This window comes from Somniosus microcephalus, chromosome 28 (genome assembly GCF_052327205.1).
Source record: "Somniosus microcephalus isolate GS21.2 chromosome 28, FLI_Smic_1.0, whole genome shotgun sequence".
NCBI lineage: Eukaryota > Metazoa > Chordata > Chondrichthyes > Squaliformes > Somniosidae > Somniosus > Somniosus microcephalus.
In genome coordinates, this window is record NC_141014.1 from 11,837,244 (window position 1) to 11,981,422 (window position 144,179).

The following is a 144,179-nucleotide window of genomic DNA, read 5'->3' on the forward strand; positions in this document are numbered from 1 at the left end:
CCAACTCTCTACCTCCCTCTGCTCCTTTAATATGCTCTGTAAAACCTACCTGCTTAACCAAGCTTTTGGTCATCTGTCCTAATAGCTCCTTATCTGGCTTGGTGACAAATTTTGTTTGACAATCGCTCCTGTGTTACTACGCTAAAGGCACTATACCAATGCAAGTTGTTGTTGTAGCTGGCCTGGTATGGCGCGAGCAGTGACAGATATGATGGGTGAAAATAGCTTCCATCTGTGCTTAATTTTGTGAGACACTTAAAATGTGAGCCAGATGTCATATTTCAGAGCGGTCAATTGTCCTCAGGTGGGTCACCTTGTCCATTAAGCTCCAGTGGCCTATTGGATAAGGCACTGGTCCTCTTAAACCACGGATTGTGGGTTCAAGTTCCATCTGAGATGATGATGTTTAAAGATTGACAATATGGCGGTGGTTTTATAGGGCAAGTGGTGAAAGGTACAGCCAGGTGGGGAGGCTGCCATCACCTGTGAGACAAGTTTGAATCCACAATCCTTGGATTAGGAGACCAGTGCCTTATCGCTCACCGAACCTCCCACCCAGATCGCCAGCTGGGAGATAATCTTATCCTTCCCATCCCACTCACCCCTGACCCTGTGGACTCCGCCAGCAGATCAGCTATCACCGCCCCTCTCCACAACTAATCCGGAATATCCAATCACTTGTGAACAAGGTTCTTACCACCCATTGGGCTCATTGTCTGTGATTGCATTGACATCACGGCCTTGATGGAATCTTGGCTCATGGGTAATGACACCTTCCTGTTAATGAAGCCTTGCCGTCCAGCTATACCTTCCACCACTGGCCCTGATTAAACCTTCGATCGTGTCAATCTTAAAAAACACAGCACCCCAGATGGGACTTGAACCCACAATCCCTGGCTTAGGAGGCCAGTGCTTTATCCATTAGGCCACTGGGGCTGAATACAAAAAGCAGCCCACCTGAGGGCAATTGACCGCTCCGAATTGTGACATCAGCCTCACAGTTTCAGAGTCTTAGAAAGATAAGCACAGATGGGAGCTATTTTCACCCATCATATCTGTCACTGCTCGCGCCATACCAAAGCCATCTACAACAACAACTTGCATTGGTATAGCGCATTTATCGTAGTATCACAGAAGCGATTGTCAAACAAAATTTGACACCAAGCCACATAAGGAGCTATTAGGACAGATGACCAAAAGCTTGGTTAAAGAGGGAGGTTTTATAGAGCATCTTAAAGGAGGAGAGAGAGGTAGCGAGGGGGAGATATTTCGGGAGGGAATTCCAGAGCTTAGCGCCCGGGCAGCTGAAGACACGGCCGTTGATGAAACGAAGGAAAAAGGAAAAAAGACTTGTATTTATATAGCGCCTTCCATGACCTGGACATCCCAAAGCGCTTTCCAGCCAATGAAGCACTTTTTGAAGTGTAGTCACTGTTGTAATGTAGGAAATGCAGCATCCAATTTGCGCACAGCAAGCTCCCACAAGCAGCAACGTGATAATGACCAGATAATCTGTTTCAGTGATGCTGGCTGAGGGATAAATATTGATCACAGGACACCGGGGAGAACACCCTTACTCTTCTTTGAAATAGAGCCATGGGATTGTTTGCCATGGCATCAGGCCAAACATGGGCACGGAAACCTCATGCTGATTACCACCTACCGCCCTCCAGTCAATGTCCATCACCAAAGGTGGCTCGGTACCACCACTACTGACCGAGCTGGTCAAGTTGCCAGACTGGGCCTGTGGCAGGTGGTGAGAGAACCAACATGAGGGAAAACCTAATTGCCCAAAGCACCAACTTGCCAAGGTTTCTTCGGCAGCACCTCCCAAATCCGTGACCGCGAAGGACAAGGGTAGCAGGCACATGGGAACACGACCAGCTCCATCTTCCCCATCAAGTCACACACCGTCCTGACTTGGAACTATATCGGCCATTCCTTCATCATCGCTGGGTCGACATCCTGGAACTCCCTCCCCAACAGCACTATGGGAGTACCTTCACGACACGGACTGCAGCGGTTCAAGAAGGCAGCTCACCACCACCTTCTCAAGGGCTATTAGGGATGGGCAATAAATGTTGGCTTTGCTAGCGACGCCCAGATCCCGTGAATGACTAAAAAATTTGGAGGAAATTTCTGCTCTTACAATACTGGATGTCAGATAAATCAGAGACAGTGACGGGGTCGCGAGAGGTGGTGGTGAGGTACAGCTGGGTATCGTCACTGTACATGTGGAATGTGACATTGTATTTTCAGCTGATGTTGCCAAGGGTAGATGAGAAAAAGGAGGGGCTCAAAGATAGATCCTTGGGGGACTCCAGAGGTAACAGCGCGGGTGTGGGAAAAGAAACCATTGCAGGTGATTCTCTGGCTACGATTGGCTGGATAAGTGTGGAACCAGGCGAGTGCAGGCCCACCCAGCTGGACGATGGCGGAGAGGCGTTGTAGCATGATGGTGTGGTCAACCATACTGAAGACAAGTTGAGAAGGTTGAAGAGGGATAGTTTACCATGGACACAGACACAAAGGATGTTATTTGTGACTTTGATAAGAGCCTTTTCAGTACTGTGGCGGGGCGGAAATCTAATTGGAGGGATTCAAACATGGAGTTGAGGGAAAGATGGGCACAGATTACGGAGGTGACAGCAAGTTCAAGGACCTTGGATGAAAAGGGAGGTTGGAGATGGGCGGTAGTTTGCAAAGACAGAGGCGTCAAGAGTGTATTTTTGAGGAGATGGCGGCTGATTTGAAGGGGAGGGCGAGAGTACCTGAGGAGAAGGAACCATTTAAATATCAGCTAACATGGGGTCAGGTAGGAAAGTTGGGTGGTGAAACGCCACGGGACGTTTTACGATGTTAAAGGTGCTATATAAATGTAAGTTGTTGTTGTAGATGGCTCTGGTATGGTGCTAGCGGCAGATACGATGGGTGGAAATAGATTCCATCTGTGCTTATCTTTCTCAAACTGAAAATGTCACATTTCGGAGCGGTCAGTTGCCCTCATGTGGGCTCCTTTCAGTGTTCAGCCTCAGTGGCCTAATGGATAAGGCACTGGCTTTTTAAGCCAGGGATTGTGAGTTTAAGTCCCATTTGGGGTGATGTGTTTTTAAGGATTGACGCAATGGTTGATTAGGCGGGGCAAGTGGTGGAAGGTACACTTTACAAAGTGGAAAAATGGGCAGTGGGCCCAGGATGCTTTAAACTTGTCGTTTGGGCTAAAATGCAGCCACTTTGAGAGGCTGAGGAAATTAAACAATGGAAAAGAGGAGGTTGGGGAGAAATGGTGAAGGATGGCATTGGATGGCCAAGGATAGAGTCGCAGAGCGAGGGAGCTCCCGAGGGAGCTGCCAGCTCAGGAGACAACTTGAATTTCCTTCAACGAAAGTGCTTTATTTCATTGAGTTAACGCTTTTACTTTCATTCACTCATTTTATTCTTTCAGTTTACTGATTTGTTTTGAATTAATTCTGAGTTAATGCTTTCTCTTGTGTTGCGATGTTTTCATTCTTCAGTTGTACTCACTGATTCTACTTATACTACAATTGTGCTCCTTTCTGTTACTCATCACTTTGGTGCTTTTCGTGTCAAGTCATTTATTTCAGTGAATTAAAGCTTTTTCTTCCATTTAGTAATTTTATTTCTTCCGTTGAACAGGGAAACACCATGAAAATGGGACTCATCAATTGAGCTCATCCAGAATTCTGCTGCCCGTATCCTAACTCGCACCAAGTCTGGTTCACCCGTCACCCTGTGCTCACTGACCCACAATGACTCCCAGTCCAGCAACGCTTCGATTTTAAAATTCTCATCCTTGTCTTCAAATCCCTCCATGGCCTCGCCCCTCGCTGTCTCTGTAACCTTCTCCAGCTCGACAATAAACCAAGATCTCTGCGCTTCTCCAATTCTGGCCTCTATCATAGATACATAGATACATAGAAGATAGGAGCAGGAGTAGGCCATTCGGCCCTTCGTGCCTGCTCCGCCATTCAATGAGATCATGGCTGATCCTTTAATTCAGTATCCCGTCCCCGCCTTCTCTCCGTAACCCTTAACCCCTTTTGCCCGTAGAAATATATCTAATTCCCTCTTAAATATATTTAATGAGCTGGCGTACACTGCCCTCTGTGGCAATGAGTTCCACAGGTTCACCACTCTCTGAGTGAAGAAATTCCCCCTCATCTCTGTCCTAAATGGTTTAGCCCTTATCCTTAAATTATGTCCTCTAGTTCTGTTCTCACCCGCCAAGGGAAACATTCCTTCTGCATCCAGTCTGTCTAGACCTGTCAGAATTTTATACACTTCTATGAGGTCCCCTCTCAATCTTCTAAACTCCAGTGTGTACATCCCTAAACTACATAGTCTCTCCTCATAGGTCATTCCCGCCATTCCTGGTATCAGCCTGGTGAATCGCCGCTGCACCCCCTCCATGGCAAGAACATCCTTCCTCAGATGAGGCGACCAAAACTGTACACAGTACTCGAGGTGTGGTCTCACCAGTGCCCTGTACAGCTGCAGCAAGGTATCCCTGTTCCTGTATTCTAACCCTTTTGCTATGAAGGCCAGCATACCGTTTGCCTTCTTGACCGCCTGTTGCACCTGCATGCTCGCCTTCAGTGACTGGTGTACAAGAACACCCAGGTCTCTCTGTACTTCCCCCTCTCCCAATCTATTGCCATTTAAATAATAATTTGCCCTCCCGTTCCTGCACCCAAGGTGGATAACTTCGCACTTGTCCACATTATAGTGCATCTGCCATTTATCCGCCCAATCGCCCAGTCTGTCCAAATCGCTCTGGAGCTTCCTGGTCTCTTCCTCTGAGCCCACCCCCCCTCCTAGTTTAGTGTCGTCTGCAAATTTGGAAATGCTGCATCCGACTCCCTGATCCAGGTCATTAATGTAAATTGTGAACAGCTGGGGGCCCAGGACAGATCCCTGTGGTACCCCACTTGTTACTGCCTGCCATTCAGAAAATGAGCCGTTTATTCCAACTCTCTGTTTTCTATCTGACAGCCAGTTCCCTATCCACGCCAATACTTTCCCCTTTATCCCATCATATCCCCTATTGTAATTGCTCCACCATTGGCAGCCTTTGTCCAGTTTACAGCCCATCGTTGCTGTTACCTGCTGAGTCTGTGACTGTCCCACTGGTTTATTTTGCTGATCACGGAATCACCACAGTGCAGATAGAGGCCATTTCAGCCCATCGAGCCTGCACCGACACATATCCCACCCGATCCCCGTAACCCCTGCACCAACACATATCCCACCCGATCCCCGTAACCCCACGTATTTAATCCCCCGAACACTAAGGGTCAATTTATCATAGCCAATCAACCTAACCCGCACATCTTTGGACTGTGGGAGGAAACCAGAGCACGCGGAGGAAACCCACACAAACACGGGGAGAATGTGCAAACTCCACACAGACAGTCGCCCGAGGCCGGATTCGAACCCGGGTCCCTGGCGCTGTGAGGCAACAGTGCTAACCACTATGCCACCGTGCTGCCCTTTATCTGGGTCCTGACCAAAAATTCCCTCTCCTGGGCCAACGTCCATTTCTCCATCGTTTCCAGATCTTATGGTGGCCTTCAACTTCACCACCGCTTTCTGCCCCACGGCAATTCTACACATTTCCACGGAAATATCTCACAGTAACTCTGCCCTCCCAAATCCCTACAGAATGCCCATCCACTTGTGAACCTCACCATCCATGAGTTTACTGTGAATGATCACATTTACATCACAGCCTTGACATAAACTTGGCTTACAGGTGATGACACCACCCTCCGTCATGCAGCCTGCCTGCCCGGCTGCACCTTCCACGACTTGCCCTGCCTAAACCACCATACAGTCAATCTTTAAAGCAGCGTCACCCCAGACGGGACTTGAACCCATAATACCTGACTTAAAAGGCTAGCCGCCTTATCCATTAGGGCACAAGGGCTGAACACGCAATATAACCCACCTGAGGACAACTGACCACCCCGAGATGGAAGCTATTTCCACCCACCATATTGGCCACTGCTCGCGCCATACCAAGCCATCTACAGCAACAACTTGCATTGGTATAGCGCCTTTAGCGTAGTAACACAGGAGCGACTGTTAAACAAAGTTTGTCACCAAGCCACATAAGGAGCTATTAGGACAGATGACCAAAAGCTTGGTTAAAGAGTTAGGTTTTTCAGAGCATCTTAAAGGAGGAGAGGGCGGTAGAGAGGCGGAGATATTTAGGGAGTGAATTCCAGAGCTTGGGGCCCAGGCAGTTGAAAGCACGGCCGCCAATGGTGGAGCGAAGGAAATAGGGGATGTGATAGAGGCCAGAATTGGAGAAGCGCAGAGATCTTGGATTATTGTCGGGCTGGAGAAGGTTACAGAGACAGCGAGGTGCGAGGCCATGGAGGGATTTGAACACAAGGATGAGAATTTTAAAATTGAAGCATTGCTGGACTGGGAGTCAGTGTGGGTTAGTGAGCACAGGGTGACGGGTGAACCGGACTTGGTGCGAGTTAGGATACGGACAGCAGAATTTTGAATGAGCTCAATTTATGAATCATAATTTTCATGGTAGCTCAATGAAATAAAATAAATCTTTCCTTGAAGATGGTTCCTGGGCTGGCACCGCCCGCGCTCGAAACTAGATCTTTGGGCATCTGATGCCATCCCTCCCCCAAATCTCCTCTCTTCTGTTGTTTAATTTCTCCAGCCTCTAATAGTGGCTGCATTTTAGCCCAAACTACAAGTTTAAAGTATTTTGGTCAATTTTCCACTTTTTTAAGTGCTCCTTCCACCGCTTGCCCCGCCTAAACCGCCATTGTGTCAATCTTTAAAAACACATCACCCCAGATGGGACTCGAACCCACAATCCCTGGCTTAGGAGGCCAGTGCCTTATCCATTAGGCCACTGGGGCTGAATACACAAATGACCCAACCTGAGGGCAATTGACCGCTCCGAATTGTGACATCAGCCTCACAGTTTCAGAGTCTTCGAAAGATAAGCACAGATGGGAGCTATTTTCACCCATCATATCTGCCACTGCTCGCGCCATACCAGAGCCATCTACAACAACAACTTGCATTGGTATAGCGCATTTATCGCAGTAACACAGGAGCGATTGTCAAACAAACTTTGACACCAAGCCACATAAGGAGCTATTAGGACAGATGACCAAAAGCTTGGTTAAAGAGGTAGGTTTTATGGAGCATCTTAAAAGAGGAGAGAGAGGTAGCGAGGCGGAGATATTTCGGGAGGGAATTCCAGAGCTTAGGGCCCGGGCAGCTGAAGACACGGCCGTTGATGAAACGAAGGAAAAAGGAAAAAAGACTTGTATTTATATAGCGCCTTCCGTGACCACTGGACATCCCAAAGCGCTTTACAGCCAATGAAGCACTTTTTGAAGTGTAGTCACTGTTGTAATGTAGGAAACGTGCAGCCAATTTGCGCACAGCAAGCTCCCACAACCAGCAATGTGATAATGACCAGATAATCTGTTTCAGTGATGCTGATTGAGGGATAAATATTGGTCACAGAACACTGGGGAGAACACCCTTACTCTTCTTTGAGATAGAGCCATGGGATTGTTTGCCATGGCATCAGGCCAAACATGGGCAAGGAAACCTCATGCTGATTACCACCTACTGCCCTCCATTCAATGTCCATCACCAAAGGTGGCTCGGTACCACCACTACTGACCGAGCTGGCCAAGTTGCCAGACTGGGCCTGTGGCAGGTGGTGAGAGAACCAGCATGAGGGAAAACCTAATTGGCCAAAGCACCAACTTGCCAAGGTTTCTTTGGCACCACCTCCCAAATCCATGACCGCGAAGGACAAGGGTAGCAGGCACATGGGAACACCACCTGCTCCATGTTCCCCACCAAGTCACACACCATCCTGACTTGGAAGTATATCGGCCATTCCTTCATCATCGCTGGGTCGAAATCCTGGAACTCCCTCCGCAACAGCACTATGGGAGTACCTTCACCACACGGACTGCAGCGGTTCAAGAAGGCTGCTCACTACCACCTTCTCAAGGGCTATTAGGGATGGGCAATAAATGTTGGCTTTGCTAGCGACGCCCAGATCCCGTGAATGAATAAAAAATTTGGAGGAAATTTCTGCTCATATAATACCGGATGTCAGATAAATCAGAGACAGTGACGGGGTCGCGAGAGATGGTGGTGAGGTACAGTTGGGTATCGTCACTGTACATGTGGAATCTGACATTGTATTTTCAGCTGATGTTGTCAAGGGGCAGCATGTAGATGAGAAATAGGAGGGGGCCAAGGATAGATCCTTGGGGGTCTCCAGAGGTAACAGCGCGGGAGCGGGAATAGAAACCATTGCAGGTGATTGTCTGGCTACGATTGGCTAGATGAGAGTGAAACCAGGCAAGTGCAGTCCCACCCAGCTGGACGACGGAGGAGAGGCGTTGTAGCATGATGGTGTGGTCAACCATACTGAAGACAAGTTGAGAAGATTGAAGAGCGATAGTTTACCATGGACACAGACACATAGGATGTTATTTGTGACTTTGATAAGAGCCTTTTTCAGTACTGTGGCGGGGCGGAAATCTAATTGGTGGGATTCAAACATGGAGTTGAGGGAAAGATGGGCACAGATTTGGGAGGTGACAGCAAGTTCGAGGACCTTGGATGAAAAGGGAGGTTGGAGATGCGGCGGTAGTTTGCAAAGACAGAGGCGTCAAGAGTGTATTTTTGAGGAGATGGCGGCTGATTTGAAGGGGAGGGAGAGAGTACCTGAGGAGAAGGAACCATTTAAATATCAGCTAACATGGGGTCAGGAAGGAAAGTTGGGTGGTGAAACGCCACGGGACGTTTTACTATGTTAAAGGTGCTATATAAATGCAAGTTGTTGTTGTAGATGGCTCTGGTATGGTGCTAGCGACAGATGCGATGGGTGGAAATAGATTCCATCTGTGCTTATCTTTCTCAAACTGAAAATGTCACATTTCGGAGCGGTCAGTTGCCCTCATGTGGGCCGCTTTATGCGTTCAGCCCCAGTGGCCTAATGGATAAGGCACTGGATTTTCTAAGTTAATATAGATCATGGGTTCGAGTCTCAATCTGCGGTGAAGTGTTTTTAAGGATTGACGCAATGGTGGTTTAGGCAGGGCCAGTGGTGGAAGGTGCACTTTAGAAAGTGGAAAAAGGGGCAGTGGGCCTTGGGTGCTTTAAACTTGTAATTTGGGCTAAAATGCAGCCACTATTAGAGGCTGGGGAAATTAAACAATGGAAGAGAGGAGATTGGGGAGAAATGGTGAAGGAGGGCATCGGATGGTCAAGGATAGAGTCGCAGAGCGAGGGAGCTCCCGAGGGAGCTGCCGGCCCAGGAGACATCTTGAATTTCCTTCAAGGAAAGTGTTTTATTTCATTGAGTTAACGCTTTTACTTTCATTCACTCATTTTATTCTTTTAGTTTACTGATTTGTTTTGAATTAATTCTGAGTTAATGCTTTCTCTTGTGTTGCGATGTTTTCATTCTTCAGTTGTACTCACTGATTCTACTTACACTACAATTGTGCTCCTTTCTGTTACTCATCACTTTGGTGTTTTTCGTGTCAAGTCATTTATTTCAGTGAATTATCATTTTTCTTCCATTTAATAATTTTATTTCTTCCATTGAACGGGGAAACACCATGAAAATGGGACTCATCAATTGAGCTCATCCAGAATTCTGCTGCCTGTATCCTAACTCGCACCAAGTCCGGTTCACCCGTCACCCTGTGCTCACTAACCCACACTGACTCCCAGTCCAGCAACGCTTCCATTTTAAAATTCTCATCCTTGTCTTCAAATCCCTCCATGGCCTCGCCCCTCGCTGTCTCTGTAACCTTCTCCAGCCCGACAATAAACCAAGATCTCTGCGCTTCTCCAATTCTGGCCTCTATCACATCCCCTATTGTAATTGCTCCACCATTGGCAGCCTTTGTCCAGCTTACAGCCCATCGTTGCTGTTACCTGCTGAGTCTGTGACTGTCCCACTGGTTTATTTTGCTGATGTCTGGGTCCTGACCAAAAATTCCCTCTCCTGGGCCAACGTCCATTTCTCCACCGTTTCCAGATCTTATGGTGGCCTCCAAATTCACCACCGCTTTGTGCCCCACGGCAATTCTCCACATTTCCACAGAAATATCTCACAGTAACCCTGCCCTCCCAAATCCCTACAGAATGCCCATCCACTTGTGAACCTCACCATCCATGAGTTTACTGTGAATGATCACATTTACATCACAGCCTTGACATAAACTTGGCTTACAGGTGATGACACCACCCTCCGTCATGCAGCCTGCCTGCCCGGCTGCGCCTTCCACGACTTGCCCTGCCTAAACCACCGTACAGTCAATCTTTAAAGCAGCGTCACCCCAGACGGGACTTGAACCCACAATACCTGACTTAAAAGGCTAGTCGCCTTATCCATTAGGGCACAAGGGCTGAACACGCAATATAACCCACCTGAGGACAACTGACCACCCCGAGATGGGAGCTATTTTCACCCATCATATTGGCCACTGCTCGCGCCATACCAAGCCATCTACAACAACAACTTGCATTGGTATAGCGCCTTTAGCGTAGTAACACACGAGCGATTGTCAAATAAAGTTTGTCACCAAGCCACATAAGGAGCTATTAGGACAGATGACCAAAAGCTTGGTTAAAGAGTTACGTTTTTCAGAGCACCTTAAAGGAGGAGAGGGCGGTAGAGAGGCGGAGATATTTAGGGAGTGAATTCCAGAGCTTGGGGCCCAGGCAGTTGAAAGCACGGCCGCCAATGGTGGAGTGATGGAAATAGGGGATGTGAGAGAGGCCAGAATTGGAGAAGCGCAGAGATCTTGGATTATTGTCGGGCTGGAGGAGGTTACAGAGACAGCGAGGGGCGAGGCCATGGAGGGATTGGAACACAAGGATGAGAATTTTAAAATCGAAGCATTGCTGGACTGGGAGTCAGTGTGGGTTAGTGAGCACAGCGTGACGGGTGAACCGGACTTGGTGCGAGTTAGGATACGGGCAGCAGTATTTTGAATGAGCTCAATTTATGAATCATAATTTTCATGGTAGCTCAATGAAATAAAATAAATCTTTCCTTGAAGGAAATTGAAGATGGTTCCTGGGCTGGCACCGCCCGCGCTCGAAACTAGATCTTTGCGCATCTGATGCCATCCCTCCCCCAAATCTCCTCTCTTCCATTGCTTAATTTCTCCAGCCTCTAATAGTGGCTGCATTTTAGCCCAAACCACAAGTTTAAAGTATTTTGGTCAATTTTCCACTTTTTTAAGTGCTCCTTCCACCGCTTGCCCCGCCTAAATCGCCATTGTGTCAATCTTTAAAAACACATCACCCCAGATGGGACTCGAACCCACAATCCCTAGCTTAGGAGGCCAGTGCCTTATCCATTAGGCCACTGGGGCTGAATACAAAAAGGACTCAACCTGAGGGCAATTGACCGCTCCGAATTGTGACATCAGCCTCACAGTTTCAGAGTCTTAGAAAGATAAGCACAGATGGAAGCTATTTTCACCCATCATATCTGCCACTGCTCGCGCCATACCAGAGCCATCTACAACAACAACTTGCATTGGTATAGCACATTTATCGCAGTATCACAGAAGCGATTGTCAAACAAATTTTGACACCAAGCCACATAAGGAGCTATTAGGACAGATGACCAAAAGCTTGGTTAAAGAGGTAGGTTTTATAGAACATCTTAAAGGAGGAGAGAGAGGTAGCGAGGTGGAGATATTTCGGGAGGGAATTCCAGAGCTTAGGGCCCGGGCAGCTGAAGACACGGCCGTTGATGAAACGAAGGAAAAAGGAAAAAAGACTTGTATTTATATAGCGCCTTCCGTGACCACTGGACATCCCAAAGCGTTTTACAGCCAATGAAGCACTTTTTGAAGTGTAGTCACTGTTGTAATGTAGGAAATGCGGCATCCAATTTACGCACAGCAAGCTCCCACAAGCAGCAACGTGATAATGACCAGATAATCTGTTTCAGTGATGCTGGCTGAGGGATAAATATTGGTCACAGGACACTGGGGAGAACACCCTTACTGTTCTTTGAAATAGAGCCATGGGATTGTTTGCCATGGCATCAGGCCAAACATGGGCAAGGAAACCTCATGCTGATTACCACCTACTGCCCTCCAGTCAATGTCCATCACCAAAGGTGGCTCGGTACCACCACTACTGACCGAGCTGGCCAAGTTGCCAGACTGGGCCTGTGGCAGGTGGTGAGAGAACCAACATGAGGGAAAACCTAATTGACCAAAGCACCAACTTGCCAAGGTTTCTTCGGCAGCACCTCCCAAATCTGTGACCACGAAGGACAAGGGTAGCAGGCACATGGGAACACCACCAGCTCCATCTTCCCCATCAAGTCACACACCACCCTGACTTGGAAGTATATCAGCCGTTCCTTCATCATCGCTGGGTCGAAATCCTGGAACTCCCTCCGCAACAGCACTATGGGAGTACCTTCACCACACGGACTGCAGCGGTTCAAGAAGGCTGCTCACTACCACCTTCTCAAGGGCTATTAGGGATGGGCAATAAATGTTGGCTTTGCTAGCGACGCCCAGATCCCGTGAATGAATAAAAAATTTGGAGGAAATTTCTGCTCATACAATACTGGATGTCAGATAAATCAGAGACAGTGACGGGGTCGCGAGAGATGGTGGTGAGGTAGAGTTGGGTATCGTCACTGTACATGTGGAATCTGACATTGTATTTTCAGCTGATGTTGTCAAGGGGCAGCATGTAGATGAGAAATAGGAGGGGGCCAAGGATAGATCCTTGGGGGTCTCCAGAGGTAACAGCGCGGGAGCGGGAATAGAAACCATTGCAGGTGATTGTCTGGCTACGATTGGCTAGATAAGAGTGAAACCAGGCAAGTGCAGTCCCACCCAGCTGGACGACGGAGGAGAGGCGTTGTAGCATGATGGTGTGGTCAACCATACTGAAGACAAGTTGAGAAGATTGAAGAGCGATAGTTTACCATGGACACAGACACATAGGATGTTATTTGTGACTTTGATAAGAGCCTTTTCAGTACTGTGGCGGGGCGGAAATCTAATTGGTGGGATTCAAACATGGAGTTGAGGGAAAGATGGGCACAGATTTGGGAGGTGACAGCAAGTTCGAGGACCTTGGATGAAAAGGGAGGTTGGAGATGCGGCGGTAGTTTGCAAAGACAGAGGCGTCAAGAGTGTATTTTTGAGGAGATGGCGGCTGATTTGAAGGGGAGGGAGAGAGTACCTGAGGAGAAGGAACCATTTAAATATCAGCTAACATGGGGTCAGGAAGGAAAGTTGGGTGGTTAAACGCCACGGGACGTTTTACTATGTTAAAGGTGCTATATAAATGCAAGTTGTTGTTGTAGATGGCTCTGGTATGGCGCTAGCGACAGATACGATGGGTGGAAATAGATTCCATCTGTGCTTATCTTTCTCAAACTGAAAATGTCACATTTCGGAGCGGTCAGTTGCCCTCATGTGGGCCACTTTATGTGTTCAGCCTCAGTGGCCTAATGGATAAGGCACTGGATTTTCTAAGTTAGTTAGATTGTGAGTTTGAGTCCCATCTGGGGTAAAGTGTTTTTAAGGATTGACACAATGGTGGTTTAGGCAGGGCAAGTGTGGTTTAGGCAGGGCAAGTGGTGGAAGGTGCACTTTAGAAAGTGGAAAAAGGGGCAGTGGGACTAGGGTGCTTTAAACTTGTCATTTGGGCTAAAATGCAGCCACTATTAGAGGCTGGGGAAATTAAACAATGGAAGAGAGGAGATTGGGGAGAAATGGTGAAGGAGGGCATCGGATGGTCAAGGATAGAGTCGCAGAGCGAGGGAGCTCCCGAAGGAGAAGACAGCCCAGGAGACAACTTGAATTTCCTTCAAGGAAAGTGTTTTATTTCATTGAGTTAACGCTTTTACTTTCATTCACTCATTTTATTCTTTTAGTTCACTGATTTGTTTTGAATTAATTCTGAGTTAATGCTTTCTCTTGTGTTGCGATGTTTTCATTCTTCAGTTGTACTCACTGATTCTACTTATACTACAATTGTGCTCCTTTCTGTTACTCATCACTTTGGTGCTTTTCGTGTCAAGTCATTTATTTCAGTGAATTATCATTTTTCTTCCATTTAATAATTTTATTTCTTCCGTTGAACGGGGAAACACCATGAAAATGGGACTCATCAATTGAGCTCATCCAGAATTCTGCTGCCCGTATCCTAACTCGCACCAAGTCCGGTTCACCCGTCACCCTGTGCTCACTAACCCACACTGACTCCCAGTCCAGCAACGCTTCCATTTTAAAATTCTCATCCTTGTCTTCAAATCCCTCCATGGCCTCGCCCCTCGCTGTCTCTGTAACCTTCTCCAGCCCGACAATAAACCAAGATCTCTGCGCTTCTCCAATTCTGGCCTCTCTCACATCCCCTATTGTAATTGCTCCACCATTGGCAGCCTTTGTCCAGCTTACAGCCCATCGTTGCTGTTGCCTGCTGAGTCTGTGACTGTCCCACTGGTTTATTTTGCTGATGTCTGGGTCCTGACCAAAAATTCCCTCTCCTGGGCCAACGTCCATTTCTCCACCATTTCCAGATCTTATGGTGGCCTCCAAATTCACCACCGCTTTGTGCCCCACGGCAATTCTCCACATTTCCACAGAAATATCTCACAGTAACCCTGCCCTCCCAAATCCCTACAGAATGCCCATCCACTTGTGAACCTCACCATCCATGAGTTTACTGTGAATGATCACATTTACATCACAGCCTTGACATAAACTTGGCTTACAGGTGATGACACCATCCTCCGTCATGCAGCCTGCCTGCCCGGCTGCACCTTCCATGACTTGCCCTGCCTAAACCACCGTACAGTCAATCTTTAAAGCAGCGTCACCCCAGACGGGACTTGAACCCACAATACCTGACTTAAAAGGCTAGTCGCCTTATCCATTAGGGCACAAGGGCTGAACACGCAATATAACCCACCTGAGGACAACTGACCACCCCGAGATGGAAGCTATTTCCACCCATCATATTGGCCACTGCTCGCGCCATACCAAGCCATCTACAACAACAACTTGCATTGGTATAGCGCCTTTAGCGTAGTAACACAGGAGCGACTGTCAAACAAAGTTTGTCACCAAGCCACATAAGGAGCTATTAGGACAGATGACCAAAAGCTTGGTTAAAGAGTTAGGCTTTACAGAGCATCTTAAAGGAGGAGAGGGCGGTAGAGAGGCGGAGATATTAAGGGAGTGAATTCCAGAGCTTGGGGCCCAGGCAGTTGAAAGCACGGCCGCCAATGGTGGAGCGATGGAAATAGGGGATGTGAGAGAGGCCAGAATTGGAGAAGCGCAGAGATCTTGGATTATTGTCGGGCTGGAGGAGGTTACAGAGACAGCGAGGGGCGAGGCCATGGAGGGATTGGAACACAAGGATGAGAATTTTAAAATCGAAGCGTTGCTGGACTGGGAGTCAGTGTGGGTTAGTGAGCACAGGGTGACGGGTGAACCAGACTTGGTGCGAGTTAGGATACGGGCAGCAGAATTTTGAATGAGCTCAATTTATGAATCATAATTTTCATGGTAGCTCAATGAAATAAAATAAATCTTTCCTTGAAGGAAATTGAAGATGGTTCCTGGGCTGGCACCGCCCGCACTCTAAACTCGATCTTTGGGCATCTGATGCCATCCCTCCCCCCAAATCTCCTCTCTTCCATTGTTTAATTTCTCGAGCCTCTAATAGTGGCTGCATTTTAGCCCAAACTGCAAGTTTAAAGTATTTTGGTCAATTTTCCACTTTTTTAAGTGCTCCTTCCACCGCTTGCCCTGCCTAAACCACCATTGTGTCAATCTTTAAAAACACATCACCCCAGATGGGACTCGAACCCACAATCCCTGGCTTAGAAGGCCAGTGCCTTATCCATTAGGCCACTGGGGCTGAATACACAAATTGACCCCCATGACAGCAGCTGACCACTCCGAAATGTGACATCGGCCTCACATTTTCAGTCTTAGAATGTGAAGCACGGGTGGAATCTATTTTCACCCATCGTACCTATGTGTAGAGCCAGAAGATGTAGGTGAGGTTTTAAATGAATATTTAGCATCTGTGTTCACTATGGAGAAGGACGATGTTAGCATAGAAATCAGGCAGGGGGATTGTGATATACTTGAACAAATTAGCATTGAGAGGGAGGAGGTACTAGTGGTTTCAGCGGGCTTAAAAGTGGATAAGTCCCCAGGCCCAGACGGGATGTATCCCAGGCTGCTGTGTGAGGCAAGGGAGGAGATTGCAGGGGCTCTGACACAAATTTTCAGAACCTCTTTGGCCACACGGGAGGTGCTAGAGGACTGGAGGACAGCTAATGTAGTACCATCATTCAAGAAGGGTAGTAGGGATAAACCAGGGAATTACAGGCCAGTGAGCCTAACATCAGTGGTAGGGAAATTATTGTAAAAAATTCTGAAGGTCAGAATTAGTCTCCACTTGGAGAGGCAAGGATTAATCAAGGATAGTCAGCATGGCTTTGTCAGGGGGTCATCATTCCGCCACCTTCGTCTCCGTGCCCACTTCTCTGGCCAGGAGTCTTCCCCCCGCATGACTGACCCTTTCTCCCGCTTTCTGAATTCCCGTTCTAACTGGACCCCTCCCCCTGGCCTCTTACCCTCTCTAGATCTTTTCATCGCTAACTGCCGCCGTGACATCGGCCGTCTCCATTTCTCTGCTCCTGTCACTCACTCCAACCTACCTTCCTCGGAACTTGCAGCACTCCATTCTCTTAGATCCAACCCTGACATTGTCATTAAACCTGCTGACAAGGGTGGTGCTGTTGTTGTTTGGCGAACTGACCTCTACCTAGCGGAAGCTGAACGCCAACTGTCCGACACCTCCTCCTACCTCCACCTGGACCATGACCCCACTACCGAACATCAAACCACCGTTTCCAAGGCTGTCTCTGACCTCATCTCCTCTGGAGATCTTCCCCCCGCGGCCACCAACCTCATAGTCCCCCAACCCCGCACAGCCCGCTTCTACCTCCTTCCCAAGATCCACAAACAGGACTGCCCTGGTAGACCCATCGTTTCAGCCCGTTCTTGCCCCACGGAACTTATCTCTTCCTATCTCGACTCTATCTTTTCTCCCCTTGTCCAGTCTCTTCCCACCTAGATCCGCGACTCTTCGGACGCCCTCCGCCACTTTAACAGTTTCCAGTTTCCTGGCCCCAACCACCTCCTTTTCACCATGGACGTACAGTCCCTCTACACCTCCATCCCCCACCCGGATGGCCTGAGGGCGCTCCGCTTCTTCCTTGAACAGAGGCCCGACCAGTCCCCATCCACCACTACCCTCCTCCGCCTGGCTGAACTTGTTCTCACATTGAACAACTTCTCCTTTAACTCCACTCATTTCCTCCAAATCAAAGGTGTTGCTATGGGTACCCGCATGGGTCCTAGCTATGCCTGCCTTTTCGTGGGATATGTGGAACACTCTTTGTTCCAGTCCTACTCGGGTCCCTCCCTCACCTCTTTTTCCGATACATTGATGACTTTATTGGTGCCGTTTCCTGCTCTCGCCCTGAACTAGACAATTTCATTCATTTTGCCTCCAGTTTCCACCCTTCCCTGGGTCCATCTCTGACTCTTTCCTTCCCTTCCTCGACTTCTCCGTCTCCATCTCTGGGGATAGGTTGTTGACCAATATTCACTACAAGCCCACTGACTCCCACAGCTGCCTGGACTACACTTCCTCCCACCCCGCCTCCTGTAAGGACTCTATTCCATTCTCCCAGTATCTCCATCTCTGCCGCATCTGCTCCGACGATGCCACCTTCCACACCAGTGCTTCTGACATGCCTTCCTTTTTCCTCAACCGAGGATTCCCCTCTACCGTGGTTGACATGGCCCTCGACCGTGTCCATTCTATCTCCCGCACTTCTGCCCTCACCCCTGCCCCTCCCTCCCGGAACCACGATAGGGTCCCCTTGTCCTCACCTTTCACCCCACCAGCCTCCACATTCAACGGATCATCCTCTGCCATTTCCGCCACCTCCAAAGTGATCCCACCACCAAACGCATCTTCCCCTCCCCTCCCTTTCCAGCATTCCGTAGGACCGCTCCCTCCGAGACACCCGAGTCCACTCCTCTAGCACCCCTAGCACCCCTTCCCCTTCGCCTGGCACCTTCCCGTGCAAGCACAGGAGATGTAACACCTGCCCTTATACCTCCCCCCTTCCCACTGTCCAGGGCCCCAAACACCCCTTCCAGGTGAAACAGCGATTTACTTGTACTTCTTGCAATCTAGTATACTGTATTCGCTGCTCATGATACGGTCTCCTCTACATTGGGGAGACCAAACGCAGATTGGATGACCGCTTTGCGGAACACCTCCGTTCAGTCCGTAAGGGTGACCCCGAGCTTCCGGTCGCCTGTCATTTTAATTCACCGCCCCATTCCCACTCGGACCTCACCGTCCTTGGCCTCTTGTATTGTTCCACAGAAGCTCAATGTAAACTCGAGGAACAGCACCTCATCTTCCGATTAGGCACTTTACAGCCTTCTAGACTCAATATCGAGTTCAACAATTTCAGATCATAACCTCGGCCCCTATTACATTTTTACTTATATTTTTTATCCACACCTTTGTTTTGGTTCTCCCCCCACTTTCCTTGTTTTCTCTCTCCCACATGGCAGCTGTCTCCCATTCTGCCAGTGCATTTCACACCTAAGCTAGAGCTGTCTTTTGTCTCCACTAGTCCTATTACCTTCTCGTCTCATTTTGAATACGTCTTAATGTCTCTTCTTCTCTTTTGTTCTCGCCCAGCCCGGCCTCTTAATCTATTTCATTCCCTGTGCCTCTTTAGTCTTGATAAAGGGTTTTGACCCGAAAAGTTGACTCTAATTTCTCTCCACGGATGTTGCCTGGCCTGCTGAGATTTTCCAGCATTTTCTGTTGTTATTTCGGATTTCCAGCATCTGCAGTATTTTGCTATCGTACATCATGTCTAACCAATTTGATTGAATTTTTCGAGGGGGTGACTAGGTGTGTGGATGAGGGTAGTGCAGTTGATGTAGTCTACATGGACTTCAGTAAGACTTTTGACAAAGTCCTGCATGGGAGACTGGTCAAGAAGGTAAGAGCCCATGGGATCCAGGGCAATTTGGCACATTGGATCCAAAATTGGCTTAGTGGCAGGAGGCAGAGGGTGATGGTCAAAGGTTGTTTTTGTGACTGGAAGCCTGTGTCCAGTGGTGTACTACAGGGATCGGTGCTGGGTCCTTGCTGTTTGTAGTGTACATTAATGATTTAGATATGAATGTAGGAGGTATGATCAGTAAGTTCACAGATGACACGAAAATTGGGAGAGTGGTAAATAGTGTAAGGTTTCGCAAGAATTTCCAAAATTTCTACAGCCCCGAAGATTATATTTTTGATTAAAGAAAACCTAGGTAGAATATACCTTAAAAATCCAGGGCATCAAAAATGGCTGTCAGGCCTCGTGGCAGAAGAAAAAAGGCAGCCTGTGTGTATGTGAAAAGGAAAATGAAAGATGGCTGTCCGGCCTCGTGGCAAAAGACACAACACAGCCTGTGTGTATGTGGAAGGAAAATCAAAGATGGCTGATAAAGGATTTGAAAAAATACCCAGCCTCTGAAGTAATGAGGTATTTAAACTGTCAATCAAATACGGTTTGGGAAGCTGCAACATGAACAAAGAACTTTGTTTACACGAACTCTCTACAATGTTGACTCAAGAGATTAAGTACTTGAGACTGTCAATCAATTGCGGTTGGGCGGTGACCGCAGGACAATGGATTTCTTTACACTAACATCCAAGGGCTGTTTACTCAGCACTTAAGGAAACAGACATTTTTTTTCAAACTAAGACAGCTTTATTCAAACCAGTCAATGAATGGGGTAATACATTAAAACCCATCACAGTCAATGGGGACAGATCGATTCCCTTTTGTATAGTGCAGATACATCGGGATTTGGGCGCAAAGATTATGGCTCCCAATGGGTATAAAATAGCCTCTCAGGAAGCCATCTCTCTCTCTCTGCCGCCTCGCCTCCATGCTCTGCCTACAGATGAACAGCTCAGCAAGCCCGCCCAAAGAAATGGAATACCAGCAGTTACTTTTAAATACTGGGGTATCTCTACTTCGGGGCGGTGAAGAATACAGACCGCAGGGGCATGGAGCAGGCATTTCACTGGTGAGCATAGATTTTCTGGCCCATTACAAGGCAACTTAGATAGGTATTAGTGGTGGGAATTAAGGGGAATTTTTGTTAAATTGTAATTTTAGTCAATTTTCCCTCGATGTGTCCGTTTCCTCTCCCCTATTAAGTAAAAGTGCAGTACTAAGAAATGTCTGCTGTATTAAGTAAAAGTGTGCTGCACTAGGTAAAAGTGTTGTATTAAGTAAAAGATTGTTCTACTAAGCAAAAGAGTGCTGTATTAAGCATAGGTGTGCTGTATTGATTATTTTCAATTTATCTCCTTTTATTTCAATAAATACTGGTCTTCTTTGCACCCAACCACGAGTCTCGTTTTGTCTGCATCGCTACTGAATAAGTCTGGTGGTCAGAACCAGAAAAGGGGAACGATTCGAAACTGCACGGGGCTCTGGAGCAGCTCAGATACTTCTGACTGGCCAGAGACAATAACCCCAGTATATATATATATACCCACCTTTTCTACAATAGTGAGGAGGGAAGCCTCAGGCTACAGGATGATATAGACGGGTTGGTCAGATGGGCAGAACAGTGGCAAATGGAATTTAACCCTGAAAAGTGTGAGGTGATGCATTTTGGGAGGACTAAAAAGGCAAGGGAATAGGACCCTAGGAATGACAGAGGATCAGAGGGACCTTGGTGTGCATGTACATAGACCCCTGAAGGCAGCAGGACAGGTAGACAAGGTGGTTAAGAAGGCATATTGGATACCTGCCTGCATTAGCCGAGGCATAGAATATAAGAGCAGGGAGGATATGATGGAGCTGTACAAAACGCTAGTTAGGCCATAGCTGGAATATTGTGTGCAGTTCTGGTCACCACACTATAGGATGGATGTGATTGCATTAGAGAGGGTGCAGAGGAGATTCACCAGGATGTTACCTGGGCTGGAGCGTTTCAGCTATAAAGAGAGACTGGACAGGCTGGGGTTGTTTTCCTTAGAGCAGAGAAGGCTGAGGGGGGATCTGATTGAGGTGTACAAAATTATGAGGGGCATAGATAGGGTAGATAGAAAGGAACTTTTCCCTGTAGTAGAGGGGTCATTAACCAGGGGGCATAGTTTCAAGGTAAGGGGCAGGAGGTTTAGAGGGGATTTGAGGAAAAGCTTTTTCACCCAGAGGGTGGTTGGAATCTGGAACTCACTGCCTGAAAGGGTGCTAGAGGCAGGAACGCTCACAACATTCAAGAAGCATTTAGATGAGCACTTGAAATGCCATAGCATACAAGGCTACGGACCAAGTGCTGGAAAATGGGATTAGAATAGACAGGGCTTGATGGCCAGCATGGACTTGATGAGCCGAAGGGCCTCTTTCTGTGCTGTATAACTCTATGAATCTATGTATCTTCCGCTAGCGCCATACCAGAGCCATCTACAACAACAACTTGCATTTATATAGCACCCTTTAACATAGTAAAACGTCCCATGGTGTTTCACCACCCAACTTTCCTTCCTCACCCCATGTTAGCTGATACTTAAATAGTTCCTTCTCCTCAGGTACTCTCTCCCTCCCCTTCAAATCAGCCATTATCCGCTCAAAAATCCACTTTTGACACCTCTGTCTTTGCAAAGTACCGCCCCATCTCCAACCTCCCTTTTCATCCAAGGTTCTTGAACTTGCTGTCACCTCCCAAATCTGTGCCCATCTTTCCCTCAACTCCTTGTTTGAATCCCTCCAATTAGATTTCCGCCCCGCCACAGTACTGAAAAGGCTCTTATCAAAGTCACAAATAACATCCTATGTGCCTGTGTCCATGGCAAACTATCCCTCTTCAACCTTCTCAACTTGTCTTCGGTATGGTTGACCACACCATCATGCTACAATGCCTCTCCTCCGTTGTCCAGCTGGGTGGGACTGCACTCGCCTGGTTCCATGCTAATCTAGTCAATCATAGCCAGAGAATCACCTGCAATGGTTTCTTTTCCCACTCCCACACTGTTACCTCTGGAGTCCCCCAAGGATCTATCCTTGGCCCCCTCCTATTTCTCATCTACATGCTGCCCCTTGGCAACATCAGCTGAAAATACAATGTCAGACTCCACATGTACACTGACGATACCCAGCTGTACCTCACCAGCACCTCTCGTGACCCCGTCACTGTCTCTGATTTATCTGACATCCAGTATTGTAAGAGCGGAAATTTCCTCCAAATTATTTTCTTCATTCACAGGATGTGGGCATCGCTAGCAAAGTCAGCATTTATTGCCCATCCCTCATAGCCCTTGAGAAGGTGGTGGTGATCTGCCTTCTTGAACCGCTGCAGTCCGTGTGGTGAAGGTGCTCCCACAGTGCTGTTGGGGAGGGAGTTCCAGGATTTCGACCCAGCGATGATGACGGAATGGCGATATATTTCCAAGTCAGGATGGTGTGTGACTTGGTGGGGAAGATGGAGCTGGTGGGGTTCCCATGTGCCTGCTACTCTTGTCCTTCGAGGTGTTGTAGAAGAAACATGGGCGAGTTGGTGCTTTGGTCAATTAGCTTTTTCCCTCATGTTGGTTCTCTCACCACCTGCCACAGGCCCAGTCTGGCAACTTGGCCAGCTCGGTCAGTAGTGGTGGTACCGAGCCACCTTTGGTGATGGACATTGAATGGAGGGCGGTAGGTGGTAATCAGCATGAGGTTTCCTTGCCCATGTTTGGCCTGATGCCATGGCAAACAATCCCATGGCTCTATTTCAAAGAAGAGTAAGGGTGTTCTCCCCAGTGTCCTGTGACCAATATTTATCCCTCAGCCAGCATCACTGAAACAGATTATCTGGTCATTATCACATTGCTGCTTGTGGGAGCTTGCTGTGCGTAAATTGGGTGCCGCATTTCCTAAATTACAACAGTGACTACACTTCAAAAAGTACTTAATTGGCTGTAAAGCGCTTTGGGATGTCCAGGTCACGGAAGGCGCTATATAAATACAAGTCTTTTTTCTTTTTTCCTTCGTTTCATCAACGGCCGTTCTTTCAGCTGCCACGGCCCTAAGCTCTGGAATTCCCTCCCTAAATATCTCTGCCTCGCTACCTCTCTCTCCTCCTTTAAGATGCTCTATAAAACCTCCCTCTTTAACCAAGCTTTTGGTCATCTGTCCTAATAGCTCCTTATGTGGATTGATGTCAAAGTTTGTTTGACAATCGCTCCTGTGTTACTACGATAAATGCGCTATACCAATGCAAGTTGTTGTTGTAGATGGCTTGGTATGGCGCGAGCAGTGACAGATATGATGGGTGAAAATAGCTTCCATCTCGGGTTAACTTTGTGAGATTCTGAAACTGTGAGGCAGATGTCACAATTCGGAGCGGTCAATTGCCCTCAGGTGGGCTGTTTTGTGTATTCAGCCCCAGTGGCCTAATGGATAAGGCACTGGCCTCCTCAGCCAGGGATTGTGGGTTCGAGTCCCATCTGGGGTGATGTGTTTTTTAAAGATTGACACGATGGAAGGTTTAGTCAGTGCCAGGGGTGGAAGGGATAGCCGGGCGGGGAGGCTTCATTAACAAGAAGGTGTCATTACCCATGAGCCAAGTTTCCATCAAGGCCGTGATGTCAATGCAATCACCCACAATAAGCTCATGGATGATAAGAACCTTGTTCACAAGTGATTGGGTATTCTGGATTAGATGTGGCGAGGGGCGGTGATAGCTGATCTGCTGGCGGAGTCCACAGGGTCAGCGCTGACAGGGGCATTAACTCAGAATTAATTCAAAACAAATCAGTAAACATTTCGGAGCGGTCAGTTGCCCTCAGGTCGGATCCGTTGTCTATTAAGCCCCAGTGGCTTAATGGATAAGGCACTGGCCTTCTAAGGTCCATCTGGGGTGATGTATTTTTAAAGATTGACACAATGGCGGTTTAGGCGGGGCAAGTGGTGGAAGGTGCAGCCGGGCGGGGAGGCTGCATTAAGGAGGATGGTGTCATCACCTGTGCGACAAGTTTCCGTCAAGGCCGTGATGTAAATGTAATCATCCACAGTAAACTCATGGATGGTGAGGACCATGATCACAAGTGGATGGACATTCTGTAGTGATTTGGGAGGGCAGAGTTCGTGGAAATATGGAGAATTGTCGTGGGGCAGAAAGCGATGGTGAAGCTGGAGGCCACCATAAGATGCGGAAACGGTGGAGAAATGGACGTCGGCCCAGGAGAGGGAACTTCTGGTCAGGACCCAGGCAGCAGAAAAATAAACCAGTGGGACAGTCACAGACTCAGCAGGTAACAGCAGCGATGGGGGATGGGCTGTAAACTGGACAAAATTACCTTCAAACTGCAGCAACTGAATAGAAGATCAGAGTCACAGCAGCTGAGTCTTACAGTGTATTCCAGTGGAGTCCAGTGGAGTAGTGTAGTATTGATGGCAGAGAAGGCCAGGAATTGGGAATCAAATTTGAGCAAAGTTCCCGGGCTCACTGAAAACAAAAAGCGGGCAGGGTCGGGGAATGGACAGTGGGCACGGTATCTCCCTAAACATCTCCGCCTCGCTGCCTCTCTCTCCTCCTTTAAAATGGTCCTTAAAACCTACCTCTTGGACCAAGGTTTAGGACTCCTGTCCTAATATCTCCTTATGTGGCTCGGTGTCAAATTTTGTTTGATAATCGCTCCTGTGAAGCGCCTTGAAACAGTTTACTGGTGCGTTGATGACTATGAAAGTCGATCCGTGATGTCTACTGCAAGCTTTGCATAACCACAGTGGCAGATACGATGGCTGGAAATAGCTTCCATCTGAGCTTAACTTCGAAGACTCTGAAAATGTGAGGATGATGTCACATTCCGGAGCGGTCCGTTGTCCTCCAGTGGGCTACTTTGTATATTCAGTCCCAGTGGCTTAATGGCTAAGGCACTTGCCTCTTAGACCAGTGATCGTGGGTTCAAGTCCCATCTGGGGTGCTGTGTTTTTAATGATTCACACGATGGAAGGTTCAGTCAGGGCCAGTGGTGGAAGGTACAGCCGGGCGAGGAGGCTTCATTAACAGGAAGCAGTCATCACCCATGAGTCAAGTTTCCATCAAGGCCGTGATATCAATGCAATCACCCACTGAAGTGTATGTACCTTTAAGGGGAGAAATACTTTTTACAGCTCCTGTATACTGTAGTACCGGCAGTGACCACACCTGTATATAACCCTGAGTAGGGATCTGTACTGTTTAGTTTTAGAGCAACCCTCATCCAGTAAACACCTGTTGATGGTTATCTGCAGCCTCTGTCGATTATTTGAAGGACACACTACCTAAAGATATCCAGATTTAACATTGGCGACGAGTCGTTTCTGTTGAATCCGTGAATCTTAAAGTATGGTGTTCTTCAATAACTAGACGGAGGCTGTAGATTAACAATCAACAGGTGTTTACTGGAGGAGGTAGTCTAAAGACTAACAGTACAGATGCCTGCTCAAGGCTTATGTACAGGTGTGGTCACTGCCGGTACTACAGTATACAGGAGCTGTAAAAGTAGTTCTCTCTTAAAGGTACATACAATACAATTCCTCCCCTTTTAGATTAACAGTACCATAACATTCAAATAACAGTTAACACTTTAACATGCACATTTAACTGAAATAGTCCATTTATAGATTCAGTCTTTGGGGCGGCTTCCTGATCCTTTCTGGATAGCGCCTTTCCTGAGTGTCTTGTTCTTGGTGCGGAGGCGATTCTGGCCCCCTTTCGTCGGTTAGTTCATCAGTTTCTACTGCTACTGTTTCTGGGGTAGATGCTACCGGTATGTCGGGTTCATCCCCAGGTACGCGAGGCATGGAGTTGACTCGTTCCTGTGACGCTAGGATCTGGTCGACGTGGCATCTCACAATGTTCTCCCCGACATCCACTGTGTACATTAGTGGCCCCTGCCGTGTGCATATTGTTCCGGGTTGCCATTTCTCTGTTCGGTAGTCGCGGGCCAAGACTGGTTGTCCTACATTGAAGCTCCTTGTCGGCTTCTCATTGATGTGCTGGAATTGCTTATCCTCAACATTTCTTCTCACGTTTGGTCTGAGCAAATCCAGACGAGATCTCAACCTCTGGTTAAAGAACATCATGGCCAGGGTCTGATTGGTAACTGCATGTGTCGCATTTCTGTAGGCTAACAGGAAATTGGCCACCTTATGCTGTAGTGGAATGTCATCATCGCACATGGCCCTTATTACCTTTTTAAAGGTTTGAACGAACCTCTCAGCCAATCCATTTGTGGCTGGATGATACGGGGCGGATGTGTAATGCCTTACCCCATTCCTTCTCATAAATTTCCGAAACTCTTCGGACACAAACTGTGTTCCGTTATCAGAGCAAATCTGCTCTGGCAAGCCGTTCCTGGTAAATATGGTCCATAGGACTGCAATTGTTTTCTCCGTAGTGGTGGAGGACATTTTGATCACCTCAGCCATTTCGAGTGTGCATCCACTGCTATTAAGAACATTGAGTCCATGAATGGACCAGCAAAATCAATATGCACCCGTTGCCATGGAGAGGAGGGCCACTCCCATGGGTGTAGAGGGGCATGTGGTGGTGCATTTTGGACCTTCTCGCATCCTGAGCAGCTCTTTGTTAGGTCCTCGATTTGTTGATCGATCCCCAGCCACCACACATAAGCCCCAGCAAGGCTTTTCATTTTCACCGCTCCCAGATGGCCTTCGTGAAGCTCATTGAGCACTCTCTCCCTTAACTTGGGTGGAATTACCACTCGGGATCCACACATCACTGCCCCCTGGCATACTGACAGCTGTTCTCTTCTGGATGAGAATGCTGGCAACAGTGAGTCGCCATGTGTTGGCCATCCCTTCACCGTCAAATCATATACCCGAGACAATGTCGGCTCATTTCGGGTCTCCTTCTCTATATCTGCGTTAGTTACTGGCAAGCGTTCAATTATCAACGAATAAAATATTTCGATAGGGTCCACTGCTGGTTCTTCCTCCACAGTAGGCAGTGGCAGGCGTGATAGCCCATCAGCGTTTCCATGCTGTTTCGTGCCCTTATACTCTATTTCATATTGGTTCGCCCCTAGAAAAAGGGACCATCTTTGTAGCGGTTGTGCAGTCATCACCGGAACGCCCTTCTTTGGATTAAAGATGGAGACAAGTGGTTGGTGGTCAGTCAGCAAGGTGAACTTCTGCCCATGCAGATAGTGGTTGAATTTTTTTACTCCCCATACTAGGCTGAGGGCCTCCCTGTCAATCTGGGCATAGTTGCACTCGGCTGAGGTTAGTGACCGAGACGCAAAGGCTACTGGCCTCTCCAACCCGGCTGGGAATTTGTGCGATAGCACTGCTCCAATACCATAGGGTGATGCATCACACGCCAACCGAATTGGTAGTGCTGGGTTGAAATGGGCCAACACCTCTTTTGATGTGATCAATTCTTTGCACTTCTGGAAAGCTCGTTTACATTCGTCATTCCACTTCCATGGTACCCCCGTTTGCAGTAGGGTGTTCAGTGGGTGTAATACTGTAGTCAAATTTGGTAAGAACTTATGGTAGTAGTTCACCAGCCCGAGGAACGACCTCAGTTGTGACACATTTTCCGGTGCTGGAGCCTTGACTACTGCCTCAATCTTTTCAGGGGACTTATGTAACCCCTCTTCATCAATAACATGGCCACAATATGAGATCTGCTTCTGGAAAAACTCACACTTGTGGCGATTAGCTCGTAGCCCATATTCCTTTAATCTAGTGAGCACCTTCTCCAGGTTGGCGAGGTGATCACTGTCATTTTCGCCCGTGACCAGGATGTCGTCCAAATAACACTGGGTCCCTGATATCCCTTGCAGGACTTGATCCATTGCCCTTTGCCAAACAGCCGGAGCCGATGCTACCCAGAACACCAGCCGGTTGTATTGGTAGAGACCTTTATGAGTGTTGATCGTGACGTATTGTTTCGAGGCTTCTTCTACCTCCATTTGCAGGTACGCCTGGGCCAGATCAATCTTAGTGAAGCGTTTACCTCCAGATAGCGAGGCGAAAATATCTTCAAACCGTGGAAGCGGATATTGTACCGTGTGAAGGACTGGGTTCACTGTCACCTTAAAATCCCCACAGATGCGGACCTTCTTTGGTTCCCCAGGCGTATTACTCAACGACCTCTTCATTACAGAAACGATGGGTGTAGCCAACTCACTCCAGTCCACTTTGGACAGTACTCCTGAATGTTCCAAACCTTCCAGCTCTGCTTCAACGGCTGGTCGGATCGCATAAGGCACCGGTCTGGCCTTAAAAAACTTTGGGCTTGCATTTTCCTCTATTTTAATTGTCGCTGTTATGCCTTTTAGTGTTCCGAGTCCCTCCTGGAACACTTCTTGTGCGTCAGTTAGCATTTTTTGACAGTCGTCCAGGTGTGACGTCGTCATCCTTTTTGGCCTCAACCTTCAGTGCCTGTATGGAATGCCAATCTAATTGTATCTTCCGGATCCATTCACGTCCTAGTAGTGGTGGTCCTCCATCTGGCAATACATATAGGTCCATTTTTGGTATTTCCTGGCCTTTGTATATCACGTTCACCCTTATTTTTCCTTTGGGGTAGACTTTTTGCCCCGTGTACGTCTTCAAGACAATCTCTGTAGCTTTCAAGGGTATATGTGAGAATAGCCGCTTGTAGTCCCTTTGGTTTATGACTGTTAGGGCTGATCCTGTGTCCAATTCCATTTTCACTTGGACTCAATCTATCTTGAGCGTGACCCAGATAGTCTGGTGATCCTCCATTTTGATTACCTTATGTAGTTTCAGACAACCCAGCTCCTTGCTTCCGGAGTCTGTATCACTTTTCTGTTCGTCTGAACTACTGTCCATCACCTTATGTACCTTTTTGTACTTCTCCTGTGGAGATTTCTTGCTGCTGGTTTTCTTCCCTGACCTGCAGACTCTTGCTATGTGTCCTGCTTTTCCACACTGTCTGCACACTTGGTCCTTGAACCAACAATCCTTCTGGTCGTGTGTTGTTCTGCTGCAGCGATAACACTTCCCTGCTCCATATGACATTTCATTGGTGCCATATTCTTGCGGTCTCCGTTGTATCTCTGCAGCGCCCCGTGCGGCTGCTTCATGTGATACTGCCATGCTGAAAGCCTTGTCCAGCGTAAGATCCTTTTCTGATAGAAGCCGTTTCTGGGTTCCTTCACTTTGAAGCCCACACACAAACATGTCCCTTAATGTAGCTGCTAGTCCCATTCCAAACTGGCAGTGTTTCGATAGCTTGCGCAGTTCCGTTAAATACTCAGCATTACTTTCGTCTTTATGCTGGTTCCTTTTGTGGAACTTAAATCTTTCTGCTATCAGCAGCGGTGTGGGGTTTAAGTGGTCCTGTAGGATTTCCACTATGCTTTCGAATTCCTTATCCACTGGCTTCTCTGGGGTTATTAGGTTTCGCAGTAAGCCATATGTTTTTGCACCCATGGAATTCAACAAAACCAGTGCTTTCCTGGCATCTGGCACTTCATTCGCCTTGCAGTACACCTCAATGCGTTCCACATATGTCGCCTAATCTTCGACTTCATTGTCGAACGCAGTGACACTGCCACTCTTCGGCATCCCTGGGTGTGGTTAGACTTTCTAAAATGGCGTCTCCCGCGCTCTCCCTTCTTCTCCGCTGGCTCAAAATGGCGTCTCCCGCGCTTTCCTTTCTTCCCGCGCTCGTCCTTCTTCTCCGCTGCGGCTTCAAAAATGGCGTCTCCCGCACTCTCCCTTCTTCTCCGCGGCTCAAATGGCGTCTCCCGCGCTCCCTTTCTTTCCCCGCGGACGCTGCTCAGCCCTTGAGCCCTGGCTGCGCTCTGCGCGTTCTCCTGTGCGCCTCTCTCGTTGCCGCCGCTCGGTCCTGAGCCCTGGCTGTGCTTTACCCTCTCTCTCTTTTTGTTTTCCGTCGACGCCACTCGTTCTTCAACCCCTGGCTGCGCCCTGTGCGCTTTACCCTCTCTCTTACCCCGTCGACGCTGCTCGGCCTTTTCTGTGCCGTCGGTCGGCTCCAGCCGCCGCTCTCCGGGAAGGGTCTACGCTGTACCTGTTGCCAGTCTGTTGCTGGATCGTCGTGGCTGGAGAACCAAGCCCAGCTCTCAATAGCCTCCCCCTGCGATGTTCACTCTCTGCCGGATGACTGGGCAGTTGCTCGTGGTCGACGCCCGTGCTTCTGGCCTCGACTTTCTTCCACCGTCCTCCCGGAGCGAATCCTTGGAAGGAAAAGCAGAGTTGCAGGTAGATTCGAATCGACCTCGTCGCCACTGTTGAATCCGTGAATCTTAAAGTATGGTGTTCTTCAATAACTAGACGGAGGCTGTAGATTAACAATCAACAGGTGTTTACTGGAGGAGGGTAGTCTAAAGACTAACAGTACAGCTGCCAGCTCAAGGCTTATATACAGGTGTGGTCACTGCCGGTACTACAGTATACAGGAGCTGTAAAAGTAGTTCTCTCTTAAAGGTATATACACTACAGGTTCGAGTCCCGTCTGGGGTGATGTGTTTTTAATGATTGACACAATGGCAGTTTAGGCAGGGCAAGTGGTGGAAGGTGCTGCCAGGCGGGGAGGCTGCATTTGTGAAGGAATAAGCAATAAACCATATTCAGAAAAATACACCATTCTACGAAAGGATTCTGATTAAAACATGACGTGCTAGGTTTGAAAATCTAAAAACCTAAGAATGGAAAAGCTGCAAACAGCATACAGGTTATTGAGATAAGATAAGTTGTTGACACTGAATCAATAGCCTTACTGAGGCAGGAGGTTAGAGGTTCCATTACGTCTGAAGCTTTCGAAAGAACACAATACCATACATTGTTAAAGTGTCTTAAAGCAACACTTCAGAAAGAAACACAGAAAGATAAAGCAACATATGCCTCGCAAAAGTAACATCAAATGAAACACGGAGACAGGAACCAATGTTACAAACAGTTGAGATAACTAAGAAGACAATGCTGCATCCGGTTGAGGTGTTTTTAATTTACTCGTTCTAAAAAGATACAAAAAGATGGTAAGAATAGAAACATCTGCTCCACACCATTTTTTATGATAAGCTTTGAACACCTAAAGGTAGAGACACGAGTCTGCTTGCTACCAGCTGAACTGACTGTAAAGATTGCAGGGGTCAACATAAAAATGACTAGAGATAATTAGCTTACATCAGCAGAAAGCTTCAAAGGACATACCACTGAAAAAGGATATAAAAATTGAACTTTCAAATAGGAAGACAGATTCGCTTGAAGGGGCAAAGCGATTCTCAGGCTTCAGAGGCAAGCTCTGTAAGTTTACAACTCTTTGTGTCTCGGGGATCAAGGTACTTGTATTTGATTTTGTTGGATATCCTGGAATAAGACTAAGAAATGTAAAAATGTAACCAAGTTAAGATTTGAGAATAAGGATCTCTGATAATAACATAGAAACATAGAAACATAGAAGATAGGAACAGGAGTAGGCCATTCGACCCCTTGAGCCTGCTCCGCTATTCAATGCGATCATGGCTGATCATCCAAACTCAGCACCCTGTCCCTGCTTTCTCCCCATATCCCTTGATCCCCTTAGCCTTAAGAAATATATCTAACTCCTTCTTGAATATATTTAATGAATTGGCCTCAACTATCTTCTGTGGTAGAGAATTCCACAGGTTCACCACTCTGTGGGTGAAGAAATTCCTCCTCATCTCTGTCCTAAATGGCTTACCCCTTATCCTTAGACTGTGACCCCTGGTTCTGGACTCCCTCACCATCGGGAACATCCGTCCTGCATCTAGTCTGTCTATTCCTGTTAGAATTTTATAAGTTTTAATGAGATCCCCTCTCATTCTTCTAAACTCTAGCGAATATAAGCCTAACCGACCCAATCTCTCTTCATACGTCATTCCTGCCATCCCAGGTATTAGTCTGGTGAATCTTTGCTGCACTCCCTCCATGGCAAGAACATCCTTCCTCAGATAAGGTGACCAAAACTGCACAAGTGGATGGACATTCCGGAGGGTGTGGGAGTAGGGATTTGGAAGGGCAGAGTAACCCAGAGGTGTGCTGGAGGTATTTCCGTGGAAATGTGCCGAATTGCTGTGAGGCAGAAAGCGATGGTGAAGTTGCAGGCCACCATAAGATCTGGAAACGGTGGAGAAATGGACGTTGGCCCAGGAGAGGGAATTTCTGGTCCAGGACCCAGACAGCAGAAAAATAAACCAGTGGGACAGTCACAGACTCAGCAGGAAACAGCAGCGATGGGGGATGGGCTGTAAACTGGACAAAGTTACCTTCAAACTGCAGCAACTGAATAGAAGATCAGAGTCACAGCAGTTGAGTCTTACAGTGTATTCCAGTGGAGTCCAGTGGAGTAGCGTAGTATTGATGGCAGAGAAGGCCAGGAACTGGTACACAAAATTGAGCAAAGTTCCTGGAATCACTGATGAAAACAAAGAGCGGGCAGGGTCGGGGAATGGACAGTGGGCACGGTATCTCCCTAAACATCTCTGCCTCGCTGCCTCTCTCTCCTCCTTTAAACGTTTCTTAAAACGTACCTCTTTGACCAAGGTATAGGGCACCTGTCCTAATATCTCCTTATGTGGTTCGGTGTCAAATTTCCTCCTGTGAAGCGCCTTGGGACATTTTACTATGTTAAAGGCACTATATAAATGCAAGTTGTTGTTGTAGGTGGCTCTGGTATGGCGCGAGCAGTGACAGATATGATGGGTGAAAATAGCTCCCATCTCGGCTTAACTTTTGAAGACGCTGAAACTGTGAGGCAGATGTCACATTTTGTAGTGGTCAATTGTCTTCTGGTGGTTGCTGTTCTGTATTGAGCCCCAGTGGCCTAATGGATACAGCACTGGCCTCCTCAACCAGAGATTGTGGGTTCGAGTCTCGTCTGGAGTGATGTGTTTTTAATGATTGACACAGCGGCAGTTTAGGCGGGGCAAGTGGTGGAAGGTGCTGCCAGGCGGGGAGGCTGCATTTGTGAAGGAATAAGCAATAAACCATATTCAGAAAAATACACCATTCTCCGAATGGATTCTGATTAAAACATGACTTTCTCGGTTTGAAAATCTAAAAGCCTAAGAATGGAAAAGCTGTAAACAGCATACAGGTTATTGAGATAAAATAAGTTGTTGACACTGAATCAAAAACCTTATTGAGGCAGAAGGTTAGAGGCTCCATTATGTCTGAAGCTTTCGAAAGAAGACAATACCATATATTGTTGAAGTGTCTTCAACCAACACTTCAGAACGAAACACAGAATGATAAAGCAACATATATGCCATCGCAAAAGTAACATCAAATGAAACACGGAGACAGGAACCAGTGTTACAAACAGTTGAGATAACTAAGAAGACAATGGTGCATCTGGTTGAGGTGTTTTTAATTTACACGTTGTAAAAAGATACAAAAAGATGGTAAGAATAGAAACATCTGCTCCACACCATTTTTTATGATAAGCTTTGAACACCTAAAGGTAGAGACACGAGTCTGCTTGCTACCAGCTGAACTGACTGTAAAGATTGCAGGGGTCAACATAAAAATGACTAGAGATAATTAGCTTATATCAGCAGAAAGCTTCAAAGGACATACCGCTGAAAAAGGGTATAAAAATTGAACTTTCAAATAGGAAAACAGATTCGCTTGAAGGGGCAAAGTGATTCTCAGGCTTCAGAGGTCTGGTGTATGTAACCGTTCCACCTTTAAGAGAACTATTTTAAGAGATGCACTACTTTATCTTGGCTGCTGTATACTGCAATACCGGTGGTGACCACACCGGTATATAAGTGTTGTGTAATGATTTATTGGGCAGTTCAGCCTGACCTTCGACTAGTAAAGACCTGTTGAATTTATTCTTGTGGTCTGTGTGCAGTGATTCTTATTAACAATAACTAGAACACACAGACTTAACAGTGGCGACGATGACGATCTTACCCTGCGGCAGAGATATATCCAAGGCAGTTTAACGGGCGTCGAGAAGAGGCATCCGCCTTCATCATCCTGCTGAGAAAATACTCGGGTCTGAAGAGCAAGGAAGAATCCTGACACGAAGCCTTCCATCAGCAACAGGCAGTGATCATCCCTTCTACCACGGTGGTGGGTAAGCCGATCAGCGATGAGCAGCAAGTCGGCCACATTGGCTGTGAAGTAGGGGAGGGAAAAACGGAGGATATAAGGGCGGAGAACTCGACCACGGCCGGGGAAAAGAGTCGGACAGAAGTCGGGGCCAGAGGCGCTGAGACTGGGGCAGCGTAAGGCACGGGAGCCGCGGTGAATGCAAACGCAGCCGGTGTAAAAGACCGGGCTGCAAGCGGGCTGGGAGACGCAACAGCGTCGAGAGAGAGCTCGACCGCGACCGGTGAAAAAGGCCGGGCAGCTACCGAGGCCGCGAGGCGCGGGAGAAAATAATTTTTTTTTTTTTTAAAACGCGGAGAACTCAGCCGCAGCCGGGGGAAAGGACCGGACTGCAAGAGGGGCTGGGAGGCACGATTTGAGAACCGCTGGGGAGGGCGAACGCAGCAATATGGCAATCGCCATTACAGCCAGTGGGGGAGAAAGACAAACGCGGGAAGCCGCCATTTTCGTAGGCGGGGGAAGAAGTCAAGCGCGGGAAACCGCCATTTTGAAAAAAAAATAAAAGAAACATTTCTTTTTGTTTCTCAAGAAGATTGCGAGGATGCCTAAGCGTGGTAACATCAACGATTTCGATGCCGATGTTGAAGATTGGGCCACGTATGTAGAACGCATAGAGATTTATTGTAAGGCAAATAAAATATCAGATGAAGATAAAGCACTAACCTTACTAAACTCAATGGGTGCGAAGACATACGGGCTATTGAAGCATCTTCTATCACCAGCTAAACCGGCGGATCAGGCTTTCGCTAATATTGTTGCTGTCCTGAGAAATCATTTGAACCCCACACCGCTGATGTTAGCGGAACGATTTAAATTTTATGCGAGAACGCAACTGAAAGAGGAAAGCAACGCGGAGTATTTAATTGAACTGCGTAAGCTAGCGAAATACTGTCAGTTTGGGGAAAGACTGACAGAGGCACTGAGAGACAAATTCGTGTGTGGATTGTCGAAAGAAGGAACACAAAAGCGGCTGCTTGAAGAGAATGATCTTACACTTGATAAGGCTGTCACTATTGCAGCATCGCACGAAGCCGCAGCGAGAGGCACTGCGGAAATGCAGCTGAAGGCAGCGGTACTCAGCGTAGATCAAATGGCTTTGGGTACAGCGAAATGTTATCGTTGTGGAAAGACAACACACGATCAGAACCAATGCTGGTTTAAAAATCAGGAATGTAGAAAATGTGGCAAGCTTGGTCACATAGCTAAAGTATGCCGGTCAGGAAAGAAGACCAGCAACAAAAAGTCACTGCAGGAAAAGTGCAGAAAGGTACATAAGGTGGCTGAGAAGAGTTCGGATGAACAGAATTCGGATTCAGACTCCAACAGCAAGGAACTGGGTAGTCTGAGAATTCACAATGTGAGTAAGGAAGCTGACCTACAAACTATCTGGGTCACACTTCAGATATCAGGAGTCCAAGTGAAGATGGAATTGGACACCGGATCGGCGTTGACGGTCATGAATAAGCAAGATTACAAAAGGTTATTCACACATATTCCCCTACGGGATACGGAGATAGTATTGCAGACATACACGGGGCAAAGAGTATACCCCATAGGAAAGATAAAAGTCAAGGTGGTACACAAGGGCAAAGAACACCAAGGAATGGACTTATATGTACTACCTGAGGGAGGTCCACCACTTCTGGGACGGGAGTGGATCAGGAAAATAAATATGGACTGACACTCCCTAAAAGCAATAACGGTAGATTCCGGAAAAAAAAGATGTCAAACCTGAACGATTGTCCAGGATATTGGATGAGGCTAAAGAGGTGTTCCAACAGGGACTGGGAACACTGAGAGGAATTACGGCAAAAATCAAGATTGTAGAACACGCAAACCCAAAATTTTTCAAAGCCAGACCGGCACCTTATGCGATACGACCTGCTGTGGAAGCTGAGCTGGAAGGGCTAGAACATTCAGGAGTACTGTCTAAGGTGGACTGGAGTGAGTGGGCCACGCCCATTGTTCCCGTCATGAAGCGTTCATCGAGTAACAAGCCAGGGGAACCGGGGAAGGTCCACATCTGTGGAGACTTCAAGATCAAGGTTAATCCGATGCTTCACACAGTGCAATATCCGCTTCCGCGGATTGAGGATATCTTTGCTTCATTGTCTGGCGGGAAACACTTCACCAAGATAGACCTGGCGCAAGCGTACTTACAGATGGAAGTTGAGGAAGAGTCGCGCCAGTATCTCACAATCAACACGCACAGAGGCTTGTATCGATATAATAGACTGGTTTTTGGAGTGGCTTCGGCTCCAGCAATTTGGCAGAGGGCCATGGAGCAGGTATTACAGGGAATTCCAAGCACTCAATGTTACTTGGACGATATCTTGATTACAGGAGATGGCGATGAGGAACACCTTGCAAATTTGAAACTGGTGCTCACCAGATTGAAGGAATATGGACTTCGAGTTAATCGCCAGAAATGTGAGTTCTTTCAGAAACGGATCTCGTACTGTGGTCATGTCATTGACCAGGAGGGGCTGCACAAGTCACCTGACAAGATCGAAGCTGTTGTGAAGGCTCCCGCTCCGGAAAATGTATCCCAGTTGAGGTCGTTCCTAGGGTTGATTAACTATTACCATAAGTTTCTGCCAAATCTATCCACGGTGCTGCACCCGCTGAACGCTCTTTTGCAGAAAGAAGTACCATGGAAGTGGAGTGAGGACTGTAAGAAGGCCTTTCGCAAAAGCAAGGCATTGATCACCTCAGAGGAAGTGTTGGCTCACTTCAACCCAACGCTACCTATTCCTTTAGCTTGTGATGCTTCTCCTTATGGTATTGGAGCAGTACTCTCACACAAGTTGCCAAATGGCTTGGAAAGGCCAGTCGCATTTGCATCCAGATCATTGACCTCCGCTGAGCGCAACTATGCTCAGATAGATAGGGAGGCTCTCAGCCTTGTGTGGGGAGTAAAGAAGTTTAATCATTACCTGCAGGGCCAGAAGTTTACACTGCTGACAGACCACCAGCCGTTGGTATCCATTTTTAACCCTAAGAAGGGTGTTTCGGTGATGACAGCACAGAGGCTCCAGAGATGGTCCCTTTTCCTAGGGGCACATCAATATCAGATAGAATTCAAAGGTACAAAGCAGCATGGTAATGCTGATGGGCTGTCGCGCCTGCCACTACCTACTGAGGAGGAGGCACCGACGGTTGACCCGGTGGAGTTATTTCACTCGACCATCATCGAATGTATACCTGTCACCAATGCAAATATTGAAAGGGAGACTAGGAATGACCCGACACTGTCCCGGGTCTACGAATTGACAGTAAAGGGATGGCCAGCCCATGGTGATCCACTGTTACCGGCATTCTCAGCAAGACGAGAACAGCTGTCCATCTGTCAGGGAACATTGATGTATGGAACAAGGGTGATTATCCCTCCTAAGTTAAGAGAGAGAGTTCTAAAAGAACTACATGAAGGTCATCTGGGGGGAGTCAAGATGAAAAGCCTTGCTAGGGCTTATGTGTGGTGGCTGGGTATCGACCAACAGATAGAGGATCTGACGAAAAGCTGCTCAGGGTGCCAAAAAGTCCAAAATGCACCTCCAATTGCACCGCTGCATCCATGGGAATGGCCTTCAACCCCATGGCAACGTGTACATATTGACTTTGCTGGTCCATTCATGGACTCCATGTTTTTAATTGCGGTGGACGCACATTCTAAATGGCCAGAAGTGATTAAAATGACTACCACTACCTCGGAGAAGACGATCGCGGTGCTAAGAACGATATTTGCAAGAAATGGATTGCCAGAGCAAATATGTTCAGACAACGGACCACAGTTCGTGTCAGAGGAATTCCAGAAATTCCTGAAGAAGAATGGGGTGAAACATTATACCTCTGCCCCATATCATCCAGCTACGAATGGGCTGGCCGAGAGGTTTGTACAGACGTTCAAAAAGGCAATAAAGGCCATGAGCGAAGATCAGATTCCACTGCAACACAAGGTGGACAATTTCCTACTGGCATATCGAAACGCCACCCATGCAACAACAAACCAAAGTCCTGCCATGATGTTCTATAACAGGAGGTTGCGGTCCAGGTTGGACTTGTTAAAACCAAATGTGCGGAGGGAAGTCGAAAACAAACAGTTCCAGCATATCAATAACAAGCCCACTCGGAGTTTTGAAATAGGACAACCGGTGTTAGCCAGGGACTATAAAAACGAGAAATGGCAATCTGGAACAATTCGGGCCAGACAAGGACCCCAGATGTACACGGTAGATGCTGGTGAAAACGTAATGCGACGTCATGCTGACCAACTGGTGGGATCGAGAACAAGGCTCGAGCCCATGGTTACGACAGAGACAACCGTGGAGGAAGTTAGTGAACCTGAAGCATCTACCTCAGAAGTGAATATACCTGATGATGATGTCCTATCCATAGGGGATCAACTAGATGAGTCACCCCAGCAACGAGAACCAGAGACCCCTGAAAGGCGTTATCCGTCTTGGATCAGGAGGCCTCCTCAGAGACTGAATCTGTGATCTGTTTTTACATGAAGTTGTATATATATGTTATTATGTTATGTTAAATGGGGAATATATACTGTTAAGCTAAAAAGGGAGGATTGTGGTGTATGTAACCGTTCCACCTTTAAGAGAACTATTTTAAGAGATGCACTACTTTATCTTGGCTGCTGTATACTGTAATACCGGTGGTGACCACACCGGTATATAAGTGCTGTGTAATGATTTATTGGGCAGTTCAGCCTGACCTTCGACTAGTAAAGACCTGTTGAATTTATTCTTGTGGTCTGTGTGCAGTGATTCTTATTAACAATAACTAGAACACACAGACTTAACAAGAGGCAAGCTCTGTAAGTCTACAACTCTTTGTGTCTCGGGGATCAAGGTACTAGTATTTGATTTTGTTGGATATCCTGGAATAAGACTAAGAAATGTAAAAATGTAACCAAGTTAAGATTTGAGAATAAGGATCTCTGATAATAACATAGAAACATAGAAATATAGAAGATAGGAACAGGAGTAGGCCATTCGGCCCCTCGAGCCTGCTCCGCCATTCAATGCGATCATGGCTGATCATCCAAACTCAGTACCCTGTCCCTGCTTTCTCCCCATATCCCTTGATCCCCTTAGCCTTAAGAAATATATCTAACTCCTTCTTGAATATATTTAATGAACTGGCCTCAACTATCTTCTGTGGTAGAGAATTCCACAGGTTCACCACTCTCTGGGTGAAGAAATTCCTCCTCATCTCTGTCCTAAATGGCTTGTCCCTTATCCTTAGACTGTGACCCCTGGTTCTGGACTCCCCCACAATCGGGAACATCCTTCCTGCATCTAGTCTGTCTAGTCCTGTTAGAATTTTATATGTTTCAATGAGATCCCCTCTCATTCTTCTAAACTCTAGCGAATATAAGCCTAACCGACCCAATCTCTCTTCATACGTCATTCCTGCCATCCCAGGTATCAGTCTGGTGAATCTCTGCTGCACTCCCTCCATGGCAAGAACATCCTTCCTCAGGTAAGGCGACCAAAACTACACAAGTGCATGGACATTCTGGAGGGAGTGGGAGTAGGGATTTGCGAGGGCAGAGTAACCCAGAGGTGTGCTGGAGGTATTTCGGTGGAAATGTGCCGAATTGCTGTGAGGTAGAAAGCGATGGTGTAGTTGGAGGCCACCATAAGATCTGGAAACGGTGGAGAAATGGATGTCGGCCCAGGAGAGGGAATTTCTGGTCCAGGACCCAGACAGCAGAAAAATAAACCAGTGGGACAGTCACAGACTCAGCAGGTAACAGCAGCGATGGGGGATGGGTTGTAAACTGGACAAAGTTACCTTCAAACTGCAGCAACTGAATAGAAGATCAGAGTCACAGCAGTTGAGTCTTACAGTGTATTCCAGTGGAGTCCAGTGGAGTAGCGTAGTATTGATGGCAGAGAAGGCCAGGAACTGGTACACAAAATTGAGCAAAGTTCCTGGAATCACTGATGAAAACAAAGAGCGGGCAGGGTCGGGGAATGGACAGTGGGCACGGTATCTCCCTAAACATCTCTGCCTCGCTGCCTCTCTCTCCTCCTTTAAACGTTTCTTAAAACCTACCTCTTTGACCAAGGTATAGGGCACCTGTCCTAATATCTCCTTATGTGGTTCGGTGTCAAATTTCCTCCTGTGAAGCGCCTTGGGACATTTTACTATGTTAAAGGCACTATATAAATGCAAGTTGTTGTTGTAGGTGGCTCTGGTATGGCGCGAGCAGTGACAGATATGATGGGTGAAAATAGCTCCCATCTCGGCTTAACATTTGAAGACCCTGAAACTGTGTGGCAGATGTCACATTTTGTAGTGGTCAATTGTCTTCTGGTGGGAGTTGTTCTGTATCGAGCCCCAGTGGCCTAATGGATAAGGCACTGGCTTCCTAAAGCAGAAATTGTGGGTTCGAGTCCCGTCTGGGGTGATGTGTTTTTAATGATTGACACAATGGCAGTTTAGGCGGGGCAAGTGGTGGAAGGTGCTGCCAGGCGGGGAGGCTGCATTTGTGAAGGAATAAGCAATAAACCATATTCAGAAAAATACACCATTCTACGAAAGGATTCTGATTAAAACATGACTTTCTAGGTTTGAAAATCTAAAAACCTAAGAATGGAAAAGCTGTAAACAGCATACAGGTTATTGAGATAAGATAAGTTGTTGACACTGAATCAATAGCCGTTTTGAGGCAGAAGGTTAGAGGCTCCATTACGTCTGACGCTTTCGAAAGAACACAATACCATACATTGTTGAAGTGTCTTAACCCAACACTTCAGAAAGAAACACAGAATGATAAAGCAACATATGCCATCGCAAAAGTAACATCAAATGAAACACGGAGACAGGAACCAGTGTTACAAACAGTTGAGATAACTAAGAAGACAATGGTGCATCTGGTTGAGGTGTTTTTAATTTACACGTTGTAAAAAGATATAAAAAGATGGTAAGAATAGAAACATCTGCTCCACACCATTTTTTATGATAAGCTTTGAACACCTAAAGGTAGAGACACGAGTCTGCTTGCTACCAGCTGAACTGACTGTAAAGATTGCAGGGGTTAACATAAAAATGACTAGAGATAATTAGCTTACATCAGCAGAAAGCTTCAAAGGACATACCACTGAAAAAGGGTATAAAAATTGAACTTTCAAATAGGAAAACAGATTCGCTTGAAGGGGCAAAGCGGTTCTCAGGCTTCAGAGGCAAGCTCTGTAAGTCTACAACTCTTTGTGTCTCGGGGATCAAGGTACTTGTATTTGATTTTTTTGGATATCCTGGAATAAGACTAAGAAATGTAAAATGTAACCAAGTTAAGATTTGAGAATAAGGATCTCTGATAATAACATAGAAACATAGAAGATAGGAACAGGGGTAGGCCATTCGGCCCCTCGAGCCTGCTCCGCCATTCAATGCGATCATGGCTGATCATCCAAACTCAGTACCCTGTCCCTGCTTTCTCCCCATATCCCTTGATCCCCTTAGACTTAAGAAATATATCTAACTCCTTCTTGAATATATTTAATGAATTGGCCTCAACTATCTTCTGTGGTAGAGAATTCCACAGGTTCACCACTCTCTGGGTGAAGAAATTCCTCCTCATCTCTGTCCTAAATGGCTTACCCCTTATCCTTAGACTGTGACCCCTGGTTCTGGACTCCCCCACCATCGGGAACATCCTTCCTGCATCTAGTCTGTCTAGTCCTGTTAGAATTTTATATGTTTCAATGAGATCCCCTCTCATTCTTCTAAACTTTAGCGAACATAAGCCTAACCGACCCAATCTCTCTTCATACGTCATTCCTGCCATCCCAGGTATCAGTCTGGTGAATCTCTGCTGCACTCCCTCCATGGCAAGAACATCCTTCCTCAGATAAGGCGACCAAAACTACACAAGTGGGTGGACATTCTGGAGGGAGTGGGAGTAGGGATTTGGGAGGGCAGAGTAACCCAGAGGTGTGCTGGAGGTATTTCTGTGGAAATGTGCCGAATTGCTGTGAGGCAGAAAGCGATGGTGAAGTTGCAGGCCACCATAAGACCTGGAAACGGTGGAGAAATGGACGTCAGCCCAGGAGAGGGAATTTCTGGTCCAGGACCCAGACAGCAGAAAAATAAACCAGTGGGACAGTCACAGACTCAGCAGGTAACAGCAGCGATGGGAGATGGGCTGTAAACTGGACAAAGTTACCTTCAAACTGCAGCAACTGAATAGAAGATCAGAGCCACAGCAGCTGAGACTTACAGTGTATTCCAGTGGAGTCCAGTGGAGTAGCGTAGTATTGATGGCAAAGAAGGCCAGGAACTGATACACAAAATTGAGCAAAGTTCCTGGAATCACTGATGAAAACAAAGAGCGGGCAGGGTCGGGGAATGGGCAGTGGGCACGGTATCTCCCTAAACATCTCTGCCTCGCTGCCTCTCTCTCCTCCTTTAAATGTTTCTTAAAACGTACCTCTTTGACCAAGGTTTAGGACTCCTGTCCTAATATCTCCTTATGTGGCTCGGTGTCAAATTTCCTCCTGTGAAGCGCCTTGGGACATTTTACTATGTTAAAGGCACTATATAAATGCAAGTTGTTGTTGTAGGTGGCTCTGGTATGGCGCGAGCAGTGATAGATATGATGGGTGAAAATAGCTCCCATCTCGGCTTAACTTTTGAAGACCCTGAAACTGTGAGGCAGATGTCACATTTTGTAGTGGTCAATTGTCTTCTGGTGGGAGCTGTTCTGTATTGCGCCCCAGTGGCCTAATGGATAAGGCACTGGCCTCCTAAGCCAGGGATTATGGGTTCGAGTCCCGTCTGGGGTGATGCACTTTTAATGATTGACACAACGGCAGTTTAAGCAGGGCAAGTGGTGAAAGGTGCTGCCAGGCCGGGAGGCTGCATTTGTGAAGGAATAAGCAATAAACCATATTCAGAAAAATACACCATTCTATGAAAGGATTCTGATTAAAACATGACATACTAGCTTTGAAAATCTAAAAACATAAGAATGGAAAAGCTGTAAACAGCATACAGGTTATTGAGATAAAATAAGTTGTTGACACTGAATCAATAACCTTATTGAGGCAGAAGGTTAGAGGCTCCATCAAGTCTGAAGCTTTCGAAAGAACACAATACCATACATTGTTAAAGTGTCTTAAACCTACACTTCAGAATGAAACACAGAATGATAAAGCAACATATGCCGTCGCAAAAGTAACATCAAATGAAACACGGAGACAGGAACCAGTGTTACAAACAGTTGCGATAAATAAGAAGACAATGGTGCATCCGGTTGAGGTGATTTTAATTTACACATTGTAAAAAGATATAAAAAGATGGTAAGAATAGAAACATCTGCTCCACACCATTTTTTATGATAAGCTTTGAACACCTAAAGGTAGAGACACGAGTCTGCTTGCTACCAGCTGAACTGACTGTAAAGATTGCAGGGGTTAACATAAAAATGACTAGAGATAATTAGCTTACATCAGCAGAAAGCTTCAAAGGACATACCACTGAAAAAGGGTATAAAAATTGAACTTTCAAATAGGAAGACAGATTCGCTTGAAGGGGCAAAGCGATTCTCAGGCTTCAGAGGCAAGCTCTGTAAGTCTACAACTCTTTATGTCTCGGGGATCAAGGTACTTGTATTTGATTTTGTTGGATATCCTGGAATAAGACTAAGAAATGTAAAAATGTAACAAGTTAAGATTTGAGAATAAGGATCTCTGATAATAACATAGAAACATAGAAACATAGAAGATAGGAGCAGGAGTAGGCCATTCGGGCTCTCGAGCCTGCTCTGCCATGCAATGCGATCATGGCTGATCATCCAAACTCAGTACCCTATCCCTGCTTTCTCCCCATATCCCGTGTTGATGAGCTGGAGTCCGAGCTTCAAACACTGCGACACATCAGGGAGGGGGAGAGTTACCTGGACTCTGTGTTCCAGCAAGTAGTCACACCAATTAGATTAACTCATTCAGATGTATTCCGTGGTCGGGGACAGGAGGGTGTGACTATGAGTGCGGCAGGTACGGGGATCCAGGAGGTAGTGTTGGAGGAGCCGCAGCCCTTGCTATTGTCCAACAGGTTCGAGGCTCTTACTCTCTGTGAGGACAGGAACAGGGACTGCAGGGAGGATGAACAACCTGGCCACAACACCATGGAACGAGGGGCCATTCAAGTGGGGGGAGTACAAAGAAATGTTGTAGTGGTAGGGGATAGTATCATTAGGGGGATAGATAGGGTTCTTTGCAGCTGAGAGTGAGAGTCCCGAAGGCTGTGTTGCCTGCCCGGTGCCAGGGTTAAGGACATCTCCTCTGGGCTGGAGAGAAACTTGGAGTGGGAGTGGGAGGATCCAGTTGTCGTGGTCCCTGTTGATACCAACGACATAGATAGGACAAGGAAAGAGGTTCTGCTGAGGGAGTATGAGCAGCTAGGGGCCAAATTAAAAAGCAGAACCATAAGGGTAATCATCTCTGGATTACTACCTGAGCCACGAGCAAATTTGGCTAGGGCAAATAAAATCAGAGAGTTAAATGCGTGGCCCAAAGACTGGTGTGGGAGAAATGGGTGTTGCTTCTTGGGACACTGGCACCAGTACTAGGACAGGAGAGAGCTGTTCCGTTGGGACGGACTTCACTTGGCCAGTGCTGGGACTAGAATCCTGGCGAATCGAATAACTAGGGCTGTAGAGAGTGCTTTATACTAATTAGTGGGGGGGAGGTTTCAAGAGAGCGAAAAATAAAAATGTCAGCGGAGAGGGCAATAGAGCAAGGTAGCAGTGGGGGAATTAAAAACCAGAGCGTGTCAGGAAGGGACAGAATGTATAAAGATAAAGGTAGAGTAGTAAAGGGGGTAAAAGCAGGAATAAATTGTCACAAAACATGTTAAAAAGTTCTTTATCTGAATGCACGCAGCATTTGTAACAAAATAGACGAGTTGACGGTACAAATAACTACACATGAGTATGATCTGGTGGCCATTACAGAAACATGGCTGCAAGGTGACCATGACTGGGAACTAAACATCCAGGGTATTTGCCAATTAGGAAGGACAGACAGGCAGGAAAGGGAGGTGGGGTGGCTATGTTAATAAAGGACGGAATCACTGCAATAGTGAGAAATGATATTGGGCCAAAGGATCAGGATAGTGAAACAGTTTTGGTGGAGATAAGGAATAATAAGGGGAAAAAGTCACTAGTGGGCGTCGTCTATAGGCCTCCTAACAGTTGCAACTCTGTTGGTCGGAGTATAAATCAGGAAATAGTTGGGGCTTGTAATAAGGGAACAGCTATAATCATGGGGGATTTTAACTTTCATATTGACTGGACAAATCAAATTAGGCAGGGCAGCCTTGAGGAAGAGTTCATAGAGTACATTAGGGATGGGTTCCTTGAGTAGTATGTAACTGAACCAACCAGGGGGCAGGCAATCTTAGATCTGGTCCTGTGTAATGAGACAGGATTAATAAAAAATGTCCTGGCAAAGGATCCCCTTGGAATGAGTGACCATAACATGGTTGAATTCCAAATACAGTTGGAGGGTGAGAGAGTTGGATTTCAAACCAGCGTACTAAGCTTAAATAAAGGAGACTATGAAGGTATGAGAGCAGAGTTGACTAAAGTGGACTGGGAAAATAGATTAAAGTGTAAGATGGTACATGAGCAGATGGTACAATGAGACGCTACAGATGCATTCGCACCCGTACGACCAGATTTAGGAACAGCTTCTTTCCCAGGGCTGTCATCCTACTGAACTCCACAAATAAACTCTAAAGCCTGCACATCTGCCAATGCACTTTATTATGGTCATATTTATGTTAATATACTACAAGCCAAATGTATGTTGAATGTTTAAATGTCTTAATCCAAATGTACACTCTCGGGAGCCGCAAGCCTACATTTCGTTGTACTGCACTTGTGCACTAACAATGACAATAAAAGTGATTTTGATTTGATTTGATTTTGATTTGTACATTCAAGGAGATATTTCACAACTTTCAAGAAAAATGTATTCCAGTGAGGAAAAAGGGGAATAAAAGAAAAGACAGCCATCCGTGGCTAAGTAAAGTAATAAAGGATAGTATCCGACTGAAAACAAGGGCATATAAAGTAGCCAAATCTAGTGGGAGGATAGAAGATTGGGAAGCATTTAAAAGCCAGCAAAGAATAACTAAAAGATTAATTAAGAAAGGGAAGATAGATTATGAAAGTGAACTAGCAAAAAATATAAAAACAGATAGCAAGAGTTTCTACAGTTATATAAAAAGAAAAAGGGTGGCTAAGGTGAATGTTGGTCCCTTGGTGGACGAGACCGGGAAATTAGTGGTGGGTAACATGGAGATGGCAGAAACGCTGAACAAATATTTTGTATCAGTCTTTACAGTAGAGGACACTAAAAATATCCCAACACTGGACAAACAGGGGCTATGGGGGGGAGGAGCTAAACACGATTAAAATCACTAAGGAGGTGGTACTCGGTAAGATAATGGGACTAAAGGCAGATAAATCCCCTGGACCTGATGGCTTACATCCTAGGGTCTTGAGAGAAGTAGCGGTAGGGATTGTGGATGCATTGGTGGTAATTTTCCAAAACTCCCTGGATTCAGGAAAGGTCCCAGCAGATTGGAAAACTGCTAATGTAATGCCCTTATTTAAAAAGGGAGGCAGACAAAAGGTTGGAAACTATAGACCAGTTAGCCTAACACCTGTGGTTGGTAAAATGTTGGAGTCCATTATTAAGGAAGCAGTAACAGGACATTTGGATAAGCATAATTTAATCGGACAGGGTCAGCATGGTTTTACGAAGGGGAAGTCATGCTTGACAAATTTGCTCGAATTCTTTGAGGACGTAACAAACAGGGTGGATAAAGGGGAACCAGTGGATGTGGTGTATTTGGACTTCCAAAAGGCATTTGACAAGGTGTCACACAAAAGATTACTGCACAAGATAAAAAATCACGGGATTGGGGGAAATATAGTGGCATGGGTGGAAGATTGGCTATCTAACAGAAAACACAGAGTTGGGATAAATGGTTCATTCTCGGGTTGGCAATCAGTAACTAGTGGTGTTCCGCAGGGGTCAGTGCTGGGACCCCAACTCTTTACAATCTATATTAACGATTTGGAGGAAGGGACCAAGTGCAATGTATCCAAGTTTGCCGATGATACAAAGATGGGAGGGAAAGCAGTGAGTGAGGAGGACATAAAAAACCTGCAAAAGGACATAGACAGGCTAAGTGAATGGGCAAAAATTTGGCAGATGGAATATAATGTTGGAAAGTGTGAGGTTATGCACTTTGGCAGAAAAAATCAAAGAGCAAGTTATTATCTAAATGGAGAGAAACTGCAAAGAATTACAGTACAAAGGGATCTGGGGGTCCTGGTGCATGAAACACAGAAGGTTAGTATGCAGGTACAGCAGGTGATCAGGAAGGCCAATGGAATCTTGGCTCTTATTGCAAGGGGGATGGAGTATAAAAGCAGGGAAGTCTTGCTGCAGTTATACAGGATACTGGTGAGGCCACACCTGGAATACTGCGTGCAGTTTTGGTTTCCATATTTAAGAAAAGATATATTTGCTCTCGAGGCAGTTCAGAGAAGGTTCACTCGGTTGATTCCGGAGATGAGGGGGTTGACGTATGAGGGAAGGTTGAGTAGGTTGGGCCTCTACTCATTGGAATTCAGAAGAATGAGAGACGATCTTATCGAAACATATAAGATTGTGAGGGGGCTTGATCGGGTGGATGCAGTGAGGATGTTTCCACTGATGGGTGAGACTAGAACTAGGGGGCATGATCTTAGAATAAGGGGCTGCCCTTTCAAAACTGAGATGAGGAGAAACTTCTTCACTCAGAGGGTAGTAAATCTATGGAATTTGCTACCTCAGAGAGTTGTGGAAGCTGCGACATTAAATACATTTAAAACGGAGATAGACAGTTTACTAGCTGATAGGGGAATAAGGAGTTACGGGGAGAGGGCAGGGAAGTGGACGTGAGTCTAAGTTCGGGTCAGCCATGATCCTATTGAATGGTGGAGCAGGCCCGAGGGGCCGTATGGCCTACTCCTGCTCCTACTTCTTATGTTCTTATGTTCTTATGATCCCCTTAGACTTAAGAAATATATCTAACTCCTTCTTGAATATATTTAATGAATTGGCCTCAACTGTCTACTGTGGTAGAGAATTCCACAGGTTCACCACTCTCTGGGTGAAGAAATTCCTCCTCATCGCTGTCCTAAATGGCTTACCCCTTATCCTTACACTGTGACCCCTGGTTCTGGACTCCCCCACCATCGGGAACATCCTTCCTGCATCTAGTCTGTCTAGTCCTGTTAGAATTTTATAAGTTTCAATGAGATCCCCTCTCATTCTTCTAAACTCTAGCAAATATAAGCCTAACCGACCCAACCTCTCTTCATACGTCATTCCTGCCATCCCAGGTGTCAGTCTGGTGAATCTTTGCTGCACTCCCTCCATGGCAAGAACATCCTTCCTCAGATAAGGTGACCAAAACTGCACAAGTGGATGGACATTCTGGAGGGAGTGGGAGTAGGGATTTGGGAGGGCAGAGTAACCCAGAGGTGTGCTGGAGGTATTTCGGTGGAAATGTGCCGAATTGCTGTGAGGCAGAAAGCGATGGTGAAGTTGGAGGCCACCATAAGATCTGGAAACGGTGGAGAAATGGACATCGGCCCAGGAGAGGGAATTTCTGGTCCAGGACCCAGACAGCAGAAAAATAAACCAGTGGGACAGTCACAGACTCAGCAGGTAACAGCAGCGATGGGTGATGGGCTGTAAACTGGACAAAGTTACCTTCAAACTGCAGCAACTGAATAGAAGATCAGAGTCACAGCAGCTGAGTCTTACAGTGTATTCCAGTGGAGTCCAGTGGAGTAGCGTAGTATTGATGGCAGAGAAGGCCAGGAATTGGGAAACAAATCTGAACAAAGTTCCAGGAATCACTGATGAAAAGAAAGAGCGGGCAGGGTCGGGGAATGGGCAGTGGGCACGGTATCTCCCTAAACATCTCTGCCTCGCTGCCTCTCTCTCCTCCTTTAAACGTTTCTTAAAACATACCCCTTTGACCAAGGTTTAGGGCACCTGTCCTAATATCTCCTTATGTGATTCGGTGTCAGATTTCCTCCTGTGAAGCGCCTTGGGACATTTTACTTTGTTAAAGGCGCTATATAAATGCAAGTTTTTGTTTTAGGTGGCTCTGGTATGGCGCGGGCAGTGACAGATATGATGGGTGAAAATCGCTCCCATCTCGGCTTAACTTTTGAAGATTCTGAAACTGTAAGGCAGATGTCACATTTTGGAGTGGTCAATTGTCTTCTGGTGAGACTCTTTGTGTATTCAGTCCCAGTGGCCTAATGGATACGGCACTGACCTCCTAAGCCAGGGATTGTGGGTTTAAATCCCATCTTGGGTAATGTGCTTTTAATGATTGACACAACGGCAGTTTAGGTGGGGCAAGTGGTGGAAGGTGCTGCCAGGCAGGGAGACTGCACTTGTGAAGGAATAAGCAATAAACCATATTCAGAAAAATACACCATCCTATGAAAGGATTCTGATTAAAACATGACATACTAGCTTTGAAAATCTAAAAACATAAGAATGGAAAAGCTGTAGACAGCATACAGGTTATTGAGATAAGATAAGTTGTTGACACTGAATCAATAGCCTTATTGAGGCAGAGGGTTAGAGGTTCCATCAAGTCTGAAGCTTTCAAAAGAACACAATGGGGCAGAAATTAGGATCGGGGACTTGCCGCGCGTGCAAGCCCCCGATGTGCACTTACCCGACGCGCCGGCCGTTGAGCTTCAGGGACGCCTGGAATTCCTGTTTTAAAATGATGACTCCCGGGCAGCGTCTGATGTCACGCCGTCCAGGAGTGCAGCCAGCGCAAAGCCTGGAGCGTGCAGTACAAGTGAGACACGCCCCTTGAGGTCTCAGTTTAATAGGACACGCCCCCAATGTTTCTCACAAGCTGCAAAGCATTTTTATATGCAGAGCAGCATTTTAAATAGGTTTTTGGTATTTTTATGAAGCTTCTGGTAACTTTTATAAACTTTTACATTATTTTGAAGAATCTGAAGTAGTTTTAAACAGAATTAAAGCAATTTAAAGTCTTTTAAAAGCCCTGAAAGCATATTTTTCATTCCATTTATTTAATTAGCAACATCATCGTCGTCCGTGTCTTCACACTGTTCCCTTTGGGGAACTGTATGAAGTGGTGGAAGGATTTATGGCCATGATTAACGCTCCTTCCGTGACCCTAACCATCTTTGTACCAGCCATTAGGGTGGTTAGTCCTATGGCGGGAGGGTTTTACAGGCTCCCACAACCTATACGAGGGGGGGCGACCCACACCCATGGACGCAAATATCCCACTGGATGTCAACCCAGAATTTAGAGCCGGAGCTCCGACTCCACTTGCCGGGACTGTCTGGAGCGGGGTTCAAAACCCTACCCTGTCTGGCCCAGTGGCGGGGATGCTACCGCTACGCCAAAGGCCCAATCCGATTAGCAACGTGAAATGGCTGGAATGAGCACAATTCACGGCATTAAAAGAACTCACAATTGAACTGATGATGACCTCAGCAATCTCCTCAATGAGGTGGAGGCGCAGCGCCTGCTCATCGTTGGTAATGAGAAGTCCAAGGCGCCGCAAAAAGGACAGATGATAGCTTGGTCTTTCAAGTGGCAGCATAGGGCTCCAGTCACGGGGAGGGAAAAGGCGCAGGAAACGTATGGGTGTCACCTTTTGCGCGGAGTGGGCCTTTTGCGTAGCGGTAAGCATCCCCACCGCTGGGCCAGAAGGAGTAGGGTTTCGAACCCCGCTCCAGACAGTCCCGGCAAGTGGAGTCGGAGCTCCAACTATAAATTCTGGGTGGACATCCAGCGGGATACTTGCGTCCGCGGGTGTGGGTGGCCCCCCCCCTCAGATGGGTTGTGGGAGCCCGTAAAACCCTCGCACCATAGGACTAACCACCCTAATGGCTGGTATGAAGATGGCTATGGTCACGGAAGGAGCGTTAACGTGGCCAGAAATCCTTCCACCACTTCATACAGTTCCCGAAAGGGAACAGTGTGAGGATACGTACGACGATGACCTCTTGCGCAATGCACCTCCTTGGACCCTCAGTCGCAGATGCGAGGGGGCAAATCGTGCAATTGTTAAATTTTTCATTTTATTGACATGTAAAATGTTGTGTTTGCTGTTTTCATTGAAATGTTTATTTGTGACTGAAAGGATATGTAACCTTTTCCTTTAAACAGTGCAGCCTGTAGTCAGTTTGAAAAAAATTAGCAACTTTTATTGGAGCCAAAGTATTTTTACAACTATTTGAAAATTAGAACATAGCTAGTTTCCACCTTGAATGTCTTTATTGCACTAAGAAAACAGAAAAAGTCACTTTAAAATGTTAACACATTTTTTTCTGAACTATTCATGTTTACAAATGTTTGAAAAGCAGGAAATAGCTAGTTAACATTTTAAAGTTATAAACTATCTACATCAAAACTGACCCTGAAAACTGTTTTATGATGCAATAAAAGTTCACTGCTTCACTTTAAATTGTGTCGGCTCCTTTCTTTGCCTTGCGGGGGGAGGGGGAGGTACAAGGCGCCACTAGCTCGTGAAGGTGTTGGCTACTAGCAGTTCCCGGGCATTTTTCTCGCTCACAGGCCTCCTGCTTACACAGACGTCCTTGCAAGGAAGAAATGGAAAGAGTTGTTAAAGTAATTTTAATGAAGTGACTGGCTAGAAAATCACCCCGGCCTGTGGCAGGAGAAACGCGTTATCGTCTTGGTAATACATCATACCCGCCTGATCAATTTCACAGCCCGAGATGATTTTCCAATAAGTTACTTTCTCTCAAAGTCATAATTAAATATATACATTCATACACATAAGTAAAGGAATATATACATACATACATATACGTAAAGGAATATATACGGACATACATACATAATTACTTACTGATGAAAAGTTTCTTTCTTAAAAATGTTGGAAATGTTACATTATTCATTTTAGAACAGACATTTTCACATTTAATAAACACAGCAAATTCAATTCACACAGCCACAATTGCTCCTTCTACCTGCAGTACTGAAAACCCGTTTAAAAAAAAAAATTAAACTTTAAAACTTACCTCATCATTTCTTAAAATAACTTTCCTCCCTTTCCCAAACAAAAATATAGCCTTTCAGAAGCTCCACGATAAAATATATCTTCCTCCGCAGCCTCTGGAGCAACTTTACTCCTGCTTTTTTCATGTGTAAGTTGTAAGGACTTAACCTCACTGAAAGCATGAATGAAACCGGCGAATTTTACTGCGCACGCGCTGCCTGTGCAGTCGCACGCGTTCTGCCTCTGAACCCCTTCATTCAGAGGACAGGAAATGCCGGTTTTCCCCGCATGCGCTGTGCATGCTGAAAACCGGCATTTCCTCCGGCCAGACGCGTGAGTACCCCGACCGTACTCATGCGTTTGGAACGGAATTACTGGGCCAAAACCATACATTGTTAAAGTATCTTAAACCAACACTTTGGAAAGAAACACAGAATGATAAAGAAACATATGCCTTCGTAAAAGTAACATCAAATGAAACACGGAGACAGGAACCAGTGTTACAAACAGTTGGGATAACTAAGAAGACAATGGTGCATCCGGTTGAGGTGTTTTTAATTTACACGTTGTAAAAACATACAAAAAGATGGGAAGAATAGAAACATCTGCTCCACACCATTTTTTATGATAAGCTTTGAACACCTAGAGGTAGAGACACGAGTCTGCTTGCTACCAGCTGAACTGACTGTAAAGATTGCAGGGGTCAACAGAAAAATGACTAGAGATAATTAGCTTACATCAGCAGAAAGCTTCAAAGGACATACCACTGAAAAAGGGTATAAAAATTGAACTTTCAAATAGGAAGACAGATTCCATTGAAGGGGCAAAGCCATTCTCAGGCTTCAGAGGCAAGCTCTGTAAGTCTACAACTCTTTGTGTCTCGGGGATCAAGGTACTTGTATTTGATTTTGTTGGATATCCTGGAATAAGACTAAGAAATGTAAAAATGTAACCAAGGTAAGATTTGAGAATAAAGATCTCTGATAATAACATAGAAACATAGAAGATAGGAGCAGGAGTAGGCCATTCGGCCCCTCGAGCCTGCTCCACCATTTAATGAGATCATGGCTGATCATCCAAACTCAGTACCCTGTCCCTGCTTTCTCCCCATATCCCTTGATCCCCTTAGCCTTAAGAAATATATCTAACTCCTTCTTGAATATATTTAATGAATTGGCCTCAACTATCTTCTGTGGCAGAGAATTCCACAGGTTCACCACTCTCTGGGTGAAAAAATTCCTCCTCATCTCTATCCTAAATGGCCTACCCCTTATCCTTAGACTGTGACCCCTGGTTCTGGACTCCCCCACCATCGGGAACATCCTTCCTGCATCTAGTCTGTCTAGTCCTGTTAGAATTTTATATGTTTCAATGAGATCCCCTCTCATTCTTCTAAACTCTAGCGAATATAAGCCTAACCGACCCAATCTCTCTTCATACGTCATTCCTGCCATCCCAGGTATCAGTCTGGTGAATCTTCGCTGCACTCCCTCCATGGCAAGAACATCCTTCCTCAGATAAGGCGACCAAAACTACACAAGTGGATGGACATTCTGGAGGGAGTGGGAGTAGGGATTTGGGAGGGCAGAGTAACCCAGAGGTGTGCTGGAGGTATTTCCGTGGAAATGTGCCGAATTGCTGTGGGGCAGAAAGCGATGGTGAAGTTGGAGGCCACCATAAGATCTGGAAATGGTGGAGAAATGGACGTCGGCCCAGGAGAGGGAATTTCTGGTCAGGACCCAGATAGCAGCAAACTAACCAGTGGGACAGTCACAGACTCAGCAGGTAACAGCAGTGATGGGCGATGGGCTGTAAACTGGACAAAATTACCTTCAAACTGCAGCGACTGAATAGAAGATCAGAGTCACAGCAGCTGAGTCTTAAAGTGTATTCCAGTGGAGTCCAGTGTAGATTTGATGACAAAGATGGCTAGGAATTGGGAATCAAATTTGAGCAAAGTTCTCGGGCTCACTGGTGAAAATAAAGAGCAGGCAGGGTCGGGGTATGGGCAGTGGGCACGGTATCTCCCTAAACATGGTCGGGGGATGGGCAATGGGCATTGTTGGGGGATGGGCATGGGCAGGGTCAGGGGATGGACAGTGGGCATTGTTGGGGGATGGGCAGTGGGCATGGTCGGGGGATGGACAGTGGGCATTGTTGGGGGATGGGCAGTGGGCATGGTCGGGGGATAGGCAGTGGGCAGGGTCGGGGGATGGGCCATGGGCCGGGTTGGGGGATCGGCAGTGGGCATTGTCGGGGATGGGCAGTGGGCATGGTCGGGGGATGGGCAGTAGGCAGGGCCGGGGGATGGGCAGTGGGCAGGGTCGGGGGATGGGCAGTGGGCAGGGTCGGGGGGTGGGCAGTGGGCAGAGTCCGGGGATGGGCAGAGGGCAGGGTCGGGGGATGGGCAGAGGGCAGGGTTGGGGGATGGGCAGTGGGCAGGGTCGGGGGATGGGCAGTGGTCAGGTCGGGGGATGGGCAGAGGGCAGGGTCGGGGGATGGGCAGTGGGCAGGGTCGGGAGATGGGCAGTGGGCAGGGTCGGGGGATGGGCGGTGGGCAGGGTCGGGGGGTGGGCAGTGGGCAGAGTCCGGGGATGGGCAGAGGGCAGGGTCGGGGGATGGGCAGAGGGCAGGGTCGGGGGATGGGCAGTGGGCAGGGTCGGGGGATGGGCAGTGGTCAGGGTCAGGGGATGGGCAATGGGCAGAGTCAGGGGATGGGCAGTGGGTGTTGTCGGGGGATGGGCAGTGGGCAGGGTCGGGGGATGGGCAGTGGGCAGGGTCGGGGGATGGGCAGTGGGCAGGGTCGGGGGATGGGCAGTGGACAGGGTCGGGGGATGGGCAGTAGGTAGGGTCGGGGGATGGGCAGTGGGCAGGGTTGGGGGAAGGGCAGTGGGCAGGGTCGGGGGATGGGCAGTGGGCAGGGTCGGGGGATGGGCAGTGGGCAGGGTCGGGGGATGGGCAGTGGGCAGAGTCCGGGGATGGGCAGAGGGCAGGGTCGGGGGATGGGCAGTGGGCAGGGTTGGGGGATGGGCAGTGGGCAGAGTCCGGGGATGGGCAGTGTCGGGGGATGGGCAGTGGGTGTTGTCGGGGGATGGGCAGTGGGCAGTGTCCGGGGATAGGCAGTGGGCAGAGTCCGGGGATGGGCAGAGGGCAGGGTCGGGGAATGGGCAGTGGGCAGGATCGGGGGGTGGGCAGTGGGCAGGGTCGGGGGATGGGCAGTGGGTGTTGCCGGGGGATGGGCAGTGGGCAGGGTCGGAGGATGGGCAGTGGGCAGGGTCGGGGGATGGGCCGTGGGCAGGTTCGGGGGATGGGCAGTGGGCAGGGTCGGGGGATGGGCAGTGGGCAGGGTCGGCGGATGGGCAGTGGGCAGGGTCGGGGAATGGGCAGTGGGCAGGGTCGGGGGATGGGCAGTGGGCAGGGTCGGGGGATGGGCAGTGGGCAGGGTCGGGGGATGGGCAGTGGGCAGGGTCGGCGGATGGGCAGTGGGCAGGGTCGGCGGATGGGCAGTGGGCAGGGTCGGGGGATGGGCAGTGGGCCCAGGTTACTTTTAACTTGCAGTTTGTGCTAAAATGCAGTCACTATTGGAGTGGATGGACATTGTTGAGGGAGTGTGTGGAGGGATTTGGGAGGGCAGAGTAACTGAGAGGTGTGCTGGAGGGATTTCTGTGGAATTGTTGCGATTTTTTGTTGGGCAGAAAGTGGTGTTGAAGTTGGAGGCCACCATAAGATCCAGAAACGGCCGAGAAATGGACGTCGGCCCAGGAGAGGGAATTTCTGACCAGGACCCTGACAACAGCAAAATAAACCAGTGGGACAGTCACAGATTCAGCAGGTAACAGCAGTGATGGGGGATGGGCTGTAAACTGGACAAAGTTACCTTCAAACTGCAGCAACTGAATAGAGATCAGAGTCACAGCAGCTGAGTCTCACAGTGTATTCAGTCACTATTAGAGGCTGGGGAAATTAAACAATGGAAGAGAGGAGAGTTGGGGAGAAATGGTGAAGGATGGCATCGGATGGCCAAGGATAGAGTCGCAGAGCGAGGGAGCTCCCGAGGGAGCTGCCAGCCCAGGAGACATCTTGAATTTCCTTCAAGGAAAGTGTTTTATTTCATTGAGTTAATGTTTTTTCTTTAATTCACTCATTTTATTCTTTCAGTTTACTGATTTGTTTTGAATTAATTCTGAGTTAATGCTTTCTCTTGTGTTGCGATGTTTTCATTCTTCAGTTGTACTCACTGATTCTACTTATACTACAATTGTGCTCCTTTCTGTTACTCATCACTTTGGTGCTTCTCGTGTCAAGTAAATTATTTCAGTGAATTAAAGCTTTTTCTTCCATTTAGTAATTTTATTTCTTCCGTTGAACGGGGAAACACTATGAAAAGGGGACTCATCAACTGAGCTCATCCAAAATTCTGCTGCCTGTATCCTAACTCACACCAAGTCCGGTTCACCCGTCACCCTGTGCTCACTAACCCACACTGACTCCCAGTCCAGCAACGCTTCGAATTTAAAATTCTCATCCTTGTCTTCCAATCCCTCCATGGCCTCGCCCCTCGCTGTCTCTGTAACCTTCTCCAGCCTGACAATAATCCAAGATCTCTGCGCTTCTCCAATTCTGGCCTCTTTCGCATCCCCTATTTTCTTCGCTCCACCATTGACAGCCGTGCTTTCAGCTGCCTAGGCCCTAAACTCTGGAATTCTCTACATAATCCTCGCTACATCTCTCTTCCTTTAAGATGCTCCTTAAAACCTACCTCTGTGACCAACCTGCCCAATATCTCCTTACGTGGCTTGGCGTCAAATTATTGTTGCACAACGGTCCTGTGAAGCACCTTTGGACATTTTACTATGATAAAGGCGCTATATAAATGCAGGTTGTTGTTGTAGATGGCTCTGGTATGGCGCGCGCAGTGGCAGATATGATGGGTGAAAATAACTTCCATCTGTGCTTAACTTTCTAACTTTCTGAAAATGTGAGGCAGATGTCAAATTCCGGAGATGGTCAATTGCCTTCAGGTGGGTTGCATTGTGTACTCCGCCCCAGTGGCCTAATGGATAAGGCACTGGCCTCCTAAGCCAGGGGTTGTGGATTTGAGTCCCATCTGGGGTGATGAATTTTACAAAGATTGACACAACGTCGGTTTAGGTGGGGCAAGTGGTGGAAGGTATGGATGGGAGAGGCTTCATTGAGGAGGAAGTTATCATCGCCTGTGAGCCAAGTTTCGTTCAACGTTGTGATTTCAATTCAATCCACAATGAACTCATGAATATTAAGGACCTTATTCACAAGGTGATGGACAGACTGGAGTATTTGTGGAGAGAGCCAGTAATAGCTGATCTGCTGGCTGATCCACAGGGGTGAGTGTGATGGGAAGGAGGTTGGCAAGGTTATTCGCCAGTGGGCAGGAAGGTCGGTGAGAGAGTAGGGATATGGGACAGATGGGGGTTGACAGACTCGGCAGGTAACAGCAGCGATGGGGGATGAGCTGTAAGCTGGACAAAGTTACCTTCAAACTTAAGCAACTGAATAGAAGATCAGAGTCACAGCAGATGAACCTTACAGTGTAGTCCAGTGGAGTAAACAGATGGGCAGTGGGCCCAGGTAACTTTAAACTTGTAGCTTGGGATAGAATGCAACCACACAGGATCATACCTATCAGCCAAGGTCCCAGACTCCTCCATCACCATCCCTGGGTATGTCCCGTCCCACAAGCAGGACAGACCCACCAGAGGTGGCGGCCCAGTGGTACACAGACAGGAGGGAGTGGCCCTGGGATTCCTCAACGCTGACTCCGGACCCCATGAACTCTCATGCCATCAGGTGGACTTCAATGTCCATCACCATAAGAACATAAGCAGTAGGAGCAGGAGTCGGCCGTACAGCCCTTCGAGCCTGCTCCGCCATTCAATAAGATCATGACTGATCTTCGACCTCAACTCTACTTTTCTGCCCGAGCCCCATATCCTGTAAGGGGTTTTCTCTCTGTGTTCGCCGAGGTTTCTCTCGCCAGAGGCCTCTCTCTCTCTTTTGCACAGTAAACCTTGAGTGGTTCGGCCCACTCGCCCCTTAGATTCTAGACACTGTCCTTAGGTGCAGGAACTACAATGCAGAGAAGACTCTGATAGACCAAGTTTAATGAATCAAAATGGAATTTTATTGCATATGGAAACACAAATCAAATGCAAGCAAATGATAGGGTACATGGGAGGGAAAAACAAATCATAACAATACATTACTGACTAAAATAGATACAGGCATATTATACTTTACAAAAGTCATCATGAAATGGGGAAACACACGGAACATCGAGGGACAACAACTCATGTTAATTATATCCAAAATGCCCACCCCCTTTAACCTATCTAGATCCGATTATGAAGGGCCAGAAACATGCTCACCAATCCAGTTGGAAAAGTATAGAGTTTTGAAACAGGTCTGCGTTTTGATCCCCTCAGGCGTCCTGTTTCCTCGTGGTCAGTGGAGCCACAGCGGGCTGCGCCACACCTCTCTCTCTCTCTCTCCCTCGAGGTGAAGGTCACGGACAGGCTGGACACTGACGGGCCTGGATGTCGGCGGAGATCATCTGCTTGACCACGGTTGGAAGCCTCTAGCCGGCTTTCATATAGGTTTCTTCGGTAGTTTTTCTACCCTCCCGTTTCGTCAACGGCCCGGGGTTGGTCGATGATCTCCCGATGTTATACCCCGGGGCGGGACGCCGACTCGAGCCGTCTTCTTCTCCGAACTCCAGCTGCTATCGAAGGTAATGGCTATTACCGAAGGTTCCACGAAGATGATGAAGAAAGGAACCTCTCTCTTCCCAATATCTAAGATGAAACTCTTTTCGCTACCCCCGGTGTCTCCAATTATACTTCTCAGAAGAAGCCTCTATCTCCCGCCAAATCGAGGTTAGTCTTTGTTTAACTTTTGGCGGGCTTATGGCACAGCGGGGTAGTTGTTATATTTAAACTGCTTTCGGGATGGCCGGTGATGGCCATCTCTGGTCTGGAATGACCTGGTAATGGTTTAATGTCTTCTTGATGTCTTTAACAGGTCCTTGATGCGTTCTTTATGAATATGGAACTGTTCCCCTTTGTCTGGGTAAACATCTAGATGGCCTTTATCTACAAGCCGATCTGACTGGATCTGCATCCAATCTTTATGTATGTGTGGGTGTTTGGTTTCGTTCTCTCAGAAACGGCTTCCAGAACTTACTGTGGGTTGAATCCACAAAGGCTGTCTGGGGACTGCAGGAACCATTTTAAAGTGCCCCAATTAGTCAGTCACGGGGTCTGGCGGCCATTTTGTGTGTCACTTTCCTGGGCTTCTTTTAAAACAGTCTTTTAAAATCAAGGCCTCTTCTGCCAGAGGACCCTTATAATACAATATTAATTTTGCAAATTCTACAATCCCTTGTTTCCCCTAGATTCCAAATATCTATCTATCTCAGCCTTGAATATACTCCACGACTCAACATCCTTTGGGGTGGAGAATTCCAAAGATTCACAACCCTCTGAGTGAAGAAATTCCTCCTCATCTCAGTCTTAAATGGACGACCCCTTATCCTGAGACTGTGACCCCCTAGTTCTAGACTCTCCAGCCAGGGGAAAAAATCTCGCAGCATCTACCCTGTCAATGCCCCTCAGAATCTTATATGTTTCAATGAGAACACCTCTCATTCCTCTAAACTCCAGGGAGTATAGGCCCATTCTACACAAGCTCTCATCATAGGACAGTCCTCTCATCCCAGGAATCAATCTAGTGAACCTTCGTTGCACCGCCTCTAAGGCCTGTATGTCCTTTCTCTGATAAGGAGACCAAAACTGTGCGCAGTACTCCAGGTGTGGTCTCACCAAAGCCCTGTACAATTGTAGTAAGACTTCCTTACTCTTGTGCTCCAACACCCTTGCAATAAAGGCCAACATGCCATTTGCCTTCCTAATTGCTTGCTGTACCTGCATGCTAACTCTCTGTGTTTCCTGTACGAGGACACCTAAATCTCTCTGAACACCAACATTTAATAGTTTCTCACCATTTAAAAAATAATCTGCTTTTCTATTCTTCCTAACAAAGTGAATAACCTCACCTTTCCTCACATTATTCTCTATCTCCCACCTTATTGCCCACTCACTTAACCTGTCTAGATCCCTTTGCAGGATCTTTGTGTCCTCCTCACAGCTTACTTTTCCACCTAGCTTTGTATCGTCAGCAAATCTGGATACATTGTCCTCGGCCCCTTCATCTAAGTCATTAATATAGATTGTAAATAGCTGAGGCCCAAGCACCCCACTAGTTACAGCCTGCCAACTGGAAAATGACCCGTTTATCCCTACCTGCTGTTTTCTATCTGTTAACCACTCCTCTATCCATGCTAATATATTACCCAAACCCCAGGATACCTTATCTTGCGTAGCGTTGTGGTTGTTGGAGGTCAATCACCTCAGCCCCAGGACATCGCTGCAGGAGTTCCTCAGGGCAGCGGCTCACCACCACCTTCTCAAGGGCAATTAGGGAAGGGCAATAAATGCTGGCCTTGCCAGCAACACTCACATCCCAGGAACAAATAAAAATAAAACCTTTTACGTGGCACCTTATTGAATACCTTTTGGAAATCCAAATATACGACATCCACTGGTTCCCATTTATCTACCCTGCTAGTTACATCCTCAAAATACTCCAATAAATTTGTTAAACACAATTTCCCATTCACAAAAGCCTAATCATATGATTTTCTGAGTGCATTGTTACCACTTCCTCAATAATGGATTCCAACATTTTCCCGATGGCTGATGTCAGGCTAACTGGCCCGTCTTCTCTCTCCCTCCTTATTGTGGATGATTGCATTGACCTTACGGCCTTGATGGAATCTTGGCTACAGGTGATACTACAATCCTCCTTAATGCAGCCTCCCCGCCTGGCAGCACCTTCCACCACTTGCCCCGCCTAAACCACCATTGTGTCAATCATTAAAAACACATCACCCCAGATGGGACTCGAACCCACAATCCCTGGCTTAGAAGGCCAGTGCCTTATCCATTAGGCCACTGGGGCTGAATACACAATGTAACCCGCCTGAGGGCAATTGACCGCTCCGAAATGTGACATCTGCCTCAGTTTCAGAGTCTTCGAAAGTTCAGCAGAGATGGGAGCTATTTTCACCCATCATATCTGTCACTGCTCGCGCCATACCAGAGCCACCTACAACAACAACTTTCATTTATATAACGCCGTTAACATAGTAAAATGTCCCAAGGCGCTTCACAGGAGCGATTATCAAACAGAATTTGACACCGAGCCACATAAGGAGATATTAGGACAGGAGTCCTAAACCTTGGTCAAAGAGGTAGGTTTTAAGGAAGATTTAAAGGAGGAGAGAGAGGCAGCGAGGCGGAGATACCATGCCCACTGCCCATTCCCCGACCCTGCCCGCTCTTTGTTTTCATCAGTGACTCCTGGAACTTTGCTCAAATTTGATTCCCAATTCCTGGCCTTCTCTGCCATCAATACTACACTACTCCACTGGAATACACTGTAAGACTCAGCTGCTGTGACTCTGATCTTCTATTCAGTTGCTGCAGTTTGAGGGTAACTTTGTCCAGTTTACAGCCCATCCCCCATCGCTGCTGTTACCTGCTGAGTCTGTGACTGTCCCACTGGTTTATTTTGCTGCTGTTTGGGTCCTGGCCAAAAATTCCCTCTCCTGGGCCAAAGTCCATTTCTGGGTCTTATGGTGGCCTCCAACTTCACCAGTGCTTTCTGCCCCACAACAATTCTCCCCATTTCCATCAGAAATATCTCCAGCGTACCTCTCGGTTACTCTGCCCTTCTTAATCGGCTCACTTTAGAATGCCCATCAACTTGCAAACAGGGCCCTTACCATCTACGAGCTTATTCTGGACAATTGCATTGATATTATGGCCATGACTGAAACTTGGCTGACAGGTACCAATGAATGGAACCTGCCTAGCTTACACTTTCCACCCCTTGCAATCTTTGGAAGTACATCACCCCAAGTGGGACTCAAACCCACGATCTACTGGCTTAAGAGGCCAGTGCCTTATCCATTAGGCCACTGGGGCTGCAATTAACCTGCTGAAAATCGTGAGACTTAAGGGCCATTTTGTGACGTCCAAATCATTATTTAGAATCATAGAAATTTACAGCAAGGAAGGAGGCCGTTCGGCCCATCGTGTCCATGCCGGCCAACAAAGAGCTATCCAGCCTAATCCTGCTTTCCAGCTCTTGGTCCGTAGCCCTGTAGGTTACGGCACTTCAAGTGTACATCCAAGTACTTTTAAAATGTGATGAGGGTTTCTGCCTCTACCACCCTTTCAGACAGTGAGTTCCAGACCCCCACCACCCTCTGGGTGAAGACATTTCCCCTCAGATCTCCTCTAATCCCCTCTACCAATTACTTTAAATCTATGACCCCTGGTTATTGACCTCTCTGCTAAGGGAAATAGATCCTTCCTATCCACGCTATCTAGGCCCCTCATAATTTTATACACCTCAATTAAATCTCCCCTCAGCCTCCTCTGTTCCAAAGGAAACAACCCCAGCCGATCCAATCTTTCCTCACAGCTAAAATTCTCCAGTCGTAGCATTTACATTTACCTGGCAAACTATTCCCAACGCAGACAGAAAATCTTTGATTGGGATTTAAAATGCACATTGTTGGGTGGGGACTGAATCGATTCACCCCATTCTCCCCATGTGGCTCGAACAGCACAGTAGATAATCAATCAAACCCAAACTGTGCACAGCCAGAGTAAAGTTTGAGGTAAGGTACAAAGAACAAATGGATCAATGCTAATTTGTGTATCAGTACAAATAAATATTCATTTCAGGGAATGACAGTGTCAGGACTTTCGGATTTAGACCGGGATCACGTTCCTCCCCCATCCCCACTCTGCTCTCCGTGCTCTTTACCCCCCTCCGAGTTACTGACCTTCTCTCCCCCCCGTTAGATCCTCTCCCCTTCCGATCTCCCTCTCTCCCCCTCCAATCTCCTCACTCCCCCCTCCGATCTCCTCCCCACTTCTCCCTCCAATCTCCCTCTCTCCCCCCTCCAATCTCCTTACCCTTTTCCCTCCGAACGCCTCTCTCTCTCTCCCCCTCCTCTCTTTCCTCATTTGATCTCCTCTCTCTCTCCAATCTCCTCTCTCTCACTCCCCGTCCTCTCTCTCCCCCTCCTCTTTCCCCATCTGATCTCCTCTCTCCCTCCGATCTCCTCTCCCTCTTCCCCCTCCTCTCTCTCTCCTCCTCCTCCTCCCTCTCTCTGATCTCTCTCTCTCTCCGATCTCCTCTGTCCCCCTTCCAGTCTCCTCTCACTCCCCCTCCTCTCTCTCGACCTCTCCTCTCTTTCCCCATCTGATCTCCTCTCTCTCTTCTCCTCTCTCTCTCCTCCTCCTTTCTCTCTCTCCGATCTCCTCTCTCTCCCCGATCTCCTCTCTCTCTTCTCCTCTCTCTCTCTGATCTCTCTCTCTCCAAGCTACTCTCTCCTCCCTTCTCTCTCTCTCTTCTCCAATCTCCTCTCTCTCTCTTCCCCCTTCGATCTTCTCTCACTTCGCCCCTCCATCCCCTCTCTCTCTCCCCCCGTCGACCCTCTCTCTCCCCTCGATTTTCCCCACCCCCCTCTTCCCCAGCCACCAGCGGCTCACCTGAGTGGTCTTCTCCGCACGGAGCCGAGGGACGCCGGGACCACGGTGCAGGCCACAACCGTTGGGTGCTGCACATGCACGGCTCTGGTATACGGTGCATGTGCGCAGAAGGCCGCAAAGGTGTTCATGCAAATAATCACAGCGGGAAATGTGGAGAATTGCCGTGGGGCAGAAAGCGGTGGTGAAGTTGGAGGCCACCATAAGATCCAGAAACGGTGGAGAAATGGACGTCGGCCCAGGAGAGGGAATTTCTGGTCAGGACCCAGACAGCAGCAAAATAAACCAGTGGGACAGTCACAGCCTCAGCAGGTAACAGCAGCGATGGGCGATGGGCTGTAAACTGGACAAAGTTACCCTCAAACTGCAGCAACTGAATAGAAGATCAGAGTCACAGCAGCTGAGTCTTACAGCGTATTCCAGTGGAGCCCAGTGGAGTAGTGTAGTATTGATGGCAGAGAAGGCCAGGAATTGGGAAGTCAAATTTGAGCAAAGTTCCAGAGCTCAGTGATGAAACCAAAGTGCGGGCAGTGTCGGGGAATGGACAGTGGGCACGTTATAGCGCCGTTAACATAGTAAAATATTGCAAGGCGCTTCACAGGAGCGATTATCAAACAGAATTTGACACCGAGACACATAAGGAGATATTAGGACAGGTGCCCTAAACCTTGTTCAAAGGGGTAGGTTTTAAGGAACATTTAAAGGAGGAGAGAGAGGCAGCGATGTTTAGGGAGATACCGTGCCCACTGTCCATTCCCCGACACTCCCCGCTCTTTGTTTTCATCAGTGAGCCCTGGAACTTTGCTCAAATTTGATTCCCAATTCCTGGCCTTCTCTGTCATCAATACTACACTACTCCACTGGACTACACTGTAAGACTCAGCTGCTATGACTCTGATCTTCTATTCAGTTGCTGCAGTTTGAAGGTAACTTTGTCTGGTTTACAGCCCATCGCCCATCGCTGCTGTTACCTGCTGAGTCTGTGACTGTCCCACTGGATTATTTTGCTGCTGTCTGGGTCCTGGCCAGAAATTCACTCCTCTGGGCCGACGTCCATTTCTCCACCGTTTCCGCATCCTATGGTGGCCTCCAACTTCACCAGTGCTTTCTGCCACACAACAATTCTCCACATTTCCACATAAATATCTCCAGCGTACGTCTCTTTTACTCTGCCCTCACAAATCCCTTCAGAATGTCTATCAACTTGCGAACACTGCCCTGACCATCTACGAGTTTATTCTGGATGGCTGCATTGACATTCTGGGCCTTGACGGCTATATCGTAGTGTCAATCTTAAAAATACAGCACCCCAGATGGGACTACGAACCCACGATCCCTGACTTAGAAGGCCAGTGCCTTATCCATTAGGCCACTAGGGTTGCACATAAAGCAATGAAAATCATGAGACTTAAGGGTCAGTTTGTGACCGCCAAATCATTATTTACAGGGCTAATTATTCTCACAGCACATAGAAAATCTTTGATTAGGATTTAAAATGCACATTGTTGGGTGGCTAATGAATCGATTCACCCCATTCTTCCCATGTGGCCCGAATACTACGGTAGGTAATCAATCAAACCCAAACTGCACAGCCAGAGTAAAGTTTGTACAGGACACAATTGCAAAACTTGGAAGTGCAGTGAACAGTGAGGAGGATAGTGATAGGCTTCAAGAGGACATGGACAGGCTGGTGGAATGGGCGGACACGTGACAAATGAAAGTTAACGCAGAAAACTGATACATTTTGGTAGAAGGAATGAAGAGAGGAAATATAAACTATAGGGTACAATTCTAAAGGGGTGCATGAACAGACAGAACTAGGGGTGTATGTACACAACTCATTGAAGGTGGCAGGGCAGGTTGAGAAAGCAGTTAAAAAAGCTTACAGGATCCTGGGCTTCATGAATAGAGCTGTAGAGTCATCGAGTCATAACGGCACAGAGGGAGGCCATTCAGCCCATCCAGTCCGTGCCGGCTCTCTTTTGAGCAATCCAGTCAGTCCCAGTCCCCCGCTTTATTCCCATAGCCCTGCAAGTTTATTTCCCTCAAGTGCCTATCCAGTCTCCCCTTGAAAACATTGAGTGTCTCCACTTCCCGACACTTCCGTCGGCAGCGAGTTCCAGGTCATCACCATTCACTGTGTAAAAAAGTTTTGTCTCACATCCCCCCTGTATCTCTTGCCCAATTCCTTAAATCTGTGTCCCCTAGTCCTTGTGCCATCAACTAGTGGGAAGAGCCTTTCCCCGTCTAGCCTATCCAAACCCGTCATAATCTTGTACACCTCTATCAAATCACCCCTCAACCTCCTTTGCTCTAATGAAAACAAATCCAGCTTCTCCAACCTGTCCTTATAGCTAAGATCCACCATCCACAGAACCATTCTGGTAAATTTCCTCTGCACCCTCTCAAGGGCCTTCACATCCTTCCTAAAGTGTGGTGGCCAGTGTTGTGTATGTACCTTTAAGAGAGTAACTGGTCTCAGACTGCCGTACCGGCAGTCACCACCCCTGTATAAAAGGCGCTAGTGAGCCTCTGTGTTTTTAGTTTTCACTATTGACTTCCACCAGTAAAGACTTACTTTGTTCACTCCTGCTGTCTGTGTCTCAATTATTCACGGACGTAACACTGGCGACGAGTAAGAAACTAACTTACCTGCAACTTGGCAGCACCTCAGACGACGTTATTGAAGGTCGAAGCCAGAAGAAAGAAAAAAAAATAAAATAAATAAAATCCAAAGAAACTCGAGAAACGGGCGTCGACCGTGGGCAACCGCCCTCCAAATCGTCGGATTGGAAACTTGCAGGAGAGACTGTCCAGAGCCAGGCTTGGTTCCTTGGTCTGTGGTTTCCCAGCTAATCGGGCTGGTGGCCGGTAGTGCACTGATCCTTCCTGGGCTGTGGCGGGCTGAAGCTCGATCGGGTGGCTTTTCAACAGGGCCGGGCAGCGAGTCGGGAAGCAAAGAGAGAGAGAGAGGGTGGAGCACACAGGGCGCAGCCGGTGCTTCGAAGCCGGGCAGTGTTCGGACCTAAGAAGAGGGAGAGAAGTCTCCCAGAGGGTCCGCTCCACGACGGGAAAATAATAAAAGAAAAAAAAATCAATATTAAACGCGCAAGAAACCGTGGAAAGCAGCGCTAACAACAGCGGGGAAGAAGGCAAAGCGCGGGAGGCGCCATTTTGTTAAATCGGGGAAGAAGGCAAAGCGCGGGAGGTGCCATTTTAGATTTGCAAGATGTCGAAGACTGGCTGTATCACTGCTTTTGATAATACAATAGAGGACTGGACCACGTATGTGGAAAGAGTCGAGGTATATTTCGAGGCAAACGAAATAGCGGAGGGGAAAAAGGCATTGATATTGCTAAACTTAATGGGCGCTAGAACATACGGCCTATTGCGGGACCTGATTACTCCAGCCAAACCGAAGGCGAAGAGCTTTAACGAAATTGTTGCTCTCCTACAGGAACACTTAAACCCTGCACCGCTGTTGATAGCAGAAAGATTTAAATTCCACAGGAGAACTCAGCACAAAGATGAGAGCAATGCTGAGTATCTTACGGAACTACGCAAGCTATCAAAGCACTGCCAGTTCGGAGCAGGACTGGCAGATACCCTACGGGACAAATTTGTCTGTGGACTCCTGAGTGAAGGAACACAGAAGAAGTTACTCTCAGAGAAAGAGCTGACGCTAGATAAGGCTTTCAGCGTGGCAGTATCGTATGAAGCAGCAGCCGGGGAGCTGCAGAAATTCAACAAAAGCCACAGGAATACGGCACCCACGAAATGACACGGGGATTTGCAAAATGTTATCGCTGCGGCAGAACTAACCATGACCAGAAGGACTGCTGGTCCAAAGACAAAATATGCAGGCAATGCGGGAAGATGGGACACATTGCACGAGTTTGCAGGTCTGGGAAGAAGACCAGCGACAACAAAAAGGCTACTAAGGAACCGTACAAGAAAGTACAAAAGATGACGGACAGTAGTTTCGAAGACCAGATGAGCGATAGTGAATCCGGGAACAGGAGACTAAGCTGTCTCAAACTTCACAATGTAATCGCAAAAGAGGATCACCAAACCATTTGGGTCACCCTCACGATAGCAGGGTCCCAAGTTAAAATGGAATTGGATACAGGATCAGCGCTAACCGTCATGAATCGACGAGACTACGAGCGGCTATTTTCACACATACCCTTGAGAGAGACATCCATCGCCTTGACGACGTATACGGGGCAAAAAGTATACCCCAGAGGAAAACTAAGGGTGCCTGTCAAATACAACGGCAAGAAAATACGGAAATTGTATCTCTACATACTGCCAAATGGTGGACCACCGTTATTGGGACAGGAATGGATCAGGAAGATAAACTTAGATTGGCACTCCATTCATGCAATGACGGTGGACGGTAAAAAAGATGAAGATGTCACTCCTGGGCGATTGTCAACAATCTTAGCTACCGCCAAAGAGGTATTTCAACAAGAACTGGGCACGCTTAAAGGCGTAACCGCCTCGATAAAAATAGAAGAGAATGCAGTTCCCAAGTTTTTCAAAGCAAGACCGGTACCATACGCAATTCGCCCAGCCGTCGAGGCAGAGCTGGAGAATCTGGAGAAGGCGGGCGTGTTGTCTAAGGTCGACTGGAGCGAGTGGGCGACACCCATCGTTCCTGTCATGAAGAAAACGTTAAGCAATAAGTCCGGGGAGCCAAGGAAGATTCGCATCTGTGGGGATTTCAAGGTGACGGTGAACCCGGTCCTTCACACAGTACAATATCCTCTTCCAAGGATAGAAGACATATTCGCCTCACTGTCTGGAGGGAAGCGTTTTACAAAAATTGACCTAGCACAAGCATATTTGCAGATGGAGGTTGAGGAGTCCTCTAGGAAGTATCTCACGATAAACACTCATAAAGGTCTTTACCAGTATCATCGATTGGTATTCGGAGTAGCATCGGCTCCGGCGATATGGCAAAGAGCGATGGAACAAGTCCTGCAAGGGATTCCGGGGACTCAGTGTTACTTGGACGACATCCTTGTAACAGGTGAAGATGACAGTGAACACCTTAACAACCTAGAACAGGTGCTCACTAGACTACGGGAACATGGGCTGCGAGCCAACCGCCCCAAGTGCAAATTTTTTAAGAAACAGATATCGTATTGTGGCCACATGATTGATGAAGAGGGGTTACATAAGTCCCCTGACAAAATTGAAGCGGTTGTTAAGGCCCCAGCGCCTGAAAATGTGTCGCAACTGATGTCATTCCTCGGATTGGTGAATTACTATCATAAGTTTTTGCCGAATTTGTCGACAATTCTGCACCCACTGAACGCCCTGCTACGAATGGGGGTAGCATGGAAATGGAGCGATGATTGTAAGCTTGCTTTTCAGAAGAGTAAGGACTTAATCACTTCAAGGGAAGTATTGGCTCACTACAACCCAGCACTGCCAATCAGGCTGGCGTGTGATGCGTCTCCCTACGGCATTGGGGCGGTACTGTCACATAAATTCCTTGATGGTTTAGAGAGGCCGATAGCTTTTGCATCACGCTCGTTAACTTCTGCCGAGCGTAACTACGCCCAGATTGACAGAGAGGCCCTCAGCCTAGTGTGGGGGGTGAAGAAGTTCAATCACTACCTGCACAGTCAAAGATTTACTCTACTAACCGATCATCAACCTCTTGTCTCCATTTTCAACCCTCAGAAGGGTGTACCGATAATGACAGCACAACGGCTGCAGAGACGGTCCCTTTTCCTAGGTGCACACCAATATGACATCGAGTACAAAGGAACTAAACAGCATGGAAATGCTGATGGATTGTCACGCCTACCGTTGCCGACGGTGGAAGAAGAAGACCTTGCAGTGGATCCAATGGAGTTATTCCACTCGACCATAGTCGAATGTCTCCCTGTGATGAATGCAAACATAGAAAAGGAAACACGGAATGACCCGACACTATCACGGGTCTATGATTTAACGGTGAAGGGATGGCCAGCACATGGCGAGCCACTGCTGCCAGCATTCTCGCCGAGAAGAGAACAGCTGTCAGTGTGCAGAGGAACCTTGATGTGTGGATCCAGAGTAGTAATTCCACCTAAGTTGACGGATAGAGTGCTCAATGAGCTTCATGAGGGTCATCTGGGTGGGGTAAAAATGAAGAGCTTAGCCAGAGCGTTTGTGTGGTGGCCGGGAATCGATAGAGAAATCAAAGAGATGACCAAGAGCTGTGCAGGATGCCAGAAGGTCCAAAACGCCCCACCACAAGCTCCTCTGCATCCATGGGAGTGGCCCTCATCTCCATGGCAAAGGGTGCACATTGATTTTGCTGGTCCCTTCATGGACTCGATGTTTTTAATTGCGGTGGATGCACATTCAAAGTGGCCAGAGGTAATAAAAATGTCCTCAACCACCACGGAAAAAACTATCACAGTTTTACGAACCATATTCGCCAGGAATGGGCTGCCTGAACAGATTTGCTCTGACAATGGACCACAGTTTGTGTCTGAAGAGTTCTGGATGTTCTTAAAGAACAATGGTGTTAAGCATTACACATCTGCCCCATATCATCCAGCCACTAATGGATTGGCCGAGAGGTTTGTCCAAACATTCAAGAAGGCTATCAAGGCAATGTGTAATGAAGATATACCCCTACAACACAAGGTGGACAACTTCTTGTTTGCCTACCGGAATGCGACACATGCGGCTACCAACCAAACTCCAGCCATGATGTTCTTCAATCGAAGACTACGATACCGCTTGGATTTGGTTAAGCCAAACGTCCGAAGAGATGTGGAGAACAGGCAGTTTCAGAATATGAATAACAGGCCGACCAGGTGTTTTAAGATAGGTCAACCAGTTTTGGCCTGGGACTACCTGAAATAAAGAATAGATTTGCCTTTCTAATCTAGGCTCTATTAACTTAAAAATCCGGTCGCACATCTTCAACACCCAGTCCCAACTAAAGGCTGGAAAGAACTGAATTTAAGATGGCCACCACAAATCACATGACATCAACTACCAATGAGATTACAGCATATATCCCAAGGCAGGAAACAAACAACCAATCACAATACTTCTTACTAAACATAAAGAATAATCACCACATTCACCCCTCCTTTTAAAATATACTCCAACCTAAATAACCTTTACAATTTATAATTAATTATTTACAACTAAAACTATGCACAGACGAAATAAAACTATTCAACATGACACAATACTAAGTGAGCAACAACAAATAGTAACATTGCACATAAGTATTATGTATCTCTCAACTAAAACAATATAATATAATATTTCAACAATTTTAAAACATTACTATCAATTTAAAAGTCCATTTTCAATCAGTCGACCGGATATCTTGTTCGTGTCGACCTTCTTAACCTTGGTGAAATTCCTTGCCCTCCCACACCAGGAGACACAGAAGTATCTTCTGCAGGAAGGCTATCCATATCCCAATTTTCAACGGTTTCCGGATTAGAAATCCCATCAGGAGGTAAACTGGGACGGTCATGAGCATCCATCGAGGGCTGACTAATAGAAGTATAATTATCTGCAGTCGGATTGGAAATATTCATAGTATCTGTAACAACACCCACATTATCTGAATCATGACTATTGTTAATATCCTCAGAAGAGGGCTGGCCACCACAAGGAGCCAAGTCTTTAATTGAAACGGTACTTTCTTTCCCATCTTGGAATCGAATATGAGCATATTGGGAATTTGCCTCCAACAGCTCCACCTCCTCCACTAAAGGATCATATTTTGACAATCTAACATGGCGTCGAAGCAGCACAGGTCCCTGCATAGTAAGCCATGAAGGTACCGAATATCCCGTAGTAGATCTCCGCGGATAGTTAAAGAGCCTTTCATGGGGATCACATTAGTAGCCGTTGAAAGCAATGATCTAATGGAATGCAGGGCATCAGGCAGTACCATTTCCCACTGTGTATTCTTAAGGTTCCGGGATGTCAAAGCCAACATAACTGCCTTCCAGATCACCCCATTGTATCGTTCGCACTGTCCATTACCCTGGGGATTATACGGGGTAGTTCTGCTAGTAGAAATTCCCCGACTCTGAAGGTATTCCTTCAACTGGGAAGTCATAAAAGAACTTCCCTGATCCGAATGGATATACGCAGGCATCCCAAAGATGACAGAAAGTTGAGTCAGACATTTGATAACTGTAGCAGCTGATACATCTGCGCAAGGAAAAGCAAAAGGGAACCTTGAAAACTCATCCACAACAGTAAATATATATCGGTTTTGAGTAGTTGAAGGAAGAGGCCCCTTGAAATTGACGCTCAAACGTTCAAAAGGAGAAGTAGCCTTTATAAGATGAGCTCGTTGAGGCTTAAAGAAATTCGGTTTACACCGAGCACAGATAGAACATGATGAAGTCATCCACTTGACGTCTTCAACTGAAAAGGGCAAATTCTTACTGCGTACAAAGTGTATCATCCTCGTAACCCCAGGATGGCATAAGGCATTGTGAAGATTTTAGTAGCCGTTGAATTCCCCGACTCTGAAGGATTTTTAAGTTAATAAATTGAAATAAAGAATAGATTTGCCTTTCTAGTCTAGGCTCTATTAACTTAAAAATCCGGTAGCACATCTTCAACACCCAGTCCCAACTAAAGGCTGGAAAGAACTGAATTTAAGATGGCCACCACAAATCACATGACATCAACTACCAATGAGATTACAGCATATATCCCAAGGCAGGAAACAAACAACCAATCACAATACTTCTTACTAAACATAAAGAATAATCACCACACTACCGCACTGAGAAATGGCAGCCAGGAACGATTTGTACACGACAAGGACCTCTCATGCATACCGTGGACGTTGGGGAGAGCATTGTAAGACGCCATGCTGAACAGATTCTAGAGTCACGGGAAAACGTCAACTCCACACCACGATCTGATACACCTGGTAATGAAATCGACGTTCCAATTGCAGCTACCGCAGAACCGGTAATATTGGAAGCAGATGAACCACACAACGACATTGATCCCGACTCAACATTGCCAGAAGAAGCCGATACCCCAAAGAGGCGTTATCCAGACAGAGTCAGGAAGCCTCCTCAAAGACTGAACTTATAATTGCTTAAACTTAACCAATGTATCTAGCAACAGTAATTGTGATTGTAACTAGTTATCATTTAGTTGTTAAATGAATGTTATGTACTGTTTATCTAAAAGGGGAGGAATTGTTGTGTATGTACCTTTAAGAGAATAACTGGTCTCAGACTGCAGTACCGGCAGTGACCACCCCTGTATAAAAGGTGCTATTGAGCCTCTGTGTTTTTAGTTTCACTATTGACTTCCACCAGTAAAGACTTACTTTGTTCACTCCTGCTGTCCGTGTCTCAACTATTCACAGACGTAACAGCCAGAACTGGACGCAATACTCCAGTTGTGGTCCAACCAGCGCTTTATAAAGGTTCAGCATAACTTCTCTACTTTTGTACTCAAGACCTAAAGCCTCTATTTATGAAGCCCAAGATCCCATATGCTTTGTTAACCACTCTCTCAATATGTCCTGCCACCAAGGTATAGAGTACAAAATCGTGGAAATTATGATGAACCTGTATAAAACACTGGTTCGACCCCAACTGGAGTATTGTGTCCAATTATGAGCACCGCACTTTAGGAAGGATGTGAAGGTCTTAGAGAGTGTGCAGAAAAGATTTACGAGAATGATTCCAGGGATGAGGGAATTTAGTTATGTCGATAGACTGGAGAAGCTGGGGTTGTTTTCCATAGAGCAGAGAGGATTGAGAGAAGATTTGATAGAGATGTTCAAAATCATGAGGGGTCTGGACAGAGTAGATAGAGAGAAACTGTTCCCATTGGCAGAAGGGTCGACAACCAGAGGACACAGATTTAAGGTGATTGGCGGAACAACCAAAGGCGACGTGTGGAATAACTTTTTCACTCAGCGAGTGGTTAGGATCTGGAATGCACTGCCTGGAAGGCTGGTGGAGGCAGATTCAATCACGGCTTTCAAAGGGGAATTGGATAAGTACCTGCAGGAAAAACATTTGCAGGGCTACGGGGAAGGGGCAGGGACAGTGGGACTAGCTGAAGTGGTATTGCAGAGAGCCGGCACGGGCTCGACGGACCGAATGGCCTCCTTCTGTGCTGTAACCATTCTATGATAAGCTTTTGGTCACCTGTCCTAGTATCTCCTTATGTGGCTCGGTGTCAAATTCTGTCTGATAATCGCTCCTGTGAGCCCCTTGGGACTTTTTACTACTTTACAGACGCTATATAAATGCATGTTGTTGCTGTAGATGGCTCTGGCACGGCACGTGAGCAGCGGCAGATATGATGCGTGAAAATAGCTTCCCTCAGTGCTTAACTTTCCAGGATTTGGGAAATGTGAGGAATTTCAGAGCGGTCAATTGTCCTCAGGTGGGGTGCTGTTTGTATTCTGCCCCAGTGGCCTAATGGATAAGGCACTGGCCTCTGAAACCAGGAATTGTGCATTTGAGTCTCATCTGGGGTGATGTGTTTTTAATGATTTACTATGGCGGATTAGACAGGGCAAGTGATGGAAAGCACAGCCAGGCGGGGAGGCTGCATTAATCGTAACTTGTGAGCCAAGTTTCCGTCAAGGCCGTGATGTCAATGCAATCATCCGCAATAAGCTCAAGGGTGGTAAGGGCCTTGTGGACAAGTGGATCAACATTTCGAGGAAGTGGGAGCAGGGATTTGGGACGGCCGAGTAACCGAGAGGTTTGCTGGAGGTATTTCTGTGGAAATTTCCAGGGCTGACTGATGTAAACAAAGAGGCAGTTGGGCAGTGGGCCCAGGCAACTTTAAACTTGTAGCTTGGGCTAGAATGCAACCACACAGGATCACACCTATCAACCAAGGTCCCAGACTCCTCCATCACCATCCCTGGGTATGTCCCGTCCCACAAGCAGGACAGACCCAGCAGAGGTGGCGGCCCAGTGGTACACAGACAGGAGGGAGTGGCCCTGGGAGTCCTCAACACTGACTCCGGACCCCATGAACTCTCATGCCATCAGGTGGACTTCAATGTCCATCATCATAAGAACATAAGAAGTAGGAGCAGGAGTCGACCATACAGCCCTTCGCGCCTGCTCCGCCATTCAATAAGATCATGACTGATCTTCGACCTCAACTCCACTTTCCCGCCCGAACCGATATCCCTTGTTCCCCCTAGAGTCCAAATATCTATCTATCTCAGCCTTGAATATTGTAGTGCATGTACCTTTAAGAGGAACTATGTTTTTGAAGCCCCTGTATACTGTAGTACCAGTAGTGACAACTCGGGTATATAAGCCTGTGTAGCGTCTTGTGTTGTTAATTCACCTCCAGACTTTGTTCAGTAAACACTTGTTAAATCAACTCCTGCATTCCGTGTCTCCATTAACACATGGATCTAACAGTGGCGACGAGTTAGAAACGAACTTACCTGCAATTCGGCAGCACCTCAAGGGGATCGATTTCTCAGACGAAGGTCGAAGCCAGAAGCAAGAAAATTTTTTTTTTTTAAATAACTCGAAGAAACTCGAAAACGAGGGCCAGGCTTGGTCTCCAGTCTGTGGTTTCCCCAGCTAAACGGGCTGGTGGCAGGTAGTGCACTGATCGTTCCTGGGCTGCGGCGGGCTAGAGCTCGATCGGGTGGTTCTGCAACGGGGCCGGGCAGCGAGTCGGGAAGCAGAAGCAAAGAGAGAGAGAGGGTGGAGCACTCAGGGCACGGCCGGTGCTGCAAAGCAGGTCGGCGTTCGGACCGAGCAGAGGGAGGGGAAAGTCCCAGAGGGTCCGCTCCACGACGGAACGGTTCTCCAAGTAACGGAGAAACTATTGAAGCGATATATAAAAAAAAAATAGAAATACCGCGAAAAGCTGCAGGTCGCAATGGGAACCGCGGAGAACAGCGTTGGCAGCAGCGGCAGCGGCGGGAAAGCGCGGGAGGCACCATCTTAACTCGGCGGGGAAGAAAGAAAAGCGCGGGAGGCACCATTTTGATCCATCGGGGACGGAGGAAAAGCGCGGGAAGCGCCATTTTAGATTTTCAAGATGCCGAAGACTGGCAATATTACTGCTTTCGATAGTGATATTGAAGATTGGACCACATATGTGGAAAGAGTGGAGGTATATTGCAAGGCGAATGAAGTAGCGGATGATAAAAAGGCATCGGTACTTCTAAATCTGATGGGCGCAAGGACATACGGGCTGTTACGAAACTTGATCACTCCAGCCAAACCGATGGACAAGAATTTTAATGAGATTGTTGATACCTTACAGGAGCACTTAAACCCAACACCGCTGCTGATAGTGGAATGATTCAAATTCTTCAGGAGGAATCAGCACAAGAATGAAAGTAACGCTGATTACCTCACCGAATTACGAAAGCTGTCAAAGCACTGCCAATTCGGGGCAGGACTGGCAGATTCTCTACGAGACAAATTCGTCTGCGGTCTCCTAAGCGAAGGAACACAGAAAAGACTACTTTCTGAGAAAGATTTGACACTGGACAAGGCTTTCATTGTGGCTGTATCATACAAAGCAGCAGCAAGAGGAGCTGCAGAGATACAGCAAAAGCCACAGGACTTCAGCACCCATGAAATGACACGGGGTTTCGAGAGATGTTATTGCTGCGGCAGATCCACCCATGACCAGAAGGATTGCTGGTTCAAGGACAAAGCATGCAGGCAATGCGGAAAGATGGGACACATTGCACGTGTATGCAGATCTGGAAAGAAATCCGCTGACAGTAAAAAGGTCAATAAGGAAAAGTACAGAAAGGTACAAATGATGACGGACAGTAGCTCCGAAGACCAGAAGAGCGATAGCGACTCCGGAAACAAGAGACTAAGCTGTCTCAAATTACATAATGTAATTGCCAAAGAAGATTACCAGACCATTTGGGTTACCCTCACGATAGCGGGGTCCCCAGTCAAAATGGAGCTAGATACAGGATCAGCTCTGACCGTCATGAGTCGATGGGATTACGAGCGGCTATTTCCGCATATACCTTTGAAAGACACATCCATTGTCTTGAAGACATATACGGGGCAGAAAGTATACCCCAGAGGGAAAATAAGGGTGCCTGTTGTATACAACGGCAAGGAAATACAGAAGTTGTATTTATACGTTCTGCAAGATGGTGGTCCACCGTTGTTGGGACGTGAATGGATCAGAAAGATAAGTTTAGACTGGCAATCCATTCAGGCACTGACGGTGACCAGTAAGAAAAAAAACGATGATGACGTCATACCTGGACGATTAAAAAAATCTTGGCTAACGCCAAAGAAGTGTTTCAACAGGAACTAGGAACCCTGAAAGGCACCACCGCCTCAATAAAAGTGGAAGATGCGGCAATTCCCAAGTTTTTTAAGGCAAGGCCGGTGCCATACGCAATTCGTCCAGCCATCGAGGCAGAGCTGGAGAATTTGGAAAAAGCAGGCGTGTTATCCAAGGTAGATTGGAGCGAGTGGGCAACACCCATTGTCCCGGTCATGAAGAAAACGTTGAATAATGATAAATCTGAAGAACAGAGAAAAGTTTGCATCTGTGGGGACTTCAAGGTGACAGTAAACCCGGTTCTTCACACGGTACAGTATCCTCTTCCGAGGATAGAAGATATTTTCGCCTCACTATCCGGAGGGAAACATTTCACCAAAATTGACTTAGCACAGGCATATCTACAGATGGAGGTTGAGGAGGCCTCTAAAAGGTATCTCACGATAAACACACACAAAGGCCTGTACCAGTACAATCGACTGGTTTTCGGAGTGGCATCAGCTCCGGCTATCTGGCAAAGAGCTATGGAGCAAGTCCTGCAAGGGATTCCGGGGACTCAATGCTACCTAGACGACATCCTTGTAACAGGAGAAAATGACAACGAGCACCTTGCCAACTTGGAGCAGGTGCTCACGAGGCTGAGAGAACGGGGCCTACGAGCAAATCGCCCCAAGTGCGAATTTTTCCAGAAACAAATATCATATTGTGGCCATGTCATTAACGAAGAAGGGTTGCATAAGTCACCTGAAAAAATTGAAGGGGTCGTAAAGGCCCCAGCGCCTGAAAATGTCTCACAATTAAGGTCGTTCCTGGGATTAGTAAATTACTATCATAAATTTTTACCAAACTTGTCGACGGCTCTGCACCCGCTTAACGCACTGCTAGAAATGGGAGTAGTTTGGAAATGGAGCGAAGACTGTAAACGTGCCTTCCATAAATGCAAAGGCTTGATCACGTCCAGGGAAGTGTTGGCTCATTACAACCCATCACTGCCAATCAGACTGGCGTGCGATGCATCCCCTTATGGCGTGGGAGCGGTATTATCGCATAGATTCCCTGATGGCTCGGAGCGGCCGATAGCTTTTGCGTCACGCTCATTGAACTCAGCTGAGCGTAACTATGCCCAGATCGACAGGGAGGCACTCAGCCTGGTGTGGGGGGGTGAAGGAATTCAACCATTACCTACACGGACAAAAATTTACTTTGTTGACTGACCATCAACTCCTCATCTCCATATTCAACCCTAAAAAGGGCGTTCCCATTATGACAGCGCAAAGGCTACAGAGGTGGTCCCTTTTCCTAGGGGCACACCAATATGACATAGAATACAAAGGAACAAAACAGCGTGGGAATGCTGAAGGGTTATCGCGCCTACCGTTGCCAATGGTGGAAGAGGCGCCTACAGTGGACCCAGTGGAGATGTTCCACTCGACCATAGTGGAATGTCTACTGGTGACAAATTCTACCATTGAAAAGGAAACGCGAAATGACCCGACTCTCTCACGAGTCTACGATTTAATGGGGAAGTGATGGCCAGCACATGGCGAACCACTGTTGCCAGCATTCTCGCAAAGAAGAGAACAGCTGTCAGTGTGCCGAGGAACCTTGATGTGTGGATCCAGAGTGGTGATTCCACCCAAACTCAAGGATAGAGTGCTAAAGGAGCTTCACGAGGGGCATCTGGGTGGAGTGAAAATGAAGAACTTAGCCAGAGCGTTTGTGTGGTGGCCAGGTATCGATGGAGACATCGAAGAAATGACCAAGAGCTGTCTAGGATGCCAGAAGGTCCAAAACGCCCCACCACAAGCCCCTCTACATCCATGGGAGTGGCCCTCATCTCCATGGCAAAGGGTACATATTGACTTTGCTGGTCCATTTATGGACTCAATGTTCTTAATCACGGTGGATGCACACTCCAAGTGGCCGGAGGTAATAAAGATGTCCTCCACCACCACGGAAAAAACCATCACAGTATTAAGGACCATATTTGCCAGGAATGGGCTGCCTGAACAGATCTGTTCTGATAATGGACTGCAATTTGTATCCGAAGAATTCAGGAAGTTCTTAAAAAACAATGGGGTTAAGCACTACACGTCCGCCCCATACCATCCCGCCACCAATGGATTGGCTGAAAGGTTTGTCCAGACCTTCAAGAAGGCCATAAAGGCCATGGGTAATGAAGACATAAATCTACAACATAAGGTCGATAACTTCTTGCTTGCGTACAGGAATGCAACACATGTGGTTACAAACCAAACCCCCGCCATGATGTTTTTCAATAGAAGCCTAAGATGCCGGCTGGATTTGCTCAAGCCAAACGTCAGAAGGGACGTAGAGAACCGGCAATTTCAAAGCATGAATGAAAGGCCAACTAGAACCTTCCAGATAGGTCAACCAGTTTTGGCCCGGGACTACCGTACCGAGAAATGGCAGCCTGGAACTATTTGCACACGACTAGGACCGCTGATGTATACCGTGGACATTGAAGAAAGCATAATAAGGCGCCATGCTGACCAGATCATAGAGTCATCCGAAAAAGGACAACCTACACCACAACTCTATACGCCTAGTGATGAAGCAGAGATACCCATAGTATCTACCTCCGATCCGGTGATACTGGAACCAGATGAACCCGACACTGGCATTGAAGCCAAATCGACCTTGCCAAAAGAACCTACTACACGACCGAGGCGTTATCCGGACCGAGTCAGGAAGCCTCCAGAGAGACTGAATTTGTAATTGATTAACTTCAGCAAATGTGTATATTATTGTTCTTGTAAAAATGTTATTTAATGATTACTTAAAATGTTATGTACTATTTATCTAAAAGGGGAGGAATTGTAGTGTATGTACCTTTAAGAGGAACTATGTTTTTGAAGCCCCTGTATAATGTAGTACCAGTAGTGACCACTCGGGTATATAAGCCTGTGTAGCGTCTTGTGTTGTTAGTTCACCTCCAGACTTTCTTCAGTAAACACTTGTTAAATCAACTCCTGCATTCCGTGTCTCCATTAACACACGGATCTAACAAATATAGTCCACGACTCAGCATCCTTCGGGGCAGAGAATTCCAAACATTCACAACCCTCTGAGTGAAGAAATTCCTCCTCATCTCAGTCTTAAATGCACAACCCCTTATCCTGAGATTGTGACCCCTGGTTCTAGACTCTCCAGCCAGGGGAAACAACCTCTCAGCATCTACCCTGTTAATCCCCCTCAGAATCTTACATGTTTCAATGAGACCACCTCTCATTCTTCTAAACTCCAGAGAGTATAGGCCCATTCTCCACAATCTCTCATCGTAGGACAGCTCTCTCATCCCAGGAATCAATCTAGTGAACCTTTGTTGTACCGCCTCTAAGGCAAGTATATCCTTCCTTAGATAAGGAGACCAAAATTGTGCACAGTACTCCAGGTGTGGTCTCACCAAAGCCCTGTACAATTGTAGTAAGACTTCCTTACTCTTGTGCACCAACACCCTTGCAATAAAGGCCAACATGCCATTTCCCTTCCTAATTGCTTGCTGTACCTGCATGCTAACTGTCTGTGTTTCCTGTACGAGGACACCTAAATCTCTCTGAACATCAAAATTTAATAGTTTCTTACCATTTAAAAAATATTCTGCTTTTCTATTCTTCCGAACAAAGTGAATAACCTCACCTTTCCTCACATTATTCTCTATTTGCCACCTTATTGCCCACTCATTTAATCTGTCTAGATCCCTTTGCAGGCTCTTTGTGTCCTCCTCACAGCTTACTTTTCCACCTAGCTTTGTATCGTCAGCAAATCTGGATACATTTTCCTCGGTCCCTTCATCTAAGTCATTAATATAGATTGTAAATAGCTGAGGCCCAAGCACCCCACTAGTTACAGCCTGCCAACCGGAAAATGACCCGTTCTCCGTACTCTCTGTTTTCTGTCTATTAGCCACTCCTCTGTCCATGCTAGTATATTACCCCAACCCCAGGATACCTTATCTTGCGTAGCATTGTGGTTGTTGGAGGTCCATCACCTCAGCCCCAGGACATCGCTGCAGGAGTTCCTCAGGGCAGTGTCCTAGGTCCAACCATCTGCAGCTGCTTCATCAATGACCTTCCCTCCATCATAAGGTCAGAAGTGGGGATGTTCGCTGATGATTGCACAGTGTTCAGTTCCATTCGCAACTCCTCAGATAATGAGGCAGTCCATGCCCGCATACAGCAAGACCTGGATGACAGTCAGGCTTGGGCTGATAAGCGGCAAGTAACATTCCCGCCACGCACAGTACCAGGCAATGACTATCATAGCATCATAGAATGGTTACAGCACAAAAGAAGTCCATTCGGCCCGTCGAGCCTGTGCCGGCTCTCAGCTGGTCCCACTCCCCTGCCCTTTCCCTGTAGCCCTGGAATTTTTTTCCTTCAGATACTTATCCAACTCCCTTTTGAAAGATAACATTGAGTCTGCCTCCACCACCCTTTCAGGCAGCGCATTCCAGATCTTAACCATTCACTGCGTAAAAAAGTTTTTTCTTATGTCGCCTTTGGTTCTTTTGCCAATCACCTTAAATCGGTGCCCTCTGATTCTCGACTATCTCCAACTTACGAGAGTCTAACAACCACCCCTTGATATTCAATTGCCTTACCATCGCCGAATTCTGCGGCGAGTGTCTCACCTCCTGACTCCCCAAAGCCTTTCCACCATCTACAAGGCACAAGTCAGGGAGTGTGATGGAATACTCGGCACTTGCCTGGATGAGTACAGCTCCAACAACACTCAAGAAGCTCGACACCACCCAGGACAATGCAGCCCGCTTGATCGGCACCCCATCCACCATCTTAAATATGCACTCCCTCCACCACCGGCGTACCGTGGCTGCAGTGTGTACCATCTACAAGATGCACTGCAGCAACTCGCCAAGGCTTCTTCGGCAGCACCTCCCAAACCCGCGATCTCTATCACCTAGAAGGACAAGGGCAGCAGACGCATGGGAGCACCATCACCTGCAAGTTCCCCTCCAAGTTATACACCATCCTAACTTGGAAATATATCGTCGTTCCTTCATCGTCGCTGGGTCAAAATTCTGGAACTCCCTCCCTAACAGCACTGTGGGACTACCTTCACCACACGGGCTGCAGCGGTTCAAGAAGGCGGCTCACCACCACCTTCTCAAGGGCAATTAGGGATGGGTAATAAATGCTGGCCTTGCCAGCGACGCCCACATCCCAGGAACAAATAAAAATTAAACCTTTTACATGGCACTGTGGTAAACCACTGTTATTGTTGTTGTTGTTGTTGTTGTTGTTACACACTGTTGTACCTATGCATGCCTCAACATGTCTCGGCTGGCTCCACCCACAGGCCCAGGTATAAAGGTGATTGGCCTGCAGCCCCCTGCCTTCTTGGAACCCAGTCAACCACGAGAGGCATGCTCTGTTCTTTGCTAATAAAAGCCTTTAGTTACTCTCTTAACTCTCAGTCTTTTATGAGTAATTGACAGCGCATCAATTTTATTAGCAAAAACAAAATGTTGACATTTGCTGAACAGCAGGCTGCTGCACCAAACGCTGAACAGCAGGCTGCTGCACCAAACGCTGAGCAACAGGAGCTGCTGCGAGCCCTCAGACCAACATGCCTGGACCTAGACCCCCAAGAAGCGGGTTCGGCTACCAAATTCGCGCATTGGCTGCGTTGCTTCGAGGTCTACCTGCAAGCCTCAACTGTGACCCTGGACGAAAACAAGTTGGAAATCCTGGCCTCAAAGGTGAGCCACCAAGTTTATACAATAATCCAGGATGCGACGACCTACGCGGCGGCTATCGGTCTGCTAAAAGGGCAATACGCACGCCCGGTAAATACGGTCTATGCCCGGCACCTCTTAAGATCCCGCAGACAGCAGCCCGGGGAATCGGTGGAGGCCTTCCTACGGGCACTACGGATACTCGGCCGAGACTGCGATTGCAAAGAAGCATCAGCCGCAGCACACACGGAGGGACTGATCCGAGATGCTTTCGTTGCGGGTCTAAGGTCCGACTACTCCCGGCAGAGACTGTTGGAAAAGGGAGAAATGGACCTGAGAAAGGCAGTGTCCCTCGCGCTCTCGCTCGACGCGGCCCACAGGAATATGGACGCCTTCTCCCCTAACCGCTCCGCACCGTGGACGCCACAACCTTGGGTCATGGGACCGCCACCTTCAACTGCTGCTGCGACGTCCAAGGCACAGAAATGTTATTTTTGTGGCCAGGCAAAACACCCCAGAGCACGCTGCCCGGCGTGGGGATCGGGACCATGGGCGCCGCCATTTTGTCCGCCATCTCGGACGTCTCCAACTTCAACCACGGGGGACCCGGACTCAACCACCGCCTCATCTGATGACCACATCGACTCGCTCGACCATATGCTGGCCTCCGTGACGCTGGACCAATCTCTCCCTCATCAACTGTCCAGGTCCATGATGGACATTAAGGTAAACGGCCGCGCCACTACCTGCCTTTTTGACAGCGGGAGCACGGAAAGCTTTATCCACCCCGACACAGTGCGCAGTTACTCTCTCCCGGTACTGCCGACGCGACATCGGATCTCTTTGGCTTCCAAAGCCCAGTCAGCGGACGTCAGTGGCTACTGTGTAGTGACCCTTTCAGTAAGGGGCACAGAATACAAAAATTTTAAACTCCTGGTCCTGCCCCATCTTTGCGCTGCCGTGCTACTGGGGTTGGATTTTCAGTGCAACCTTAAGAGTGTCACATTAGCGTACGACGGACCCCTCCCCCCACTCACAGTCTGCAGCCAGCAGCTTTTAAACCGCCCGCTGCGCACCATTTGCAGCCTCTCCACCCTTAAAGTCCCCCCCCCCCTCCTTGTTCGCTAACCTCACCCGCGACTGTAAGCCCATCGCTACCAAAAGCAGGCGTTACAGTGCCGGGGATAGGAGCTTCATTAAATCCGAGGTAGCAAAACTCCTGAAGGAAGGGATTATTGAAAGTAGCACCAGCCCATGGCGAGCACAAGTGGTGGTAGTGAAGACTGGCGAAAAACAGCGCCTAGTTATTGACTACAGCCAGACGATCAATCGCTACACCCAGCTAGATGCATACCCACTCCCCCGCATATCTGACATGGTCAATCAGATAGCACAATACCGGGTGTTCTCGACGATTGATCTGAAGTCGGCATACCACCAGCTCCCCATCAGGGCTGAGGACCGCCAGTACACAGCTTTTGAAGCTGACGGTCGTCTCTACCACTTCCTCAGAGTTCCCTTCGGCGTCACCAACGGGGTTTCAGTCTTCCAACGGGAGATGGACCGGATGGTCGACCAGAACGCGCTCCAGGCCACTTTCCCCTATCTAGACAACGTCACCATCTGCGGCCGCGACCAGCAGGACCATGATGTTAATCTAGAGAAATTCCTCCGTACGGCCCAGTGGCTGAACCTAACATACAACAAGGACAAATGTATGTTTCGTACGAAGCGCCTTGCCATTCTTGGCTGTGTAGTGGAGAACGGAGTCATCGGCCCCGACCCCGACAGGATGCGCCCCCTTATGGAGCTCCCCCTCCCCCACTGCCAAAAAGCACTGAAGAGATGCCTAGGGTTTTTCTCGTACTATGCTCAGTGGGTGCCCAACTATGCGGACAAAGCCAGACCCCTCATCAAGTCCACCTCCTTCCCCCTGACAGCAGAGGCCTGTGCAGCCTTCACTCTCATAAAAGGAGATATTGCGAAGGCCACAATGCACGCAGTGGATGAGTCCATCCCTTTCCAAGTGGAGAGCGACGCATCCGACTTTGCCCTAGCTGCAACCCTTAACCAGGCGGGGAGACCCGTGGCCTTTTTCTCAAGGACCCTCCAGGGCCCCGAGATTCGACACTCCTCTGTCGAAAAGGAGGCCCAGGCCATTGTGGAAGCTGTGCGGCATTGGAGGCATTACCTGGCCGGAAAACGATTTACCCTGCTCACTGACCAGCGTTCAGTAGCTTTTATGTTTAATAATAAGCAGAGGGGCAAAATCAAGAACGACAAGATCTTGAGGTGGAGAATCGAACTCTCCACCTACAATTACGATATCTTGTACCGGCCCGGGAAACTCAATGAGCCCCCAGATGCCCTATCACGTGGTACATGCGCCAACGCGCAGGTCGATAGACTGAAGACCCTCCACAATGACCTCTGCCACCCGGGGGTCACCAGGTTTTTTCACTTCATCAAATCCCGTAACCTGCCCTACTCCATCGAGGAGGTCAGGACCATGACCAGGAACTGCCAAATCTGTGCCGAGTGCAAACCGCATTTTTATAGGCCAGACAGAGCAAGCCTGATCAAAGCCACGCGCCCCTTTGAACGGCTGAGCGTCGATTTTAAAGGGCCCCTCCCCTCCTCTGACCGCAATGTGTACTTCCTCAACATAATTGATGAGCACTCCCGTTTCCCGTTTGCCATCCCTTGCTCAGACATGACCAGTACCACGGTCATTAAATGTCTGAATGACCTCTTCGCCTTGTTCGGTTTCCCTAGCTACATTCATAGCGACAGGGGCTCATCCTTTATGAGCGACGAACTCCGGCAGTACCAGCTCTCGAGAGGTATTGCTACAAGCAGGACCACCAGCTACAACCCCCGGGGGAATGGCCAGGTGGAAAGGGAGAATGCGACGGTCTGGAAGGCAGTCCTTTTAAACTTGAAATCTAAGGGCCTTCCGACCTCTCGCTGGCAGGAAGTCCTCCCTGCGGCGCTCCATTCCATTCGGTCACTGCTCTGTACAGCCACCAATGCTACCCCTCACGAGAGAATGTTCTCCTTCTCCAGGAAGTCCACATCGGGGACCTCGTTACCGACATGGCTGACTTCTCCAGGACCCGTCCTACTGCGGAAGCACGTGAGGTCCCATAAGACGGACCCCCTGGTCGAGAGGGTGAGCCTCCTCCATGCCAACCCTCAGTATGCTTACGTGGTGTACCCGGACGGGCGGGAGGACACAGTCTCCATACGAGACCTCGCACCTTCGGGTGCTCCCGAAACACCTCCCTTGCCACCCACCACTACCCACGCCTACCCCCAGTACGCTTACGTAGCGTACCCGGGCGGGCGGGAGGACACAGCCCCCACACGAGATCTAGCACCTTTGGGTGCCCCTGAAACACTACCATTGCCATCCACCACTACCCACAACCCAACCCCGCTAGACGGCATGCCGCAGCCCCAGGACCCGTCATTGACCACCCAACCACTCAATGAGACGCCAGATTCAACGTTGGATGCTGCACCATCACCGCCGCCACCACGACGATCAGGACGGCATACAAGGCCACCTGATAGACTTACTTACACGAAACTTTAGTACACTTCACCCCGCCGGACTTGACTTTAAACAAGGGGTGAATGTGGTAAACCACTGTTATTGTTGTTGTTGTTGTTGTTGTTGTTACACACTGTTGTACCTATGCATGCCTCAACATGTCTCGGCTGGCTCCACCCACACGCCCAGGTATAAAGGTGATTGACCTGCAGCCCCCTGCCTTCTTGGAACCCAGTCAACCATGAGAGGCATGCTCTGTTCTTTGCTAATAAAAGCCTTTAGTTACTCTCTTAACTCTCAGTCTTTTATGAGTATCAGGCACCTTATTGAATGCCTTTTGGAAATCCAAATATACGACATCCACTGGTTCCCATTTATCTACCCTGCTAGTTACATCCTCAAAATACTGCAATAAATTTGTTAAACACAATTTCCCTTTCACAAAAACCTAATCATATGATTTTCTAAGTGCATTGTTACCACTTGCTTAATAATGGATTCCAACATTTTCCCGATGACTGATGTCTGGCTAACTGGCCTGTCTTCTCTCTCCCTCCTTATTGTGGATGATTGCATTGACCTTACGGTCTTGATGGAATCTTGGCTACAGGTGATAATACAATCCTCCTTAATGCAGCCTCCCCGCCTGGCAGCACCTTCCACCACTTGCCCCGTTGTGTCAATCATTAAAAACACATCACCCCAGATGGGACTCAGAACCCACAATCCCTGGCTTAGGAGGTCAGTGCCTTATCCATGAGGCCACTGGGGCTGAATAGACAACGTAACCCGCCTGAGGGCAATTGACCGCTCTGAAATGTGACATCTGCCTCACAGTCCTAGTGGGATTGGTGAGCATGCTTCTGGCCCTTCACAATCAGATCTAGATAGGTTTAGTAAGGGGGTGGATTTAAGGGTACAATTAACATGAGTTGTTGTCCCTCGATGTTCTGTGTGTTTCCTTATTTCATGATGATCTTTGTAGAGTATAAGATGCCTGTAGTTGTTTTAGTTAGTATAATGTCGTTATGATTTGTTTGTGTTTGTTTTTCCCTCCCATGTACTGTACTCTTATCTGTGTTGCATTTGATTTGATATATTTTTCCATTTGCCATAAAATTTCATTTTGATTCATCAAACTTGGTCTACAAGAGTTTTCTCTACATTGTAGTTCCTGCGCCTAAGTCCAGGGTATAGAACTTAAGGGGTGAGTGGGTGGAACCACTCAAAGTTTTACTGTGCAAGAGAGAGAGGCCTCTGGAGAGAGAAACCTCTGGTAAACCTCTCGAGGAAGGAAAACCCCTTACAGAAAATGGCGACCGCGGCAGGACTCTGGCGGCAGGATTGCAATGTAGTAGATCCAAGTTTGAATGGTCGAAATGCAATGGATGAGAGGATAGCGGATTATGTCTTTGGCAAGGTAAATCTCACTAAACAGTGGATTTCCGATCTCTTGCTGGATGGGCGTCCAGTGGACGCAGCCATCAGGTGGACAGAGAGCAAAGAGCATAAGAAGGCAGTGGAAAAGGCAGTGTGGCTGAGGAACTTAAACAATGGAAGAGAGGAGGTTGGGGAGAAATGGTGAAGGATGGCATCGGATGGCCAAGGATAGAGTCGCAGAGCGAGGGAGCTCCGGAAAAGGAGGGGGTAGCGAAAGAGGAGGTAGCCGAGGTGGAGTGTGTGGAAGAACCACTGGTAGCAAAGACGGGACCGGCACCGATGTGTCCCGCTCGGCACCAGAGGTTCAGTCCCAACGCTGCCGATGGCAGTGTCGGACCCCACCAGAACCAGCTCATGGTGCCCTACGCTGGCCCGAACTTAAGGTCCATGGTGAGCCACCTCACACGACTCACAGTAAAGGGAGATCCCTCGATTCATTTCAGAGAGATAGAGGAAACAGCAGCCATTAACGACTGCGATGAACAGGAACAGGTCAAACTGTTGCTTTTCTCCCTGGATCCCACGATCCTTCAGTGCCTCTCAGAGGATGCCAAGAGGGGACGGAAAGGGTATACGGATCTCAGGGAGGAAGTTTTAGAGGTAATGGGAGTGGACGACGGTAGTCCGTTCAACCGCGTAGAAGGGACCGTGCAGCTATCTGGAGAACCCCCACGGGTTTTCGCAGAAAGGCTGTGGCCAGTATATCGACGCAGCTGCCCGGGTATGCCTGAACGGGCTCAAATGAGCGACGAACAGCGGGTTCATTGGCTCCGTTGCTTGGTTACCAACAGCTTGCCAGAGATACGGGCCCTAGCCAGATCATGGTTTGATCCCCAAGGTCCCGGTGTCACGGAAGAGACGGTACTCCGTCAGCTTAATGTGGCGTATAAGAACTGTAGAAGTCAGGAAACACCTCCCCAGAAAGGAAAGGTGGCTGAGGCAAAACCCGCAGCCCCAAGCAAACAGGAGTGGCGTCAGGAGGGGAATCGCCCTGTCCAAGCCAAGCTCAATTGCTACGGGTGTGGGAAGGATGGACATTGGCGCAAGGACTGTAGAAATCCGTGGAAGGATAATAAAGGGAGATTTCCCGCAGCCCAAGCCCAAGCCCAGACCGCTGCCCCAGCACCAGCCCAAACCCAAGTCGTAGCTCCGGCCCCAGCGCAATGAGCTGGTGCAGTAGTGGATCCCGCTGCGATTGAATCAATTTTGCAGACAATGCGGTCTCTAATGATTTCGCAGGGGTAAGTAGCCGTCACCACCGGTCTTGTCGCTCCCGAAACCCCGACCGCTGTACCCAAATGACTAGAGCCGGCGCAGCCCGTTTACTTGTGTGCGCTGTGATATGATATATGGAGACGACCCCTCGTGGAGATGGAAGTGCAGGAGGTAAAAGGGACCTATTTGTTGGATACGGGGGCATCGTGCACCGTGGTCCACACAGATAACCCCGCCACCTCGCCTCTGTCCACCGGGGTTCCATATATTCTGTCGGGCTTCACAGGCAAGGAACAGGCTGGCGCACATTCCATTCCCCTCTCCATTCATGTAGGACCACTCCGCACCAAGTGGAGGTGTATACTAATGAAGTGGGAGGTGGAGAATGGGAAAGGGATCATAGGGTCCGATTTCTTGGTCGAACACGGGATTCTCGTGGACCTAAGAAATCATTGTCTTTGGGGAGTGGGTAAGGGTGAGCCAGGCCAGGTCGTCGTCATCCCAGGGGAAGGAGAAAGGGGGACCCTGTGCACCGTGAAGCCAAAAGAGGGCTACGACCTCGAGCTCATGGTCACGGGCGTCCCACAAGATTTACAGGCATTCGTGTGCGACCACATAGCGACGTTTGCCACTCACAAGCACGATTGCGGGAGGGTCACCGGGTTTGAGGTTAGCGTGGACGGGGACCCCATGGCCCGACCCCAAAAACAGTACAACTTCCCCAGGGAAGCGGAGCCCGACATAGAGATAGCAATATCATCACTGGTGCAGCAGGGCATGTTGAGACCGATAGCCACCCATGTGAACTCTCCGTTATGGCCGGTAAAGGAGCTGGACGATTCCTGGAGAGCCACGGTGGACTACAGAGTCCTCAATAGCAACATCCCCGCCTGCGCGCCAACAGTAGCAGCAGTTGCCGACCTGATAGGGAGTATTCCAGCCTCCGCGACCACGTTCACGGTGCTGGATATTTCTAATGGGTTTTGGTCCATCCCTTTACGGAGGGAGGATCAGTACAAGTTTGCCTTTACATTTAAAGGGCAACAGTACACCTGGAACTGCTTGCCACAGGGTTTCCACAACAGCCCCAGCATTTTTCATCAATGCATGGCAGGAAGTTTAAAAGAGTTCAGCCAGCCCAATCAGCTAGTGCAATATGTGGACGACCTGCTCCTGTTCACAGGCTCGAGAGAGAGGAGCATGGCCCACTATTGGCCGAGTTATTGGAGCTGTTAGGTAGAAAGGGTTTTAAGGTAAACCCAAAGAAGGCACGGATCGGTCAGCCGGAGGTGAAATTCCTGAGTCTGGCCATCCGCGCTGGTGAGAGAGCCATAGATAAGGCCAGGCGGGCATCGGTGCAAAATCTACCGATCCCCAACACCGTAACGGGTGTGAGGTCCTTTCTGGGACTGACCGGGTACTGCAGAGACTTTATTGAGGACTATGCAGCCACAGCAGCCCCGCTGCTCCGACTCCTACACAAGGGAGTGGAGTGGTCCTGGGATGAGGGTTGCCAGGCAGCGTTTGAGAAACTCAAGGGAGACTTGCAGACCGCGCCAGCCCTGGGGGCCATAGATGGGGGAGAGGAGTTTTTCCTGGAAGTAGCAGCTAGCGGGGATAGCTTGAGCACTGTACTGCTTCAAGAGCGACACGGCAAGCTGAGGCCAGTGGTCTATTCCTCCAGGGTGCTCACCGATGTGGAAAGGAGCTTTTCCAATTGCGAGCGGCATCTCCTGGTCACGCATTGGGCTGTGAAAAGATCTCTGATCTTCACAGGCACCTCTCCCATCACTCTCCTCACCCATCACACACCTACCCGAATGCTTCTAGATGGAAGGATTAAGGATGGGACAGTAAGCAGTGCATGCATTGTGCACTGGACCCTCCTCCTTTCACAGAAGGAGCTGAAGGTAAAGGGTCTCTGCGAGCCCAAGCTCGCGGCCAACATGGTATATCCCGGAACAGCCCATCGGTGTTCTGTAGAAGGGGTATGGGAGGTGAACGTAGGTTTACGGGCCGGGATACATCCCACGGGCCGCGAGATCTACGTAGACGGTTCCAGCACGGTATCAGCTGGCGAACGACTCACAGGGTGTGGAGTTTATGACCCCGCGGCAAGCATTGCCCTGGCGATTAAGCTCCCCAGCACCATGAGCGCCCAGCAGGCTGAACTGTCCGCGGTAGTGTACGTCGTTACACACCCCGAGATCTTCCCCACCCCATACACGATTTGCTCGGACAGCATGTTCACATGCAACTCGTGTACGGAGTACCTAGCCATCTGGTCCCGCCGTGGATATACCTCTGCGGACGGGCGACCCTTAACCGTGAAGCCTCTGTTGGAAAAGATCTTAGCTGCGGTGGGAGAGAAAGAGGAAGTCTTTAACCACAAGGTAAAGGCTCATTCCTCCACGGAACCCCCGTGGCGAGGGTAATCAGCAAGCGGATACGCTAGCCAGGGAGGGTGCCCTATGGGTCCAAACCCGTGGCAGTGATCCGAGGCAGGGATGGGGCTCAGGGAACCACAGGGGTAACACTGCCCCCAGACCTCAAGACCGTCCAAACCCTAGATCCTGCCCTAAAAACAGCCCTCAAAGCCATCACTGAGGGCAAAGAAGTAGAAGGTCCATACGGTACAGCAGCCCTCTCCATCAAGGAAGGCATGCTGTTCCGAGAGGAACAGTGGGTTGTGCCGCAACAGCACCGGAGGGAGTTCCTTCAACTGGCCCACGAGGGTCCAGGAGCAGGACACCCCGGGCCTGAGGTCACCTGGCAACGGGTGGAACAGGCGGGGTGGTGACCGGGACTTCGGGACGATGTCCGCGAGTTCTGCGCCAATTGCCTAGTGTGCGCTGCGAACAACCCAGACCCCCAGAAAAGGAAGGTGCCCATGGGGCATATCAGGAGGGTAGAGGGACCATGGCAGTCGATACAGGTCAACTACATCGGGCCCCTGCCCACTGCCCAGGGAAGCTATAAGTACTGCCTTGTCCTGGTGGATGTGTTCACCAAGTGGGTGGAAGCCTTCCCATGCCGAACAGCCACGGCACTTAGTACTGCCAGGAGTTTGGTCCGGGAGGTGTTCTCGCGGTGGGGACTACCACGATTTGTGGAGTCTGACCGAGGGGCTCATTTCACTGGCCAAGTGATGCAGGACACCCTCTTGCTCTTGGGCATTGAAGGGAAGTGGCACGTGGACCACAACCCGCAGTCATCTGGGATTGTGGAACACATGAACTGCACCTTAAAGGAAAAGCTGAGGAAGGAGACGAGGGACTCGCCCCAGAAATGGGCGGAGGCCTTGCCTCTAGTCCTCATGGGAATCCGGGCTAGCCAGTCTAAAAGTACGGGGTACTCCCCGCACGAATTAATGACTGGAAGAGTCATGCGAACCCCCACCCATGTACTAGCCCCGGTGCTCACTGAGGGGCAGCTCCAAGAGGTGAATCGGGACAAGTTTGCCCGAAACCTTTTTGAGCGCCTGAAACAGATCCATGGGCAAGCGGCTGGGAACATGGGGAGGCAGCATCAGGGGAACCGATTGCTGCTTGAACCCCGAAAGGCAATCGAGTGGGAAGTTGGAGATCAGGTCATGGTGAGAAACTATGCCCGAGTAGGGAGTTTAGAACCACTGTACATGGGGCCCTACAGCATTGTAGACAAGGCTAGCCCCATGGTATATGCAGTGAAGTTGCCCCAGCGCACTAAATGGTTTCACATCAATCAGTGCAAACAGTTTAAATCGGGTGCAAAAACATCAGTAACGGAAGCCAGGCCTGAGGGTAAAGATCCTCAGCCTGAGGCGCGCGATGAGTCACAGACCACACAAGCTGGCGTTGTAGCCTGCTTGGAAGGAGAGGAGGTCCCGCCCACCTGGGGGGAGCTTTCTCCGATGGCCTGGGACTCAGACGAGGAGGGACCCGAACAACAAGGTCCCGCTCTCGACACGATTCTGGAAGAGGTGGAGTCGGAGGACGGAGGTCCCGCCCTCGACTCGAGCGTGGGGGAGGTAGAAATTGGGGGCAGAGATCCTCCAACTGTAGGGACAGGTGGGGAGGAGCCGTCTGCCACAGACCCAATTCCCGAAGGGACGGAGCCTGAGGGGAGGGAGCCGAAGCCCACAGTCATGGAAGAGCCACGGGCTGTGAGAGCTGAAGTCCCACCCGAAGGTCCGCTCGCCAAGGGAGCCTGCCCAAATCCCAAAGGGGCGGAGCCTGAGGGAAGGGAGCCGAAGCCTACAATCGTGGAAGAGCCACGGGCTGTGAGAGCTAAGGTCCCACCCGAAGGGCCACTCGCCAAGGGAACCACGCCCAAAGTACCTTCTCGCAGGTCGACCCGAACGCCTCAGCCTGTAAAGGCTTGGCCCGAGTCACCCACTCCCAGCAAACGCCAACTTCAGAAATCATTGAGAAAACACAGTCCCCGATTAACAGCAAAAGGCTGCGGGGAACCAGAGACACAGGTCACTGCAGCCCCGCCACAGGGAGCGGCGAGCTGCAGTCCGATCAGGGATTAGGCAAGCCGCCCGGGGACGGGCGGCGCTGTACATAAGTTTAGTTTAAGTTTAAGTTTAAGGTGTGTATATATTAAAGATGATTAGAGTTTTAAGTAGTTTTAAGTCTGCCCAGTATGTGTGTTGTTTTGGATCGAGGTCGAAAGGCCCGATCATGCCGTCACCTAAGCCAGAATCTCTCGGGAGCCTGGCTATATTTGTTTGGTTTGTTACAGAAGCCGGTAAAGATGAGACGGATCCTCATCGCGATTGCGATGGCTGGATGGAGCTGGGCCTATCGGGGCCGCACCAAGGACTCCACCGTTTATGGGTGCTCTGGAAATAGAGGCCCCATCGCGACTGACAGAACCGGCTCACGGGACGCAGAAGAGACTGCTACCTACTTCCATGAAGGGAGATGGCCAGGCTGGCTGAGGTCGAACTCTTCTGAATACTCCAGCCAGACGGGGTTTGCATACAGAGAAACGTCTCTGATGTGCCCCAGGGTGCGGATCATTGCACCCAGGATCAGCGTCACCGTAGGCAAGAAAATTTGCCTTGTTTGCAATGGAAATGTACCTTTGGACCGCTGGTGGTGGCAGCACCATGAAGAACTCAACTGTGGACTACGAAAGATTGGGTAACAACACCCATCGAACAATAACGGGAACTCACGGGGGGTTGAGTGTCTGTTGGGACAAATGGTGGGAGCCAGATGAGGGGATCTACATCTGTATGTGGGGTTCAGAAAGCGCTTGCCCCACAGGCGTCTCCATCTTTTTCCAAAGACAGTGGCAGGATGCTGGACAAGGAATGAGGTGGGACGTCAGCTCACGGGCGTGCGGAGTCCCATACTCACAGATCCCAGTAAACGCCACTGAGCTCATCACCCGACCCCGCAAGCCCCTGCCCACAGTTCCGGTAGCTAAAGCCCTCAAAGAAGGGTGCCCCACCACGACAAAGGGACCCGGGAACGGATTGGTATTGGTACCCACAGGTCAGGTACTGTACCAAGGGGTCCACTACGCGGTGGCTTCGGTGATTTTAAAACTCACCGAGGTAAGATTGCCAGCGTGGTGCCCCAAGGAAACGGAGCAACTATACCAGGTCCTGTTAACAAGCATGTTTAAACAGTTTTACGAATTCGACTTTGCCAATGTCGACAGAGCCGAATTGTACACCACACCACATGAGGTCTTGGACAGAATAGGAAGACAAAGAAGGGGTGCAGTAAATGATATTTTCACAGCTTTTAATATAGGAACTTCCGTCATCAACACACTGGATGACGTGGAGCTGCAAACCCAGATTAATGGTTTGCAAACACAGCTAAGAAAGATACTGACTGATGAGAATAAGGTAGTGGGTTCTGAGTTACATGAGGACCAGGCCATGACACTACACTTAAAAGGGATAATAGCTGAGCTGGAGAAACACGCCAGAACGGTAAATGCTCTCATCAGGGAGGATCGGAATGCATCCGATCAGGCTGCGCAGAACGAAGTTTGTGTGTTATACGGGGCGTGGTTACTAGGCGAGGGCCGCAGTAATCTGGAGGATTTAAAGCAAGGCTTAGTCCCCTCCTGGATTAGCAACAAGCACCTCGCAGCCCTCCACCCTTTTGAGAATACATTGAGCCCGTGCCAGCTCAGACTAGCTTCAGAGGCCTACCCAGTCCCAGTGGACTGTGGACGGTCTAATCACACCATTATGGGTATAGTGGTAAGAATGCCGGTGATGGGAAAGACAGCCAAACCCGCCCCGGTATACAGAGTGGAGAACATTGGAGTCATTCAGGGGGGTGCGCACATTCGCTACACGGGGGTCCCACCTTACGTCATTCGATGGGAGCATGCAATGACGGGTACCGACCTCTCGGGGTGCCGGAGCCGGGGAGCACACATCATCCTGTGTCCCCAGCACTTGAATGCCCATTCAAAAACACAGTGCGGGTTCAGAACTGCTGGCGCAAAGCCTATAAATTGCACCATGGAGGCAATGGCACAAGGCCATGTGCCCCCGCAGGTGGCATATATAGGAGGTGGGGCATACTGTGTCACCACTACAGCGCCCCACTACCAGCATGGACAGCACAGTTGGTGTCTGGTGAGTGACAGCAGCTTCTGTTTCAAGCCCAGGGCAGAAGTTCAAGTGGCCCAAGAGCGAATTGTCCCCATCCCTGAACCTTCCACTGTTCACCTCACTGTGAAAGAGAATTTCACCGATTTGCAGCGATTCGTTGCACATTTTGGATATATCATTCCCCCTCTCCCTGAACACCTCACCAAGATATTAAAAGCCGTTGTTGTTTCACAGAAACACTTCTACACGCTGGAGCAGTAGACTCTAGAGATAGGGGCAGACATATTGGACATAGTGAAGCCACCATGGTGGGACCTGTTCACGAATATAGAAGTCCCTTCCTGGATTAGGATAGCCTCCCACATTCTTGTAGTGTGCCAGGTTGTCATTGTAGTGTATTTGTTGTTTGTACACTGTAAAAGAGTCAAACATTCGCAAAAGTACGAGAATAGAGGGGAATGGAGGGAGCATTATATGCGGGTAGAAGAAGAGACACTCGTTTAGATTGATGATGCTTTGTATAAAGTTAAAGTTTTCCCTCCCTCCTCTGTATTATTTTTTGATGTGTATTCATGTTTTTTGGGATTTCATAGGTATTTTATTTTATTATTGAAGTTTAATTAGATGTGATGTCATTATTAGAAGGTAATGTGTATATACTAGGTGATGTAGGGGTATAAGGACCCCCTCCACACCTGGAAGTAAGTTATAAGATTTTTAGCTCCAAGGTATTGCCATCTATAGATGCTTAATGTACACTAGATTTTTCTGAAATGGGAAATGCATGTGTCGTGGGGTCATAGATAGGTAAATACTGGGGATGGTTAGATTGTGGAAGGACAGAAAATTTTGCTCACCCAGAATTATGATACTCCAAGCAAGTTACAGTATCATCAGGGGGGAGTGTAGGATTCGCAAAATTGGATTTCATATTAATAAGGGTTAAATGGCAGAAGAGGCAGTGATTTTAAAGACTGTTTCAAAAGAAGCCCAGAAAAAAGGGGCATACAAAATGGCCTCCATACCATGTGATCAGCTTATTGGGACACTTTAAAATGGTTCCTGCACAACCTCAGACAGCTATGTGGATTGAACCCTTAGCAAGTTCTGGAAGCCGTTTCGGAGAGAACGAAACCAGACCCACAGGCATGCATATGGATTAGATACAGATCCACTCAAGATCGGCTTGGAGGCAGGGGCCATCTAAATGTTGACCCAGACGAAAGAGGACAATATATATTCATGAGGGCAACACCAAGGGCTCGGTAACGAGATCAGCAGGACATTAAAAACAATGAAAGCCATTTCCAACCAGAGATGGGCCTATTACCAGACGCTTAAAATGATTTAAAATATAATAACTGCCCCGCTGTGCTAAAAGCCCGCCAAAGTTAAAACAAAGACTAACCTGATTTTGGGCGGGAAGTGAGGCCTTGGGAAGAAAGGTATATCTGGAGAGACTTTTCGGCAGTTGATACGGCAGTGGGACATGACTCGACACAAGAAGCACTCGGAAGCAGTCAGGACAGGCAGGCCAGAGCGAGTTGGAAGGCAGACAGTTGCAAGCCTGCAGCTTGAACACAGACACGCCGGGTTGGAGAACTGGAAACGTGCAGCTTGAATCCGGACACCCAGAAGAAGGAGCAGTCAATCGCAGGCGTTCCGCCCCGGGGAATCACATCGGGAGTTCATCGACCATCCCCGGGCCGTTGCCGGAACGAAAGGCCATAAACCCAGCTTGGGAGAAGAAACAAATATATAAAGGTCCCAAGCGAAGAAACCTTCCAACCACCAGGGCCCGGTAGAAGAGAGGAAAGGAACATGAAGAAGCGATGGGAGCCAGCCCAAGGCTCCTCTGACCAGGGTCGAGCCGACGATCCTCAACCCCGCCGACATCCAGGCCCGCCGGTGTCCAGTCACCCCCGACCCCCACCTCAGGAGAGAGGTGTGGCGCAGCTCGCAGGGGCTCCACGATCCACGTGGAGACGAGATGCCTGAAAGGACCAAACACAGACTCGTTTTCAAAACCTTGCACTTCCGAGTGGGATTGGTGAGCATGTTTCTGGCCCTTCACAATCAGATCTAGATAGGTTTAATAAGGGGGTGGATTTAAGGGTACAATTAACATGAGTTGTTGTCCCTCGATGTTCCGTGTGTTTCCTTATTTCATGATGATCTTTGTAGAGTATAAGATGCCTGTAGTTGTTTTAGTTAGTATAATGTCGTTATGATTTGTTTGTGTTTGTTTTTCCCTCCCATGTACTGTACTCTTATCTGTGTTGCATTTGATTTGATATATTTTTCCATTTGCAATAAAATTTCATTTTGATTCATCAAACTTGGTCTACACGAGTTTTTCTACATTGTAGTTCCTGCGCCTAAGTCCAGAGTATAGAACCTAATGGGTGAGTGGGTCGAACCACTCAAAGTTTTACTGTGCAAGAGAGAGAGGCCTCTGGAGAGAGAAACCTCTGGGAAACCTCTCGAGGAAGGAAAACCCCTTACAAGCCCATCCCCATCGCTGCTGTTACCTGCTGAGTCTGTGACTGTCCCACTGGTTTATTTTGCTGCTGTCTGGGTCCTGACCAGAAATTCCCTCTCCTGGGCCGACGTCCATTTCTCGGCCATTTCCGGATCTTATGGTGGCCTCCAACTTCACCAGTGCTTTCTGCCCCACAGCAATTCTGCAGCATTTCCACAGAAATACCTCCAGCGTACCTCTCGGTCACTCTGCTCTCCCAAATCCCTTCAGAGCACCGATCAACTTGCGAACACGGCCTTGACCATCTACGAGTTTATTCTGGATGCTTGCATTGACATTCTGGGCCTTGATGGCTATACCGTAGTGCCAATCTTTAAAAAAAACATCACCCCAGAGGGGACTCGAACCCACAATACCTGACTTAGGAAGCCAGTGCCTTATCCATTAGGCCACTGGGGCTGTACAGAAAGTGATGAAAATCGTGAGCCTTAAGGGTCAGTTTGTGACCGCCAAATCATTATTTACAGGGTAAATTATTCTCAAAGCAGACTGAAAACCTTTGATTCGGATTTAAAATGCACATTGTTGGGAGGCTAATGAATCGATTCACCCCATTCTCCCCATGTGGCCCGAACACTACGGTAGGTAATCAATCAAACCCAAACTGCACAGCCAGAGTAAAGTTTGTACGGGACACAATTTCAAAATTTGCAGATGACACAAAACTTGGAAGTGCAGTGAACAGTGAGGAGGATAGTGATAGACTTCAAAAGGACATAGACAGGCTGGTGGAATGGGCGGACACGTAGCAGATGAAATTTAACGCAGAAAAGAGCGAACTGATTGTTATGTCTGACATTGGTGATAGGTACTCGATTGCCTTGGCCTGAGCACATGGAGTTTGATAGTGCTGTTATCATTGTATTGTGTATAGGTATTCGATTGCTTGTGCCTGGAAGTGTGTGTGTGTGGCAGCCATGATAAAAGCAACATGAACTGAACTCGACTGACGGTCTCTGGATTATCTTTGCAAACGCAACATTTGGCGACAAGGATGGCTGAAATCTCTCTTCCACCACCTCCTCCCTTCCTTGCACTACCAGGTGAGCCCCGATCCCATGGGTTCGCTGGTTACAGTCCTTTGAAACCTACCTCATTGCTCTTGGACTAGAATCTGTGAGTACGGCTTGGAAAAAGGCACTGTTATCCCATTGCTTGGGAGCGGAGGGCCAGCGTGTTCTTGGGACATTATGCACAGCAGACTCAATCCAAACATATGATGAGGCTGTGGCTCTGTTAAGCACACACTTCTCTGCCCCACAAAGTGCCCTCCTGCGGTGATTCATTTTTAGACAGCGTCACCAACTCCTCGGCGAGTTGGTGCATCGATACGTGGCTAATTTGAGGGGGTTAGCTAGCTCGTGCAAGTTCGGTGCATTACAAGATGAGATGGTGCGTGATCAACTAATAGAGCACACAAACAACGTGAGAGTGCGTGAAAGACTGTTTCTTGAGTCCGACGATCTGTCGTTGTCACAGGCAGTCAACATTGCCTTTCAAGTGAAGTCTGCAGCCGAATGTGCAGCGAAACTAGCACACACACCCAGTGACAGCGCCCTCGGCCCCGACAGCACTGACACGGTAATGCTCGCGCGACGGCAGCAACGTGCGCTACCGCGGCAACAGTGTGGAAACTGCGGATCTCATTCACATGCTACCAGAGCGCAGAATTGCCCCGCACGCGGCCAAGCCTGTCGCAATTGTGGAAAACAAAATCACTTTGCCAATGTCTGCCACTCAGCCCCGGTTGCTACAAATGAACACTCTCAGTCCTCAAGCACTATAATTCACAACGTGAGCTCTGGGCCAGTAGTGGCTTTCAAATCATGCACAATTAACCTGAATGATGTGTGCATCCCGCTGTTGTTGGATACCGGTGCCAGCGTCTCACTGCTGAATGTGGACACATTCAAACGCTTTTTCAGCTCCCTGCCACTCTCTGCGCCCTCCACTACCCTTTGCGGGTATGGTAATTCAAAAATTGGACTAGTGGGCTCAGTCAACCTCACTGTACACTATGGAACAAAAGTTTTGCCAGATTTTTGTTTTCATGTGGCACACCAAGGAGCTAACCTGATGTGACTGGATCTTTTCACTGACCTGGGTTTTTCTCTCTTGGACACCGGCGGGTCTGCGATTCTGCACGTCGCCTCACCGTGGCGCCAAACATGGCCAGCACTCTTCGAGGGTCTGGGCTGCCTGACTGCTTTCACCCACCAGCCCATGGTTGACTCCACCTTTACCCCTGTCATTCAGCCACTGCGCCGCATCCCGCTTGCTCTCCATGACGGGGTCACAGCTGAACTAAAGCAGCTACTGGAAGCTGGCATCACCAAACCAGTTGATGCCTCCCCATGGGTCTCCAACCTGGTGGTTGCAACGAAAAAGTCAGGTGGTCTACGCATCTGTGTCGATCTTCGAGCAGTGAATAAGGCCGTAATCCCTGACAAGTAGCCACTGCCCACATCAGAGGAACTCACAGCGCAGTTCTATGGTTCCATCCTGTTCTCGAAACTGGACCTTCGACAGGGCTATCTACAGGTTCCCCTCCACCCCAGCAGCAGGGACCTCACTGCTTTTATGACACATGCTGGCATCTTTCGGTACACCAGGATGCCATTTGGACTTAGCTCTGCACCCAGCTGCTTCCAAAAGGTGATGGCCTCTGTGCTCGCGGGCATTCCTGGGGTGGCCATCTACCTGGATGACATTGTCGTGCATGGGCCCTCAACCTCCACTCACGACGAACGCCTTCACAGAGTTTTCACAGCTCTAGCAAAACACAAGCTCACACTGAATGGCGAAAAGTGTGTCTTTGCTGTTTCAGAGATCGAATTTGTGGGGTTTCGGTTGTCGGCTGACGGTATATCCCCACTCCAGTCAAATGTGGATGCCATTCACAGCATCCCAGAACCCAGCTCTGCAGCACAGGTTGCCTCCTTCCTTGGCATGACTGGGTACTACCTGAAGTTTTTGCCCCAGTACTCAGCCACCGCAGCCCCACTGCGCCAGCTCCTGCGAAAGGATGAGCCCTGGGTGTGGTCACAAGCCTGTACGGAAGCTGTTCGCCTCCTCAAATCGCAGCTCACGTCGCCTCCAGTGTTGGCTCACTTTGACGTCGCCAGCCCCACCCTCGTCACCTGCAATGCGTCCGCTGCAGCTGTGGGGGCGGTGTTATCGCAGATACAGAATGGAGTGGAGAAACCAATCGCCTTTGCCTCCCGAGCCCTTAGCCCCACCGAACAGAAGTACTCAGTAGGCGAGCGTGAGGCGCTGGCGTGCGTCTGGGCATGTGAGCGGTGGCACCTGTACACGTATGGCCGTGCCTTCACCCTGCGAACCGAGCACCAGGCTCTCACTGCCCTGCTGTCGACATCCGGCACGGGCCACAGACCACTGCATCTACACCACTGGTCTGACCGCCTCCGCCAATACAATTTCAGTCTCCAGTTCATACCAGGACGTGACAATGTTGTTGCAGATCTGCTCTCCCGCACTGTCTCTGCCCCAGCCCCACTCGTCGGGTCTGAACAAGTGGAACAGGATATCGTCCAGATGCTGCACACGCCTCTCCAAACCACAGTCTCTCTCCAGGAGCTCAAAGAGGCCTCTGAACAGGATCCGGCCCTCTCCCAGCTGTGCACCTTCATCAGAGATGGCTGGCCTCGCAAGGTGCCTGAGGAACTGTCTGCCTACTCCAGAGTTAAAGAGGAGCTCTCCTGCTGGAATGACTCCTGTGTTGCACGTGGGCTCTGCACTGTGGTCCAAAGTGCTCTTCGTGCGCGTGCTTTATCCATGGCGCATGAGGGCCACTTGGGCATAGTGAAGCTCAAACAACGATGCCGAGACCTAGTGTGGTGACCGGGTATCGACAGGGAAATCGAGGCCCTGGTCAAGGACTGTGCAGCCTGCCTTGTAAGTGGCAAGACTGGCCACCAAGCTCCCCCGCCCCTGCAACCCCTTGCCTGGCCCTCTCAGCCCTGGGAGCACCTGCAGCTGGACGTCTGCGGGAAGATCCATGGTGTCCCCCACCATCAACGGTTCCTAGTGGTGACCTATGACCTGCACTCAAAATGGCCAGAGGTCACTGCCGTGGGCTCCATCACCTCTCGGGTCATCATTGATATCCTTGAGTCCCTCTTCTCCCGCTGGGGGCATCCAAAGGCCATCACCACAGACAATGGCCCCCAAATGGTCTCTTCGAAACTCTCCTCTTACCTTGAGAGCAAGGGCATCCGTCACATTCGCACAGCGTACTACCACCCCGAGTCAAATGGGGGGGTGGAGCGTTTTAACCAGACACTGAAAAATGGCCTCAGAGCACACCTATCCCAGGGGTGTGCATTTGACAAGGCCCTCCTCCACACACTGCTGCACTACAGAGCCTCCCAGCATTCCACTACAGGGGTCTCACCCGCGTCCCTCATGCTAGGCCGTGAGCTCATGCTGCCCCTTGGCAGACTCTGCCCCTCGCTAGCTCAGAGCCCTGCTCCACCGGCTCAAGCCACAGTCACTAGACAGCAGGAGAAGATGAAACTCCGCTTCGACCAGTCGAAGAGGGCCAAGGCGCCCAACATCTCAGTCTCCGATTGGGTCAGAGTCCGCAGGCCTCATCGCAATAATAAGATGGCGTCATTCTGGTCCTCCCCTCTCCAAATCAGCCGCCAACTTGGACCAGCCACTTTCTGCCTCACTGACGGCTCTCGGTGGCAGGCCAGCCGCCTTCGGAAGGTGCCAGCACCCCCTGATGATTGATTATACGGACCTAACCCCGAAGCCTTACCCCCAGAGTCGCGGGATGCACATGTGACTCAGCCAGCTAACGCCCAAGCAGATGTTGTGCCTCAGCCTGCTCCTCAGCAGTCCCCACTTCGGCCTGCTCTTCACCAGTCAACACCTCGGCCTGTTCGTACACGTTCTCGCCCTGGCCACCTACAGGACTTTGTCACTACATTTCATGTTTGAAATTCTGTGAGGGGGGAGGAAATGTTATGTCTGACATTGGTGATAGGTACTCGATTGCCTTCACCTGAGCACATGGAGTTTGATAGTGCTGTTATCATTGTATTGTGTATAGGTATTCAATTCCTTGTGCCTGGAAGTGTGTGGGTGTGGCAGCCATGATAAAAGCAACATGAACTGAACTCGACTGACGGTCTCTGGATTATCTTTGCAAACGCAACACTGATACATTTTGTTCGAAGGAATGAGGAGAGTAAATATAAACTAAAGGGTACAATTCTAAAGGGGGTGCATGAACAGAGAGACCTGGGGGTATATGTGCACAAACAATTGAAGGTGGCAGGGCAGGTGGAGAAAGCAGTTAAAAAAGCTTCATGAATAGAGTCGTAGAGTCATCGAGTCATAACGGCACAGAGGGAGGCCATTCAGCCCATCCAGTCCGTGCCGGCTCTCTGTAGAGCAATCCAGTCAGTCCCATTCCCCCGGTCCCTCCCCGCAGCCCTGCAAGTTTATTTCCCTCAAGTACCTATCCAGTCTCCCCTTGAAAGCATTGAGTGTTTCCGCTTCCACCACTTCTGTCGGCAGTGAGTTCCAGGTCCTCACCACTCGCTGTGTAAGAAAGTTTTTCCTCACGTCCCCCCTGTATCTCTTGCCCAAAACCTTAAATCTGTGTCCCCTGGTCCTTGTGCCATCAACTAGTGGGAACAGCCTTTCCCCGTCTAGCCTATCCAAACCCGTCATAATCTTGTACACCTCTATCAAATCACCCCTCAACCTCCTTTGCTCTAATGAAAACAAATCCAGCTTCTCCAACCTGTCCTTGTAGCTAAGATCCCCCATCCCCGGAACCATTCTGGTAAATCTCCTCTGCACCCTCTCAAGGGCCTTCACATCCTTCCTAAAGTATGGTGACCAGAACTGGATGCAATACTCCAGTTGTGGTCCAACCAGCGCTTTCTAAAGGTTCAGCATAACTTCTCTACTGTTGGACTCAATACCTCTATTTATGAAGCCCAAGATCCCATATGCTTTGTTAACCACTCTCTCAATATGTCCTGCCACCGAGGTATAGAGTACAAAAACGTGGAAATTATGCTCAACCTGTATAAAACACTTGTTCAGCCTCAACTGGAGTATTGTGTCCAATTATGAGCACTGCACTTTAGGAAGGATGTGAAGGCCTTAGAGAGGGTGCAGAAAAGATTTACGAGAATGATTCCAGGGATGAGGGACTTTAGTTACGTGGATAGACTGGAGAAGCTGGGGTTGTTCTCCATAGAGCAGAGAGTATTGAGAGTAGATTTGATAGAGGTGTTCAAAATCATGAGGGGTCTGGACAGAGTAGATAGAGAGAAACTGTTCATATTGGCGGAAGGGTCGAGAACCAGAGGACACAGATTTAAGGTGGTTGGCAGAAGAACTAAAGGCGACGTGTGGAATAACTTGTTTACTCAGCGAGTGGTTAGGATCTGGAATGCACTGCCTGGAAGGCTGGTGGAGGCAGATTCAATCACGGCTTTCAAAGGGGAATTGGATAAGTACCTGCAGGAAAAACATTTGCAGGGCTACGGGGAAGGGGCAGAGACAGTGGGACTTGCTGAAGTGGTATTGCAGAGAGCTGGCACGGGCCGAATGGCCTCCTTGTGTGCTGTAACCATTCTATGATAAGCCTTTGGTCACCTGTCCTAGTATCTCCTTATGTGGCTTGGTGTCAAATTCTGTCTGATAATCGCTCCTGTGAGCCCCTTGGGACGTTTTACTACTTTACAGACGCTATATAAATGTAAGTTGTTGCTGTAGATGGCTCTGGCACGGCACGTGACCACTGGCGGATATGATGGGTGAAAATTGTATCCCTCTGTGCTTAATTTTCCAGGATTTGGGAAATGTGAGAAATTTCAGAGCGGTCAATTGTCCTCAGGTGGGGTGCTGTTTGTATTCTGCCGCAGTGGCCTAATGGATAAGGCACTGGCCTCCGAAGCCAGGAATTGTGCGTTTGAGTCTCATCTGGGGTGATGCGTTTTTAATGATTGACACTATGGCGAATTAGACGGGGCAAGTGGTGGAAAGTACAGCCAGGCGGGGAGGCTGCATTAATCGTAACTTGTGAGCCACGTTTCCGTCAAGGCCGTGATGTCAATGCAATCATCCGCAATAAGCTCAAGGGTGGTAAGGGCCTTGTGGACAAGTGGATCAACATTTCGAGGAAGTGGGAGCAGGGATTTGGGACGGCCGAGTAGCCGAGAGGTTTGCTGGAGGTATTTCGGTGCAAATTTCCAGGGCTGACTGATGTAAACAAAGAGGCGGTTGGGCAGAGGGCCCAGGTAACTTTAAACTTGTAGCTTGGGCTAGAATGCAACCACACAGGATCATACCTATCAGCCAAGGTCCCAGACTCCTCCATCACCATCCCTGGGTATGTCCCATCCCACAAGCAGGACAGACCCACCAGAGGTGGCGGCCCAGTGCTACACAGACAGGAGGGAGTGGCCCTGGGAGTCCTCAACGCTGACTCCTGACCCCATGAACTCTCATGCCATCAGGTGGACTTCAATGCCCATCACCATAAGAACATAAGAAGTAGGAGCAGGAGTCGACCATACAGCCCTTCGAGCCTGCTCCGCCATTCAATAAGATCATGACTGATCTTCGACCTCAACTCCACTTTTCCGCCCAACCCCATATCCCTTGTTCCCCCTAGAGTCCAAATATCTATCTATCTCAGCCTTGAATATGCTCCACGACTCAGCATCCTTCGGGGTGGAGAATTCCAAAGATTCACAACCCTCTGAGTGAAGAAATTCCTCCTCACCTCAGTCTTAAATGCACGACCCCTTATCCTGAGATTGTGACCCCTAGTTCTAGACTCTCCAGCCAGGGGAAACAACCTCTCAGCATCTACCCTGTCAATCCCCCTCAGAATCTTATATGTTTCAATGAGACCACCTCTCATTCTTCTAAACTCCAGGGAGTATAGGCCCATTCTACACAATCTCTCATCATAGGACAGTCCTCTCATCCCAGGAATCAATCTAGTGAATCTTCGTTGCACCGCCTCTAAGGCATGTATGTCCTTTCTCAGATAAGGAGACCAGAACTGTGCCCAGTACTCCAGGTGTGGTCTCACCAAAGCCCTGTACAATTGTAGTAAGACTTCCTTACTCTTGTGCTCCAACACCCTTGCAATAAAGGCCAACATGCCATTTGCCTTCCTAATTGCTTGCTGTACCTGCATGCTAACTCTCTGTGTTTCCTGTACGAGGACACCTAAATCTCTCTGAACACCAACATTTAATAGTTTCTCACCATTTAAAAAATATTCTGTTTTTCTATTCTTCCTAACAAAGTGAATAACCTCACCTTTCCTCACATTATTCTCTATCTCCCTCCTTATTGTCCACTCACTTAACCTGTCCAGATCCCTTTGCAGGCTCTTTGTGTCCCCATCACAGCTTACTTTTCCACCTAGCTTTGTATCGTCAGCAAATCTGGATACATTGTCCTCGGCCCCTTCATCTAAGGCATTAATATAGATTGTAAATAGCTGAGGCCCAAGCACCCCACTAGTTACAGCCTGCCAACCGGAAAATGACCCGGTTATCCCTACCCGCTGTTTTCTGTCTGTTAGCCACTCCTCTATCCATGCTAATATATTACCCCAACCCCAGGATACCTTATCTTGCGTAGTGTTGTGGTTGTTGGAGGTCAATCACCTCAGCCCCAGGACATCACTGCAGGAGTTCCTCAGGGCAGCGGCTCACCACCACCTTCTCAAGGGCAATTAGGGATGGGCAATAAATGCTGGCCTTGCCAGCGACGCCCACATCCCAGGAAGAAATCAAAATAAAACATTTTACGTGGCACCTGATTGAATGCCTTTTGGAAATCCAAATATACGACATCCACTGGTTCCCATTTATCTACCCTGCTAGTTACATCCTCAAAATACTCCAATAAATTTGTTAAACACAATTTCCCTTTCACAAAAACCTAATCATATGATTTTCTAAGTGCATTGTTACCATTTCCTCAATAATGGATTCCAACATTTTCCCGATGACTGATGTCAGGCTAACTGGCCTGTCTTCTCTCTCCCTCCTTATTGTGGATGATTGCATTGACCTTACGGCCTTGTTGGAATCTTGGCGACAGGTGATAATACAATCCTCCTTAATGTAGCCTCCCCGCCTGGCAGCACCTTCCATCACTTGCCCTGCCTAAACCGCCATTGTTTCAATCATTAAAAACACATTACCCCAAATGGGACTTGAACCCACAATCCCTGGCTTAGAAGGCCAGTGCCTTATCCATTAGGCCACTGGGGCTGAATACAGAAGGTAACCCGCCTGAGGGCAATTGACCGCTCCGAAATGTGACATCTGCCTCAGTTTCAGAGTCTTCGAAAGTTCAGCAGAGATGGGAGCTATTATCACCCATCATATCTGTCACTGCTCGCGCCATACCAGAGCCACCTACAACAACAACTTGCATTTATATAGCGTCGTTAACGTAGTAAAATATTCCAAGGCGCTTCACAGGAGCGATTATCAAACAGAATTTGACACCGAGCCACATAAGGAGATATTAGGACAGGAGTCCTGAACCTTGGTCAAAGGGGTAGGTTTTAAGGAACATTTAAAGGAGGAGAGAGAGGCAGCGAGGCGGAGATGTTTAGGGAGATACCGTGCCCACTGCCCATTCCCCGACCGCTCTTTGTTTTCATCAGTGAGCCCTGGAACTTTGTTCAAATTTGATTCCCAATTCCTGGCCTTCTCTGCCATCAATACTAAACTGCTCCACTGGACGACTCAGCTGCTGTGACTCTGATCTTCTATTCAGTTGCTTAAGTTTGAAGGTAACTTTGTCCAGTTTGCAGCCCATCCCCCATCGCTGCTGTGTCTGTGACTGTCCCACTCGTTTATTTTGCTGCTGTCCGGGTCCTGACCAGAAATTCACTCTCCTGGGCCGACATCCATTTCTGGATCTTATGGTGGCCTCCAACTTCACCACTGCTTTCTGCCACACAACACTTCTCCACATTAACAGCTCCAGCGTACCTCTCGGTTACTCTGCCCTCCCAAATCCCTTCAGAATGTCTATCAACTTGCGAGCACTGCCCTGACCATCTGCGAGTTTATTCTGGATGGTTGCATTGACATTCTGGACCTTGACGGCTATACCATAGTGCCAATCTTAAAAATATATCACCCCAGATGGGACTCGAACCCACAATCCCTGGCTTAGGAGGCCAGTGCCTTATCCATTAGGCCACTGGGGCTGTATACAAAGTAATGAAAATCATGAGACTTAAGGGTCAGTTTGTGACTGCCAAATCATTATTTACAGGGCAAATTATTCTCACCGCAGACAGAAAATCTTTGATTAGGATTTAAAATGCACATTTTTGGGTGGCTAATGAATCGATTCACCACATTCTCCCCATGTGGCCCGAATACGATGGTAGGTAATCAATCAAACCCAAACTGCACAGCCAGAGTAAAGTTTGTACAGGACACAATTTCAAACTTTGCAAATGACACAAAACTTGGAAGTGCAGTGAACAGTGAGGAGGATAGTGATAGACTTCAAGAGGACATAGACAGGCTGGTGGAATGGGCGGACACATGACAAATGAAATTTAACGCAGAAAACTGATACATTTTGGTCGAAGGAATGAAGAAAGGAAATATAAACTAAAGGGTACAATCCTAAAGTGGGTGCATGAACAGACAGAACTAGGGGTGTATGTACACAAATCATTGAAGGTGGCAGGGCAGGTTGAGAAAGCAGTTAAAAAAGCTTACGGGATCCTGGGCTTCATGAATAGAGTTGTAGAGTCATCGAGTCATAACGGCACAGAGGGAGGCCATTCGGCCCATCCAGTCCGTGCCGTCTCTCTGTAGAGCAATCCAGTCAGTCCCATTCCCACGCTTTATTCCCATAGCCCTGCAAGTTTATTTCCCTCAAGTGCCTATCCAGTCTCCCCTTGAAAACATTGAGTGTCTCCACTTCCGCCACTTCCGTCGGCAGCGAGTTCCAGGTCATCACCATTCACTGTGTAAAAAAGTTTTTCTCACATCCCCCCTGTATCTCTTGCCCAATTCCTTCAATCTGTGTCCCCTAGTCCTTGTGCCATCAACTATTGGGAAGAGCCTTTCCCCGTCTAGCCTGTCCAAACCCGTCATAATCTTGTACACTTCTATCAAATCACCCCTCAACCTCCTTTGCTCTGATGAAAATAAATCCAGCTTCTCCAACCTGTCCTTATAGCTAAGATCCCCCATCCACGGAACCATTCTGGTAAATCTCCTCTGCACCCTCTCAAGGGCCTTCACATCCTTCCTAAATTGTGGTGACCAGAACTGGATGCAATACTCCAGTTGTGGTCCAACCAGCGCTTTATAAAGGTTCAGCATAACTTCTCTACTTTTGTACTCAAAACCTAAAACCTCTATTTATGAAGCCCAAGATCCCATATGCTTTGTTAACCACTCTCTCAATATGTCCTGCCACCGAGGTATCGAGTAGAAAATCGTGGAAATTATGATGAACCTGTATAAAACACTGGTTCGACCCCAACTGGAGTATTGTGTCAATTATGAGCACCGCACTTTAGGAAGGATGTGAAGGCCTTAGAGAGAGTGCAGAAAAGATTTACGAGAATGATTCCAGGGAAGAGGGACTTTAGTTACGTGGATAGACTGGAGAAGCTGGGGTTGTTCTCCTTAGAGCAGAGAGGATTGAGAGTAGATTTGAGAGAGGTGTTCAAAATCATGAGGGGTCTGGACAGAGTAGATAGAGAGAAACTGTTCCTATTGGTGGAAGGGTCGAGAACCAGAGGACAGATTTAAGATGATTGGTGGAACAACCAAAGGTGACGTGTGGAATAACTTTTTCACTCAGCGAGTGGTTAGGATCTGGAATGCACTGCCTGGAAGGCTGGTGGAGGCAGATTCAATCACGGCTTTCAAAGGGGAATTGGATAAGTACCTGCAGGAAAAACATTTGCAGGGCTACGGGGAAGGGGCAGAGACAGTGGGACTAGCTGAAGTGGTATTGCAGAGAGCCGGCACGGGCTCGATGGGCCGAATGGCCTCCTTCTGTGCTGTAACCATTCTATGATAAGCGTTTGGTCACCTGTCCTAGTATCTATTTATGTGGCTCGGTGTCAAATTCTCTTTGATAATCGCTCCTGTGAGCCCCTTGGGACGTTTTACTACTTTACAGACGCTATATAAATGCAAGTTGTTGCTGCAGATGGCTCTGGCACGGCACGTGAGCAGCAGCAGATATGATGGGTGAAAATAGCTTCCCTCAGTGCTTAACTTTCCAGGATTTGGGAAATGTGGGGAATTTCAGAGCGGTCAATTGTCCTCAGGTGGGGTGCTGTTAGTATTCAGCCCCAGTGGCCTAATGGATAAGGCACTGACCTCCTAAGTCAGGGATTATGTGTTTGAGTCTCATCTGGGGTGATGTGTTTTTTATGATTGATACTATGGCGGATTAGACGGGGCAAGTGGTGGAAAGTACAGCCAGGCGGGGAGGCTGCATTAATCGTAAATTGTGAGCCAAGTTTCCGTCAAGGTTGTGATGTCAGTGCAATCATCCGCAATAAGCTCAAGGGTGGTAAGGACCTTGTGGACAAGTGAATTGACAATTTGAGGAAGTGGGAGCAGGGATTTGGGAGGGCTGAGTGACCAAGGGGTTTGCTGGAGGTATTTCTGTGGAAATTTCCAGGGCTGACTGATGTAAACAAAGAGGTGGATGGTCAGTGGGACCAGGTAACTTTAAACTTGTAGCTTGGGCTAGAATGCAACCACACAGGATCATACCTATCAGCCAAGTTCCCAGACTCCTCCATCACCATCCCTGGGTATGTCCCGTCCCACAAGCAGGACAGACCCACCAGAGGTGGCGGCCCAGTGGTCCACAGACAGGAGGGAGTGGCCCTGGGAGTCCTCAACGCTGACTCTCGACCCCATGAACTCTCATGCCATCAGGTGGACTTCAATGTCCATCACAATCAGAAGATAAGAAGTAGGAGCAGGAGTTGGCCATACAGCCCTTCGAGACTGTTCCGCCATTCAATAAGATCATGACTGATCTTTGACCTCAACTCCACTTTCCTGCCCAAGCCCATATTCCCTTGTTCCCCTTAGAGTCCAAATATCTATCTATCGCAGCCTTGAATATACTCCACGACTCAGCATCCACATCCCTTTGGGGTGGAGAATTCCAAAGATTCACAACCGTCTGAGTGAAGAAATTCCTCCTCATCTCAGTCTTAAATGGCCGACCCCTTATCCTGAGACTATATCCCCTAGTTTTAGACACTCCAGCCAGAGGAAACAGCCTCTCAGCATCTACCCTGTCAATCCCGCTCTGAATCTTATATGTTTCATTCTTCTGAACTCCAGGGAGTATAGGCCCATTCTACACAATCTCTCACCATAGGACAGTCCTCTCATCCCAGGAATCAATCTAGTGAACCTTCGTTGCACTGCATCTAAGGCATGTATGTCCTTCTCTGATAAGGAGACCAGAACTGTGCACAGCACTCCAGGTGTGGTCTCACCAAAGCCCTGTACAATTGTAGTAAGACTTCCTTACTCTTGAGCTCCAACTCCCTTGCAATAAAGGCCAACATGCCATTTGCCTTCCTAATTGCTTGCTGTACCTGCATGCTAACTGTCTGTGTTTCCTGTACGATGACGAGATCGCAAAGTCTCTGTTTGAAGAATGGACTCAGTCGAGAATATTTTTGTGGACTTTATGGGCTGAGGGTGTTTTCCCTGTGGTGGGATCGCCCTGTGCAGGTGCGTGGAGGACTGGTTTGTTAAAACTCCAGAGAACGCATGGCAGTTGGCTGTGACAAAAGAACTGTCAGTCATCCAAAATGTATGGGTTCGCCCGACAGTCCTGGAAAAAGGAAGGGGGCCATTGAACTTGAACTTATTAGAAAGCCACTCTAATATGTGTAGCCAAGTGGGAAAATGCAGTGAATATTTAAGTCCACTAGATGGCGCGGTTCATTTTCCCCTTTAGAATTTGAAAAAAGGAGAAAAGGTTTATGGGAAGGGCCATGTGATGCCAAAGGAACCTCCCCTTTCTTCACAGCCTCCATTTTCTAGATGCAGCGTGGGGGGTGTGCTCTGAGGAGAGTTGGGGTGAATATGACTTTTTAAATGAACTTAGTCTGCGTAAAGTACAACTAAAACAGCATTTAGTGCAGCCAGACATAGTTTTAAAGTGATATCGTTTCCCAAATCACTCGATATCACGGGGATGCTTGTAGATTGTCCCACCATGTGCTGGTGTTAACCTTTGTTAAAATTGTTGTTGAGTCCTTGGGGCTATGTTTCGAACGAGTTTAATACTTTCTGTTTGCTTGTAAGAGGTGACAAGTGATAACGGGACATACGAATGTATGGTATGATATGTTTTGTTTTGTATAATGATTGTTAGTTAATTAACTGCCTTCACCTGTGGTTTGCCTCATGTTCTGTTTTGCAGCAAGCCACTGCCGTATTTTGTCGACTGTGTTTTATGTATTTACAATTTCATCCTAAACCTAGACCCAAGTTATTAATACAGAATAAAAAACCCCAAAAACGAAAGTTCGTGTCCTGTGCTGCTCCATTTCGCCAGGCTACACATTTTGGTACCAGGAGTGGGGTCTGTTAGCTTGGAGTTTCTCAGGTTTGGGAAAGTTACATAAAATACGGCAGTGGGGGAAGAGCGGTGTGGTGCCAAGTGGACCTGGAGACGGACGGAGAGTGCTGCCTGGGGTTGCTAAGGAGGACCAGACCAGACAGACGGGATCCAGAGGGTGCCAGGACCAATCTGGGAGAGGACCCATCAAGGCACCGAGGAGGGACACCATTGGAGAAGAATCGTCACAGCGGCCATCCCATTCAGTGACTGTCAGGGACTTGTGAACTGAGTCAAAATGTTAGACCCTCCTGAGGAGGCGGGTGGAGCTCACAATTCGGATGGTGAGGACAATACCTCGAGTGTGGGTGAGGGCAACCAGATAGATCAACTCAAGGCACAGATTTCAGAGTTGAAAAAAAACCATGACCAAGCAATGGCAATTATTGCCACTCTAGGTAATGGGGCAACCAAGTCATATGTGTATGTACCCAGAGAGCGTCAGATCCAACCATTCAGTGGTGAGGTATCTAAAGATAGTCGTTCAGTTGATGAGTTCATTGAAGAGGTTGAAAGTGTACTACGAGCTAGAGATCAGACTCCTGCAGAGCAGGTAGATTTCATTCGATCTTTGTTGAGGGGGGCAGCCCTACAGGAAATTAGGTTACGGTTGGGTGGAGAGTCTAAGCAGCCCAGTGACCTGTTCAGTTACCTAAGGGGGGCTTTCACCGAAAAACGCAGTGAGTCCCAGCTGTTAGAAACTTTCTATGGACGCAAGCAAGAAGAGGGTGAAGATTTCCGAGAATACTCACATGCACTCTCTCAGATTATGAGAACTTTGGTGAAGCAATCACCTGATGCTGTGCCGGACACAAAACGGGTTGTCAGAAACAGATTTGTTGATGGTGTTAGAGATCCCTCACTCCGGAGAGAGTTGCGCAAGTTTGTACGAGACAACCCCCAGTCTACCCTGTTCGATGTACGTGAGGAAGCTGTCTTATGGTCCTTAGAAGACCAGCCCTGTAGCACTAAAGTTGCAAAGAGCAAGAATGTAGTGTGTGACAGTACGGGGAGGGATCTTCAGTGTTCTGCCATTGGGGTACCAGGCAGCCAGGCTGTCACTTTACAGGATGTTCTTAAAGTGGTGGCGGAACAGGGTAAAGCTATCGGGGAACTAACAGAGGCAGTACGGGGTCTTGCTCTACAGAAGGAAGACACGGGTAATGACAAGGTTGGGAAACCTAGAGCCAAGCCAAAGTTCACTGATGAAGGTCAGCCTATTTGCTTTAAGTGCAACGGGGCGGGGCACATTGCCAAACAGTGTCCTCAGAAGCACGAGGTAGCAAACACATCCACCAATGCTGGCTGGGGTGCAGGAAAACTAACTCCCTCGATTGCCATGAGCCGGGCAATGCGAGGAAAACCTGCAGGCTCTCAGAACAGTACTGGTATTCGTGACAGATTTCTTGACTGTGCAGTAGGTAAATGTCCAGTAGTAGATCTCAAGATTGGGGGGGTTACTGCTAACTGTTTACTGGATACCGGGAGCCAAGTCAGCACTATTACTGAAGTTTTTTTCAGAGAGCACTTACTTGGGAGGGATGAGGATATGCTGCCTACAACCGGGTGGCTTAAGATCACTGCCGCCAACGGGTTGGACATTCCCTACTTGGGCTACCTTGAGTTAGACGTTGAAACTATGGGCATAACCTTACCCGAATGTGGTTTCCTGGTAGTCAAAGAGCATCAGCAGTCACAGCCTGCAGCACCAGGTCTTATTGGTATGAACATCATCAGCCGATGCAGACAACTAGTTCATGCTGAGTTTGACACTATAGGGGAAAGTTGGATTCAGATTGGAGGGAAGCATTTCAGCAAGTACAACAGTGTAACATCACTCCAAAGTCATCTTCTGTCCGTGTAGCTGGTAGGGGTGCTGTACATGTGCCTGCGTCTTCCATAGCTACAGTCTATGTAAAGGGACTTAAAACTCAGTCAGGTGGCAGCACTAAAATGCTGTTGGAGCCAGGTAACACACCATTGCCAGGTGGCCTGGTAGTTGTCCCCACTCTAGTTGAATCAAAGGGACATTTATTTCCAGTGCAGGTGGTAAATTTCTCTGAGGAGGATGTGTGGTTAAGCCCCAGGACCAGGCTTGGTATTCCGACTCAGGCAGAGTGTGTAGACAAGGACTCCTGTGAGGTGCGATTTCAACGCATCTCCGCTGACACAGAGGAAGTAACTGTTGGCAGAAAAGAAGGACAGATGACAGACCAAGACATTCAGTTGCTTTTGGACAAACTACACATAGGTGGCACACAGGGCCAACAAGCAGAGTTAGGTGCACTTTTAGCCAGGTATTCGGAAGTATTTGCTTTTAAGGATGAGGACCTAGGCTACACTGATAAAGTTGAGCATGAGATTAACTTGGTAGATGACGCACCAGTTACAGAGCCATACCGTCGTATCCCACCTACACTGTACAAAGAGGTGAGGGACCACATCACTAAGCTTTTAAGAAAGCGTGTCATCCAGGAGAGCAATAGTTCATACGCTTCACCCATAGTGGTAGTTCGTAAGACTGATGGAGACATACGACTATGTGTTGACTTTAGGAAACTAAACTCAAAAACCAGACGTGACGCATTTCCTTTGCCCCGCATTGACGAGAGTTTTGATGCCCTTCATGGTGCAAAGTTCTTCTCGACCATTGATCTTGCAAGTGGGTACCACCAGGTTGCTGTTCGTGAAAGTGACAGGCCTAAGACTGCTTTTACAACTCCTTTTGGCCTTTTTGAGTACCTCAGAATGCCTTTTGGTGTCTGTAATGGACCTGCGACTTTTCAACGACTTATGCAAGCGACTATGAGCGACTTAGTGTTCCACATCCTATTAGTGTATTTAGATGACATCCTTGTGTTCTCTCAGACCTTCCCGGACCATTTAGAGAGGCTTGAGACAGCTCTAAGACGACTGAAAGAGACAGGGTTGAAAGTAAAGCTTGAAAAGTGTCACTTCCTGCAGCAGGAAGTCAGGTTCCTTGGGCATCAAATTTCAGGGGAGGGTATAGGGACAGATCCAGAGAAAATTGCCGCCGTAAAGAAGTGGCCGGTCCCCAGTACAGTCAAAGATCTGAGGTCATTTCTTGGTTTCTGTAGTTATTACAGGAGGTTCATTGAGGATTTTTCTAAACGAGCTGGCCCTCTCCATGACGTAGTCAATGCATGCCTTAGGGAAGACAGCCCAGCAAAAGCAAAACGGTTGTTTGAAGGTTCATGGACAGCTGCGTGCCAAGCTGCTTTCGAACAGCTGAAAGAAAAGCTGATCAGTGCTCCAGTGTTAGGTTACGCAGATTTCACTCAGCCTTTTATTGTAGAGACGGATGCCAGTAACCTAGGATTAGGTGCCATCCTCCACCAGCAGCAGGGAGATAGGAAGAGAGTGATAGCATATGCCAGTAGGAGGCTCCGTAATGCTGAAAGAAATGACAGAAACTACAGCAGTATGAAACTAGAGCTCCTCGCCCTCAAATGGGCTGTTTCAGAGAAATTTCGAGGTTACCTTCTAGGTTCCAAGTTCACTGTCATAACAGATAACAACCCCCTGTGTCACCTTTCTACAGCTAAGTTAGGTGCTGTTGAGCAAAGATGGGTGGCTCAGTTAGCTGTTTTTGACTTTGACGTCAAGTACCGCCCAGGCCGCTGTAATGCAGCAGCAGATGCCCTCTCTAGGCAGCCGTTAGCAGGGGAGCCCAAGTCAGACAGTGGGGATGCAGACTATGATGGTTGTGTGGCCATATGTAATGTCACTCACAAGGGAACAGCTCTAGGACCAGACTTAGGGACAGCAGGAGTCAAGTGCTGTAAAGTCAGACAGATCCGTGTTTCGGACGCAGAAGAAAGTACTGAGTGTAGTGAGTTGCAGGGTAACACACCAACACTTCCCGGTTACTCTAAAGAGGAACTACGTAAGTTTCAGGACACAGACCCCACCCTCAGCGTGTTTAGGAAGTTTTGGGGTGAGCAGCGAAGGCCAACTTACAAGGAGAGGTCGCAGTTATCCAAGCTAGTATTATCCACGTTAAAGCAGTGGCCCCGTATTTGTGAGCAAGATGGTTTGTTGTACCGTGTAATCGAGGATGTCCATGTTGGTGAGTGTCACCAGCTACTACTGCCCTCTTGTTTGAAAGAAGTCGTGCTTGAAGGTGTGCATGATCGTATGGGCCATCAGGGAATAGAGCGCACACAGAACCTTTTGAGACAGAGATGTTTTTGGGTTGGGATGTATGGGGATGTGGAACAGTGGGTCAAGAAATGCGAGAGGTGTGTTTTGACAAAAATGCCCCACCCCAAGATACATGCCCCTATGAAATCATTTCTAGCCTCCCGGCCCCTTGAAGTAGTTGCTGTAGATTTCACCATGCTGGAACCGGCCTCCGATGGTCGTGAGAATGTGTTAGTGGTGACCGATGTTTTCACTAAATTCACACAAGCCTTCCCTACTCGGGACCAAAAGGCTGATACCACGGCAAAAGTCCTTCTCAAAGAGTGGTTCATGAAGTATGGGGTCCCAGAAAGATTGCATTCAGACAGAGGTCGAAATTTTGAGAGTGAAATCATTGCCGAGCTGTGTAAGCTTTATGGTGTAAAGAAAACCCGCACTACCCCACACCACCCAGAAGGAAATGCTCAATGTGAGAGATTCAACAGATCTTTACATGATCTTTTGCGTACACTGCCTCCAGAAAAGAAGCGCCGCTGGCCTGAGCACTTATCTGAGTTGGTGTATGCCTACAATGTAACACCCCATGCTACGACTGGCTACTCACCGTACTATCTGCTTTTCGGGGTTCATCCACACCTTCCTGTAGATGCTTTATTAGGTCAGGAGCAAGTGTTACACAAGAAACATGAGTGGTTGGTTGTCCACCAAGAGCGTTTGAAGGAGGCACATGCAAGGGCAAGAGAGTACACTGAAAAGAAATCAGCTCAAAGAATTGAACTTAACAAAGACAAAGTGTACTGTCCAACCATTGAGGTGGGTCAGTTGGTATACTTACGACACAGGCCTTTGGGTAGGAACAAAATTCAGGATGCATGGGGTCCTACTGTGTACAGAGTGGTGGAGGTACAGGGTACTACACATGCAGTTGAGCCTGTAGGGGGCGGTCCTTTAAAAAGGGTCCATAGAGTTAATCTTAGGCCATGTGTTACCCCTGTCCCTGAGCCTAGGCGGACGAGAACCAAGTCCCCTGTCACCGTACCCCCTGTCACTCTTTTGACAGAATCGTTGCCAGAGCCCTCTGATACTGAGTTTGTTGTGGTAGAGGAAGTCACCTATCCAGAGTTAACTCAGGAGGAAAAAGTAAACAATGATCCTGTTGGTAACGCCCAAGATGTACAGGAATCAGAGGCTGTTTCTGAGCCAGAGCATTCAGATCCTTCTGAGTGTGGGACTGAGGTTGAGGTACCCATTCCGGCTCCTCGCAGAACTAAAAGAGCCAATGCTGGGGTAAACCCTAACCCATACCATTTGCCTCAGTCAGCCTGTAATGCAGTCTCACTCAGTCCTGAGGTGTTCTCTCATGTTTTATCGAGTCTGGGTACTGCATTTTTTCGAGAAGCTGTAAAAGAAGTGAAAAACGGGTGCTAAGTCACCGAGGACGTTGACTTTAAAGCAGGGGAGAATGTAGCCAAGTGGGAAAATGCAGTGAATATTTAAGTCCACTAGATGGCGCGGTTCATTTTCCCCTTTAGAATTTGAAAAAAGGAGAAAAGGTTTATGGGAAGGGCCATGTGATGCCAAAGGAACCTCCCCTTTCTTCACAGCCTCCATTTTCTCGATGCAGCGTGGGGGGTGTGCTCTGAGGAGAGTTGGGGTGAATATGACTTTTTAAATGAACTTAGTCTGCGTAAAGTACAACTAAAACAGCATTTAGTGCAGCCAGACATAGTTTTAAAGTGATATTGTTTCCCAAATCACTCGATATCACGGGGATGCTTGTAGATTGTCCCACCATGTGCTGGTGTTAACCTTTGTTAAAATTGTTGTTGAGTCCTTGGGGCTACGTTTCGAATGAGTTTAATACTTTCTGTTTGCTTGTAAGAGGTGACAAGTGATAACGGGACATACGAATGTATGGTATGATATGTTTTGTTTTGTATAATGATTGTTAGTTAATTAACTGCCTTCACCTGTGGTTTGCCTCATGTTCTGTTTTGCAGCAAGCCACTGCCGTATTTTGTCGACTGTGTTTTATGTATTTACAATTTCATCCTAAACCTAGACCCAAGTTATTAATACAGAATAAAAAACCCCAAAAACGAAAGTTCGTGTCCTGTGCTGCTCCATTTCGCCAGGCTACATATGCAAAAGCACTTCTCACCTCCATCTCAGAAGAGAAGCAGAACAATGAACCCACTGGCCTCAGCCAGCTGAAGAGGAGCCTGTTTTTCCCAACACAAAGGCCGAAAGATATGTCCCAGATTTAGGGCCATTAATCCAATCACAGAATACTCATGGGTCCGATGATGACCCATCACTGATTAAGCACCGGGGTGCTTAGAAACAAAAGGATTTTAAAGATTGGCGGGAAAGATAGGGGGGTAGCAAGACTCCTATAAAGATAGATCCTTTTCCACCATTCTTTCTCTCTCTCTCTCACTTCCTCGCTCCACCAAGATCGACCTAGCAAGAAGTACCAGAGGAAGAAGCCACTGAGCGAAGCGATCGAGACCAACTGTGTGTGGTGGTAAGCATAGTCTCGAGTGACCTAAGCCGGTAACCAGATATCCCAGGCAAGCTGGGTGAGGTGAAAGGGGCTCAGGGTTTTCCTCAGAAGTGAAGCTTTTGGGCTATTCCAAGGATGGGAGCTTCATTTCGTTCAGCCAGGCGAAGGGGTTTATGCGACTGGGTAATTCGTTGGTAGGGGTGGAGTTAGAGTCCACCATAGCAACAAGGGAATTATTGCTTGTTATAGGCCCCAGTTGTGTACTGTATGTATATTGTTTGTAATCTGGATTCTATTCTCCACAGAGATAGTGATTTCATTTAGTAGTGCATGTTTTATCCAATGTATGTTAGACCAAATAAATATAAGTTTGATTTTTCACCGAAGCATTCCTGTCCGTGACTTATTCCATTTACACTCTGAATAATAATTCCCGAGTATAGAACTTTCGTAAGGCGGGGGCGATTCGAACCGTCCATCTAGCAATTGGGCAAGGATCAAAAACCGCTTACAACGAGGACACCTAAATCTCTCTGAACACCAACATTTAATAGTTTCTCACCATTTAAAAAATATTCTGCTTTTTTATTCTTCCTACCAAAGTGAATAACCTCGCATTTCTTCACATTATTCTCTATCTCCCTCCTTATTGCCCACTCACTTAACCTGTCTAGATCCCTTTGCAGGCTCTTTGTGTCCTCCTCACAGCTTACTTTTCCACCTAGCTTTGTATCGTCAGCAAATCTGGATACATTGTCCTCGGTCCCTTCATCTAAGTCATTAATATAGATTGTAAATAGCTGAGGCCCAAGCACCCCACTAGCTACAGCCTGCCAACCGGAAAATGACCCGTTTATCCCTACCCGCTGTTTTCTATCTGTTAGCCACTCCTCTATCCATGCTAATATATTACCCCAACCCCAGGATACCTTATCTTGCGTAGCGTTGTGGTTGTTGGAGGTCAATCATCTCAGCCCCAGGACATTGCTGCAGGAGTTCCTCAGGGCAGCGGCTCACCACCACCTTCTCAAGGGCAATTAGGGATGGGCAATAAATGCTGGCCTTGCCAACGACGCCCACATCCCAGGAACAAATAAAAATAAAACCTTTTACATGGCACCTGATTGAATGCCTTTTGGAAATCCAAATATACGACATCCACTGGTTCCCATTTATCTACCCCGCAAGTTACATCCTCAAAATACTCCAATAAATGTGTTAAACACAATTTCCCTTTCACAAAAACCTAATCATATGATTTTCTGAGTGCATTGTTACCACTCCCTTAATAATGGATTCCAACATTTTCCCGATGACTGATGTCAGGCTAACTGGCCTGTCTTCTCTCTCCCTCCTTATTGTGGATGATTGCACTGACCTTACGGCCTTGATGGAATCTTGGCTACAGGTGATAATACAATCCTCCTTAATGCAGCCTCCCCGCCTGGCAGCACCTTCCACCACTTGCCCCGCCTAAACCGCTGTTGTGTCAATCATTAAAAACACATCACCCCAGATGGGACTCAAACCCACAATCCCTGGCTTAGGAGGCCAGTGCCTTATCCATTAGGCCACTGGAGCTGAATACACAATGTAACCCGCCTGAGGGCAATTGACCGCTCTGAAATGTGACATCTGCCTCCGTTTCAGAGTCTTCGAAAGTTCAGCAGAGATGGGAGCTATTTTCACCCATCAAATCTGTCACTGCTCGCGCCATACCAGAGCCACCTACAACAACAACTTGCATTTATATAACGCCGTTAACATAGTAAAATGTCCCAAGGCGCTTCACAGGAGCGATTATCAAATAGAATTTGACACCGAGCCACATGAGATATTAGGACAGGAGTCCTAAACCTTGGTCAAAGGGGTAGGTTTTAAGGAACATTTAAAGGAGGAGAGAGAGGCAGCGAGGCGGAGATGTTTAGGGAGATACCATGCCCACTTTCCATTCCCCGACCCTGCCCGCTCTTTGTTTTCATCAGTGAGCCCTGAAACTTTGCTCAAATTTGATTCCCAATTCCTGGCCTTCTCCGCCATCAATACTACACTGCTCCACTGGGCTCCACTGGAATACACTGTAAGACTCAGCTGCTGTGACTCTGATCTTCTACTCAGTTGCTGCAGTTTGAAGGTAACTTTGTCCAGTTTACAGCCCATCAACCATCGCTGCTGTTTCCTGCTGAGTCTGTGACTGTCCCACTGGTTTATTTTGCTGCTGTCTGGGTCCTGGCCAGAAATTCACTCTCCTGGGCCAACGTCCATTTCTCCACTGTTTCCGCATCTTATGCTGGCCTCCAACTTCACCACCGCTTTCTGCCCCACAACGATTCTCCAACATTTCCACGGAAATACATCCAGCGTACCTCTCAGTTACTCTGGATTGTGATTGTTGGAGGTCAATCACCTCAGCCCCAGGACATTGCTGCAGGAGTTCCTCAGGGCAGTGTCCTAGATCCAACCATCTGCAGCTGCTTCATCAATGACCTTCCCTCCATCATTTTCTTTCCTTGAGATACTTATCCAACTCCCTGTTGAAAGTTAAGATTGAGTCTGCCTCCACCACCCTTTCAGGCAGCGCATTCCAGATCTTAACCATTCGCTGCGTAAAAACGTTTTTTCCACTGATGGGTGAGACTAGAACTAGGGGGCATAATCTTAGAATAAGGGGCTGCCCTTTCAAAACTGAGATGAGGAGAAACTTCTTTACTCAGAGGGTAGTAAATCTATGGAATTTGCTACCCCAGAGAGCTGTGGAAGCTGCAACATTAAATACATTTAAAATGGAGATAGACATTTTCCTAGCAGATAAGGGAATTAGGGGTTACGGGGAGAGGGCAGGGAAGTGGATGTGAGTCTAGATTCAGATCAGCCATGATCCTATTGAATGGTCGAGCAGCCGTGTGGCCTACTCCTGCTCCTATTTCTTATGTTCTTATGTCGCCTTTGGTTCTTTTGCCAATCACCTTAAATCTGTGCCCTCTGATTCTTGAATATCTCCAACTTACGAGAGTCTAACCACCACCCCTTGATATTCAACAGCATTACCATCGCCGAATTCTGCAGTGAGTGTCTCACCTCCTGACTCCCCAAAGCCTTTCCACCATCTACAAGGCACAAGTCAGGAGTGTGATGGAATACTCTGCACTGGCCTGGATGAGTACAGCTCCAACAACACTCAAGAAGATTGACACCACCCAGGACAAAGCAGCCCGCTTGATTGGCACCCCATCCACCATCTTGAACATTCACTCCCTCTACCACCGGCACACCGTGTGCCATCTACAAGATGCACAGCAATAACTTGCCAAGGCTTCTTCGGCCGCATCTCCCAAAGCCAGGGCTGATGTCAGGCTAACTGGCCCGTCTTCTCTCTCCCTCCTTATTGTGGATGATTACATTGACCATATGGCTGTAATGGATTCTTGGCTGACAGGTGATAATACAATCCTCTTTAATGCAGTCTCCCCGCCTGGCAGCACCTTCCACCACTCGCCCCACCTAAACCACCGTTTTATCAATCATTAGAGAACACATCACCGCAGATAGGGATCGAACCCACAATCCCTGGCTTAAGAGGCCAGTGCCTTATCCATTAGGCCACTGGGGCTGAATACACAATGTAACCCGCCTGAGGACAATTGACCACTCCGAAATGTGACATCTCCCTCACAGTTTCAGAGTCTTCGAAAGTTAAGCACAGATAGGAGCTATTTTCACCCATCATATCTGTCACTGCTCATGCCATACCAGAGCCCTCTACAATGACAACTTGCATTTATATAGTGTAATGATCAGTAAGCTGTCATTCTGGAATGGTACACTAGGTGGTGCTGTATGTATATAAGAGTGGGCTACCCATGATGCACTAGGCTACCCACAAGGCAGCAGTCAAGATGGAGGCCTCTACAGATACTGTGCCTAGTCCACATGTACTGAATAAAGTGTCTAGCAAAAGCTAGCTGTTCTTAATAAAAATGACTCGTTATTAATGAACATAACATGGTACCAGGATTGGTAAGATCTGCTGAATATTGTGCAACGCGACATGGAGAATTTGAAGCCACCAGAGCGTTTGAAACTCACAGGAAATATCGACTACAATTGGCAGACTTTTAAACAACAATTCGAACTCTACATTGCTCCCATCGGATTCGGTATGAAGCCAGATGCAAGGAAAATAGCGTTGCTGCTCATGGTTGCAGGTCCACAGGCGATAGAGATATTTAATACATTTGTATTTAATCCAGAGGAGAACAGAGGAAAATTAGACGATGTGCTAAAGAAGTTTGATACACATTGTTGTCCCAAAAAGAATGAAACCTATGAGAGGTACATCTTCTGTTCTCAGACACAGCAGCAAAATGAGACTTTTGATAGCTTTATAACTGATCTGAAACTGAAAGCACAGACATGTAATTTCTCTGAGCTGAAAGCATCCATGATTCGTGACCAGATTGTGTCATAGAGTCATAGAGTCATAGAGTTTTACAGCACAGAAAGAGGCCCTTCGGCCCATCGTCTCTGCGCCGCCCATCCATCCCTGTCCAGTCTAATCCCATTTTCCAGCATTTGGTCCATAGCCTTGTATGCAATGGCATTTCAAGTGCCCATCCAAATGCTTCTTGAATGTTGTGAGGGTTCCTGCCTCTACCACCCTTTCAGGCAGTGAGTTCCAGATTCCAACCACCCTCTGGGTGAAAAAGTTCCTCCTCAAATCCCCTCTAAATCTCCTGCCCCTTACCCTGAATCTATGCCCCCTTGTTATTGACCCCCCTACTAAGGGGAAAAGTTCCTCTTTATCTACCCTATCTATGCCCCTCATCATTTTGTACACCTCAATCAGGTCCCCCCTCAGCCTTCTTTGCTCCAAGGAAAACAACCCCAGCCTGTTTAGTCTTTCTTCATAGCTGAGGCGCTCCATCCCAGGTAACAACCTGGTGAATCTTCTCTGCACCCTCTCCAAAGCAATCACATCCTTCCTATAGTGAGGCGACCAGAACTGCACACAGTACTCCAGCTGTGGCCTCACCAGCGTTTTGTACAGTACCATCATAACCTCCCTACTCTTATATTCTATGCCTCGGCTAATGAAGGCAAGTATCCCATATGCCTTTTTAACCACCTTATCTACCTGTTCCGCTGCCTTCAGGGATCTATGTACATGTACACCAAGGTCCCTCTGACCCTCTGTACTTCCTAGGGTCCTACCACTCATTGTGTATTCCCTTGCCTTATTTGTCCGTCCAAAATGCATCACCTCGCACTTTTCAGGGTTAAATTCCATTTGCCACTTTTCTGCCCATCTGACCAACCCGTTTATATCGTCCTGTAGCCTGAGGCTTTCCTCCTCGCAATTTACCACCCCACCAATTTTCGTGGCATCTGTGAACTTACTGATCATACCTTTTACATTCTCATCCAAATCATTTATGTAGATCACAAACAACAAGGGACCCAGCACCGATCCCTGAGGTACCCCACTGGACACAGGCTTCCAGTCACAAAAGCAACCTTCGACCATCACCCTCTGCCTCCTGCCACTCAGCCAGTTTAGGATCCAACGCGCCAAGGCACCCTGGATCCCATGGGCTCTTACCTTCTTGACCAGTCTCCTATGCGGGACTTTGTCAAAAGCTTTACTGAAGTCCATGTAAACCACATCCACAGCATTTCCCTCATCCACCCCCCTAGTCACCCCCTCGAAAAATTCAATCAGATTTGTCAGACATGATTTACCCTTGACAAAGCCATGCTGACTATCCCCGATTAATCCTTGCCTCTCCAAGTGGAGACTAATTTTGTCCCTCAGAATTTTTTCCAATAATTTCCCTACCACAGATGTTAGGCTCACTGGCCTGTAATTCCCTGGTTTATCTCTGCTACCCTTCTTGTATAATGGTACTACATTAGCTGTTCTCCAGTCCTCTGGTACATCCCCTGTTCCATCATGTTTGGTATTCATGATAAAAAAAAGGTCAGGGAACGTCTGTTGAGAGAAACCGAACTAACATTGGAAATTGCTGTGAAAATATGCCACGCCAGCGAGCTAGCTCGAAAGCATGCGAAGACTTTCAGTGAAATCAATAATGATGCGATTGTAATGAGTGATAATGCTGCTGTCGGTGCTGTGTCCTACAAGGGGAAGAAACGTGGGCAGAACAGAAATGAAAAGCAATCGGAGGATTAAATTTTTAATTGTAAACGCTATGGTTACAAACACCAGTTAAGAAAATGCCCAGCGTTTGGAAAAATGTGCACAAAGTGTAATGGAAAGAATCACTTTGCCAAACAATGCTTTTCAAAACTAAAAACAAAGAAAGGGCAACGAGTTAATGTGATTGAGGACACTGATTTAAGTGAGACATTTTTTGTATGAATAGTGTCATGTGACAATGTCAAAAATGATACAGAAAATGTGCAGCCCTCAGATATGGACAATGCTGAACATAAAATTAATGCAGTAAAAGAGGACAAATGGATGATCCGACTGTAGATAAATGGAGCATTAGTTACATTGAAACTGGACACTGGGGCAAAAGCAAATTTAATCAGTATGAGTGACATTAAAAACATGAAAGAAAAGCCCAAAATACAGAAAAAGTCAGTACTACTGAAGGACTATAATGGACAGAAAATAGATAGCTTAGGTGCATGCAGACATAAAGTGACAGTCAAAGACAAAGTGCATCATCTCATGTTTTCTGTTGTGGATGAAGGACTTCATTCACTACTGGGTGACAAAGCTTGTGAGGACTTAGAGCTGGTCAAGAGAGTATACCGTATAAACTGTGCCATAAGCAGACCAGATGACTCAGTGGATTCTGTAGTAAATAATTTCCAGGATGTGTTCAAAGGATTTGGAGTTCTACCATTCACTTACAAGATCCAGCTAAAGGAAGATGCTCAGCCAGTGGTACATGCTCCACGAAGAGTTCCAGCACCCCTGCGTGACCGGCTCAAGAATGAACTGGACAGAATGACCACACTAGGAGTCATCAGGAAAGTCGAAGAGCCAACAGACTGGGTTAACTCCATGGTATGTGCAAAGAAAAAGAACAATGATCTAAGAATATGCATGGATCCAAAGGACTTAAATGCAAACATAAAACGTGAACACTACCAGATTCCCAAGCAAGAAGAAATCACCAGTGAAATGTCAGGTGCCAGATACTTTACAAAGCTCGATGCATCACAAGGATTTTGGCAACTAAAACTGGATGAAGAGAGCACCAAATACTGTACCTTCAACACACCATTTGGCAGGTATTGTTTCCTCAGAATGCCTTTTGGGATAATATCTGCATCTGAAATCTTTCATAGAGCGATAGAACACATAATTGAAGGCCTGGAAGGAGTTCGGGTCTATGTTGATGATATCATCATCTGGGGCTCCACACTGAAAGAACACAATGAGAGACTGAATAAAGTGCTACAGAGCATACGCCGGAATGGACTGAAGCTCAACAAAGCCAAGTGTCAGTTTGGTGTCCAGGAAGTCACTTTCCTAGGAGATAATCTATCTGGTAAAGGAATAGAGCCAGATATGGAAAAAGCAAACGCCATACTCAAAATGCCCCGACCCACTGACGAAAAAGGAGTGCTATGCATCATGGGGATGATAAACTTCATTGGAAAGTTCATTCCTAACTTGTCAGCCAAGACAGCCTGTCTGCGAGACCTGCTACGTAAAACAAATGAGTTCGCATGGACAGAAAGACATGAACAAGAGTGGATAAACCTCAAAACAGTGCTGACAACCACACCTGTACTCACCTTCTTTGACCCAACAAAAAGAATCAAAGTGTCAACGGATGCATCAAAAGATGGCCTAGGTGCGGTCTTGCTACAAGCAGAGGGTGAAGATTGGAAGCCTGTTGCCTATGCCTCCAGGTCTATGACTGATACTGAGTGTCGATACGCCCAGATTGAAAAGGAATGTCTAGGCTTGGTAGTTGGACTAGAAAAGTTTCATGGCTACATATATGGACTTCCCACCTTCACAGTTGAGACAGACCACAGCCCATTGGTTGCCATCATAAAAAAGAACCTGAATGAGATGTCTCCAAGGATTCAACGACTCATGATGAAGCTGCAAAGATATGACTTTGAACTGATCTACACACCAGGCAAATACATAGCGTTAGCAGATGCACTATCCCGAGCACCCACAATGAGTCATGTGAGCTGTACTGAAGAAGACGTGGATGTTCATGTGAGTATGGTCACTGCTGCGCTGCCCGTGTCAGACACAAAATCAAAGCAAATAGCAGAAGAAACAGTAAAAGATACAGTATTACAAACAGTAATAGAGAACATTCATCATGGTTGGCCAAAAGGTTCCTGTCCAAAGTACTATCACATCAGGTCAGAGTTAAGTGTCGCAAGTGGACTATTACTAAAACAGAACAGAATAGTCATTCCACAGGCTCTACGTCAAGGCATGCTCAAAAGTATTCATGAGGGACACCTCGTAATTGAAAAATGCAAAAGGAGAGCAAGAGACACTGTTTATTGGCCTGGCATAAATAAGGACATTGAGAACATGATAGGCAAATGTGAGACATGTCAGAAACACCAAAACAAACAAGCAAAGGAACCAATGATAGTAGCTGACATACCAACAGCACCATGGCAAAAAGTTGGTATGGACCTTTTTCATTTAAATGGTAAAGACTATCTAATAGTGATTGACTACTATTCTAACTATCCTGAGATGGCGCTGCTCTCAAGCACCACAGCAAGCAGTGTCATAATGCATGTGAAATCCATCTTCGCCAGACATAGAATTCCCAGGATTGCCGTTAGCGACAATGGTCCGTGCTTCAACTGTAAGGAATGGCAACAGTTTGCAGCACATTATGACTTTCAACACATCACATCCAGTCCTTTCTATGCTCAGTCGAATGGTAAGGCAGAGAAAGGTGTTGAAGTTCTCAAGCAGCTGCTGAAGAAAGCGACAGAAAGCAAGTCTGATCCTTATCTCGCCCTGCTGAGCTACCGAGCCTCACCTTTAGACTCTGGTTCTTCACCTGCTGAGCTCCTAATGGGTCGCAAGTTGCGTACCACGCTACCCTGCTGTGCAAAAGAAAAGCAGAGTAAGGAACTGAGACAGAGACTTCAACTGTTAAAGCTGAAACAGAAATCACACTTTGAAAAGTCATTCAAAACTCTGAAACCATTGACAAGGGATGATGTTGTCAGGATTGAGGATCCAGATGCATGGAACAGGAAAGCTACAGTTCTTGAGGAAGTAGGACCAAGGTCATACGCTGTTAGAACTGAGGAAGGACAGATTCTCAGGAGGAACCGCCGTTCCCTCCTAAAAACACAAGAGACTATCGAAGAGCAAATCGATGACAATGCCACAACTGAATCTTGTCACTCACCACCAGAACAATCAAACACAAATACACATACAGGCTCTCATGAAAACACATCAGACTTACCTGTGCTGAGAAGATCCACACGTGAAGTAAAAAAGCCTGATAGACTTAATCTTTGAGTACAAAGAAAACTACATTGAAAATGCATTGACTGTTGAAGATGTTTATGTTGTTATTGATTGATATTGATTGATACTGATTTTGTTTAACCTCAAAGAAAGGGGGATGTAATGATCAGTGACCTGTCATTCTGGAATGGTACACTAGGTGGTGCTGTATGTATATAAGAGTGGGCTATCCACAATGCACTAGGCTACCCACAAGGCAGCAGTCAAGATGGAGGCCTCTACAGATACTGTGCCTAGTCCACATGTGCTCAATAAAGTGTCTAGCAAAAGCTAGCTGTTCTTAATAAAAATGACTAGTTATTAATGAACATAACATTATAGCACCTTTAACCTAGTAAAATATCCCAAGGTGCTTCACAGGAGCCATTATCAAACAAAATTTGACACCGAGCCACATAAGGAGAGATTAGGTCAGGTGCCCTAAACCTTGGTCAAAGAGGTAGGTTTGGAGGAACATTTAAAGAAGGAGTGAGAGGTAGCGAGGCGGAGATGTTTCGGGAGATACCGTGCCCAGTGTCCATTCCGCGACCCGGCCTGGTCTTTGCTTTCATCAGTGAGCCCTGGAACTTTGCTCAAATTTGATTCCCAATTCCTGGCCTTCTCTGCCATCAATACTACACTGCTCCACTCGACTACTCAGATCTTCTATTCAGTTGCTGCAGTTTGACGGTAACTTTGTCTAGTTTACAGCCCATCCCCCATCGCTGCTGTGTCTGTGACTGTCCCACTGGTTTATTTTGCTGCTGTCTGGGTTCCTGGTCAGAAATTCACTCTCCTGGGCCGATGTCCATTTCTGGATCTTATGGTGGCCTCCAACTTCACCAGTGCTTTCTGCCACACAACACTTCTCCACATTAACACCTCCAGCGTACCTCTCGGTTATTCTGCCCTCCCAAATCCCTTCAGAATGTCTGTCAACTTGCAAACACTGCCCTGACCATCTACAAGTTTATTCTGGATGGTTGCATTGACATTCTGGGCCTTGACGGCAATATCATAGTGCCAATCTTAAAAATACATCACCCCAGATGGGACTCGAACCCACAATCCCTGGCTTAGGAGGCCAGTGCCTTATCCATTAGGCCACTGGGGCTGTATACAAAGGAATGAAAATCATGAGACTTAAGGGTCAGTTTGTGACCGCCAAATAATTATTTACAGGGCAAATTATTCTCACCGCAGACAGAAAATCTTTGATTAGGATTTAAAATGCACATCAGCTGCTGTGACTCTGATCTTCTATTCAGTTGCTGCAGTTTGAAGGTAACTTTGTCTAGTTTGCAGCCCATCCCCCATCGCTGCTGTTACCTGCTGAGTCTGTGACTGTCCCACTGGTTTATTTTGCTGCTGTCTGGGTTCCTGGTCAGAAATTCACTCTCCTGGGCCGACGTCCATTTCTGGATCTTATGGTGGCCTCCAACTTCACCAGTGCTTTCTGCCACACAGCATTTCTCCACATTTCCACAGAAATACCTCCAGCGTACCTCTCAGTTACTCCGCCCTCCCAAATCCCTTCAGAATGTCTATCAACTTGCGAACACTGCCCTGACCATCTACCAGTTTATTCTGGATGGCTGCATTGACATTCTGGGCCTTGACGGCTATATCATAGTTGTAGTGTATGTGCTTTTAAGAGCCCCAGGTGTGCTGTAATGCCGGTAATGGCCACTCGGGCTATATAAGCCTGTATATTGTGTATATCCGTTAGAACCCCCCCCCCAGACTTTGCTTAGTAAACAGCTATGAACCAACTCCTGTCTTCAGTGTCTCTATCAACACACGGACACTACAGTGGCGACGAAGTGGAAACGGACTTACCTGCAATTCGGCAGCACCTCAAGAACATCGATTCCTCGGGCGTCCAGAAGACTCAAGAAAGTGAGAGAAGCTGTGGTTTCACCAGCTGGCCAAGCTGGTGGCAGGTACTGCGCTAATCCTTCCTGGGCGTCAGGCTGGGGCTCCAGCGGCTGGCTCTACAGATAAGACAGGCAGCGAAATCGGAGGCAAGCAATAACGGACTGGGAGGGAGCACTCGGGAGACGGCCGGCGCTGCAAGCAGGTCGGCGTTCAGACCTGGAGAGAAAGCCCGGCGGGAACGAGTCTCCAACTGTGAATAAATTTTAAAAAGAGAACGGAAACCGCGGGAAACAGCGTTGTCATCGGCAGCAGCGGCGGGAAAGCGCGGGAAGCGCCATATCTTTTCTGCAGAACAGAAAGAAAAGCGTGGGAAGCGCCATATCTTTTCTAAGATGCCTAAGTCTGGCAATATTGATGCTTTTGATAGCGAAATAGAGGATTGGACCACATATGTGGAAAGAGTAGAGGTATATTGCACTGCAAATGGAATAGAAGATGAAAGAAAAAGCTTCAGTACTGCTGAACCTAATGGGCGCAAAGGCATGCGGGCTGTTACGAAATGTAATCACTCCAGCCAAACCAAAGGACAAGAATTTTAAAGAAATTGTTGATACCCTGCAGGAGCACTTAAACCCAACACCGCTGCTGATAGCGGAATGATTCAAATTCTCCAAGAGAAATCAACACAAGAATGAAAGTAACGCTGATTACCTCACCGAATTAAGAAAGCTATCAAAGTACTGCCAATTCGGGGCAGGACTAGCAGATTATCTTCGAGACAAATTCGTCTGCGGTCTCTTAAGTGAAGGAACACAAAAAAGGCTGCTTTGTGAAAAAGATTTAACACTGGACAAGGCTTTCAGTATGGCTGTATCATACGAAGCAGCAGCAAGAGGAGCTGCAGAGATACAACAAAAGACACAGGACTTCGGCACCCATGAAATGACACAGGGTTTCGAAAGATGTTATCGCTGCGGCAGATCCACCCATAACCAGAGGGACTGCTGGTTCAAGGACAAAGCATGCAGGCAATGCGGAAAGGTTGGACACATTGCACAGGTATGCCGATCTGGACAAAATAAATCCACAGACAGAAAAAAAAAAATCAATAAAGAAAAGTACAGAAAGGTACAAATGATGACGGACAGCAGCTCCGAAGACCAGAAAAGCGATAGTGACTCTGAAAACAAGAGACTAAGCTGTCTCAAATTACATAATGTACTTGCCAAAGATGATTACCAAACCATTTGGGTTACCCTCACGATAGCAGGGTCCCCAGTTAAAATGGAACTAGATACAGGATCAGCTCTAACCGTAATAAATCGACAGGATTACGAGAGGCTATTTCCGCATATACCTTTAAAAGACGCATCCATTATCTTAAAAACATATACGGGGCAGAAAGTATACCCCAAAGGAAAAATAAGGGTGCCTGTTGTATACAACGGCAAAGAAATACAAAAGTTGTATTTATACATTCTACAAGATGGTGGTCCACCGTTGTTGGGACGTGAATGGATCAGAAAGATACGTTTAGACTGGCACTCCATTCAGGCACTGACGGTGACCAGTAAGGAAAAAAACAGTGATGACATCATACCTAAACGATTAAAAGACACCTTGGCCAACGCCAAAGAAGTGTTTCAATAGAAACTAGGAACCTTGAAAGGCATCACCGCCTCAATAAAAGTGGAAGATGCAGCAATTCCCAAGTTTTTTAAGGCAAGACCGGTGCCATACGCAATTCGTCCAGCAGTCGAGGCAGAGCTGGGGAATTTGGAAAAGGCAGGCATATTATCCAAAATAGATTGGAGCAAGTGGGCAACACCCATCATTCCAGCCATGAAGAAAGCATTGAATAATGATAAATCTGAAGAACAGAGAAAAATTCGCATCTGTGGAGACTTCAAGGTGACTGTAAACCCGGTCCTTCACACAGTACAGTATCCTCTTCTGAGGAGGGAAGATATTTTCACCTCACTATCCGGAGGGAAACGTTTCACCAAAATTGACTTGGCACAGGCATATCTACAGATGGAGGTTGAAGAGGCCTCTAAAAAATATCTCACGATAAATACACACAAAGGTCTATACCAGTACAATCGACTGGTTTTCGGTGTAGCATCCGCTCCAGCTATCTGGCAAAGAGCTATGGAGCAAGTCCTCCAAGGGATTCCGGGTACTCAATGCTACCTAGACGACATCCTTGTAACAGGAGAAAACGACAACGAGCACCTTGCCAATTTGGAGCAGGTGCTCACTAGGCTGAGAGAACGGGGCCTACGAGCAAATCACCCCAAGTGCGAATTTTTCCAAAATCAAATATCATATTGTGGCCACATAATTAATAAGGAAGGGTTGCATAAGTCACCTGAAAAAATTGAAGCGGTCATAAAAGCCCCAGCACCTGAAAATGTTTCACAATTAAGGTCGTTCCTGGGATTAATAAATTACTATCATAAATTTTTACCGAACTTATCAACTCTTCTACACCCTCTTAATGAACTGCTACAAACAGGAGTGATTTGGAAATGGAACGAAGACTGTAAACGTGCCTTCCATAAATGCAAAGGCTTAATCACATCCGAAGAAGTTTTGGCTCATTACAACCCATCACTGCCAATCAGACTGGCGTGCGATGCATCCCCTTACGGCATAGGAGCAGTATTATCGCATAAATTCCCTGATGGCTCAGAACGGCCGATAGCTTTTGTGTCATGCTCATTAAACTCAGCTGAGCGTAACTATGCCCAAATCGACAGGGAGGCACTCAGCCTGATATGGGGAGTGAAGAAATTCAACCATTACTTACACGGACAAAAATTTACCTTGTTGACTGATCATCAACCCCTCATCTCCATATTCAACCCTAAAAAGGGTGTTCCCATTATGACAGCGCAAAGGCTACAGAGGTGGTCCCTTTATCTAGGGGCACACCAATACAACATAGAATACAAAGGATCAAAACAGCATGGGAATGCTGACGGTTTATCGCGCCTACCGTTGCCAACGGTAGAAGAGACACCTACAGTAGCCCCAGTGGAGATGTTCCACTCTACCATTGTGGAATGTCTACCAGTAACAAATTCTGCCATTGAAAGGGAGACGAGAAATGACCCGACTCTCTCACGGGTCTACGATTTAACAGTGAAGGGATGGCCGGCACATGGCGAACCACTGTTGCCAGCATTCTCGCAAAGAAGAGAACAGCTGTCAGTGTGCCGAGGAACCTTGATGTGTGGATCCAGAGTGGTGATTCCACCCAAACTCCAGGATAAAGTGCTAAAGGAGCTTCACGAGGGGCATCTGGGTGGAGTGAAAATGAAGAACCTAGCCAGGGCGTTTGTATGGTGGCCAGGTATCGATGGAGACATCGAAGAAATGACCAAGAGCTGCCTAGGATGCCAGAAGGCCCAAAACGCTCCACCACAAGCCCCTCTACATCCATGGGAGTGGCCCTCATCTCCCTGGCAAAGGGTACACATCGACTTTGCTGGTCCATTTATGGACTCAATGTTCTTAATCGCGGTTGATGCACACTCCAAGTGGCCGGAGGTAATAAAGATGTCCTCCACCACCACGGAAAAAACCATCACAGTATTAAGGACCATATTTGCCAGGAATGGGCTGCCGGAACAGATCTGTTCTGATAATGGACCGCAATTTGTGTCCGAAGAATTCAGGAAATTCTGAAAAACAATGGGGTTAAGCACTACACGTCCGCCCCATACCATCCCGCCACCAATGGATTGGCTGAAAGGTTTGTCCAGACCTTCAAGAAGGCCATAAAGGCCATGGGTAATGAAGACATAAAACTTCAACACAAGGTGGATAACTTCTTATTCGCATACAGGAATGCAACACATATGGTTACCAACCAAACTCCCGCCATGATGTTCTTCAATAGAAACCTAAGATGCCGGCTGGATTTGGTCAAGCCCAACATCAGAAGGGACGTGGAGAACCGGCAGTTTCAAGGCATGAATGAAAGGCCAACTAGAACCTTCCAGATAGGTCAACAAGTTTTAGCCCGGGACTACCGTACCGAGAAATGGCAGCCTGGAACTATCTGCACACGACTAGGACCACTGATGTATACCGTGGACATTGGAGAAAGCATAATAAGGCGCCATGCTGACCAAATCATAGACTCATCCGAAAAGGGACAACCTACACCACAACTCTATACGTCTAACGATGAAGTAGAGATACCCATATCTACCTCCGATCCGGTGATACTGGAACCCGATGAACCCGACACTGGCATTCAAGCCGAATCAGCCTTGCCAAAAGAACCTACTGCACCACCAGAAACTACTACACCACCGAGGCGTTATCCGGACCGAGTCACGAAGCCTCCTGAGAGACTGACTTATATTTGATTAACTGCAGCAATGTGTAGATTATTTTTCTTATAACATGTAATTAATAATTACTTAAAATATGATGTACTGGTTAACTAAAAGGGGAGGAATTGTAGTGTATGTGCCTTTGAGAGCCCCAGGTGTGCTGTAATGCTGGTAATGGCCACTCGGGCTATATAAGCCTGTATGTTCGTTAGAACCCCCCGCCCCCAGACTTTGCTTAGTAAACACCGATAAACCAACTCCTGTCTTCAGTGTCTCGATCAACACACGGACACTACAATAGTACCAATCTTAAAAATACATCACCCCAGATGGGACTCGAACCCACAATCCCTGACTTAGAAGGCCAGTGCCTTATCCATTAGGCCACTGGGGTTATACATAAAGCAATGAAAATCATGAGACTTAAGGGTCAGTTTGTGAACGCCAAATCATTATTTACAGGGCAAATTATTCTCACCGCAGACAGAAAATCTTTGATTAGGATTTAAAATGCACATTGTTGGGTGGCTAATGAATCGATTCACCACATTCTTCCCATGTGGCCCGAATACTATGGTAGGTAATCAATCAAACCCAAACTGCACAGCCAGAGTAAAGTTTGTACAGGACACAATTTCAAACTTTGCAAATGACACAAAACTTGGAAGTGCAGTGAACAGTGAGGAGGATAGTGATCGACTTCAAGAGGACATAGACAGGCTGGTGGAATGGGCGGACATGTGACAAATGAAATGTAACGCAGAAAACTGATACATTTTGGTAGAAGGAATGAAGAGAGGAAATATATACGAAAGGGTACAATCCTAAAGGGGTGCATAAACAGACAAAACTAGGGGTGTATGTACACAACTCATTGAAGGTGGCAGGGCAGGTTGAGAAAGCAGTTAAAAAAGCTTACGGGATCCTGGGCTTCATGAATAGAGTTGTAGAGTCATAGAGTCATAACGGCACAGAGGGAGGCCATTCAGCCCATCCAGTCCGTGCCGGCTCTCTTTAGAGCAATCCAGTCAGTCCCATTCCCCCGCTTTATTCCCATAGCCCTGCAAGTTTATTTCCCTCAAGTGCCTATCCAGCCTCCCCTTGAAAACATTGAGTGTCTCCACTTCCACCACTTCCGTCGGCAGCAAGTTCCAGGTCATCACCATTCACTGTGTAAAAAAGTTTTTCTCACACACCCCCTGTATCTCTTGCCCAATTCCTTAAATGTGTGCCCCCTAGTCCTTGTACCATCAAGTAGTAGGAACAGCCTTTCCCCGTCTAGCCTATCCAAACCCGTCATAATCTTGTACACCTCTATCAAATCACCCCTCAACCTCCTTTGCTCTAACGAAAACAAATCCAGCTTCTCCAACCTGTCCTTATAGCTAAGATCCCCCATCCACGGAACCATTCTCGTAAATCTCCTCTGCACCCTCTCAAGGGCCTTCACATCCTTCCTAAATTGTGGTGACCAGAACTGGATGCAATACTCCAGTTGTGGTCCAACCAGCGCTTTATAAAGGTTCAGCATAACTTCTCTACTTTTGTACTTAAAACCTAAAACCTCTATTTATGAAGCCCAAGATCCCGTATGCTTTGTTAACCACTCTCTCAATATGTCCTGCCACCGAGGTATAGAGTAGAAAATCGTGGAAATTATGATGAACCTTTATAAAACACTGGTTCGACCCCAACTGGAGTATTGTGTCCAATTCTGGGCATCGCACTTTAGGAAGGATGTGAAGGCCTTAGAGAGGGTGCAGAAAAGATTTACGAGAATGATTCCAGGGATGAGGGACTTTAGTTATGTCGATAGACTGGAGAAGCTGGGGTTGTTTTCCATAGAGCAGAGAAGATTGAGAGGAGATTTGATAGAGGTGTTCAAAATCATGAGGGGTCTGGACAGAGTAGATAGAGAGAAACTGTTCCCATTGGTGGAAGGGTCGAGAACCAGAGGACACAGATTTAAAATGATTGGCGGAACAGTCAAAGGCGACGTGTGGAATAACTTGTTCACTCAGGTTGGTGGAGGCAGATTCAATCACGGCTTTCAAAGGGGAATTGGATAAGTACCTGCAGGAAAAACATTTGCAGGGCTACGGGGAAGGGGCAGGGACAGTGGGACTAGCTGAAGTGGTATTGCAGAGAGCCGGCACGGGCTCGACGGGCCGAATGGCCTCCTTCAGTGCTGTAACCATTCTATGATAACCTTTTGGTCACCTGTCCTAGTATCTCCTTATGTGGCTCGGTGTCAAATTCTGTCTGATAATCGCTCCTGTGAGCCCCTTGGGGCGTTTTACTACTTAACAGACGCTATATAAATGCAAGTTGTTGCTGTAGATGGCTCTGGCACGGCACGTGAGCAGCGGCTGATATGATGGGTGAAAATAGCTTCCCTCTATGCTTAACTTTCCAGGATTAGGGAAATGTGAGGAATTTCATAGCGGTCAATTGTCCTCAGGTGGGGTGCTGTTTGTATTCTGCCCCAGTGGCCTAATGGATAAGGCACTGACCTCCGAAGCCAGGGATTGTGTGTTTGAGTCTCATCTGGGGTGATGTGTTTTTAATGATTGACACTATGGCGGATTAGACGGGGCAAGTGGTGGAAAGTACAGCCAGGCGGGGAGGCTGCATTAATCGTAACTTGTGAGCCAAGTTTCCGTCAAGGCCGTGGTGTCAATGCAATCATCCGCAATAAGCTCAAGGGTGGTAAAGGCCTTGTGGACAAGTGGATCAACATTTCGAGGAAGTGGGAGCAGGAATTTGGGAGGGCCGAGTAACCAAGAAGTTTGCTGCAGGTATTTCTGTGGAAATTTCCAGGGCTGACTGATGTAAACAAAGAGGTGGATGGTCAGTGGGCCCAGGTAACTTTAAACTTGTAGCTTGGGCTAGAATGCAACCACACAGGATCGTACCTATCAGCCAAGGTCCCAGACTCCTCCATCACCATCCCTGGGTATGTCCCGTCCCACAAGCAGGACAGACCCAGCAGAGGTGGCGGCCCAGTGGTACACAGACAGGAGGGAGTGGCCCTGGGAGTCCTCAACGCTGACTCCGGACCCCATGAACTCTCATACCATCAGGTGGACTTCAATGTCCATCGCCATAAGAACATAAGAAGTAGGAGCAGGAGTTGGCCATACAGCCCTTCGAGCCTGCTCCGCCATTCAATAAGATCATGGCTGATCTTCGACCTCAACTCCACTTTCCCGCCCGACCCCATATCCCTTGTTCCCCCGAGAGTCCAAATATGTATCTATCGCAGCCTTGAATATAGTCCACGACTCAGCATCTTTCGGGGCAGAGAATTCCAAACATTCACAACCCTCTGAGTAAAGAAATTCCTCCTCATCTCAGTCTTAAATGGTCGACCCCTTATCCTGGGATTGTGACCCCTGGTTCTAGACTCTCCAGCCAGGGGAAACAACCTCTCAGCATCTACCCTGTCAATCCCACTCAGAATCTTATATGTTTCAGTGAGATCACCTCTCATTCTTCTAAACTCCAGAGAGTATAGGCCCATTCTACACAATCTCTCATCATAGGACAGCCCTCTCATCCCAGGAATCAATCTAGTGAACCTTCGTTTCACCGCCTCTAAGGCAATTATATCCTTCCTTAGGTAAGGAGACTAAAACTGTGCCCAGTACTCCAGGTGTGGTCTCACCAAAGCCCTGTACAATTGTAGTAAGACTTCCTTACTCTTGTGCTCCAACACCCTTGCAATAAAGGCCAACATGCCATTTGCCTTCCTAATTGCTTGCTGTACCTGCATGCTAACTCTCTGTGTTTCCTGTACGAGGACACCTAAATCTCTCTGAACACCAACATTTAATAGTTTCTCACCATTTAAAAAATATTCTGTTTTTCTATTCTTCCTAACAAAGTGAATAACCTCACCTTTCCTCACATTATTCTCTATCTCCCTCCTTATTGCCCACTCACTTAATCTGTCTAGATCCCTTTGCAGGCTCCTTGTGTCCTCCTCACAGCTTACTTTTCCACCCAGCTTTGTATCGTCAGCAAATCTGGATACATTGTCCTCGGTCCCTTCATCTAAGTCATTAATATAGATTGTAAATAGCTGAGGCCCAAGCACCCCACTAGTTACAGCCTGCCAACCGGAAAATGACCCGTTTATCCCTACCCGCAGTTTTCTGTCTGTTAGCCACTCCTCTATCCATGCTAATATATTACCCCAACCCCAGGATACCTTATCTTGTGCAGTGTTGTGGTTGTTGGAGGTCAATCACCTCAGCCCCAGGACATCGCTGCAGGAGTTCCTCAGGGCAGCGGCTCACCACCACCTTCTCAAGGGCAATTAGGGATGGGTAATAAATGCTGGCCTTGCCAACGACGCCCACATCCCAGGAAGAAATCAAAATAAAACATTTTACGTTGCACCTGATTGAATGCCTTTTGGAAATGCAAATATACAACATCCACTGGTTCCCATTTATCTACCCTGCTAGTTACATCCTCAAAATACTCCAATAAATTTGTTAAACACAATTTCCCTTTCACAAAAACCTAATCATATGATTTTCTAAGTGCATTGTTACCACTTCCTCAATAATGGATTCCAACATTTTCCCGATGACTGATGTCAGGCTAACTGGCCTGTCTTCTCTCTCCCTCCTTCTTGTGGATGATTGCATTGACCTTACGGCCTTGTTGGAATCTTGGCTACAGGTGATAATACAATCCTCCTTAATGCAGCCTCCCCGCCTGGCAGCACCTTCCACCACTTGCCCCGCCTAAACTGCCGTTGTGTCAATCATTAAAAACACATCACCCCAGATAAGACTCGAACCCACAATCCCTGGCTTAGGAAGTCAGTGCCTTACCTATTGGGCCACTGGGGCTGAATACAGAAGATAACCCGCCTGAGGGCAATTGACCGCTCCGAAATGTGACATCTGCCTCAGTTTCAGAGTCTTCGAAAGTTCAGCAGAGATGGGAGCTATTTTCACCCATCATATCTGTCACTGCTCGCGCCATACCAGAGCCACCGACAACAACAACTTGCATTTATACAGCACCTTTAACCTAGTAAAATATCCCAAGGTACTTCACAGGAGCGATTATCAAACAAAATTTGACACCGAGCCACATAAGGAGATATTAGGACAGGAGTCCTGAACCTTGGTCAAAGAGGTAGGTTTTAAGGAACATTGAAAGGAGGAGAGAGAGGCAGCGATGTTTAGGGAGATACCGTGCCCACTGTCCATTCCCCGACCCTGCCCACTCTTTGTTTTCAGCAGTGAGCCCTGGAACTTTGCTCAAATTTGATTCCCAATTCCTAGCCTTCTCTGCCATCAATACTAAACTGCTCCACTGGACAACTCAGCTGCTGTGACTCTGATCTTCGATTCAGTTGCTTAAGTTTGAAGGTAACTTTGTCCAGTTTGCAGCCCATCCCCCATCGCTGCTGTGTCTGTGACTGTCCCACTGGTTTATTTTGCTGCTGTCTGGGTCCTGACCAGAAATTCACTCTCCTGGGCCGACGTCCATTTCTGGATCTTATGGTGGCCTCCAACTTCACCACTGCTTTCTGCCACACAACACTTCTCCACATTAACACCTCCAGCGTACCTCTCGGTTACTCTGCCCTCCCAAATCTCTTCAGAATATTTATCAACTTGCGAACACTGCCCTGACCATCTCGGAGTTTATTCTGGATGGTTGCATTGACATTCTGGGCCTTGACGGCTATACCATAGTGCCAATCTTAAAAACATATCACCCCAGATGGGACTCGAACCCACAATCCCTGGCTTAGGAGGCCAGTGCCTTATCCATTAGGCCACTGGGGCTGTATGCAATGCAATGAAAATCATGAGACTTAAGGGTCAGTTTGTGACCGCCAAATCATTACTTACAGGGAAAATTATTCTCACCGCAGACAGAAAATCTTTGATTAGGATTTAAAATGCACATTGTTGTGTGGCTAATGAATCGATTCACCCCATTCTTCCCATGTGGCCCGAATACGACGGTAGGTAATCAGTCAAACCCAAACTGCACAGCCAGAGTAAAGTTTGTACAGGACACAATTTCAAACTTTGCAGATGACACAAAACTTGGAAGTGCAGTGAACAGTGAGGAGGATAGTGATAGACTTCAAGAGGACATAGACAGGCTGGTGGAATGGGCAGACATGTGACAAATGAAAGTTAACGCAGAAAACTGATACATTTTGCTAGAAGGAATGAAGAGAGGAAATATAAACTAAAGGGTACAATTCTAAAGGGGGTGCATGAACAGACAGAACTAGGGGTGGATGTACACAAATCATTGAAGGTGGCAGGGCAGGTTGAGAAAGCAGTTAAAAAAGCTTACGGGATCCTGGGCTTCATGAATAGAGTTGTCGAGTCATCGAGTCATAACGGCACAGAGGGAGGCCATTCAGCCCATCCAGTCCGTGCCGGCTCTCTTTAAAGCAATCCAGTCAGTCCCATTCCCCCGCTTTATTCCCATAGCCCTGCAAGTTTATTTCCCTCAAGTGCCTATCCAGTCTCCCCTTGAAAACATTGAGTGTCTCCACTTCCACCACTTCCGTCGGCAGCGAGTTCCAGGTCATCACCATTCACTGTGTAAAAAAGTTTTTCTCACATCCCCCCTGTATCTCTTGCCCAATTCCTTCAATCTGTGTCCCCTGGTCCTTGTGCCATCAACTAGTGGGAAGAGCCTTTCCCCGTCTAGCCTATCCAAACCCGTCATAATCTTGTACACCTCTATCAAATCACCCCTCAACCTCCTTTGCTCCAATGAAAATAAATCCAGCTTCTCCAACCTGTCCTTATAGCTAAGATCCCCCATCCACGGAACCATTCTGGTAAATCTCCTCTGCACTCTCTCAAGGGCCTTCACATCCTTCCTAAATTGTGGTGACCAGAACTGGATGCAATACTCCAGTTGTGGCCCAACCAGCGCTTTATAAAGGTTCAGCATAACTTCTCTACTTTTGTACTCAAAACCTAAAGCCTCTATTTATGAAGCCCAAGATCCCATATGCTTTGTTAACCACTCTCTCAATATGTCCTGCCATCGAGGTATAGAGTAGAAAATCGTGGAAATTATGAAGAACCTGTATAAAACACTGGTTCGACCCCAACTGGAGTATTGTGTCCAATTATGAGCACCGCACTTTAGGAAGGATGTGAAGGCCTTAGAGAGAGTGCAGAAAAGATTTACGAGAATGATTCCAGGGAAGAGGGACTTTAGTTACGTGGATAGACTGGAGAAGCTGGGGTTGTTCTCCTTAGAGCAGAGAGGATTGAGAGTAGATTTGAGAGAGGTGTTCAAAATCATGAGGGGTCTGGACAGAGTAGATAGAGAGAAACTGTTCCTATTGGTGGAAGGGTCAAGAACCAGAGGACACAGATTTAAGATGATTGGTGGAACAACCAAAGGCGACGTGTGGAATAACTTTTTTACTCAGCGAGTGGTTAGGATCTGGAATGCACTGCCTGGAAGGCTGGTGGAGGCAGATTCAATCACGGCTTTCAAAGGGGAATTGGATAAGTACCTGCAGGAAAAACATTTGCAGGGCTACGGGGAAGGGGCAGAGACAGTGGGACTAGCTGAAGTGGTATTGCAGAGAGCCGGCACGGGCTCGACGGGCCGAATGGCCTCCTTCTGTGCTGTAACCATTCTATGATAAGCTTTGGGTCACCTGTCCTAGTATCTATTTATGTGGCTCGGTGTCAAATTCTCTTTGATAATCGCTCCTGTGAACCCCTTGGGACGTTTTACTACTTTACAGACGCTATAAAATGCAAGTTGTTGCTGCAGATGGCTCTGGCACGGCACGTGAGCAGCGGCAGATATGATGGGTGAAAATAGCTTCCCTCAGTGCTTAACTTTCCAGGATTTGGGAAATGTGGGGAATTTCAGAGCGGTCAATTGTCCTCAGGTGGGGTGCTGTTAGTATTCAGCCCCAGTGGCCTAATGGATAAGGCACTGACCTCCTAAGTCAGGGATTATGTGTTTGAGTCTCATCTGGGGTGATGCGTTTTTAATGATTGACACTATGGCGGATTAGACGGGGCAAGTGGTGGAAAGTACAGCCAGGCGGGGAGGCTGCATTAATTGTAACTTGTGAGCCAAGTTTCCGTCAAGGCTGTGATGTCAATGCAACCATCCGCAATAAGCTCAAGGGTGGTAAGGGCCTTGTGGACAAGTGTATTGACAATTCGAGGAAGCTGGAGTAGGGATTTGGGAGGGCCGAGTGACCAAGAGGGTTTATGGAGGTATTACCGTGGAAATTTCCAGGGCTGACTGACGTAAACAAAGAGGTGGGTGGTCAGTGGGCCCAGGTAACTTTAAACTTGTAGCTTGGGCTAGAATGCAACCACACAGGATCATACCTATCAGCCAAGGTCCCAGACTCCTCCATCACCATCCCTGTGTATGTCCCGTCCCACAAGCAGGACAGACCCAGCAGAGGTGGCGGCCCAGTGGTGCACAGACAGGAGGGAGTGGCCCTGGGAGTCCTAAACGCTGACTCCTGACCCCATGAACTCTCATGCCATCAGGTGGACTTCAATGTCCATCGCCATAAGAACATAAGAAGTAGGAGCAGGAGTCGACCATACAGCCCTTCGAGCCTGCTCCGCCATTCAATAAGATCATGGCTGATCTTCGACCTCAACTCCACTTTCCCGCCCGACCCCATATCCCTTGTTCCCCCTAGAGTACAAATATCTATCTATCGCA

At 47.8% G+C, this 144,179-nt stretch overlaps 15 non-coding genes across 15 annotated transcripts; 3 read left to right on the forward strand and 12 right to left on the reverse strand.

Moving 5' to 3' along the window:
* Positions 1-863: 863 nt before the first annotated feature.
* trnar-ccu (transfer RNA arginine (anticodon CCU)) lies at positions 864-936 on the reverse strand. Its single transcript has one exon. It is a non-coding gene; the product is annotated as a tRNA-Arg (tRNA).
* Positions 937-6,838: 5,902 nt separating this feature from the next.
* Positions 6,839-6,911, reverse strand: trnar-ccu (transfer RNA arginine (anticodon CCU)). Its single transcript has one exon. It is a non-coding gene; the product is annotated as a tRNA-Arg (tRNA).
* A 4,442-nt stretch (positions 6,912-11,353) lies between these two features.
* On the reverse strand, positions 11,354-11,426 carry trnar-ccu (transfer RNA arginine (anticodon CCU)). The gene has a single exon. It is a non-coding gene; the product is annotated as a tRNA-Arg (tRNA).
* Positions 11,427-15,887: 4,461 nt separating this feature from the next.
* On the reverse strand, positions 15,888-15,960 carry trnar-ucu (transfer RNA arginine (anticodon UCU)). Its single transcript has one exon. It is a non-coding gene; the product is annotated as a tRNA-Arg (tRNA).
* Positions 15,961-23,578: 7,618 nt separating this feature from the next.
* Positions 23,579-23,651, forward strand: trnar-ccu (transfer RNA arginine (anticodon CCU)). Its single transcript has one exon. It is a non-coding gene; the product is annotated as a tRNA-Arg (tRNA).
* A 19,368-nt stretch (positions 23,652-43,019) lies between these two features.
* On the forward strand, positions 43,020-43,092 carry trnar-ccu (transfer RNA arginine (anticodon CCU)). The gene has a single exon. It is a non-coding gene; the product is annotated as a tRNA-Arg (tRNA).
* Positions 43,093-57,453: 14,361 nt separating this feature from the next.
* On the forward strand, positions 57,454-57,526 carry trnar-ccu (transfer RNA arginine (anticodon CCU)). Its single transcript has one exon. It is a non-coding gene; the product is annotated as a tRNA-Arg (tRNA).
* A 3,866-nt stretch (positions 57,527-61,392) lies between these two features.
* On the reverse strand, positions 61,393-61,465 carry trnar-ucu (transfer RNA arginine (anticodon UCU)). The gene has a single exon. It is a non-coding gene; the product is annotated as a tRNA-Arg (tRNA).
* Positions 61,466-62,419: 954 nt separating this feature from the next.
* trnak-cuu (transfer RNA lysine (anticodon CUU)) lies at positions 62,420-62,493 on the reverse strand. The gene has a single exon. It is a non-coding gene; the product is annotated as a tRNA-Lys (tRNA).
* Positions 62,494-107,609: 45,116 nt separating this feature from the next.
* Positions 107,610-107,682, reverse strand: trnar-ucu (transfer RNA arginine (anticodon UCU)). The gene has a single exon. It is a non-coding gene; the product is annotated as a tRNA-Arg (tRNA).
* Positions 107,683-108,562: 880 nt separating this feature from the next.
* Positions 108,563-108,635, reverse strand: trnar-ccu (transfer RNA arginine (anticodon CCU)). The gene has a single exon. It is a non-coding gene; the product is annotated as a tRNA-Arg (tRNA).
* A 12,611-nt stretch (positions 108,636-121,246) lies between these two features.
* On the reverse strand, positions 121,247-121,319 carry trnar-ccu (transfer RNA arginine (anticodon CCU)). The gene has a single exon. It is a non-coding gene; the product is annotated as a tRNA-Arg (tRNA).
* Positions 121,320-130,272: 8,953 nt separating this feature from the next.
* On the reverse strand, positions 130,273-130,345 carry trnar-ccu (transfer RNA arginine (anticodon CCU)). Its single transcript has one exon. It is a non-coding gene; the product is annotated as a tRNA-Arg (tRNA).
* A 5,434-nt stretch (positions 130,346-135,779) lies between these two features.
* Positions 135,780-135,852, reverse strand: trnar-ucu (transfer RNA arginine (anticodon UCU)). The gene has a single exon. It is a non-coding gene; the product is annotated as a tRNA-Arg (tRNA).
* A 5,349-nt stretch (positions 135,853-141,201) lies between these two features.
* On the reverse strand, positions 141,202-141,274 carry trnar-ccu (transfer RNA arginine (anticodon CCU)). The gene has a single exon. It is a non-coding gene; the product is annotated as a tRNA-Arg (tRNA).
* Between the last annotated feature and the right edge of the window lie 2,905 nt (positions 141,275-144,179).